The 141,422-nt window shown below is 55.4% G+C and overlaps 1 protein-coding gene across 4 annotated transcripts; it reads right to left on the reverse strand.

Moving 5' to 3' along the window:
• Positions 1-1,825: 1,825 nt before the first annotated feature.
• On the reverse strand, positions 1,826-119,383 carry RXRA (retinoid X receptor alpha). 4 transcript variants are annotated; one of them, XM_052814698.1, is made up of 10 exons: positions 119,223-119,383; positions 41,275-41,540; positions 36,107-36,257; positions 34,967-35,146; positions 22,168-22,337; positions 16,363-16,492; positions 11,403-11,535; positions 10,184-10,275; positions 8,376-8,481; positions 1,826-4,653 (listed from the first exon to the last, which is right to left on the reverse strand). In XM_052814698.1, exons 1-10 carry the CDS (start codon positions 119,248-119,250, stop codon positions 4,506-4,508), a joined length of 1,404 nt encoding a protein of 467 aa, XP_052670658.1. In that variant the 5' UTR covers positions 119,251-119,383; the 3' UTR covers positions 1,826-4,505. The 4 variants fall into 4 exon arrangements, with proteins under 4 accessions (XP_052670658.1, XP_052670657.1, XP_052670660.1 ...); XM_052814697.1 differs by lacking the exon at positions 119,223-119,383 and adding an exon at positions 72,393-72,414; XM_052814700.1 differs by lacking the exon at positions 119,223-119,383 and adding an exon at positions 69,569-69,588.
• Between the last annotated feature and the right edge of the window lie 22,039 nt (positions 119,384-141,422).

Here is a 141,422-nt window from a genome sequence, read left to right on the forward strand (position 1 = left end):
CCTGCTGCTCAAAAGAAAAACAAAAAAACAAACAAACAAAAACAAAACAAAACAAAAAAGCATCTTAAAATAGATGCAGTTCCTTTGTCTCGAGGAATAAAGATCCAGATTTGGCATCTGCCAATTCGGAAAGGGCTTCAGATACAATGTACTCACTTACATGAAGCAAAAAAAAAAAAAAAAAAAGCAAGAAAAAAAATAGGAAAAAAGAATCGACTTAAAACAAAAACCCACAAAAAGTCTGTAATTGCTACGGTTATAATATATGTATATGTGAGTGAGGATATTTATACAGTGTATATATCTACAGTACATACATGTATACACACGCACATATGTATCAACTTAAACCAGATCATGCACGCTCGTCACTGATGGGGACAGCATCAGCTCTTGAGCCACGGTCCCACCATCTTCAACCCTTTTTATGACCAGGACCGGAGCCCAGCCAGCCACACGAGGACGGGGCGGGTGGGGGGACCGCCGGGTCCGAAGTGCAGAGAACCTGCCGGGGAGCTCGGGGGGTCGGTGTGGGCTTCCTACACCCATGGGTGCTGGGGAGATGAAGGTGTTTTGCCCCTAATTCCACCCCTCGGGTCCCACCCGGCAGCGATGCTCAGCCCTTCGGTGCGGGTGGATGCTCAGGAAGCTTCAGCATCCTCCCGGGGTGGTCCACGGGCGTGCTGGATTCGGCTCGGGTTTGGGTTAGGGCTTGGTTGAAACGCGCACACGCAAGAAGGCAGTGAGGAACATTCAGGGTGGCAGGTGGGTGGCTGAAAAGCTGATGTTTGTGCTATCTTTAGAAAATTAAAGATTGTCCCACCAACAAAAAGGAATTAAAAAAAAAAAATTAAAAAATAGATCACCCTAATCAAACCAGATTTTTCCAAGAGTACTAAGATCTGGTTAAATGAAATTTCTACCTCTCTAGTGAATAATGTGCCTTTTTTTTTTTTCCTTTTACCCATGTATCACCTCTTCAAACAAGCATGTAGTATATTTATAATTATTATGATGAGGACAAAAAAAAAAAAAGCCAAAAGTGAAAAAGAATACAAATGAAAGACTCAAACTCATGCAAAAGCACATTGCTTTAAGGCTGCTGTGGCAGATGTTACCAGACGCACAAAAGCTTTTCCTTCTGCTAGGGAGGGCTGGGCTGGTGATGTTGGAGGGGGATGTGCCGGGGTGGGCTGGGGTCCAGGCTCTGGGGGTTGATCACACACGTTCAGGACCCGCTGGCAACCCAAAATGCCCGGTGTGGCTGCCGGGGGAAATCAGAAGAGCTTCACCGAAAGCAACAGAGCCATGCTGAGTTACAGCAATGTGGGGGCTCCCTCGACACCTGCCAAAAACAGAAAGCCCAGGACAATGCTCAGCCTTTCCCCAAAACCCTCCTCGGCCAGGGGCACCAATTGAGGCTGTGCGCTGCTCCAGCAGGGAAACTGAGGCACGGAGACACGCGTCCTGACCGCGAGCCCCCAGCCCGCAGAGCCTTCCCCTTTGCACCACGCTACTTGCTGAGAACACCCCCTCGCTTGTGGCACTTTATTTTTATCGGGTTAAATGCTAACTGGGATGGGATGGGATGGGAGGGGATGGGATGGGATGGTAGGGTAGAGCATGGCATGGCATGGTAGGGTGTGGCATGGGACGGGACGGGACGGGATGGGATGGGATGGGACGGGACGAGACGGGAGCTCCCGCTCTGCAGCCCAGCAGTGCCCAGGGCTGCAACCGGCCAGACCGCAGCCTTGCAAGCCACCACAGCTCAGCACCCAGCACCAAGCAGCCCCTTCCAAGCCATCAATTAGGAAAGAAGCGATTCCACCCAACGGAGGAGGACAGCGGGTTTATTCTAGTGCAATGTCCACCGACTCTTTCACAAAGCACCCTCATCCTCTCCGGCAAGCAAGCTCCAGGCTTCTTTCCACCGGCAAGAGCTGGGCTGGGGGCTGCCGGCTGCCCTGGGGCTGGTTTGGCTCCGGGCTGAGCTCCGTGCCGAGCTCCGTGCCGGCTGGCTGGGAGCAAACACCTCCCTGCAAGCCCCCCGTGGGGCTGCGCCAGCCTTACGCTGGCAAGGAACAGCCTGCTCGTGTTTACTGGCACCCTTTACATATTTCATTTCTCTTGCCTAGTTTTCTTGGCAAATTCTTGCAGGGTGAAGCTGTTTAATAATATTTTCGGCGGCATGCAGGCTGCTGGAGAAACACAGCCAAAACACTTTCCCTGCCTCTGTGGATTTGCCACTTCGGGCCAGCCTAAGGGAAAGTTATGACCTGAAATCCTGAGTATTTATTTAGCAATGAGATGGCCTGGTTAACTGCAGGGGATGGAGCCGGGGACTCGAGCTGCCAGGCGGGATGACGACAGGCGGGTGACAACTGTGTCCCCTCAAAAATAGAGGTGGGAGCTGGTGGGCACGGCTCCATCCCCCTCCAGGCACAAAGGAGATGTTTGAAGAGCCAGCTACAACCCACGGGGAGCAAGAGAAATACCTTTGGGACCTAATACTTTGACGTTTTAAAGCACAGAAGACATGAAAGCGGTGGGGAAGCCCTTGGCCCCAGGGCAACCGCAGGCACCTCGTTCTTGGCTCCAAGCACCCGCCCCATGGTGTGTTCGGGACAGTCCGTCCTGCCAAAGGGGAAAAAAACCCTCCCCAACATCCCTCACCGCTTGCTCTGCTTTTTTTTTCTCTAACTCATTTTTTTCAGCAGGGCTCTGGAGACACCTGATGAGGGTGAAATGGGGAGGCGAAGGGGAAACGCTCCCTGGCTGACCTCCTCTCCCCACGCGCTCCCCGGGGAATCCCATCCCGTGGCGTGTGGGCACGTTCCTGGGACAGTGTCCCTATTCCCCAAAAACCTGTCCATCTCCCTCCTGTCACACCAAGACCCAAGGAAAGGACCGTGCAAAAGCCACGGTGCTTTTGATGCTCTCAGCATCCCGGACGGACCAGGGATGGGCACGCTGCCCACGCGGGCAGGGGCTGCCGCCACGTCCCCCACCCAGCCGGGACCTCTCAGCCCCCGCATCCCTCCCCCATGGCAGAGATTGAGGGGAGGGGGAGCCCTGTTCTTGCTTCACCACTAATTAACAGCCACAATTACCAACCTGGCCAAGCACTCCCACTAATTGTTGCCTTGCAGTGTTTTGCACGGCAGCTGCTGAATCAACAGGAGCAGGCTCCCGGGCGAGCCGAAACCCCCGGTGCGAGGCGAGGGCTTGTGCGAGGCGAAGCCCAGGGGAAATGCCTGCTGGTACCCGGGGCTGCTGCGTACCCGGAATGCGGGCACGGAGGGGGTGTTTTTGTCAAGCCCACCCCATCAGCTGGAAATGCCCCTTCAACCTCACTAAACCAGGTCAGGACCAAAAAGAAAATCAAGAAGGAGCCATTGCTGACACGCCAGCTCCTGCTGCTCCAACAACGCAACAGCCCTTGAAATAAAGCATGGGTCTGGCAGGACGGGCTGGACCGAGCCTCGCGAGTGGGGCCGTGCCGGGATGCTGGGCAGAGTGGTGAGGGCAGGGGTCCCAGCAAGACCCTGTGAGCTGGGGAAGGGCGATGTTGGGTCCCTGGCAGCCTTAAAGCAAGTGCTCCAGCTGGCTCGTGTCTGCGTGGGCAGCTCCAGAGTGAGCGCAGAGGCACCTTTGGGAAGAGCAGCGATGCCCGGCTGCCCTCTGGGACGGCAAAAGGGGATTTTTCAGGTGCTGCCGCCCACGGGACCCCCCGCACAGGGGGTGAGAGGGTGCCCCGGCTGCCTGTGCCAACAGTCACCTCGTTATTTGGGGGGTGGGATTCAGCTCAATCCCAAATCCTCTGCTTTTAATTGAAAGGAGAAGGCTCTGTGCAGCCACGGGTGACTCATTCACAGGGCACGGGCTGGGCCGCCTCTCCAGCCCGCCTCTCCCTCCGTGAAGTAACTACCGAGACTACTAATAATAGTTAGAAACCAAAAATAGAATTCTTTTTTTTTTTTTTTTTTTTTCTTCTCTTTTTCAAAAACTCCATCCTCTGAAAACAGCCAGCTGCAATCCGGCGAGTTCAACCACTCCCCTCGACTTGTCCAAACCCCACTGCCCCAAGGGCTGGGACCGTCCCTGTCCCCGCTCCTGCCCCACGGGAAGCACCGTCGGCCGCGGCATACACGCGGGGTGATGCCAAGCCCGGCCAGTGGCTCACCCCGAAACTCATGGCACAGCGGGGGCCGGGGCAGAGGTGCGAGCCAGGGCAGTGGGTGGCAAGCTCTCTCCGCTCCCACTTCTCTACATCTAGCGCAGGGAACCAGCGAGGCAGGTCTTGAGATGCAGCAGTGACAGCAAACGGACAAGGGTGAAGGCGACGAGGAGGCGAGGACGGCAGGGGGTCGCCCCGGATCAGACGGTGCCTCCAGCGCTGGGGAGAGGAGGGAGGGACGGGCTGGGGCAGCGGCGGAGGAAAAGCAGAGGAAGGGGTCCCGCGAGACCCCGGCCGGGCGAGGGACTGACCCAGCAGCAGTTCTCTAAGTCATTTGATGGGGCGCTTCCAGCATTTCCATCAAGAAGGTGTCGATTGGTGTGTCGCCTATTAGCTTGAAGAAGAAGAGGTGCTCCAGGCATTTCAGGCCAATGGACCGGAGAGCTGGGAGACGGAGCAAGAGCTTTGCGAACCTGGGGGGGCAGGAGACATGACATGGTCAGACATCCCACCGGCAGCCCCGCTTCTGCCCTGACCCCCAAAACTTCTGTGGCCAGTCCTGCTCAGAAGGGCCGGGAGTCAGACACAACTTCTTTTGCTACCAAAGTCATGGGGCTACACCCAGAGCTGCGCAGAGAAATCATTAATTATGTCCCCAGCCTTAAAGATCAGGCAGCCACGCTGGATTTTCACAACAAACACGTGCTGATAGCTGAGCTAGTAAAATAAGAAACGAAAGGCCATCCCCGGGACTGGGGTGCACCACTGGCTTCGTGCATGTGTCACGCATGTGCACTACCGTTCAGCGAGCACCCTGCGATGCTCGTGGGGTCCCTACACCGCAGCCGCGGGGAGGAGGCACCACGGGCCAGCCTTGTCGCAGGCAGTGGTGCAAGCAGCTTCAGCAGCTTGATCTTCCATCAGGGAAAAGGGCAAGCAGCCGGGGAGGGGATGGAGGAGATGCTGAGTGGGGTTAGCTTGTACCTGGCTCAGCGATGCCCCTTTCCTGCAGGCACCGGGCACCTTCCAGGCAGCTCCACCAGCCATCGCTCCGGGCTGGAGGCACCGCGGGGATGAAGCCAATGGAAGGAGACAAGAGCTTTGATGCAAAAGCTGGAAGAAGTGCTGCAAATCAGCCGAGACACGGGGTGCTCCCCTTCTCCCTGCCCACGGCGGGGGTCCGACAAGCCCCAGTCAAACAAAAGCCCTTTCTCCCCAGCCTGCCCTGCCCAGCGGAGACGCTTGTCAGGTCGCACCCGAGATGCCGGCAAGAGCCGACAGGCAGAAGGGCTGCGCAGCCGGGCAGGGGAGAGCCAGGGGGGCTGGGGAGAGCCGACAGTGCTGCAGGAGCCAGCCGGGATGAAGGAGACGAGCCCCAGGGCTGGCCAGCCATGCTGGGGAAAGGCTGCTGTGCGTTGGGCTCTGAGGGTAGCAGGAGGCTGCGGAGCTGGGAGAAAGCCACCGGCTCCTGTAAGGGTGCTTCGGAGCACCCCAAGGTGCCACCCGGGGTGCCCCCACCCTGCCTGCCCGCGCCCCAGGGGTGCAGACAGCAACCCCGGGTGCTGCGGGATGTTGCCTCCCCGCTCTCAAAACGGGGAAAAGGCCCTTTAATGGTCGGGAGTGCATTTATTTGTTTTTACTGCTGCACAATCAGGGCTTGAACATAAGCAAAGGCCGGAACCAGCTCCGGGAGAAGGGGACTCTCTAGAAAACACACACATAGAGAGAGACATGCACAAACATACAGATATTATACATGCATGCACACTTCTCTCTCCCTATTTTTTTTTTTTGCTGAGCTGGCGAGAACGGTGGGAGCAGAGCCAGGAAAAACAAATCAGTCCTACCATCCCATTCAGGAAGTTTCACTTTAAACCAAACCAGATGATGGCTCCAGCCCTCGGATATGTTTAACTGTGAGATAACCAGCCCACAGCACAACGTGCCAGGGCTGCGGCCGGGAGGGAAGAAAATAGCCCCGATTCCCTGCGGCTGCCGGGTGTCACGTAGGCACTGTGCCCTCCCTGCAGAGGAGCAGGGGCTGGCACGGAGGCGAGCACAGCTGGGTTTTTCCTAGGATTGCCTCCCTCCATCTCGCTGCTGCAGAGAAGTTCCCTTTTGGTGTTTACATGGTGCTCGCAAGCTCTTGATGGCCGGGGACTAGGCTGAAGACACGCACCGAAGGGCGTCTGAAGAGGTGGGGAAGCCAAGCGCTCACTGCGGCGTGGAGCAGGCGAGGGAACCCGCCACGGGCTCGACCAGCCGTTTGCTCAACCACAGGAAGAACTTGTTTCCAGCCCCAGATGGTGATCACATTGTGCCACGAGACCAGGAGGATGCAGAGAGCTCCTGAGAGCTTGGTTTAGCTCTTGTGCAACTCTGGACTCCCAGCCCACACGTTAACCCTCCCGAGCCACCTGGGCTTGTTCCACCGTTGCCCTGCACCATAGAAAAGATGGAGTAAGGTCAGCAATGCCCAGTCACGGCTCTCAGGACAGCCCTGAGCGTGCAAAAACCTTTAAGGCCACCAAAGAAATGTGCGAGGATCACATGAGGAGGTCCCCAGCCCAAGGTCATTCAAAGCCAGTGAGAGATCAAACTCCAGAGCCCTTGGTGCAGGCTACCAAACCTAAAACACTCCCTTACACATCGCTGATCATTGAGGTAGAGTCCTGGGGAACTGATTTTGACTGGTGGCTCAGCGACTTTGCTCAGTCATGCACAGCGGCTTCGCGGCTGTTTGGTCGATGCAGAGCGGTGCTGTCCCCGTGCCAGCCCCCTGCCCAGCCCCACCGCAGCGAGCAGCAGCGTGCGAGGGCTGCACGACTCGGCTGCGGACACTGGACGCCTATGCAAAGCAAAAAGTTCATCCCACGCGGGGAATAATCCGGGAGAGCTGCCGGCCACGATTCCCAAGGCAGCTCTCCTTGTGCCAGGTATGGCTGGCTGCTCGTTGTGAGCCCCAAGGGGAGCAGAGCTCTTCTGAAACACCCGAACAGCCGAAGTCCAGGGTCTGGGTCTGGATTTGCTTAGGAACTGCAATTTAATAATGCTTTTTGGAAGAGGAGTTGGCTTGAGAGTTGGCCTGAGGTCCACACAAACCACCCAGGAGAGGAGAGGTAATCACCCCTGCTCTGTGCTCCGTGCTTATCCCCCACTTCCCCTCCTCACCAAAGTCAAACACACCCAACGGTACCTCCATCCTAACTCTCCCTGCCACAAGCCAACCATGAACATCCAAGAAACCCCTTAACGATGCATCTTTTTTCATCTGCCAGCACATCGGTACCCAAAGGGGGGAAAAAATAAGTCTAATATTTCTTCTGAGGGTGCGATCTGCCCACTGCATTCATTGCTGTAAAAGCATCCTTTTTTTAATTTAACCATCCAGACACGCAAAACCGGGAATGCAGGTGAGTTGCAAATCCCAGTTGTTTGGGCTGTTTTTCCCAATATTCACGCCTCAGCAATGATACGCACCAGCAGCAGTTTCCAGCGCTTTGCTTGGTTTCTCAAATGACTGTCAGTAACTTAACTGGCAGTTGCCAGCTTCAGGCTGTAACTGGGAAAATGCGCCCACTCAGCTCCTGAGCGGTCCAGGAAAGCATTCCTAATTCCCCCTCCCATTCCCAGCTGGATTGGGGGAGGCGGGGAGGGGAGAAAAGAGCATCAATTGAGGCTTTCACTTCCCAGCAATGATGCTCATCTGCCACTGAAAATTAACTCCGTGTGCATCTTATTTTCGCTGTGGTTTGCTCTCCGTGGTTGCCAAAAGGGAAATGATACCCCTTCCCCCATGTGCTCATCCCACTGCTGCGGCCGCAGGAGCCGGGGCTCCTCAGGTCTCGGCACCGCCGTTACTGCCTGACCTCGTCCTGGCTGCGCTGCGTTCGGTAGCACGGGAATAAAGACCTCTCTGCGCTTCACAGGCGGATTTTCTAAGGACGTTCACAGCTGAACCAGGTAGAAATGAGTGGTTTTCTCTGCAGCGAGCCGTTCATTCCCAGAAGACGTGGGAACACAGACCCCTAAACAGAAGGGACCCAGCACCCGCACGCAGGTGCAGCGACCCCGAGGACGGCACTCGGACCCTGTCCCAGGCTGCAGCACCCTTTGCCCAGGCTGCAGCACCCACTGCATGGGGCTTTGCATTGGCATGAGGCTGCAGAAGGTCAGGGCACAGCCAGCAACTCACCTCCCGGGCTGGTCGGGGTATTTGTGTTTGCAATATGCCTCTAGCGATGCGTACACCTTCTCCCGTAACGCCTCCACTTCAGCCGGGTTGGAGAGACCTTTCGAGTCTGAAAGGCAATGAAAGGACCATCAGCCAAAAACCTCCAGGCTCTCCAGGCAGGCAAGGATCCTCCTGTGCATCCCCCAGCCCCCTCCATCCCTCCCGGCACCACCAGACCAGGGCACAGTGTGGACGCAGGGTCTGAACCCCAGGAATTTGGGGCAGTACCTAACACCTCCCGGGAAGCGTTCAAGCCTCGAAAGGTTTACTCTGTGACTACAGATCTGTTTTACCCCACCTCACACCCCAACCCCAACCGTTCTGGCTCATTCCAGGGGTCACAGGACCCTCATTTAAAGGGTTTAAGTCGCCCTCAAGTCCTGGGCTTGTGGGATTTCTCCCTCCAGCAAGAAGAACTGCAACAGGGCTAAACAAAAAGCCCCTGCTCTGGCAGGTCCCCCGCAACACGGCGAGGATCTGTTTTTAGTAGGGTGAAAGGGACAGTCAAGCAATCGATATCCCCAAGCACATGCGCCACGGGAACCTCTCCAGATTCCCCTTCTTTTACCATATACGGCTAATCCCAAATTACAGACAATAAATTACTGGTGATTACAAGGTGGGGGGGGGAAGTCAAGCAGAAAAACAAACCCAAGAAACAGCAATAAACCCTGCTGAAATGCCCTGGCCCGGGTTCAGTGGGAAAGGCCAGAGAAAGAGCCATGCTTGGGCACAAACCACGCTCCTGCGAGGACAGGGAAGGGAAGGGGTGGCTGCAGATGTGGAGGTCTGTCCTCAGCTGCCATCTGCTTTTGCTCTGGACTGACTCGCTCTAAAATACAGAGAACCCCCCAACAGAGCTGTACAGCTATCTGCAGGCTGGCCGTTTATCTCCTGCTGCAGCAGGGCTTTGCTCTCTGAAACGCCGGAGACAACCCCCGGCACTGAACCTTCGTCTTCCCTCGGGCAGCTGGGGCCAAGGGGGAAAAACGAGCAGCGCGAAGCCTCCTGGAGTCTGTAAAATTAAGCAAGCTGCGGACAAAAAAGAAAGTTCTTGTGTATTTTATAAGCACATTTCATGCCTTTCACCCTCTGCAGGCTCTGCACAGGGCTTTTCCAGAAAGGCAGTTAATAAAAGCCCTTGGATGTTGAGATCAGGAAACAGAGGACAAGGTCCAGGCTCTAACTTTGCTCTAACCCATACTTTTGTCTTAAAGGATATCTAGATTCATTTTTGCTCCTATTGAGGGACAACTGCCTTAAGCGCCAGAACTTTCTTTATACAGAGTCGGCTGAAACACTGAAAATAGGAAGACTGTGTATGTTGATCAAACCAAAGCCCCTCAAGCTCAGCAGAGAACTCAGCCCGTCAGTAGGAGTCAGCTCCAAAAGCAGCATTCGCCATCTCCTCAGATGATCGCAGCCAAGTCCCAGCCAAGGCCGGGCCCTGTACGGAGAATATTTCGGACCGTGAAACCGTGCTGCCCTCTGCGAAGGTGAAAACACCCCTTGGAAAGGGAGGCCTGGAGAGCAACCCTGGGCATGGATCCAGATCCACCCCTGACCTGCAAAGGACATGCTTGTAAGGTGGCAGATGCACGTGCAGCACTTTTAATTTGACTTTCATTCTTGCCTCTCTTCCTTCTTGCCCTGTCCTTGGGAGTTGGGTGCCCTCGGTTATTTGCAATGGAGCTTTACAGGTAAGAAAAGGAGCCAAAAGGACACAGCATCAGCCAAGAGAGGACTGGAGAGAAGGTAATGGCATGTACCGGGGTTGAAGAGGACAATGGCTCGCAGGCAGCCTAGCTCTGTCTTGTCCATCTGCATGTCTCGCATTTTTGACACGAGTTCTGTCAGTACTCTGCAAAGGACACAGAAATCACAGGCGTCAGCGTTAAAAAGAAATGAAAAAACACCCAGGTGTCAGACCCAGAGTGAGGTCCTCCAGTGCACAGTTAATGAAGTCATGGGATAGCGCTTGCTTATACCAGCTGAGGATATGCCCTCATTTTCCTCCTGTATCAAAAATAGCTCATTAGGAACATCAATAGTTCCTGTGAGATACAACAGAGACAGTAAAAACTGGCTTCATATATTCACCGAGAGGCTTTGGCACCTGAGAAAGCTGCCTAAAAATAAAAAATAATAATACAAAAAAAACCCCAACAGGTATCTAAAGGCAATTTCCTCTGCCGGTAATTTTTATTACTCCCTTTGCTCTTGCTGCAGGTGCCGGTCTTGAAATATTTTCCACTGATTGCCCAGTTTTCCCCATTAGCTCCTGCAGTGAAGTCATGATCTTGCACTTATGACCTCACAGGAAACAAATGATGTCACCCGGGTCCAAAGAACAATTTCCTTGCACAGCAAAGAAGCAAACGTGATTTGGTTTCAACTAAGCTGTATCGAGACGAGTCTCGGGCAGAGAGATCAGCCACCATTTAAGCAGCGTCTGGAGCCACACTGTGGGTCAAACACCCTGGAAGTCTGGCTTTAAAACACTTTCCCAAAGCACGAGATTAAAGAGCCCTCGGGATACGCATGTGGAACCTGCTGGGTATTCTGGGTGTTTTTTCATTGTGAAAATAAAATCATGTCTTGGTCCAATTAAAGATGAAAAGAAATAAAGAAGTGGCCTCCTCGTAACATTAGAAGGCATCTGGACCTCATGAAAGAGGCTTTTGATTTGCACTGGGCAGCCCTCTCCCTGACTATTTCGGGCTGCTGGTTTCTGCAGGTTTAAGAGGAAGGATTTAATGTCATTGCCTGCAGCACGGACCGTGACATTTCCATGCACGCCGTGGGATGGACACGCCTCAGCCCGGGCTCCTCCGACCACGAGCCCACGTGCCACCGCAGCTCCATCCGACCCCGCAAGCAGATGGCGATGCAGGGAATGGAAGCAGACCGGCGCGGAGACAGAGACGGGGACGTCTAGGCAAGGTGGCCCGAGACCGTTCCCCCCCGTCCACCCTTCCCTCTGCCCACCTGTCGAAGATGGCCCCGACACCGGCACTGTGCGCGCTGTTCCGGTGCACGTGGAGCCCGGTGGCTAGGAGGATCCCGTCTTTCACGGCTATGGACCGGTGGGAGAAGGAGGCGATTAGGAGCTCGTTCCACCCTGGGGAGAAGAAAACAACCAAGGCAGCAGGTTAGAGCCATGGGAACCTCGGCGGGTTCGGGAATCGGCAACGTCACTTCCCCGGCGCTAAAAAGAGAGGAGGAAACCGCTCAAGAACCGCCTTTGCTAGAGTAACGAGGCTGGATGTGGGAAGGGAGGGGGAAGGCAACCCTTTCTTGGATGTCAGGGAAGGAAAAACCGTTAAGGAACAAATGCACTAAAAATATAATGCTATTAAGGGAAGCAGTTTCCTCTATAAACCTTGCAGGCACCAGAGCAAACAGCTCTCTGCCCTGCTCCTCTCACTGTGAACCTACAAGTGGGTGTGGAGCACCCCTCTGACCTTATACTCTGTGCCTCTGAGCAGTTAAAAACCTATTAACGCTTTGTATCAGCTAATTGGGCTCATTTTCAGGCCATAATGGGGCACAAAAGTTCATTCACCATTATTCAGCTGTGCAAATTGGGACCATGAAAACTCTCCCTTGCAGGTTTGTTGCTTCTGCCATATAAATACTGGAAGGGATTGCCTCTCCTCTCGCCTGCCGCTGTACAGGGATGTCCCGCATCCATGACTGCTCCACTAACAGCCTTCCATAGCTGCCTGGAAATCAGCTTTTGTCTTTATTGGTTACTGGACATGCTGCTTCAGGAGACAGGAAAACACATCCTCGGAGCCGGGACACCATGGGAGCAGTTTGAGCTAGTTAGAAATGGGAAAGGGAAGGGAGATGCGACCTCCCTCCCCGCCTTCCAGCTCCCCTTCCTAATTTAACACGTCTTCAAATTCTTAAATCTGCTACCAGCTGAGTTCAAGAATGCCTGAAACAAACCCCTAACAAGAAGAAATGCTGTAAAGTTTTGAAGGGTGGAAATTTTGGTGACTTTGAACCAGGAGAGGCATCTTCAACGAGACAAGATGGGTCTTCTGCCACCCTGGGGAGTTTCACACTCATCATGTGGCTGATGTAACCGGCCTGAAAATGTTCTGGTGTCCAGAACACAGGGCTGCTTGGCAGGATCCAGAAAAGTCAGGATATTGGGTTTTATTTTTTTTCCCAGGCTGGAAAAGCAATGCAACAACATCCTTCACCTCCTCTCCCGCCACAGAAACACGTCTTTTCTCGCTGACTGGAATAAATACAAGGTCCACGTGTGCTATATTTACCTACTGTTGCAGAGATGGGTTGTGCCATTAGAAATGTTGACAGGGAATAAAGTTCACTCTTTCCTAAGTGGCCGCAGGATGTTTCCACCCCAATCACGGGAACATTTATTTGGCTATTTACTGGGCGAGGCCTGGCACTTGCAGAGGGATTGCAACACCGTGAAACCCAAGGAGGACGGAGGAGAAGATGTGGGACTGCACCAGGAGCCTGCAGGAACCCTGCTCCCTGGCTGAAGAGGACCTCCCAGAGCCAGACCCCCAGAAAGGTGCCGTGGGTGCTTCCCACCAGCCGTCCCATGCAGACCCACAGCAACTCCACACGTAGCTCCAACCAACAGAAACCAGAGCTGGTTCACGGCGTCCCTCCATGGCACCAGCTTTCACAACTCTGTCCTAACTCTCGGCCATCACCCAAACCCCTCTGCCGTGGCTCCGCACAGCCCCAGCAGTGCCAAATTCAGCCTCTGGCTTGCCAAGAACATGTGAAAGTGGTGAGGCTGTGGGGTGCCACCAACATCTGTGCTGGGCTTATTTCAGCTAAGGAGTGCTGGATTAATCAGCATCCTTCAGCTGAATTATTCCCATTTAGAGCTGGGATGTTTCAGCTGAAATGGGGAACATATTTCTACCCGGTGCTTTCACCAGAGCATCCCCAAAGAGCTGACAAGATAAAGAGGCAAGCAGGAAAAACACCGTATAACCACAGGCAGCAAATCTGAGTTAGAGATCAAACAAGTCTATCCAAAGAGTTTTGCATTTCAGCCCAAGCTCTGGAGAAGCAGAGCAGATTTCTCTGACTCTTGTCACTCCTTTGTCATCAAACAAGGTGGCTGCAGCCTCCGGGGATGCTTGGGCTCCTCTGGGGTAGGGAAGGCACCTGGCCACGCAGCAACCGTCATCTTAACCCATCTCACTACCAAGTTTCCCCACCAGCCCTACAAAACGAACTGCAGCTGCAGAGATGTAGCGCTCAGCATCCTTTGCCAGGCTGGCCTCGATGCAGAGAAAACATCAGGTTATTCCTGTCTTAGCCACAGCAAGCCTGGAAACAAGAAAACCCAGGGAAAACAGGCTTAAAAAGTTGGGTTTTCTTCTCTTCCAAAAAGCTCAGAGAGGGAAGATTTTTAAATGATTCAGGATTAGAGGAAAGCTACTGCCGGCCCATGCAGCACCACTCCTCCAAAGATGCATGCTCCACTTAATTTTTCCTCCAAGGATGCATGACTGAACCCGACTGACGCTCTTAGCTTAAATATTTCATGGGCAGCTGTTCTCAGCAGGCCGCTCTCCCCACTCAATAATAGATAGAGCCACTGGTTAAAAGACTTGGGGGAGGTTATCTGAGGCCCCGACAGAGACGCTTGGGGCAGGGAGCCCATCGGAGCCGCTCCAGGTGCTAAGCCCACCCCATGGCCATGGGGCTAGAGCCACCACGAGATCTGGGATGCGATGGGGTCTGCAGCCCCCTCTCCTGCCCTTCGGAGTGGCCCCTCCAGGATGCCAGCTCAGAGCTGGTCCTAACAAGCACCAGCACAAAGGAGAGAACATCAGAGCGGAAAGTCTCCAGCTTTCATTAGCCTTCTTCTAAAGAGAAAGGAAAAACCTTGAACTGCTGTGGGTTTTGTCTCCATTTCACAAAAGGCGGCGGCAGCTTTTTGTCTGAATCCAGTTCTTCCCTGCAATATTTGCAGAAAGCCCTCAAAGATTTCTGTAGAGATGCTTCCCCTGCTCATCCACTCTCACAAGAGGCTCTAGAGACCCTCTTCAAAAATACACTTCTTGTATTTTCCAGAGAGGGCCGTGAGCCCACTCTGGCAATACTCACACCCACGGAAAAATCAGAGGAGCACCTTCACCAAAGTGCTAGCAGGTGCCATCCAGGGAGGGCATGGGACTTGGCCAAGTCTGCAGCAAGAATAAAACCCCCAAATTCTCCATTCCCAGCCTACTGCTGTAACCATTAGATGAAATGCGACTATAAAAATCTCCTTTCAGTAATATAAGAAGAGTGGAAAACCTACACCAGTAAACGGTGCGACTTAATCGCCCAGAAATCATTGAGGTCAAGGATTTCAGAGAGGTTGCAAGAGGGGCTGGGTATTTGTATGTAGGGCCAAGGTATGCAGTTATACTGGTTGATAGTCAATAAAAAATTGCAGAAAGTATTAAGATTTATGCATTTGGGCTACAATCAGCCATATTAAACAGAATGACAGCTAGTGTTTGTGTGGTGGGAAGAGGGAAACACTGGTCCCATCACCTTTGTACTCTGGAGCCCTTATACCTTCTCCTGAAGCGACCCGGACAGACCTTGGACCGCAAGAGTTCTGGCAGTTCCTACGTTTTGCGTTGACATGAATACCTTGCACTTGGTTCTTAAAGCACTTCCCTGCCCAATTTTATGGGCATTTATGTTGGGGCACACATTTTCCACAGCAAGAAGCCAGGAACGCTGCCATCAAAGTGAATCAGCAGTGTCTGTCTACAGAGGCCATTAACCCGAGGCCAGAAGAAGGCAGAGAGAGGAGCACACACCCTGCAGGGTTTTCCCCTCTTGAATTCCCTACAAAAGTGCATTTTGGGGAAACAACAGGAACTTTTAAAACTACCAGGGACTCCAGAGTTCCCGGCTTACTTAGGTTTGGCTGCCAGACTGGTTCACTCCAGGTAGCTCACCGGCTCACCCTGCTCTGAGGCTGCACCTCTGCTCTGCACCAGACTCCTCCATCATCGCCTTTTGAAGTCCCTTGACTGCTTTGAGTAGCCAAGGTCGGTGTCTCTCATTGCCAAGCGGAGGGTCCCTGCCAGCCGTCAAGGTCTCCTCATTTCCTCTCCCAGTCTCACCCTTCACGTGGAGTTTGTCATTTGCTGGAAGCCACTTCATCTGTCCCAATGACAACTTGCCTTCCTCTTTGTTTAAGGGAGCAAAACTCTCCGTTGCGCCAAGCCAAAGCCTTTTTAACACCTTATCTGATGATTGGAGCTATGCAAAGAGCTTCATGCCTAAAATGCATCCTCTTCGAGCCCTGCTCTTGGTTTCTTGCCCTCCCCGGTCTTTGTGCATAACCTGCCAGTAGTAGGGGCTTGAATTTACTCGATGGAAGAAGACTCTTTTCACAGCTAACTGCTTTTCACCTCCCCAAACCTCCATTCCTGCAGACCCCCTGCTGCACAAGGAAATTTAAAATAAGCCCAGAGAATTTTATTTTCATCTTGGTGGGTGGGAGAGGGAGGGCGATATATTTTTCTCCCCTTTCTGGTTTTAATTATGATCAAACATTCTAGTCTGATGAAATTTCATGGAGTCCCAAGCCCACTTGGTCTTTCAAGTCTCAGCCTGGGAGGACGGCAGCGCATAGCTCCCTTGGTTTAAATCACCCAGCGCACATCTCCGAGCACCTCGCTCATCAGAGATGAAGCCGGGCCGTTTTTCAGCTGATTGGCAGCTGGTGCAACATTTTGGATCACATTCAGCAACACATCCCTTGGGGCTTTTTAAATCCTATTTAGCAATTGAATTATCAGAGGCTATTACTCAGAATCAGTTAATGGTTTTCACGTTGCTGGGACCTGAATCTAAGAGTAATACCTGTCACTGGCGAGACGTAGCACTCCTACGGCCCCGTGCCGGAGCCCGTGCGGGGACGGTTCCCACTCACCTGCTCTGAGCAAGATGACCTGGTCGTCCAGGGGCAGCTCGGAGAAGTGGGGGATCCTCTTGGCCCACTCCACCAGGGTGAAGAGCTGTTTGTCTGCTGCCTGGCATATGTTCGTCACTGGGTCATTGGGCTGCCAAGAAAAGGAGATCGAAAGGATTGGAGAAGGCAGAGCAAGGAGAAGAGGAGAGGCTGGAGGAGCAGCTGAGGGGCTTGCTGCCTCCCTGCTGCAGGGAAGGACCCCAAAGTCGGGAGCACCCCAGAAGTGGACATTATCGGCCACAGGGAAAGGAGGTGACTTGGCTTCTCCACCACATGGTTTTTAAGTGGTTTTTAGCAAGCTCCAAAACAGGAACCAGGAGCATTGAGACCCAATATCCATCGCACTGACTGGTGAACCAAACTAGCTCCAGCCCAGGGGTGGGCAGGCTTCTGCACCCATGCCAGCATCTCCGAGCTCGATAAACCAGCACCAGAGGGGGCATTACAAAAAACCCAGAAAAACCTTTCCTTTGAAATATTATCCAGTAACAAAAACCATCTGCTCTCAAGGAGGACAGTCAGCCTAAACACACCAAATCCCTGTTTAAAGGAACTGCTAACAGCTCAAGTGGGCTTGTGATTAGGAACTGGAAGAGCCTGTCTAACCCTGGCGAAGACAGTCCTCACTAGTACAAGTGTGTATATAGGGTTTACCTCTCTGGACAGGGATGTATGAGCCCGTCCACATAGCCCACTGTAATCCCTGCTGATATCTAGCAGCTTTGATTGTACAATTATTTTTCTTCCATGTCCTTAAAAGAGCAGTTTCCAAATCGGAGGAGGAGTGTTTACTTCACTCCTGGATCGCAGGGGGAAGGGGTGTGAATTCAGAGGCAGAGCAGACACGAACGCCAGCGTAACCTCTCCCTCCTGCAAGTCTCAGTTTCAGCAGGACAAGGCCATTCCTCACCACGAGCTGACTGTGCTATGGCAAACCCTTCTCCCAGGCTGGGCAGACGAGGACCACGCTGCTAAGTCTCGCTCCACTCCCCCAGAGCCGTGTCCCGGACCCCTGCCCAAGTCCCCTCCGCCGTCCCCTGGTAGCAAACACAAACTCTGTGCCTCAGTGGCCAATGTCTCCCATTCTCCAGGCTTAAAATAACCAGCATCTGGCAAGCTCAGGGGCACCCGCCTTCGAAGTATTTTCACCTGTTGCGTGCAGAGATGGATGGGAATGGGCTCGCGTTCAGCAGCGCAGCTGAGGAGCGGGGAGCATCGTTACGGAGATTTTCCCTCCTTGCTCTGCCCATCTCCAGCAGCTCCCCGAGGGGCACAAGGGCAGGGGAGTCTCGCTCCGAGGGAGCTGGGGCTCTTTCCTCAGGAAGGAGACGTGAGCAGGGACTGGGCTTTTCGCCGGGAGAGGGAGATAAGACGGGATTTCCTTTGGACAACAGGAAAACCCTAAACTGGGTGTGAGGAGGAGCTTTGCAGGGTTAAGTGTTACACTGGAAACACAGGGAACATCAGCATTCAGAGGTGTTTGCAGGAAGGGTAAGAAGGGATACCCGTGGCCCAGGCTGTAGGAACATCACCAGCCTCAAATCGTCTGAGTTTGGTCAGCAAGCTGGAGCAGCCGGGTGGAAAACTCAGGCATCCCGGCTCCCGCGGGGCGGGATGGGGATGGAGCCCTGCATGCCCCGGAGGGGGACACGACCTACGGGAGACCCCACGCTCCAGCAGAACCTGACCCATGAAGCAACAAGTGCCTGCACAGCCCCATGAAAGGGGTATTGTAGGAAAGTTAGACGGTTTTGCCAAAGCTTTTTATCAGGGATTGCTTCTGGGAAGGTTGTCACCATCTCTAGGACTCGCTCTGATGCAGCAAGCCAGGCTCTGGGTCTCCCAGCCCAGGCTGTATCGCCGCTGCTCTGCAGGCAGCACAAGCTGTACCCAGCCTTCAGTGCTTCGTACAAAGCCTCAGCGAGGGGCCCAGCCTTTAATTACACCTCGGATGGCAGTTCCTGGAACCACCACGGTGCTTCCCGGCAGAACTTAATCACCGTAGCTTGAGAGGCAGCTAAAAGTATCATCCCTGGAGGCCGAAAGGACCCTGCCTGTATCCAGGAGGGGATCTGCAAAGCGGTGCTAGAAACCCTCCCCGTGCACGGTAAGCAAATCCCCTCCTGCAGTAAATAGCAAGGGCACGGTGCCGGAGTGTGACAGAATGAAAGGACACGCAGGCACCTGATCCTTCTGGAAAACCGGAGCTTGGAGGCATCTTCCAGAAAATGGTGACTTGAAACCAGCGGCTCAAAGGCCAATTAAGAGCTAATGGGGATAACACCTCTCAGTTACAGGCTTTGCCTTTCAGTGGCCAGGAGCCCATCCGAGGTGGTGCTTACACTGCCGGAGCCCAGCTTCACAGCTGCCGGGGACACGGGGCAGAGGCAAACCCATCCTTGCGCCCCGTCGTACTGCCTGGGGACGGGTACCTGCCGAGGGCGTATGGCCGGTCCCCGGCTCCCGAGGGATGGGGATCACATGGGGTCTGGGGGTTCCTGGGACACACAGCGTGGAGGAATCCTGCAGCCATGCTCCTTTACAGCTTGTGGGAACCTCCCAAAGGGTTTATCCCCTTTGCCATGGTCAGCAGCCAGATAACTGTTGCAATTAGCAGCTATTTGCAGCGTCTGAAGAGCTGTTATCAGGGGCTCTACTGGTGCAGTTACTTCAAGTGAGTGTTTTGGTGATGGTCATCGAAACGCTGGCCTTGGCACTCTCCTACCACCCAAGGCAGGAGAGCAGATTTGCAGGGGCACATCCCTGTGTCTTAGCTCCTTTCTGCCTGGCTCAGCATCCTTCCCCATCCTGTCCGTGCCACCCACAAGGATCACACCCCACTGTACTCCCCTTTCCCCATCATGGGCTTCAAAACATGAATCTACCCCATCCTCTCTGGTGTCAATCAAGGTGTCAAGACAGAGCCATGGGTCCCCTCCCTGGTCACGTACTCGGAGCAGCACACTTCCACCAGCAACGTGTTTAGATACCAGGGCTGCTGGAACAGCTCACAGGCTGCAGCCCCCGCTGCCCTCCCCTTGTACCAGCTCCGAGGACCGTGCTGAAGCCCCACCGTTGGGTCCCACACTGTCCTAGGTGGGAAAAATCAGTGCCAGAGCCAGCCTGGCAAAGCAGAGGGACCTCCCTCAACCCGAGTTGGGATCTCTGCTCTCAGAGCAGCCCGGGCACCATGGCACAAGGTGACGGTCACAGACATGAGAGCATCTGGGAGAGAAGGGTGTTAACTCCTACCACCCTGCCACCTCCGTCCCAGCCTGGCACAGACCAGTGGAAACACCCTTGCAAGCGCTGGAGCTCTCCAGCTCACTGGCAGCATTCAGCACAGATGGACTAAGGTGCAGGGGTGCAAATAAAAGGACCCAACGCACCAGGCTAATAGGAAACAGCTTGTTTTTTACCTTGTGTCTATTAGGGATGGAATTTGTCTGCCTTTCCATCACATGGGCTCTCTGGGGAGGGCTGGGTGGGAGGAGGGCAGCTCCTCCGTCTTCCCTCGCCTCATCCAGTGGCCTCGTCACTGCGAGCTGCTGATCTCATACATCTGCTAAACCTGCTACAAATGTCACCTCATCGACAGAAGCCGCTTGACAATAACAGGGCATTTCAACAAGCCTCCTGCTTCTATTTAGATGCAACACACATCCTTGTTCACAGTAATGCGTGTTGAATTATGCAGGAACCAGCTTTCAATTTGCTGCAAGAGGCTTGAGGAGATGCAGTGCCAGACGAAGCCATTTATTTCAGCTCGCTCTCTGGGGTTTGTTTTCAAGTCAGCACAACGCTGGCTACAACTCCCCTGAAGTATTTTTAATTCTGATAGCCATCAGAGCCTCTCCGAGCCCCTCACTAACCACAGCTGAGCTGCCTCCTCCGAAAAAGCCCCTTGCAAGCTTCATGGCTGCTCTGGTCAGAGGGCATCGCTGCCTGCAGGCTGCAACTGGGCTCTCAAACGCAGGCGAGCACCATGGCCCTGTATCTCCTTCACTGAGGGATCTGCTCTGTCCACAGCAGGAAGCCTTATGCACTGAAAAGCCTCACCTAGCAAGCCAGCCGTAAAGGGTCCTTGTAGGTAAAGGCCAAAAAGAGCATCCCATAGAAGCAGTCAAGACTTAGATTCCTACAAGGAGCGGCCTGACTCTGAGATCTCCTGTCAAGCCCTGCCAGATAAGGTATTCCTGGCTCAATCCTCCAAGCCTCATAGAAAGAGATAAAGTATTATTGTAGCAGAAAATAAATACTGTAGAGTCCTTCCACTTGCTAGAAATAGCTGCATTTCATCATCTCAACCTCACAGACACCTAGCACAGAGCAATAGGAAATGCAGGGGGATATTTCAGCGGATGATCCTGCTCTCCCAGGTTAGCCAGCCTGCACGCTCGCAGAGCCCCAGCTTTACCTCTGTGCCCCCCCTGAAGGACTGCTAGGTAGCCAGGAGATGCCCCCCTACTCCAGCCTCTCCCCTTCCCAGCAGCAAGTGATAGCTAGCAGGGTTTTGGGTGAATTTATACTCTCCGCAGCCCTGATGACCCCTTGCAGCGGCAGTGCCCCCTCCTGCTAACAGGGCAATGCCGTGGGATGACGTGTGCCTGCCAGAAGGCATCGCCGTAAGGCAAATGAGAAATTAAACACGTGCAGCTGACCCCAGCCCCAAAAGCGCACACGCAATGGCGCACGGCAATTTTTTTTTCCTCTCCATCTCTTTGCTTTGAGTCTTCCCAGTCCCTCAGTATCCCAGGGCTGTGCCGGTGTACCCGGGGTAGGGGTAATTAGCCCCACTCCTGCCCCTACTGCTGTATTAGTTGCCTGAATTGCAGTCGTACCTTTCAGAGGCATTTCCCTATTCCCACTACTTTCACGGGAATGAGGAATGGGGACTGCATCCTAAATGCTGCCTAGGCTGGGCAGCAAGTACTTTCTCTGCAACAGGGCTCTTTATGTGGGCTTTGCATAGGGTCTATCCTAGAAACAGAATTTCAGAGGATAGGTTGGGTCTCACATTTGGAGGTAGCTGCTTTGCAGGGAGGCTTTCTCTAAGCAAGGCTATAACCTGCTGATAAGGGAATCTGCTAGGAAAGGGACCAAGACAGCTTCCCTCATCACAGCTTCTCTATTCCTATTTCCCTGTCAGCTGTCTCATGTTTACACAAGGCCCTGTTAGAGTACAGATGCTTCAAGCAGGCCCAGTTATAATACAAGCTTCTAAATGGGAAAGGAACTTGAAAGTAAACTTCTCCAGACTTTCTCTTCTTAGAGCCAAGCAGCTGTATAATTCTGCATCTGAAAAGTCACACCCTAATTTTACAGCTCTTATTTCTTTGCACTTCAGCCACACAGCTCTGTTTATTGGCTCGATTGGACTCTGAGCTCTTCAGAGCATGAAGGGTCTTCCTGCCTTTTAGCACTAAGGGCCGTTAACTAAAATAAAATCTTCTCTGTGAGCCCTTCTAATTACGCCTTACAGTATCTGTTCCTTCCCTGTGGCTGTGAGACAGAAAAGTACCAATGCTGGTGGCTGTGCAGGGGCAGAGGGGTTTGCTTTCCTCACGCTTTCATCTAAGCTCACACATGTTGTCTACAGCAGAGCTAAGAAGTTGCATTTCTGAGCTCTATCTCTTTTCCCGTAAGCTAACCCCCTCTCTGTCCTAGGCTCGCTGCTGTATTGGTGCTAGGTCAATCCTGATGCCCCACAAACCATCCCTTCTGCCCCATGTGCCGGGGATGGAGCCACGGGGAGAGGTGCCTTACCGAGCTCGGCGTCAAGCCCATATTTGCTTCAATGTACGTCTCTGTCTTTGGCTCCACTGCGAGTTCAGCTTCCAAGATCTTTTCCACGGGCATGTCCTCGTTAGCGCTACTTGTCGACTCCACCTCGTTCTCGTTGCGGTCCTTTCCCCGCTGCCTCTCCTCCTGGACGGCTGGAATTGGACAGAGAAGGGACAGTGTCAGCCTAGGGCTCCCGGCCGCGGTGTCACGGGCTGAGCTGGGACCACGAAGCTCCACGGAGCTACGGGCATTACTTAGCCGTGAAAACCTAAAGCATCCTCAGACTGGTAGGATCACACAGACATCTGATGTCTTGTTCTCCCACCTGACCTTTCCACCGTTGTGGTCAGTGGGGTCTCGGGCTTGGATAGTCCAAAGGGGGGTGAGGTTTGGGGAAGCTGCCGAGCAGCCCTGGCCTGGGAGAGCTGCTCCGTGTGTGCTTCCCTGGAGAACCGCGAGGGACGTTCCCACTCGGACCTGGCCTCTGCTGGGAAACTCCCTTTTCTGCAAAGGGAGAAGTCCTGGAAGCAAAAAGGTTAAAGATGTGTGATGAAAAGCAAAGGAAGCTACACAGCGAGTCACTGCGGGAGAGGGAAATGGATGGGTACTGCAGCAGGCGAAGAAAACAAGGTGAAGCGATAGCATAAGGGAATCCTAAATAAAAGAGAAATCGGTCAGTTTAAAGCTTAAGTCCAGAGTTCAAGCATCCTCTGAGCCTGTTAGTGCTGAATGTCCGAAGAGGTCACGTCAAGCATCTCGTTCCCTGGTCCGGCAGTGATGCTGACGGCTGCCGCGAGGCTCTGCGGCAGGATGGTGCTACCGTGGGACAGGAGCTGGGAGCGGGGATCTGCCGGCAGGCGTTCTATGCAAACCACCACCCTGTCTTTGCCTCTGGGCAATTTCTAAACAGACAGGAGAGACCTGTCCCAAATCCTGTGTGGTAGGACTAATCTAGCCAGAAGCATGTCACACGCTGATGAGTTAATGTCTGAGCAGTACACAGATGAAAAACACTTATTAGATGCTAATAACATTATTATTAATGATCTCCCTTTGAAACCGGCACACACGCTTTCCCTAATCCTGGAAAGTAGTTTTATGCAGACAGTTACATCAGTAACTATCTCTTTCTCAATCATCATGTTACATACCCTAGATCACACACTTTTCCGGACACTGTTGTTTCCCACAGTACGTTTTAGCCCAGTCTAGTTGAGAACAGCCCAAGCAACAGGAGTTTCCATCACTGGTCATGAGAGACAACTCCCTGAACTTATCCAGCTCTTTGCTGAGGACTGAATGAGGCATTCAGTAATGTAAAAGTCCTGCTATTTATTGACAATTATCCTAACACTTTACCTCTCTGCTGAATTTGAAGCTGGTTATGTGATGTTAAGAGAAAGCAGCAGGGGCACAGGTATTGTTCTAGGGAAATCAGAGCTGTCTGTAACACAGTAAGGCTTTTTAGGCAATCAGTGGGACCAGCTCTATGCCAAGTGCAAAAATAAAAACCTAGAATATAAAACTTATTTCTTGAAACCCAGGAAATTAAGACACATGCTAAAAGAGTCCTATATGGATGCTGATCCCATTAACCCAGCTCCACCCCAGCATGCAAAGGCCTGGGTCTGATTTCCACTGCTCGCCCTCCCCTCCTGCAGCAGCCGCCAGTGCAGCGTTGCTGTTTGCTGCACGTCAACAGTGTTCAGACTCCTTCCATGTGAAAGCTGTTATGCAAAAAGCAAGAGGTTATTTTTTGCAAACTGCTCTTAAGTTTATGGGCTGCAGAGGCTCCCAAGGCCCACGCAACGTTTTTCTCCTTGGTCTGCCAGAGCCAGGTAAGCTGCTGCTGTCAGAGCTCAGATTTGTGTTGTGGCTTTTGTCCATCTGGCTCTTGTCTGGCACGGATTCTTCTGTTCACTTTTTCAGGCCAACATAAAATCCTGCTTAAATTTCTCCCCCCGCCCCTACTCCTGCTTTCTCAATCATCAAAAGGCTAGAAATTTTTGCTTAATGCCAACCGTTCTTCAACAGCACAGATGCACCAAAACTCCTCTGGGCACATTAGAAGAGATAAAACACCTACTAAATAACAGAAAAGCCTAAGAGAAAGGCAAACCCACAACAAATGGGATTTTATAAAATGACTTAAATGCCAAAGGCCTGATGCACAGTCGCAGCAGGTCTCAAGGATAAAGGTACAAAGTGTGGTTCCTTGCTCTGAGATCAACCACCTCCACCTCTGGGGCCACTCTGCCGGGAAGGGGTGTTAGTCCAAAAAACACATCCTCTTGCTCGGCCACCAGTGACTTGGGATTTGTGGGAAAGCATTGCAGAGGTCTGGGGAGACAGTGGCCACTTAAAGCCTTAAATCTGCAAATCTCAACCTCATCAAAACCAACAGTCACGTTCTTGGGGGTGAAGAATCAGGTACACTTGAAGGGTTATAGCAGAGTGAATCTTACAGGTCATCACAACAGCATTTGCTAGTGATTAGGCTGAATCTAGCTGATATAAACGATAGATGGAAGAGACAGACGGAAAGAGACTATACATATAAGTAGTTCTTTCTATTGATCTGTGCTTTGAGCTGCTACACCAGAAAGTTGGTGCCGCTGCTCGCTGCGGAGCTGGTCAGTGGAAAGCTGACTCATCCCAGCCTGCTTAGCCCCACGAAAAACCCTTGACACTCGCCCCTGCCCAGCTGGCTGCCGGCAGCAATGACACACCAGGCAGAGCAGATGGCGTATTCTCACCGAGTATGTCAGGTCCAAAGATAAACCAAGCCCTTGCCAGGGAGAGTGTTACCTGCTTTGCTACCCCTGTGTTTCCAAGACCAGACAGCCCTCTCCAAAGCCAGGACAAGCCAAGCATCACTTTGCGATCCCCCCCCCGCAGCTTGGATGACCTCCATCCATCCCCTATCCCGGGCAATCTGGGCTGCAGGAAAGCAGGGACTGTTTCCCAGGGCTGAGCTCAGAGATGCCGTTATCCTCCCTTCCCCCTGAGAAGCTGCTTCACGCACAGGTCTTCGCCGAGGCTGCAGGACGAGGTGACCGTCCTACGTGAAGTTCAGTTGCTGCTGGCTCCCAGGACCCGCGTTACCAGGAGTTTATGAACCCGACCTGTTCCTCACTTGGAAACGATGCAGGACGCCTGCCCAGCCCTGGTTGTTGGATGTAGCTTTCGGGGATGCCTGCGAGGCAGCGACTCCTCTAGATGTTGACTCAGTGGTGGATGCTGTTTTCTCACCCTACGGGCAGCTCGAGGAATGAAGCGGGAACAGCTTCGTTCTTCATGTGAGCAACAGGTTTGCTCCTGCAACAGCTCTGTGCCTGGCCTTGGGGTACAGTCGCCAGTGCACACATGAAGTCCCCTCCGATGGTCATCTTACTGTCACCTTGTTCTTCCAGGTGTGGCACTCCCAAAGTCCCTCTTCAGGATCCAGAGGTCGAACGCGTTTCAGATCTAGTGTCTCCCCTTTCCTAGTTTCAGATTCACCCTGAAGCATCATACAGCTCCAGAGGTGGCAAGCCCAACACGTTGTCCTGAAAGGCGCAGGGATCTGCATTTGGCATTCAAGGCTCTTGTACTCTGTGGGTTCCAAGACTCGGACTTCCCTGTGGATGCAGCCGTCCTTGCAGCCTGTGCTTCAGGAGCTCAGCAGAACTGAGAGGACATCCAAGGTATATAATTTTGCGAGCAGGCAAAAGTGTCTAAGAGCTGCCAGTCATGCAGCTTCGTAGCAGTCCTCCACGTCTCTGATCTCCACTGGCATAAGCCTGGTGGTAGATGTCTGCAATTTACTGCAATCAGTATTTCCCCAGACCTGCCGAGGACCTGACAGGCTGGTGCTCCTTCTTAGTAGAGATGCTGAAGGACGCATCGCCATTTCAGAAAAGAATGGGGACTGTGTTTCTTGAGATGCAGGAAAAAAGAGCAGGTGGGGTAGGGGAAAGGAAAGAAGGAGCAAGTATTCAAGCATATCAGCTTTTTTTAAAAATCATGCAATATGGGATGTTTGTGTGAAGGAAAATCTTCAGTAGTGAGGAGACCCCTCACTAAAAAAACCTAGGACCTTATCTCTGGAGTCCACTCCCCACTCCCACTGGGGATTAGTCAAATAAACCATGGTGGAGATGACAAAAATACATTTTTCAAATGGATTTGGTTTGGGAGCTAGGTTTCTTTGTGGCTTTGTTTTTTATTTATCTTTTAAAAAAGAGAAATAAATACAAATGTGGTAGCTGCATGGCAGCTTGTCTGGTAATATTGAAATGGGAATACCTTGTTCTTCTCGGCTTCCCAGAAGTCTTGTGCGCCGGGATGGATGGTGCTCCATCCCTGTAACACAGTAAAATTTAGAAACAAAGATCATATCGTTTGGTTCTTGTTGCTTCTGCTGGATTTTTCTCTTTTTTTCATTTAAGCTGTAAACTCACAGGCTAAAGACAAAAAAACAGAGGGGTTCTGTGACTGGCTTCTCCAACCCAAATTCTCCCTTGTGGCACAATCAATGTATATTTAAGAAAAAATAAATATTCTCAACTCTAGAGAGGCCACAAGATTCTTCTCCCTCCTGTCTCACACGTGATGCTTCACAGTATTAGCAAGGACAGTACGCAGCGTGGCAATTCAGGGGAGCCGGTTCTACTGCTAGCTCCCTTCTCTCGCTCATCATCCATGCCCTCCTCTGCACTGTGCCCTTCTGCTTGGCCGGGTGGGTCCGGAGACATCCCGCTTCGGTTTAAGAGGACCTTGGGAAGACGATTAAACTACAGAGTGCCTGTGATAACAAGGCACTTGACAGTGTGACCTACGAGGACCTTTCCAAACCTCAGTTGGGCTCTCTTGCTCTTACTGCAATAAGATGGTGATAATGAGGTGAAGGGCTGGAGAACACATCGCCGCGGCTGCAGGCTGAGCTGCTGCTCACCAGGAGGAGGGGAGGGCTGGCGAGGGCTCTGCAAGACCAGCGTGACCTTCCCATCTCCCATCGCACGCAATTACTGCCTCAGCAGACGGGCTCGTCTGGACAAACTACGAGGCTTGTCTCAGACGGATGCGGGGAAGCCACGGAGAGGAGCCCGTGTCCGTGTCCTTGTCCTTCCACCTCACCGCTCGGGCTGCAGGTGTTAGCCAAGATCCACTCTTAGCACCATGCTGTTCCCAACGATGTCGATTTTTCTGGTCATGAGGGTAGCGCAGCATTTGATCAACGGTATGGGTCTATTCATCTTAAATGCAGGAGGCAAGCCAGGCATATTGCTTGCTGCAACCCAAGAAAGCACTCTCCTGCGAGGTAAAGCAGCTCCAAGCTGTCGTTACACCGGCCCTGTCTGCCGCGCCGTGTTTTCAGAGAGGAGCTTCCCCGCGCTCCCCTCTGTGTTGATGGCTGTGCCAATGCTTTTATTTTTCTTCAAGGAGACTCGTATGGTTGAGAGGTTTTCTAGTCCGATTTTCTTAACATAAGGGAAGCATTTAAACCTTGCAGTCCACTTGAGGAGAAAAAAAGATGTTGTAGTCAAAGAGCTCTGAGAGGCAGCCCCACCTCCTCCAGCTATGTCTCAGCCGAGCCAAGGACAGAAGCCTGTGTTTGCCATGGCACCTGATGAAGAGGCTCTCCTGTTATTCTGCTTGATTTGGCCTGTACTTGCCTAAGGCCGGTTGCTGTCATTTTTCATATCAAGCTTCTCAAGCCCATCTGCACTTCCCCAGGCCATGGTACAGCAAGATACGGAGCCCCATGTGTCAAGACCACTTCTCGGTGACCTCTCTCTAAGAACCAAAATGTCTCGTCCCGTGGATTGCAGAGGAGCCTCGGCTGCACAGGTCCAAGGGCTGATAGGCAAAAGTGCCAGATCCATCCTCTGCCGGTGTGCACATCAACACTGGACGCCTTGCCTTTGCTCGTGGTGCAGCATCTGATGGCTAAATAAGCAGGTTGGAGTCCACTGCAAAGTGAGCAACCAACCCAGCTCAGGTGCCCAAACCAACCAGTGCGGGTGGCTGCAGTTGAGTAATGAACTCTGCAGCTGCTGGAGAAGACCGAGCTGCTCGCTGAGGCTCTGGGGAACACTTGGAGGACGCTGCTGAGAAACCTCTGCAGCATCCCCAGCTCCTGCCACTTCATCGCAAGCCTCGTGATGAACGCCGCTAAGTCCCGGCTCTTTGAGCAGTGCAAACACCCCAGAATCCCCATCCTCCAGCAAAAGTTCTTTCCTTTTTAAGCCTTGGGCTCGAGGGAGAAACCTGATGCTGTGATCTGCAGACTAATTAGATTTAAGAAAAAGAAAGATGTCAAGTGCATGCTCAGTTTTTAAAGCCTGGTCATAGATGCAATGCGGGCGCTCACGGCCGGGTCCCCCACGCTGCGGCACGGCCACCCGCTACGGGCACTGCCACACTCAGCGGGCACCACGTTTTTGTGCCGGGGGAATGTTAACGAGGGGAGGAAGAGGCACAAAGGCGACAGGATTTTCCAGCGAGGCAGAGGCGTTTCTGAGAGCCCCCGTGGGTAGGAGCATCGCAGGCTTGTTTGTTTGCTGGGAGAGACGTGGAGGCTACGGCAGCTCCTAATTACCACTTACCCAGCGTTAATACAGATGAGAGCTTGTTTCTGACATGAAAATCCATCCTTCTGGGAACAATAGCGTGGATGACTGGCTGGGGTTTGTTTCTTTTCATGGGGGAGGAAGGGGAAGGATAATTCACTCCCACCAAAAATGGACCGAATGGGGTTTTCTCTGGGGAACAGATCCAGCGTCTGGAGTCCCTGGGCACGGGGAACCCGGCACCACGGGGGGCAGGCACCGATGCTCAGCCCAGTTCTCGGGCAGTGCGAAAGCCGTGCGCGAACAGAAGATGTACTTCTTGGCCTTGGCTCTCCCGTTCTTCTTGGCACGCTCGGATCCTCTTGCACCTTTGTCCCTTTTGTTCCTTGCCATTCCCCGGCAGATGCAGGGATCCACAAAGCAAACAGGGATGATGATGCTTTCCAGGCTGCTCCAACCTGGATGCATTTTGGGAACATGGCCTTGCATCGCCAGGACACACCACCCTCCTCCTGGAGAGCCCGGAGGCTCTGGTGGCCTCCAAGACCCAAACCTGCTCAGTCTTCTCCGAGCCTACAAGTGGGTGGCTGCTTTATTTATGAAGTGCTGGGTGGAGGGTTATTGGGGATTTTGGTTTCACTAGCAGTGGAATTTATTAGGCTCTGCTGCCTTTTTATGAAGCTACGTCTTAGCTGTGTATCATCGGCATCTTGAAGTGCTTATACCCGCTTTTATCAAGAACATCATGATAGCTGAGGAAACTAATTCAGACAGCATTTCTTCTGCTTTGCTTTTGCGCGCCTTTTTTTTCAAAGATGCAGCTTGCCACTACTGTAAACAACCTCAAAAACCGAGATACAAGAACTAAATGGTAGTGTTTTCTCCAACATTTTCACCTGAATACTGCATTTTTTTAAGATAGGCAAAATACCACTGTGATGATAAAAAAATCTAACTTCGGAGTGTTAAAAAGTGGACTGAAAACTCTGCATGCAGTCAGTCCACATGGGGAACGGCTCCGGAAAACAATGGCAAAAATTGCTAGCTCACTTCACTCTCAAAAGCCGGACACTGCAAAGTATAAGCAAACAGCAACATTGCCAAAGCAATGAGAGAAAATCATACACCAAACCCTTTTTCTCAACCTAAGAGTATCCTTAAAAACAAACAACAAACCCAGCATCTTTTAACCAGCTGGTTTAAAGAGCAGCACTTTAAAAGGATATAAGAAACTAGCTCATTAAGCTGAAAGACATTTTCCATTCCAAAATTATTACTAAAAATAACTGTGCTCTTGAACTCTGCCCCTTCACTAGGGTATGGCCACTCGCCTGCTTTTTACATTCGCTTGGACAGCGGGTTGGAGACCTGAATTCCTGCTCTTTCTCCCCAGACTCCTCTTGCTCCTGTTGGTCCCGAGAGATGCTCTGGGAGCCAGGATGGCTCCAGCTCCCGGGGGTGCCGGGAGGCTGCACAGCCATGGCAGGGGATCAGGCACAGCTCAATGATGGCTGTGTTAGTGCAGGGGCTGAGCTCCAAGTCACTCTGCGTTAAAACAGGGGGAAACTTCGGTCCCTCTGGACTAAGTGATGTATCTGAGCAGCTCCTCGGAGACACGCAGACGTCTCCGAGCTGCAGACTAGAGTCGTTCCCTGCGATGCTGCAAGTCAAACCCCTCCCAGGTTAAATCCCTCAGCTCGACCACAGTGCAAGCAAGCGGGGGAAAACCAACCCACAAACACAGGGGAAGAGGAAGAATTATCTCAGGCTGTGAAGTTTAATGAAATCTTGAAGTTAGAGATCAGGCGTGCAGCCAGACAGAAGATGTCCTGGATCCTCAGAGCATGACTCTGGATCGTGTCACGGCAGCTGACGAAGGCAAGCTGCAGCAACGCCATACCCAGGTCACCGCCGTTACGGCATCTGCGCCCGGATTTAGGAACGATCTGGGGGTCGGTTATGCAGCCCGAGCCGCAGCCACTGGGGGAGGACAGCTTTCTGGTCTCCAGATGGGCTACGAGCTTCCTGACAGAGACGCATCAACATCTATTTTACCGAGTCGGCATCAGACACCGCCGTTAAGCGTTCCACAGCGCGCTCGGGCTGCCGGCTTCGGCTCGGCAAGTGGCAGCCCTGTTAACAAACTGGGCAGCCCAGCAGGTCCTACGGAGACAGCCTGGCTCATGCCAGGAGCCGCTCGTGTCCGGAGGCAGCGCCGGGGGAAGGAGAGGCAGGAGACGGAGCGGGGCCAGGCTGCGCCGGTTCCCAACGTCTGCTCCCTGTGAGCCGTCCAAGGGCGGCCGGCGGGAGCATGAGAAAGGGCTCCTCGCTGGTATTTCCTGCTTGCTGTGCGATCCGGCGGCGTTGCCAGCAATGGTGGGGCCGGGACTTCGTCACACGAGAGAGAGACGCGCTGCGATGCAAGGCCACGGAGTCTGTAGTCTCCGATGACCCCCTTCACCTCTGAAGCTAACCCCAACTAATGGCAGTGCACGCGAGACGCCTTTATCCCAAGACCCTCAGTGTTTACTCCCACCTCTTCACAAGACCTCTACCTCCCTAACTCAAGGGCAGTTTCCACTTTTTCCCTTTAAAATATAAGGCTGCTGATACACAGACACCTTGGACCCTAATGAGTAACAGATCAAGCGGAGAGAGTTATGCTTCTGGATGCAAACAGCCACCCCCACAATAATAATCCCTGCATTAGTCAAGATCCCTGATGGTAATCTTAATTTTGTTGACTATCCGGTATTTAGTGGGAGACACAGTACAAAAAACCAAAGCCTCACACAGCTGGCAGTAATTCATAGGGGAAAAACGCTCCCAGTTGCTTATTTATTGTAGCTGCAATACCTCAGAGCCCATGAGGCTCATTCACCGTGAACATGGCGTCAGGATCTATCCTAAATGTTTTTAACAGGGAGCAGCAAGAAGAGATGCACGCACCAGAAGGAATCTTCCGCTTCTGCAGGCTTTCCTCCCTTTAGGTCAAGCCTTGTAGCCCTGAAGCAATGTCCCCTCCTTCCAGCACCCCGCGGCCACCCCCCGCCTCTCGCCTCTGCTTCGTCTGCCCTGACACACGGTCAAGGTCCATCCCTCCGGCTCTGCTCTTGGCACGCTCACCGGGAGACCTGCCCTGGGTCGGGATCCAACCCTTCCAGAGCTCCGCCAGCTGCCCAAGAGGTCCCGTTGATTTTACTCCTTTAAGCCAACTTCTTAGCTATGTAAGGGACCCTTCCCTTTTACCCTTCTGGCACAGGTTTTGGGGTATGAACGTGGCCTTCAGCCCTCTTCTTCCCAGCATCACTCTGCAGGTTGCAGCACTGCTCAGCACCACACAGGATGCCTTTAACAGTTATTCTCTCACCAGAGCTACAGTACTTAGTTTAGAGGGTTTTACTGTACTTCCATGACATACAAATACCTTTGGGCTACAGGAGAGATACTTCCCTAGCAGGAATCTGCTGTGCCTTTATGTAGCTATAAATTAGGTCTCCAGAGCAAGATATTTTTTAGGGAAATGAGGCCCATTACCCTGGCTCTGTTACTTAAAAGATGCAACAGTTTACACTAGAGGACAAAAAGCCAGCTATGTTGTAAGTGAGTATTTAGGCAAAAGGAATTAGCAATGCAGGATTTAGCCCAAAACAGAGGTGATGGGGAGGCAGCGGGACTGGTGTAAGGACAAGGACAAGGCTCCTGGCCGGCAAAGTGGATGGGCAGCAGCAGTGAGCTGGGATGGATGCAATGGGAAGGAGACCTTTTTTTGACAAATCAGGTGGATGTCACATGTGAAACTCAAGAGCTGCTCGAAACCAAAGCTCAGCGAGATCCAACTTCTCACTTTCAGGTCTAGGACAACACTAGGACATCTCCAAACCTGCTATAAGACACTGTGAATTTTTAGGTTTATAACACGAGAGAGCTTTATTTGGGGACCAGGGGAGTATTCCAGCTTTCCCTACATGGGGATTATACGCTAAACATCTACTGACTGCCAACGCACCGGATTTCTGCCCTTCTCCAAAGCTGTCCTCACGCAGCGCCGGCATCAGAAGATCAGCTAGCACCGCCTGAGTGCACTTCTAGAGTTACGAAGATCCCATCTGTCACACTTTTAAATAATTGGCTGATCGTTATGAATTCATTTGGTATTCATTGTGATAATGTTAATCAAGATGAATTAATAGAGTCCTCATACTGTACGTGCTCCCTGGGGAATTCCACCACCATTTAGAAATTAATTAATGGACCTATAATTTTAGTGGCGCTGCCCATGCAATCACCGTTAACGGTAGGCATGAAGCAGGTACCTGATCACAGGATGTCAGTGCAGGCTACAGAGCTAAAGCATTCCTGCTGATGTTCCCTTCCCTACAGACGACGGCTGAGTTGTTCTAGGGTCCGAAGGGAAAGCGGGTCTCCAGCTGCCGGTGCAAGGCTCTGGAGGCAATGCCAGGGTAATGGGATGCTCCACATTTATCTACACCTGCATTTCTCCCCTGGGAAGCAAGCGCTGCTGCTGAACACACAGGAGACTTCTTGGCTTCTTTTTAGTCACCTGAGTCTCCCGCGGCTGGAGATCAGGCTTTCCTCCTCCTGCCACACATCTCCCGTGGGATCCAGCACACTCCACGGCTCTGCCCATCTGCAAAGCAGCCAGGGCAATGCCAGCCCCCCGCACACGAAGCACCGTGCCTGCACCGTACCACTCGTCTTTAGAGGCATTTTCTGAACATCTCAATCTCTCCATTTAAGACTAGAGGACCGGTGGGCCAGAAAGCTTCGTTTCCGAGCACCCAAGGGTTAAGTTCTGCAGGGCCAAGGAGGTCCCCTGGGTGCCTTTGCCTCCCAGCCCACTGCAATCCCCCCCCCACTGCTGCAATCCCCCCACACCTCGAGCAGAGACGGCTTTGACATTTGAAGACTCTGCGCGTCATGGGTCCTTAGGTAACCCCGTAAATCGAGCATGGCAGGGTCTGCTCAACACTCGGCGCAGCTCCGGCGCTGCCCTATTTACTATTTAATCAATGCTCCAGACAAGACTAAGTGCTCTTCAAAGAGACCCGGGCTGGAGCGCTGCTCGCTGCAACCAGAGCGACTCGGCGGAGGGATGAGTTTATCGGCCGGTCAGGGAGGCAAGTGTGGCTCTGAAGATGTAAGGGGAGAAGGCAGCGGAGAACTGAGCAGCACCATGGGGTCATTTTCACATCGTGTCTGATAAAAGCCTGTTCTGCCAGCAGTTTAAAACAGATGCAGTCAGCATTTAAAAAGAGCATTTAAAAGAGGCACTGCCAGGGAGTTTTAGGTCCTAAATTTAAATTCCAGTAAGGGGAGAGATACCTTTTACGAGACCGAATTTCTTTCTTCTTCCCAATGAGAAAAAAATCCAGTATTGCTACTGCTAGGGAACGCTACCGAGTCAGAGCAGCCGGTGCTCAGCACTGGTGCCCGAGCAACGGACTCTGACGAGAAGGACAATAATTCACCGAGTTTCCCTGCCCCTCCTGCGCGAGGTTTGCACTACAAACAGCCCGCAGCTGGGACACACGCAGGAGCCTCTCACCTCCCCGGCAGCACGGTGATTAGCAACCAGCAGATCAAACATGATCTCTATCTTGCCAATGTCCCCTAATCAGCTCCACTTCTCCAGGATGCAACGTCCCGTGTCGCACGGAGAAAGAAGGGCCAAGCCGGGTGGCAGCATTTGTCACCCGAAACGCACTCAGCCCCGACAGCTTTCGCACCTCTGTTTTGACGGGACCCTTGCATGGAAAGGGAAGAGGTCGGTGTATTTGCCATCGCTGCTCCCAATACGTGGCAGCCGGTGCGAAACGGGGAGTGCAAGTTCCAGGGCAGCAAATGACCCCACGAGCACTGCCTGCTTTCACTGCCCCCCCTGCTCCCCGGTCCTGTGCTCAGTGCCTCTGGGCACTGCCTCATTTACTAATGTGCAACCGTCCATCATCTGGGTACCACTCTGGAACTTAGCGCTGTTCTGGAGCCCACAAGAGGCCCTGGCTGTGGCGCAAAAGCAAACTATAAGTGAGACACGCGCATTTTTGGCACCCTGGCGCAGGCAGCCCTTGGCAAGGCTCGTGCTGGCTCTGGTGCGCACGGTGCTGCCGCGTTGCCAACAGGCAGGAGCCCGCTGGAGCCTCCTAACGAAGGAAAGGTATCTGGCAGCACCCATGGGTGCTCGAGCCAGGCTCTCTCTGCCTTACCTTCTCGCTTCATCCCCATCGCAAGACACTTCTGATAGCGGCAGTACTGGCAGCGGTTGCGCTGGCGCTTGTCGATCAAGCAGTCCTTGTTGTCGCGGCAAGTGTAGGTGAGGTCTTTCCGCACCGTGCGCTTGAAGAAGCCTTTGCAGCCCTCGCAGCTGTAAACCCCATAATGTTTACCTGCGGGGGGGGGGATGCGACTCGGGTTAAAAGGACTCACTGAGCGTCCTGGGTGCCCCCAGCTCCCCGCTTTGCTCTCCCACACCACAAAGGCCATCAGCTCCTCCCAGGGCCTCTCCTAGCTGTGTCTGGGGGAAGCAGAGGTTTCTCGGAGCCACGAGCAGGAGCTAAAGAGCAGTGGCTTCACCTTGACTTGACTTCCATAAAATCAGAATGCTCTCCCTGGGCTACAACCTGCCTTATATCCAGGAAAAGCCCTCACCGTTTCTTAGCCATACATCAGGGGCGAGGCAGCGCAGCAGTGAAATGGGGGGGACCCCCTGTGCCCCCCGCGACCCATCCGGACTCCCCACGCCAGACACGCGACCCAGCCTGCTCTGCACCATGCACCCACCCTCCTCTTCCAGCCCTGGAGCCCGACAGGCGCAGGAGGTGTCCCTAAGGACCTCACAAACTAGGCGACCAGAGCACTTCTGGAGCAGAAAGCTTTTAAAACAGCATAAGAATAAAGGGAATTAGCACATCTTTATCTCCCACAGGGGAGAGACTCCGTGCGAAGCACATCTTTTTATCTGGTGCTATGTGACAATACCGCTACGGATCAAAGGATGGGGAGAGAGAGGGACGCTCACTAATGCCTTGTCTTCAGACGGGCTGTGCTGCTCAGGGCTGAGGATATAACACCACTGCTAAGCAGAGACCTGGGGTCTCCTGGCTCGGCTCAGAGCCTGCCCCAGACCAGATGGGCTGGGGGAGGCTGGTCAATAAGGGACTTTTCATCCCCTCCTCTGAGGGCACGGGCAGCTCCTCTCCCGATGGAGAGTCCCCGCCGGCACTCGCTGTGCTGCAGGGTGCCGGGGAGCCACGCAGACCCTCGCCACGCTCTCCCAGGGCACCCACACGCCAGCACGGACCGAGCACGCTGCTGTGAGCCCCTCCTGGGGCAGGCATCAGCCTTACCTGAAGATCTGTCCCCGCAGATGGCACATATGTGCTTGGTGAAGGAGGCCATCGTTCCTGAGGGATGTGCTGGCACTTTGAGGACTCCATTGAGCCCCAGGGGTGGCTTAATGTCTTCTGAGCTGCTGACGGGGTTCATGGGTGAGTTGAGCTGTCAAGACAGAAGCACAGTGCTCAGCGGGGAGCCGTGGATGTGGGGCCGAGCCAGCTCCACAGCAGGGCTTGCCCGTGTACTCAGATGTGGGGCGGGAGGGCCAAGCAGGGGACAAGGTTCCAATGGGGACATGTACCGCTTAAAACACCAACCCACAAAGCTAAACCAAGAGGAGGATTTGGGCACATGAGTCCAGAGACCAAAGGCACAAGTGCTCATCTGCTGCCCCGGCATAAAAGCCGGTGCGGCTCTGAGCCGGCAGAAGGATGCTACCGGGTCTCGCTGCCGGCACCGGGGCAGACGGAGCAGGACACGGCCGGTCCCCTGTCCCCCTGACACAGCCCGCCCCACGAAGGATGCTCCTGCACGATTTAAGGGGAAGGCGAGTTCCTCCTGCACTGCCAGACCCCCGTGCGTGGCACAGCCACGGCAAGACCCCCAGGGCCAGGCGCTCGCAAGCCACCCCGGCTTCGCACCGCCTGGGGATGCAGAGCAGGGGAGATGATTTGCAGCGATGGTTCGTGGGAGAGCTGCTGGCTGGGAGCGAGCGCTTGCACGGATGATGAAGGCCAGGACACTCACGCTTTAGCTCTACAATTTATAGACATCCTTTTAGCATTATCTCTCCAAAGGAAAGCTTCACAGCAAATAAATAGGTCCCAGATGCAATGAGGCCTGGCTTTCCAGAACTGCCCTGGGTGGGACACTTGTCTGCAGCTTCCAGCCTTCCAGCAGCCTGTCCACATGCCTCTCCGTCCCTCCCCAGTGAGCTCGGTCCCCAACACTCACTGAAGAAAGTGGAGAATTGGGTGGAAGCTGGGTGCTGGCGTGGCCCTGAGGTGCTGGTATTAAGTGAAGGATTCCTGAGTCGATTCCCACATCGCTCCGTGCAGCAAGGCAGGGCTGTTATTCCCCCATGTACAGAGAGAAACGGAGGCATGGAGATGTAGGACCGACCCATCTTGATAAGGGAGACAAACTCACAGCAACCCTGCCCAGCCCAGGGCAGGTTCAGGGAGGTCCGGGGGTGGACAAGGGAGCCAGGCTCGGTCAGCTCCAGATGCAGGACTGGCCAGGACTGCTGCGGCTGTCCTCCCGGGGACCAGCCGGCCAGGGACTGTCGCAGAGCCTCCGTCCCTGCCAACATCTAAATCCAGGTTGAATACACAGGATTTGTGCTTCGGTCTGTTGTGTTTCTCTTCCCTAACAGAGACACTCAGCAATTGCACTTGTCACAGATTAATTCAGGGAAGTCCCAGGGCTTGTGATCTGTCAATTAGAGGAGCGCAGCCGTTCTGGCTTTAAAGTCTCCAGGCTGGTGGGGAATATTTGGCAGGCAGATGACTAATAACTGCAGAACAGAGCAAGGTAAACCCACCCTGGAGAAATGTGATGGATCTGCCACCCTCTCCCGCCCTGCCTGTGCCAGCTGATGAATCAGAGGCAGCCAGGACCCGGTGCCGCTGAGGGATACGCTCCTGGGCTTTAGCTGCTGTTCAGTTATGCTGCGACAGGGCAGAGAGAGGAGGGACGAGCAGGTCCCCGGCAGGAGCATCTCTCTTTGGGACCTGTGTGTCCCCAGGCACAGAGCCTCTCTCTGTGCCACCCTGCGAGCAGGGGCTGCCAGCACTGCTGCAGCACATCCCTCCGTGGCTTCGGGGTCACCAGCTCCAGCGATTCCTCCCAGTGCACCTTCTGGGAAACGGAGCCATTTCCCAGGTGCAGCTGGTGGCTACGGCTCGTGTCGCGCTGCGTCACCGGCCAGTGCCGCACGGGAGCGAAGGCAGAGGCCGTGGGCTGCCTGCTGAAGATAAGCCTTTCGCCACCACTTCCCCCAGCCCCAGCAGCCCACAGGGTCCGCCCAAGCAGCCCCCCCAGAGCATCTGGGGGGGAACGATGGGCAGAGCAAGACGGGACAAGCGCTGCACCTTGCCCCTGCACCAGCCCGGGACGGTGCGGGGTCCCACCACCCTCCGCAGCCCCGTCCATCGGCAGGACACCCCGGTCGGAGCTGAGTCAGCCCCGGGTTGGGGTGGGGGAAGTCATCGGTTCCTCTCGCAGCGCTGGCCCAAAACCTCAGCGGAGGCACCGTGTGCACCCAAGGGTTCCCACATTGCCCCGGCGCCTGCCCCGTGCTTTCCCCTCCGTGCCGGCAGCCGCCGAGCGAAACCGGCAGCACGTGCAGGCAGGGAGGAGGCAGAAGGGGAGGCAGCGGCCCCCCACCTTGGCACGGCACTTCTGCTCCGGGGCAGGACAATTCTGGCTCAGCAAGCGAGCGGGAACGAGGGAGGAACCAGTGCTCTGCTTCCCCAGTGATACTGGGACTCCTTGGCTCCTCTCCCTTCCCTGTTCAGTTCATCGCACCGGGGACCAAATCCTGTCCCTTCTGGCAAAGCAAAGCTTTATTCCTCCTCCCATCCAAAAAAATACCCAACCCCTTCTCCGGTCCCCCAGGCACCCTTACAAAGAGCACTGTGCAAAGGCAGAGAGCGGCTCTGGAAAAGCCTAATCCGGCGTCTGATCTCTCCCCGCTAGCCCCCGGGCGCCCCGAGCTGCTGCCAGCAACGCCTGGGGCGGCTGCGCCGGCGCAGCCCTGCGAACTGCGGGGAAAGTCCCTCCCTTTCAGCTGTTACTGCAAATCCTGCTTTTTCCCCCCGTTTTCCCAGAATTTGTAGGTAAGAGGGTTTAAATATGTGTTAAATCCCAGTAAGCAGCAGAGCTGCTGGGTCTAGCCTCCCGGTCTGGCTGGGATCTTGCTCACCACTGCAAACTACCCCTGCTTTCAGCCGGCTCCTGCCCCACACACCTCACCCCCAGCCCAGCATCCCTTCCCCGAGGGGGCCTGGGAGCTCCTTGGGTGCTGGGACCCTGCAGAAGGACACCCTGCTTCGCACCCAGATTTTGGGGCTGCATTTGGAAACCGTGCGAGGTCCCGGAAAGCGCACGGTGCCAGAGCGAGGGTGCTGGGAATGCTCCGAGCATCCCTCAGCGCTGGCACCAAGGGCTGCTGACTCCTGACATCCACCGGACCAAACGGGAGAGGGAAAGCACCCCGGCTTTTGGGAGCCTGCCGGCTCCTTCCCACCCCGGTGCCGGCAGGAGCTGGGATGGAGAGGACCCACCCCGCGGGACCCACCGCACCTCGCACACCCCGTGCCCTTCTGCTCTGCTGGTTTTCCAGAGGTGACGAGGCATGTCCTGATGGCAAGTGGCATCTGCCATCTGATTCAAACCATCTTCCATCAGTGCCATCCCCACCCGGCGACGGGGGCCACACGCCTCATTACCCTCGGCGCTTTGCCGACCGGTGCAGCGGCACGGGGAGGGGGCTGTGCTCCCCTCCAAGCATCGGCCCCGCTGCCCACCCTCCTCCTCCTCCTCCTCCTCCTCCCGCACTCCTCCACGGGCCCAGGTAGGCACCTCTGCCCGCTGCAGGGACAGGGGACGGGGACAGGGACCTAATGCGCCCAGACAGGGAACAGATGGCAGGAGCCATTAGGCTGAAGACCTCCTAACTGTCACCTCTAGGAAAACCACTTAAGACAAGTCCCTGAGCAAAGGACGGGCGCTTGCACCGCGCCGAGAGGGCTGGAGCTGCCGCGCTGCTAGCTCACTCCCTGGCACCATCTCACCACGCTCTCAATTCCCCTTTCTGCCCTGTGGCTGCGTTTTATTTCAGTTCCCCTGGCTCGCCGGTCCCTAAAGCAAAGCGTGCCTTATAATTGACGCTGGGGGTGCATCGCCCCTGCCCCGTTTCCTCCCCAGCTTGCGGCTCACCCCTGTGTTGCTTCACATCCCCCCCTTCCCACTCCTTCCCCACCATTTTGGCGCTCTCGCTGCTAATTTTGCTCCGGCAGCCCGTTCCCAGGCGCCATTTCAGTTCCCCTTCCCTCGCCCACGGGACGGCAGGCAGCGTGTCCTCCCCACTTATCTCCCGCACCAGTTAGCCGGACCCAGCCGCACTGGGCTGCGGGGTGCGGGTCCCCGCACATCTACGGGGGCCACGGGCCGGATCCTGCATGGGAGAAGCCCATCAAAAGGCAAATAAAGCTGCCGCCTCTCCGGCCGGCACAGGGATGCTGGGGTCCTGGGGAAGCTGCCTGGGGGTCCCGAGGGATGGGACTCAGCACAGCACAGCCCTCCCCAGCCCTGGGCAGAAAGACCTGTTATCTCTGGAAATAAATGAGGCCAATATTTAAAAATAAAGGTGCTGGCAGGTGCTTGACTCCCAGAGAGGGCCTGGAATAAATAAACCCGCAGCAAGTGGCAGGTGGTGGCCAATTCCTTAATCTGCCCTTTTACTAAACATATACCATGCGAGCAGCCAGCAACAGGTGGCAGGGGCTGGTCAGCGCGCCCCGATCTTGCTATTTTTAAGAAGAGCTTATCTCTCTGTAGTTGGAGGTTTTTTACATAATCTTCAGCCAGCGAACGCCAGTCCTTCCCCTGCGAGGAGAAAGGGGCAGCAGGCAGGGGACCCCTCGGTGCGTGCCGTGGGGACCACAAGTTGGTCCCGGAGGGGACGTGCCGCTTCGCAGGGAAGGGACCGGGACAGCACGGGCGAGAAGCGTGGGATGCAGACAATCCCAGGGTGGCTCCGGCCCCTGCCAGAGCTACACCAGCCCCCAGGTGACCCAGGGGTGGTCACTGCTCCCCTTTCACCCCCAGCCTGGGGACAAACAGGGCAGGACTGGAGGGGACAAGTGATGGGAGGTGATGGACGGCCGCACTCCAGCTGTGCCGGTCCCTCGTAGCCCACCCAGGGCAGCCCCAAAGGCGGCTGCAGCCGCCCAGCTCTGGCCAGAGGAGCAGGATGCCTCTGGCTTAAGTTTCCCCCTTGGGCTTCTGCTTTTTGCCTCCCTTCGGTGCCTGCCTGCGATGGCGTTTATCTCCCTGTGCTCGCCTGGCCAGCGCAGCGGGGAGACCACAGCCGGTTCTGGATCAGGAAACCCACGGAGGTGGCTTCTCCGCAGCTAAAGGGGCAGCAGCGATGTCCCCACCACCTTCCCCTTACCTGTGGGCTGCTGGTGCCGAATCCCAGGCTGGGGGTGGAGGGGACGGACATTGAGTGCGGGCCCATGGGCGAGCTGATGACGGAGAACGGAGGTCCCATGCCATTGATGGGTGAGCTCAGGGTGCTGATGGGCGAGTGGAGCTGGCCCGGGGAGCCCAGCGAGGAGCCGATGCCCGGCCCGATGGACGGGTGGAGGGATGGGGTGGCCATGGGCCCCCGGCTCGTGGGAGAGTTCAGGGACGTGGAATTGACTTGGTTGGAGAAATCTGTAAGAGAGGAAAGAGAGAAACGGGGCTGAGTCGCCGGTCTAGGACAGGCTCTGACACATCGCCGCAGCAGCCCCCCGCTCCTCGCCCTGCAGAGGGGCTGCTTTTCAACCTGCCCCCGAAATTCCCAATGCACCCTCCGCCTTTCAAAACCACCTTCTGCTGGAGCACCTACACAGGCGTTAAGACAGAGAGCATTTCCACCTCGAGAGCCAGTCGTCACTGGCTACTACGTCTCGCTCACCCACCGTATCCCGGCTCTAAACTCTACCACGGAGGCAGCATCGCTGATGCACGGGTAGCAACCCCACCGCGGGAGCGGACGGATGCCCTCCATGCTACAGGATAATTCAGATTTATCACAGCATCAGAGGGCCAAGCCAGGCATGGGGAGCACGGGGGGGGCTGCGTGCCCAGCAGCACCCACACGCTGTGACGGCGGGGAGGGTGTTTTGGCGGCAGGAGCGTTTTTGTGCATCGCACGCGTGATTTGTGCGTCCATCCAGGGCGCGAGCGTGCGGTGGGGAAGCCTGCGTGTGTCAGCAAGGAGGAAGATGCCTGCCTGCTGCGCGGGCAGCAGCCGACGGGCTGTGTCTGCCTGCGCCCCAGCAGCTCCGTCGTCCCGGGGGAGCAGGAGGAGGGGGAGCGGGAAGGGGGGGGGATGTTAAAAATAGACTCCAGTTCTCCCGAGAGGAGACATGGAGCCATTCCTGGCACATTTCCTCTTCATCCTGTCACGCTGCTTGCAAAACAATCCTGAGTGAGGAAGGGGCTGGCTCGTGGCCCCCGGGCGGGCTGCGAGGAGGAGCTGCTGGAAGGCGGCGGGGGCAGACGGGCAGGGGCCCCACGGCATTGCCACCGCTCGCCCTGACACCCGCTGGGACCCCCCCCAGTTCACACCAGCAAACACGGGCCCAGAGAGGGAGAGGCACCAGCACGGCCGCTCAGCCAGGGGCTGTTCGTGGTGGGTTCTGGGAGCCACTGCTTTTGGCTACAGACCCCAAAGTTAACTAAATTCTGGGAAATATTGTCTTCAGTCACCTGCACGGGTCAGTTGTCTCGCCAGGAGTTTGGAGCAAGTAGCACACAAACGTTACACAGTGGGAAACATGCCTGCTGAACCCATAGCAAGCCCAGCCCCGTCAATCTTCCCTGGAGATCACCGATCCCGGTGGGAAAACCCCAGCACGAGGAAGCGAAGGCCCAGCAAGGCAGCGATGCTCCTCTCACAAAGCTGTGCAGCCAGCATCCCACTGCCGCACCCAGCATCCCGCTGCTGCCCCCAGCATCCCATCGCTGCCCCCAGAGTCCCATCGCCGCCCCCAGCATCCCATCGCTGCACCCAAAGTCCCGTCACTGCATCCAGAGTCCCATCGCTGCACCCAGCATCCCATCGCTGCACCCAGCATCCCATCGCTGCACCCAGAGTCCCATCACTGCATCCAGAGTCCCATCGCTGCACCCAAAGTCCCGTCATTGCATCCAGAGTCCCATCACTGCACCCAGCATCCCACCGCTGCACCCCACGTGGTCACACCTCCTGCCCTGGCACCTTCCTTCCAGCCTTGATGCATTCAGCCCCATCCTTGCCTCACAAGGGTGCCGCTGGGGTACAAAGACCCCCAAAGGGTTTCCCCCCCGCAGAGCCATTGCCATGGGCAGCCGTGCCGTCCTGGCACCCAGAGCCCCCCACAGATCATCCCCTCCACGCAGCCCAGCCGTCCCCAGCACGTCCCCGATGTAGGCATAACAGGATTACACACGCCACGGGAGAGGCTCGCTCCGTGCATGGATAATTCCTAAAGTCCCACACAAGAGCCAGAAGCGGGATCCCCGGGGCAGGGGACAGAGGAGGGGAGGGGGCTTGGCTGCAAAAATGGGGATTAGGCTCCAGGGCTGGGATGTTGCCAGCTCCCTCTGCACGGGTGTCCTGTCCCATCTAGGACAGGCAGAGGGGACACGTGCCCAGACCCTGTGCTCCAGCCGGGTGCCACCGTCCACGCCGAAACGAGCCTGCACGCCGGCACCGCCGGTCCCGGCAGGCGTCTCTGTGGCCGTGGCGAAGGCGAGCATCCCTGTCCCTGGGGGGGGCTGGCCTCGCATCGGCTCTCGCAGGATGTTGATATAAAACAACCGCCGGCCACCGCGTCACCCGTGGCTGAGTGACGTGCGGGCGGCACAACAGGAACCCCGGGAAATTCCTCGAGGCTTCGGGGTCTAGCCCAGCAGGACGGTGCTTCCCAGCTCTCCGCTTTTTGGTGTCTTTAAACAGCCGGGAGGAGGAGCGGGGCTGCTGCGATGTGCTCTGGCGAGCCACGATGTGGGCTGTGCCCCCCACCATCATCCCGGGTCCGGGGGGGAAAGGCAGGAGCTCATTCTGCAGCAGCCGTGTGTCTGGGTACGGGCTCCCAGCCAGCCCTTCTCTGAAGGACCCCCAGAAACACCCGTTAGCCAAGGTGATGAACGGAGACCTTCCAAGGATGCGCCGGATCCTCCGGCCAGGGGAAACAGGCACTTGACCTGCCGGCAAAGGGAAGGCAGCAAAGCACAGTCCTTCCTTTTAAAAGATCCTGAATATTTAAGGCAGGAGAGGTCACAGGCAGGTTACTGGCGACCGGCCCGTGCCTACTCAAGCACATCAGAAAGCAAAGCACGTGCGGGGCCGGCACCTCTCCTAAAATACCCATTCCCTGGGTACCACGGGAGCTCCCCATCCCCGGGCACCCCGCGCCTCCGAGCCGGCTCCCCTCACCCATCCTGTTTACACACTTTGCGTTCCCAGCAGACGCGATCCCCGGCACCCAGCGAGGAACTGGGCGTGTGTGGTGGGGCTGGTCTGGAGAAAATAATTCTGGCAGCAACAACAAAAAGGAAAGGAGGCGAGAGGAGGACTAACCGCGCATTGAACAGGCCCGTCGGGGAGAAGTGTGCGCAGGCGTGGACACATTTGGGTGTGTTTTCACCCAAAACCCTTGGCCAAACGCTCTGAAATCTGAACCAGACCTGAACTCCTTCAGAGCATCGTGACTCGAAGTCCAGTTCAAAGCAACCCCTTGGACACTGGGATGTTCCCACTCCTCATCCAAACGCTTCCTCCTTCGCAGCCCCAAACCCCGCTGTAAGGGCAGCAGCAATGGGAAACGTTTACCTCCAACCAACCGGCAAATATGGAAAAGGGTTTGTTTTTTTTCTTCCTTAGCAAAATCCACCTGAGGCAACTTAGAGCAGATGCTGCCAGCCCCCGGCTCGAGGGGGAATGCTTCCAGCGGGAAGATGCATTTGGGGAAAATAATGACTCAAGGTGGAGAGATGGGGATCCGGAGCGGGACATGAGAAGTCTGCCCTCCTCGCTCATCACAAGCACGCTATTGGACCTTGAATGCTCAAGGAGCACTAGAAAAAAATAAATATAAAAAGGAAAAAAGCCTAGATTGAGGCAATATCCTTAACAGAAACAACTAAACCACCCAAACTGATGGATACTGCTTGGACCGCAGCAAACTGGGGAGGTATTTTCCCAAACACATTTTCAGTTGAAGCAGTGTGAGACTATTCATTTTTCTTGCGCAGTTTTGCCATTTAAAGCTGTTGTGTGTGACTATCTCTTGACCAAAATAAACTCTGTGCCTGTTTCTAAATTAAAAAAAAAAAAAAAAAAAGTTCTCAAAGCATTTCCCCTCTTGCCGCACCCATAAATTGCAGCTATTTTCTCTGTGTGTCCTTTGTTTAAACACAACGACCTCTATATATCTTATAAGATGCCCCATGGCAGTTGGGAGATCGGAAACGAGAGCTCTTCAGCAGCTAAAGAATTTGCAATGAAGCTCTTTTTCTTTCTCTAAACTACGAACCCGCGAGCTACAAAATTTGGATGGGAATTTTTCCCAAAGAATAAGACATTTAGGGCCAGGGCCACATGATCCATCTCAAGCGATTGAGTTATGTGGCTGTATGGAGCCATGTGCGTGCTTTCAGCTCTCCTCCGCGGCAGAGGAACACGCCTCAGCTGAAACCATCGCACGGAGACTAGAGCCAGCGGGTTTTGATCTGGCCTCGAGATAAGGAGCCTGGGTCTTGTTTTTCTGGCACGGTGCTCATCGCTGCCCTTGCCCTTAGCAGATACCTGTCTTTGCAAGATGGCTTTTGGATGCCATCATCCCTGCTTTGTAGGTGGGGAAACTGAGGTACGGGGACAGCAATGTCCCCGACGAGGCAGCAGCCCCGCTAGCAGACACAGACAGCACAAGCAGGGCACGGGCTTACGTGACCTTCAGCAAGGTCACGCGGGAAATTGGAGCCAAAGCTGGGAATAGATCCTGGCTATTGCAAGACCCAGGCTAGCATCTCAACTGCTGTATCAACCTTCTCTGGATTTTTTTTCCCCCTCGCTCCTGGCTCCATGACAGACAGCACTTTTTTACTATTATTAATTTCCAATAAAGGAAGAAAACATCTTTATAAAACACTTGTCCCCATTCTCATCCAGCTGCATTAGACACTCAGAGCAGTGCAGACAAATACCAAATGTCCCTGGGCAGCTTCACTGCTATTTTCCATCCCCTTGGCATTCTTGGGGCCAACAGCAGAAACCTCCAGTTAGGACCAGCAAACATCCATGTCTGGATGCGGCCCAGACGGGCAGGTTAGACCTCCTGGGAACAGCAGCTGCTGAAAAGCATCTGACCATGCCACCAGCCCTTGCGATACTTTCCTGTTGCATTTTATCATCCAGTGCATGGGACTCTTCAAGTGTTGCTGCTTGGCCGGGGTACGTCTGCAGTAGCCCGACAGCTAGTACCAGCTTTTGCTGGTATGGCAATATCTGTGATTTTAACATTTCTAGACCACAAAATGTCCCAGAGCAGAAACAATTACAACAGCACAGAGGTGCTTTTTTCCCAGGATAGCTCATTTGTACCAGAATAAACTGTACCAGCATAAGCTTTCACCAGTATAATCTTCATTTATGCTTAAGAGGCTTTGCCAGTAAAACTACAGTGACCTAGCTCTGCTGGAAAACCTTTTCTCGCATATCCAGGGAGTTTACTCAGCAGCTCGGTGGCTCGGCAGTCTGTTTCTGAGAGAGGGGAAGTTAAAAAAACCCATATATCAAGGCACAAACAGACTCCCAGAGCTGTGCTTTTCTGCAGCCGAGGAGGGTTGCAGACCCAGGACACAATCCCACAGCCTGTCCGAGTGGGATCGGAGGGGTCTGCAGGCACCCTAGGGCTCCGGGGAGCCGTCACGGTCCAACCACCCCACGCACCCGGCCCTGACGCCAGCCGAGATTTGGAAAGCCACCCGCACACCCCCGCTTCCGCTTTTTTTTCTGCTTTTTTTTTTTTTCTCAGCACCTCTTCCTCCTTAATCAGTAAGCAGATCAATTCTGGGTATTAAACAGCAGGAAATTCTAAATTTGGGTTGCCACTCCCTTCCTTAAATCAGCCCTCTGCATTAGGGCTTTGCAGCTCTGTGGGGCCACGTTTGGAGGGATCGGGACCAGCAGCTGAGATCAGGCTTTTGGAAATATCCTCCTCTGTTCTCGAGTGTCACTTTGGTGTTGACCAGGTTAAAAGCTCTGACACCCAAATGCACGTGAATCTGCACATAAATGCAGCGCACCAAGCGCTGAGAGCACTGTTCCTTCTTTTGGTGCCTCTGTGGTCGGTGAGTTTCCCTAAATAAACGTGGTAGCGAGAATCGCTGTTCATTTGTTCTCATTCCTCAAAAGTAGTACAGAAATCTCCTCGTGCGCTTTCCATCCAAGGAACCTCAAATGATGGAGGTTTCCACCTCCCCTCCTTTTGCCTTCCCCAGTGCAGCCAGCACAGCAAACCAAGGCACCGGTGGCAAACAGCCTGCACCCACCTACGAAGAGGGATGCTGAGAGCAACGGGCAGGCAGCAAATCTGGGCAGAACACGAGGGTTTGACCGTAGCTTTCATGTGAAAATTGCCATGGGAATATAGTGACCACAAGAGGTCAGGTCCTCACTTTTGTCCCTGATCAAAAACTCGAATGAACAGAGAGTATGTTTACAGCGGATGAATTTAAATAGCCCCTGGCCTACAATCTTGAGTAAGTTTGCTCTCAATTTACACCAGCACAGCTGAGAACTGAAGCAAGGATGGAGCAAGAACTGCCTCCTCCCCTTCCAATGCTGGCTGCTGCCATGGACCTGACAGTGCCAGACTTGGGCAAACCCAGGGAGACGACCTCCACAGCACAGCGTGGCTGTTATCCCAGAAAATCACCCATGGGTCCAAGAAACAAGCATCATCTTGTGGCCCAAGCACATTAAAGTGCATTTATAGCACTTTGCCCAGCGAGGAGAGGCAACCGACCCCCTTAAACCACCCAGGCGCCAGGCGCATGGCAGAGGCATCCCTGGGAATGGACAACCCAAGACGTCAGAAGATGCAGCTGTATGTTATCCATACATCCCTTCTGAGGACTGCTGCCACAGCTATAGGCAAAAGGGTGTAGGAGCACTGGACCGCACTGCAATCAAGCGCGTTGGTCCTGAGTAGCTGTGATTTCACCAAAAAGTAACTTGAATTGCTTTTTCTTTTTACATTTCTGGACTTGAGTGCAAAACCAAACCCGAGAACATCCCTCTCAGACCCGCCCCCGAAGTCTGCACAGGGGACAGCACAGAAATGTGTCTTTTTGCCGGCACTTAAAAATCACCACGTGCAGTTTCTCTTTGGGAACCTGCTCCGAGGTTTGCGAAAGTTCCTTCGGCCACGCTCGGCACTTTCCCCCAGGAAGTGCCGGGCGACGCCGCGGCAGTTCGAGCCGCTCACGGACGGTGAGAAACTCAGTTTCTGCTACTATCTGCTCCGGGTGGGTTCCTCCTCCCACCGGGTTTCACTTTGACCAAACTAAAACCTCAAAGCCACACAGCTTCTCACCCCCAGCTCCCCCCTCCCGCTCGAGCCAGCCAAAACCTGACGGCGAGACCGCTCGACACGGCCGCCGCCAAACCCGGCGAGGAGCAGAGGCGCGTTTTGGGGCTTCGAGCCCGTCGTCGGGGTCCCCTTCCAGGGGGTTTCCTTGGCCGGAGGAAATTTGGCAGCACCCCTCTGCGTGCTGCCAGCCCGGCCCCTTGCAGGCGATCGACAGGCATTCGCTGCTGCCTCCTGCCAACATCTCACCTTATGGGGTTGATGGGCTGTGGCATGAGATTACAGTGCCCATGAGCAGCTTTTGCACTGCACTCTGCAGGCCAGCCTCTCCTTCCCCCAGCCCGAGTCCCCACCACGGCAGCTCAGGGAAACCTCTGCTCTCCTCCCAGAAGATGAAGGGGAAGAAGCAGTGCAAAAGCATCCCACCGCCGAGCCATGGGACAGGGCAGATGCGGGCTCTCCAAAGTGGTACCCACCTCAAACCTCGTGGCAACGCTCCGCAGAGCGGGCAGCATCCCTACCCCGGGGGGCAGAGCTGGGACACCTCCGTCCCTGCAGCTCCAACACCCGTTCTCCCTCTCTATCCGATTTTATTTTCTCCTCTGTCCTCCAGACGCAACTTTGCAGATAACATTAGACCTCCCCAGCGCCAAGGGGAAGGACGACCATGTGGTCGCAGCCTTGGGCTCGGGCTGGCAAGTGCCGGGTGGCATTTGGGAGTCTCTCCCCAGGCAACCTGCATGGGTGACGCTGGTCTCACCAGTGTTCCCATTCTTTGGCAACCCAGCTTAAAGCACCGCGGGGTCGCCTTTGGGAGACACTCACCTCTAACCCACCCCATCACCGGCTACAGCCTGGCTGCCCAGAGGTCTGGTGACCCCCCACCACAGGACCCACACCAAAAACCAGAATGCTTCTGCCTGATGCTTGAGAGCTGGCATGAAGAGGGGGGAGCAGTCCTCCTGCAGACGCGTGTGTGCAGGAGAGGCACAGACCCCGCACCCGGGCTGACCCAGCACGCTCAGCTCTGGCACGGGGGCTCATTTTGTCTTTTTTTTTTAACCTTAAAAACCCCATCCCACCCTCTCAGGAACCCTGTAAAAGCACAGCCCGCTCTCGGAGCCACTGGCAGAGGCGGAAGCCTGCAGGGGCTATTCCCGTCTCTGAGGGGGAAGGACTCAAAGAGGAATTTTCCAGAAGCCGCTCTCCCCGCGAGCCGCTGTGTCACCGGAGGAAACGCTTGCGAACGCCTCTTCCTCCGGCCGCCGTGCCGGTGGCACGCCAGCGCGCCCGCCTCCCTGCCCCGCGCGGACGCCCACCGCCAACCATCTCCCCCACCCACAGAGGATCCCCCCCCACCCATGGGGTTTTTTTGTTTTTTGTTGTTTTTTTTTTCAGTTTGCACCTCCCAAGGACGCGGGGCAGCCTCCGAGCCCCCCCGGGCGGGAGCCGGGGAGGCGGGTGGGAAAAGGCAAAAGTGGGAAGCGTGAGCAAGCGGGAGAGCGTGACATATGGAAAGTGTGAGGAGCCCCTCGGAGAGAAGGGAAAGGCAAATGTATAGGCGAACCCAGGGGGAGGGGAGCGGGCAGCGCAGCTCGGCTCTCCCCCAGCCTGGCAGCAGTGGGTGGAGGGGGAGGGTGCACCCAGACAAACAAGGATTCTGCTGATAAAGCAAATGTGACTCAATCACACGCTTGTGCAAAGATGTCACAACAGTCCTGAGAAATTACAGGCTCCTATTTCATCCCTCAAGGGCCAGCGCTGTCCTTGCTCTTACAATGCGCTCTGTTCTGCTGTCAGCGGCTCAGCGAGTGCCCCTAATTTACTGGCTGGGAACCCGCTGCAGGGACAGGCAATAATAGGTGCAGTGTAGTGTCGCTGCCAGGGCTCCTGGGCTGGCAGCGGGGCCGGGGAGACGTCTGCTGAAGGACTCAACGCGGCAGCTCTTTTGAGCTCGTGCCACTGCAGTCAGCAGCAGCCCGAAGCGGGGGGTCCGCGTCCCCGCCAAGCCCCGCGCTTTCGGGGTGCAGGCGCTGCCCGCCCCCAGCCCAGCTCTCTGCCCCAAACTCGGCAGCGTTAGGAGGACCCGGGCAAGCCCTGCTTGGGTTTGCATCTCTCCACCCTCAGGCACCCCCCAAAAGGGAGGTTTGGGAGCCCCAGACCTCACTGCCAAAGCAGAAGGTCTGAGCCCCCATCACTGCAATTGTCCCCTGCCACTAACCTTCCCCGAACACAGCCAGGAGCAAGCCAGGCCACGCCAAGAGGGGACTCGTACCCGCTGGCATCCTTCCAAACCTCCAAAGAACATCGGTGAAGCCAAAACACCAGCAAAAGATGCCAACAGAGGGGAAGATGCTCCCTCTGTTCCGCAAAGACGGAGGGCCGCACCCGGGGGTCCCTTCAGCCTCCTCCGATGGGCATCACCAGCGTGGGCACATGCCGGTGGTGGCACCCGGGCGCTTCCCCACATCTGCCCGTCCCGTCCTGGGAACTGGGGAGCTCTGCTCGGAGCTCCTCATCCTCCCTGCGAACGCTGACCTTCGCAGCCTCCCTGACTCCATCCCGTTCTCCAAAAGGAGCACGGTGAGAGCAAAAGCGCAGTGGTCCCGCAGGTTGCTGAAGCTCATTATGGCCTTTTAATTACATTCAATTGCAGTTTTATGGGCTTACAGGCGAATTGGAAGTGATCTAATTGCCCTTGAGGGGGTGCTACGCTCTGAGCTATGAAAAACCAAGCAGGATCCAGTGAGACACAAGGGGAGCTCAAAAGCATTAGGTTCGCTCTGGCAGAAAGAGGAGAAGTTTTGTCTCACGTCGAAGCTCCCCCAGGACCTCGCCGTAATGAGCCGCACACGTGGCACGTGCCGGCCCGCCGGCAAACCTGGATCACACGCTGTCCCAGCTCGTCCCACCCGCTGCCTCCCAGCACCCGGGTCCTGTCCCCACGCTGGGCTCCGGGTGGGAGGATGGACGTGGAGAGGTGATGGGTCTCAGACCTGGAGCTAAGCAGGCTCCTCTCCGGGCAAAGGTGCTACCTTGAGCCCGAAAATACTCCTCTCCAAAGCAGGCAGGGACAGAAGCAGACAAAAGAGTGCAACGAAGCAGGGCTGAGAGCTCTGGTTGATGAGAGCTCCCGGGTCCGGCTCTGAAACAGGGCTGCTGACCCACGCTGTCTCCCAGTGGGTCGGGACGACAGCTCTGCTCCTCGCAAGACGTGCCCGTGCATGGGTTACAGCCCAACGTGGGGCTCGCAGCCCAGGGGATTCAGTAATAAATGTCCCCGCTGCTTCTCGCAGTTTTAACCCTTCAGGCGTGCAGCTGCCCTGCCCGCAGCTGGGGAGGGGACCCAGCAGCTCTCCGTATTCCCCCTCCAGGAGATCTGGGATGAGCCAAATCCTAAAGACCAGGAGCACCAGACCCTGCCAGTGGCTTTGAGATCTGTGGGCTAAAACATGTGTCGCCCGCCTCGCCGGTGGGTCCTAGAGGCGCAGAGCCCAGGGATGCCGGCAGAAGTGCCCCATCCACCCTGGTTTTGCTAATTACAGGGATTGACCGGAGGCGCTGGCAGGAGCGACGCCACCTCCGCTCTTCCCAGTTGCTCTTCTGCTCCATCTGCGGTCAGTGTTGGGAGCAACCACCAGCCCACATCACTTTAAAAGGTCCTACACTACGTGTGCAGGATCCATCCGATGGGATGAGCTCCATCCTCGGGGTCTGAGACGGCAGCAGGAGGCGAGAGGGGGAGGATACGGCCGGGTATTGCAGATCCCCTTCTGCGTCTGGCTTCCAGGAACAACGGCCTACAAACCACCGTCCAGACGGATTATATTACGGTGCTGTGCGCACGCATTAATCCAGATTTGAGATAATTACAGTCATTCACTTGGCATAATGGGCTTTAATTGATCCAACGTGGCTGGTGCTGGTGCTCACCGCCAGCATGCAGCTGGCATCCCAACACCCCAAAGCTGTGCTGCCACCGGCCGCACCACGACCAGCAAAAGGCAATACCACTAACTGGTTTTCCAGAAAACCAGTTTTCTGGAAAACCAGTTATGGTAGTTTTCTTTAGGGGATGCTGGACCACAGCAGGTGACTGCAAGGCCACATAGGTCTTCCCATCTCTCAGTTGAGACCCAGCAAGCCTGACTTGGGCAGGACATGTCATCTCATCGGGAGGTGTCATCTGGTCAGGAGACGTCTCATGAGCATCCAAGTGGGATGAGCTCCCAGAGGGCTTTGCTGCTGGGAGCTGTGCAAGGGCAGCCCATGGGAACACCATTTTCCAAGTCTCCTTGGAGAAATGCCCACCTCCCAGCCCATGCTTGGTGGTAGGTTGGTCAACAGACCCCTGGAGGTCCCTTCCCACCAGCATTTTTGTGCTTTAATGCTCACAGAGCACACGGAGCTGGAATCCCAGATGGGCAAAGGAACCTGGGGTCCCAAAACAGCCATCCCTTCCCATCTCAGCTCCTTCTCCACAACCCCACCAATGACTGGAGCACGCTCCAGAGCAAGCTGGTTGCCTGAGGGACAAACCACCCACTTTGTGCACCGCAGCTGGAGGTCCAGGAGAAGGAGCCTGAGAACTGGGTGCCTACCCAGAAAGCTGCCTGACGAGATAGTGAAGGCAGCTGCCAGAGCCAGGTCACCTTCAATAAAAGCAAGTTCCCTCTGGAAACTAGATTTTTCAAGAGAAAGAAGCTGCCTCTGGTCTTATGTGACCCGCCCCGGGTTCAGTAACACACGTTGGGCAGGAGGGAAGGTTTAAGCCCCCTCGACACCAGCCACGTGGCCGGAGGGATGGGCAAGCAGGGTCGGTGGGTTGCTCCCCCTTCCCGGGACAGAGAAGAGGCTTAGGAAAGCCTTTCCTCCCCCCGGCAGGCTGCAGCAAAGGATGGTCTGCCTGCAAGCTGCCTTTGGGTTTGGGTTTCTGGTTCAAGTCCAAAGCTAATTAGGCTGCACCAAGTCCAATCAGATAGCCTCAGCTAATTGAGCTCAGCACAGATGGGTCAATGTCCAGCGGGTCTCCGCGTTCCGGGCGTTTTGTCAGCCCGCAGATAACTGCCAGGGCCTGGGAAGGGGAAGGACCCTTACAAAAATGTTCTCCTCATGTACAGTCAGAGCTTTTCCCTGCCGGAGCTGCATATGGCCCCAGGTTAACCCCTCGGACACCACCAGCATCATCCTCGTGCCTGAGGAACCCCAACGGATGAAGATGCCCCAACAGCAACGCTGGGGCAGGGCTAAAAGTGAGCGAGTGGAGGATGAAACAGGGCGACTGTCCACCATGCTCTGGTGTGCGACTCTCACAGCGTCACCCCAAGAATAGGCGCTCGGTGAGCCATGCCGCACCGCCATACATCACCCGGGTAGCAGACCCACCGAACCACACAGCAAGAGCAAACCAGCTGAATTCCCAGCCACGCGGCTACTGAAAAACCAGTGAGACCAACGCGGTGCGCTGTGAGCTCCATGCTCTCCGCACAGCTACCAAAACCTCCTCCAAAGCTGGCTGAGAAGTGTCTGCACCAGACTGCAGCCTCCAGTCTACAAAAGCAGGGTTTGTCCAAGCGACCACCACGGCTCCGAGAGCCAACACAGCTGCCGGCACAGGGTCAGCACCGGTTCCCAGACATGCCCGGGCATCACGACCTGGCTGTAATCAGATGAGGAGCACAAGGGAAAACTGCAAGGCAGCCAAACCCTGCTCTCAGGGAGAGCAGCGAGGAAGACGTAGCGAGTGCCCGGGTGAGAATCGAGCTGGACAGGAGCGCTTTGCCCTCACGAGCAGGTCGGAGCTGTGGAAAAGCCCCGCGCAGACCCATGGCCAGATGCACAGCTGCTCCCGAGGCCGCAGGCACATTTACTCCCAGCTGCTGAGTATCCCTCGTGTCTTCCCAGAGCAGACTCCGAGTGACTGCACCCGAGGGCAGATTGCCGGGCAGAAGAGCGGAGAGGAGGAATGGGGCTTTGAGGAAGGCTCCAACGAGCCCTTCCTCGGGCGGTTATCAGCCCCGCTGCAGAGCTCTGCCAGCTCCTGACTTCTGCGGCAGATTACAGCGAGGAAAATGACAACATCCTGCTTCCGAAAAACCATGTACTTCCTTTTTTCTTCTAACCCTGCCTTTGCTTACGGCCCCGAGCATCATCCACCTGGGCAGGAAGATGGCAGCCTCGATCTCTGCGACGGCAGCGGGAACACCGAGCGCAATTCCCCCGTCCGCCCCCTCCACCTCCGGCTGCTGGGGAAAGGCTGTTCCTCTTCAGCTGACAAATAGATGAGACATTTCATTAATAAACTTCAGCTTCTCCTAACACTTCTGATTACGATCTCTCTGTTTGGATCCATGCTCATATTACACGTTCGTCTCAATTATATATTCCCTTCTCTTTAAATCCCCACTTATCTCCTTTACCACGTAAATCAGTGGGCTCTGGTTTTTTTGGTTTTTTTTTTTCCTGCCTGCCTGCCTAACTTCCCCTGCTCCAACAGCAATTAGAAAATAAACAGCAATTTAAACTGCAGCGTGTCCAGGTTAGCCTCCGAGCTCATCTCCCGGCAAACCCATCCAAGGGGGCTGACATCAGTCCCGCCGAGCCCCCTGCCAGCGCTCATCTCCAGCCCCGCCGTGTTTGCAAAACACTTTTATTTACATTTTGCTCAGCCTGGGCCAAATCCTTACTCGGGCTTCACTGGGGATATCTGACCCCATGAGGTGCTCGGTCCAGCCCGAGCGGAGCATCGCTGCGCTGGGCTGTGAAATGCCGGCCGGAGCGGCAGCACGGGGAGAGCCCAGGCTGGCTCCCTTCCCCACTGCCCCACGTCCCTCTGGCAATTAAGGCAACTGCTTGCATGGAAACCTAATTATATTAGGGAAGTATTTAGTAATTTTTAACTGTTCTGCTGGTGGCTTGGCTCCCTCCCCCTCCTGCATACCAGCAGCACTGGGCAGAAGTTGCAGTGCTGGATTCCCCTGCCCTTCCACCACTGCTTTTTCGAGCGAGAGCGAGGAAGAGGAGCAAGCCGGTGTGACTGGCAGGCAGCTTGCTGGGACTGGGGTGGCTGCCCAGGTTGCCCTGAGTGAACTGGGGAGTCTCCCACTGCCCTCCGGCCCTGCAGCAGTTTGGCTGCGAGGTTTGCACAGGATGGCTGTGCCTCACAAGCATCATGAGCGATGTCCATCTCAACTGCAAATTCAACACCCCAGTCATTGCAAGGTTTTGGCTTGCCCTGGATCCCCCCCCATGTATCTCCATCCTCCCCCAGTAACTAACTGCTGTGCAAAAAGCCCAGGTGGGCGAGCGTGCAGCAGAGGCAGCACTATACAGAGACCAGGAGCTCCCACCAGGCACCCACCCTGCACCCAGGGCACCCTGGAAAAAATAACATCCCCAGGACCACCTTGTGTCCTGTTTGTCCAGGGACCACGGGCAGCAGAGCAGGAGCCCACCACGGAGAGCGTTGCACCACAGAGGGCTTTGTGCTGCGGCGAGCTTTGTGCTATGGAAAACTTTACGCCAGAGAGCTTTGCACGATGGAAAGCTTTACACCACAGAGAGCTTTGAACCATGGAGAGCCTGGCACCATGGCAAGCTTTGTACCACGGCTTGTGTTGCACCACGGAGAGCTTTGTACCACGGCTTGTGTTGCACCATGGCGATCTTTGCACCGCGGCGAGCTTTGTACCACGGCTTGTGTTGCACCACGGAGAGCTTTGTACCACGGCTTGTGTTGCACCACGGAGAGCTTTGTACCACGGCTTGTGTTGCACCATGGCGATCTTTGCACCGCGGCGAGCTTTGTACCACGGCTTGTGCTGCACCACGGAGAGCTTTGCACCACGGAGAGCATTGCAGGAGCCCCTCGCACCGGCTCCCCTTCCACAGCACACCCAGCCCCAGCTCACCCGGGGGCCGGCAGCCCCGCGAGGTTCCCCCAGCCCAGCCCCGACCCCCCAATTCCCACACCTGGAGCTGGCCCGGCCGCCGGCTGCGCCTTTAAGAGGCGAGGAGGGGAGCGCGATGGCCGGCGTTTTCTGAAGGACCATTAATTTGCCAGCGTCACATGCTTCGCAGCTGCAGCCTGGCAGTGATTTATATGCTTCTGAAGTTCATCAGAGGGAAAAGTACTTTCCAGGCGCAGCGTATCCCCCTTCCCCTCTCTCTTCCTCATCGGCGCAAGCTGCCCGCATCCAGAGCCCAGCCAAAAACCCGAGGCCCCATCCATCACCCCTGCGTGTCACCCCCTGCCCTCGCCACCCAGCCCAGGCACTCCCCTTCTCCCCGGCATCTGCGAGCAAAAGAAAACTTCCTCTGGCTTCCTCGCCTCCATGACCCGCTGATGAGAAAGCCATTAATTAATAAGGGGCAGCGCGGATCCAGCTCCTCGGCCGGCCAGGGGACTGGCAAGCCCCTTCCTCCCCATCCGTGGGCCCTATAGCCAAAATAAACGGCAGGCAGAAGGCGGGCGTCCCCTCCTCCTGCCGCCACCCCCCTGCACGCCATCCTCTGGGGAGGTTCAAAAGTTCAAGATTTTCACATTTCCCTAACGTTATTTCAGGAAATTGCTGGAGAAAGGAAAGACGGCACTGCCGAAAAAGCAATCCGCGTGTGGATATAATAATACACATAATCCAGAGGCAGGACTCGGTGTGCGCCAGGTGTGGATCGAAAGGAGCCCCATCCCCACCCTGCACCGTACCTGCCTTTTATTTTTTGGCTCGGGAGCCTTCTTGCACGCCGCTGACTTTCGCAGAATTATTCCTAAAGCAATGCCGAGAGCAAAGTCTGGGCTCACCCACCGCTGCTCCAAAGCAAAGCAGTCCCAGCGGTGGCGGACACCGGGAGATGCTGCCGTGAGGACCACGGCTCGGCCCCGGGAGCCGCAACGCTCAAGCACCAGCGCTTACCAAATCGTAGCAGCTGGTTTGGTGGCAATGCTGCCAAGAAGGGTTCAAATCACCACCGAGAGCATCTCCCGGCGCAGAGCCCGGGTACCAAGCGTGCCGGCCCAGCAACGCGGGTGCCTGAGTCCCGGGTGCTGGGTCCCCAAGGAATTACAGCTTGGCCCCAGATGTGCGCAGGGCTCCCTGCAAACACTGTCACCAGCTCTGACGTGCTTTTGGGTTCCTTTCTTCCTTCCTCTCGAAAGCCTTCGGATTTCTTGTTTGCACAAACCTCAAAAGTTGCTCGAAAGCAACTCGGTCGCACCTGGGTTTTCATCAAAACCAGGTTAAACTACAGCCTTTGCTGAAGGTTTATGGGAAAGGTTCATAAAACTACTGAAACTCTTGGCAAACCTGAATTTGGGGTTATAATGAAATATGAAACTCGACTGCTTTCATGTGGTTTGGGGTTTTTGTTGCAAAACATTTGGTGTAGCAGCTTTGGGCGAGAGCACGACAATGCAGTACACAACAGCGTGTCTATAGGAGCGAGGAATTCAGATACACCCCGGCAGCATTCAGCTGGCAAATGATTAACTCTTATTTGAAGCCATCTCATTAGCGGGGGGGCTGGATCCGTGCCACCGCATGCTCGGGGACATGGGGCAGAGCTCTCAGGGCTGGCAAGGACCCAAGGCAGGAAGATCGCTTTGCACCGTCGCACCGGTGCAGCTCCGGCAGCGAAGGAGCCGCGGTCACGGCAAGAGCCCGGCTCTGCTGGCATGTGCCGCACGGATGTGCCGTAGCACGCCGCGATGCTCCCCGGGCAGCCTGACAGCTACCTGTGGGAGCAGGGGGATCGCACCCATCGCCCTCCCGAGGTCCATCTCATTCGAACAGGGCACCGCACGCCTTTTTGCTGCAAAGGGCAACCTTGGCTGACGGCAAAAAGGGGCTGGGAAACCTTCACGCGCAAGTATTGCTTCATTCCTTCCGAGGATGCAGCGTGGAGGACTGGGGTTGGTTTGCTGCGGGTTTTTTTAAGTTTGCTGAGATCTTGGGACGTTTGGAGTCGGAGCTTCTGCTTTGGGTCCGCTTCGGATTGTGCTGTGGATTCACCATCTTTCAGGGTTGTAAAGAGCTGGCCTGAAGAGTGGTAAGACCTTACGTACACGGTAAGGTCAACTGAGGGGCAAGGAGGGAGAACGAGCTTGCCCGTACTGGCCCCACTATTTCCAGTTGGAAAGTGGTGATGAAGACAACCTCTTGAAAATGAGCAGCATAAGCATCCCAGATTATTGATTTCCTCACAGGAACGCGATTCCCCCTGACGAGCTCTTCCCAGGTATCCATCACCCTCAGCCTCCATTAACCCCTTGCACTTGCTCTCCGAAAGCTCATTCTCCTCAGGGTCTGGAGGGTTACTTGCCATGACAGAAAGTGGCTGATGCATCTAAGGAGGTTTCTGAAGACGAAGATGGCACCTGAAGTCTGCGTACGTGCGAAGATGGCACGCTGGCCAAGCAAACACTAGTGGTGGTGAAAAAACTGCCCGCATCCCTGGTCCCACTGAGACGCAGCATGAATGGGTCCTCCTGCGCTCCCACGACCTGCGGGCATCACCCAGACCACCGCAGGCAGGGAAGAACCGCCACGGAGCGATATCTGCATTTTCACACCCGCTCTTCAGGCTCTGCGCGGCGTCCATGGCCGGGAGGGAGCCGGGATGGTGCGGGGACAGGGCCAGGCTGCTGACGGAGCTCCAGGCACCAGGCATTGCCTCCGAGAGAAACCGCATCCCAAAGGAGAGAGCGGGGACGCCCAGCCCAGGCGCCTAGAGGTCAACCAGAATCCTGGATATTTGGAAGGCCGATTAAGGAAGTTTATATTAATTATAGAAATGTGCTAATACCCTGGGAAAGCCACCAGCCCTGAAAAGTTGTGCAAACACGACACTGCTCTTCCTAAGCCATTGCCCCCTTCTGCACGCCCTCACCCAGCTCCCCCAGCACGGCTCAGCCCCACTCCACCGCAGTGGGGTCAGCTCTTCCACCCCTGCCAAGTCTCAGCCCTCTCCTATTTACATCCCTGAGCCGTTTTTTCCCCCCTCCCTTATACATTTTAAAGCTGCCCATTGTAAGGCGCTGCTGAAAATCCCCGAGACATCCCAGGTAGGTCTGTGGTTGCACAGAAACCAGGTGACATCGGGGCTAAGAAGCCACACTGGGATGTTGGATCACTTTCTGAACACGGCCCAGGCTAGGAAGGGATTAAACTCATCCATGTCTAAACAATAAATAATAAGAATAATGTCCTTTTTGCAGTGCAGTTCTTTCAATATGGGCTGATTAATGTATTTGTAACGAGCGGCGGTAAAGATTTTCAAGCCATCTAATTAGAAGGCCGTTTCCTTTCCAGACATGCCCAAGTCACTTTGGAAAAGGAAACATGGCCTCCAATGCTACCTCGGTGCTGTGGCAACGCTACCCTGTGTCCTGAAGATTAATCAGACACTCAACATCCCCAGGGCACCATTTGCAATCCCCGATCTCCGATATCCCGGAGCCGCCTCCTCGGTGCCTCACGCTGAACGAGCATCCAGCGGCAGCCGGCATCGCGCAAGCTCTGCTCCAAAAGGCGCCGAAAATCCCCGGGAAGCGCCGGCGTGCGGAGCCATCCCGGCTTCCCGCGGCAGCAATGGTGCCAGGGGAAAGTCAAACGTGATGGGGAGGAAAAAGGGACGGTGCCACCTCGCACGGGCCCGTGGAAGGGATGCGTGCGTGGGGCAGCTCATCCTGTACATCACGGCACCCACCACCCGTGTTGATGTACTTTTCTGTTCGTGTCTGGCATTCCCAGAAAACACTAACTTCATTATTGATTTGTGCTCATTTGTCATTTTTATAACCTGGCCAGCACTTCTACTGAAGGCCGTGACTAATTCCACTTCCCCAGGCTGGAAGGGGCGAGAGCCTTTAACTCTTTCAGGACGGGCTCTGCTGACTTGCTCCCTGTTCGCAGACAGAAACCCCCCGGCGTGTTCGGCCGGGGAGCAGGCAGGACTGAGCCAAGAAGCTCAATACGGGTTGATTGGGGCTGCGCTGGGTTTTGCAGCACCCTCCCGTTCCTTTCTCAACCCAAAGAGGCTGCAGCAGAAAGGCAGATGCTCCGGTAGCGGAGACGGAGCTGAGCGATGCTCGCTGCTGGCAGTAGATTGCTCGGGGAAAAAATGGACTTTCCACCCATTAGTCTTATGCCAAAACAAACCGTCTCCTGCCCTGTTTTGGAGGTGACCTGCACCCGACGCAGCCTGCCAAGCGTGCAGATCTAAGAGGAGGGCAGGTTGGCCTGCCAACGCTGGCGAGCTTCCAGCCTCCGACACGCACCTTCGGGGTCGGCAAACCAAGCCAGCCGTGTGTCCATCCACCACCCTGGGGGGGGTCACACAGACCCTCCCGGCCGAACCATCCCTCCTGGCCAGCACGCTCTGCCCTTCTTCAGGGCCAGCAAAGCCCTGGAGAAACCAGTGCTAAGGCGATGAAACACCCGATGGCTGCATCTCCAAGCAAGCCTCTGGTCCCTGACTCCACGGCGGGCAGCAAAGCCCGTTCAAGCCATGCCTGCATTTGCTGCCCGGGCAGCCCCAGTCATGCCCGTGGAGAGGTTATCCTCAACAGGGCATGAGGAGCACCTCCTGCTCACATACCATGGGTTCCCCTCCAAGCCTTGAGCTGCTCATGCATCCTCAAGTGTCTTCTCGTCAAAAGAAAAACCAGCAGCAGGACTTAGTCCTGGCCTTGGCACACTCCGCTCCTTGGGGTCCAGCAAACAGAGGGAGCAACAGTAACTCCTAAGTGACTCTCACAAATATCTACATACAAATTAAACTCCAAATATTTTAGGCAGGTTGGAATAAAGCCCGTCCATGGCAATGGGGAGAACGTGCCACGACGTGGAGGAACACTTGCCCTCCCCAGCTGAGCAACCAGCAACCACCATGTACCAGGGGAAAACCCCCAAGTGCTGGGGAGGTTGACGGGACCAGGTCTCCTTCCCTCCTTCCAGGCATTTCCCAGAGAAGAGTCAGGGTCGAACTCCCAGAGGAGAAGGTCCATTGAGTTAAATGCAGCAGATGCTGTTTCTGAGGGGTGGGATACGGGGAGTACCAAACACGACATCTGCAATTATGGAAAGCCAGATAAAGAAAATCAAATCTAATGCTTCAGGGCATGGGCTGATGAGTACAAGGGTCAGGAAGGAATTTCTCTCCCCTTACACGGCAGTGCACAATTGGGTCACTGCATTACCGGGTGGCACAAGTCCTTGATTTTTTTTCCCTTTCCTTTTTGAAGCCCTGCGATCTCGCCATTGTCAGAAGAGGTGTAGCTGAGGGAGCAATGGCTTAACCTGGTGTGGCAGAGCCAATGCCTCTCCTATCATTCACCTTGCTAAAGATCAGCATCCCTAGTCCCAGTCAAAAGATCGCACGAGGACCTCGCTCAAAGCCAGTCCTTTTGCCTTGCTGCTCTGACACTGGTCTGCAGTGTTGCCTGCCCCCTCTCAGCCTTAATTACTTATACTACAACCATCTAAATTATAAAAAAACTCCTCTAAGGACCTTTTCTTCCTCTGTGTTCGTAAAGCACTGTGTACACCTCTGACACCATTTAAATACTAAGCAGTAGTAATAAAACTTGCAATGCTGGCTTAGAAAATAACTGCACTGGAAAAGGGGCTGAATGGAGAGAAGTGAGCAAGGAGCGACGATGGTTTTGTTAACAGAGGTTGGGAAGCGTTTGCGGTAACAGCGGTTGCTCTCACTTCACACCGCGTCCAGCATCCTTTCTCTTCCTTAAGCAACTTCTCTCTGCTAAAACTTGCTTAGCTGGGAGGATCTAACCACAGGGAAGAGGCTTGAGTTTCAAATTAAAACAAAGCAAGCAAACAAATGCAAAGATGGTGCGTAACGTGTCTATCTGCATTCGACTCTTGCTAAGCCAGGCTTTGCCAAACCACACGCTTCATAATCCGGACAAACAGTTATTGGTCTTTTCCCGCTGCCAAGCAGCTATTTAGCAGCGATTCTACGTCACCAGGGGTGGCATTTTTAAACGTGCTCTGTACTGGTCTTATTCTACGCCTGCTGCAGCCAGCAGCTTTCCATCAAGCCCACGAGACCACACTTTGCAAACCCCATCAAATAGGGCCGATTGGGCTTTTTACCGAACAAGACCTACGATTAGTGCAATCTGAAGTAGATTCATTAACGCTGACCACTGTCTGATGACATGAATGCACCCAACTCTACTCACTGCAACCGTCTACCCAGCACTGAATTTGGGGGGCCTATAGCTCCATAGGTCAGACAGCCAGGCTGGGGCATGGCATCCCTGCCCTCCTGCACCCAGGGACCCATGGGTGAGTCCAGCACCCACGCCGGGAACCTAAGCCCCCCGGCCAGCATCGCCCACCTGACCCTGCTACCCTGCCGTCAAGCTGATTTGGGAGTTTAGTACGAGATAAGTTGTCCCAAAAAGGTGTCAATCAGCTGGAGGCAGCCAGAGGGTGGGTGTCGAGCTCCGAAACCCACCGTTATCCGGCAAACCTCGCAGCCGTGCGCCGTGCCGGCACATCCACGGGGTAGTGAGTCACGTCTGCACGGCCTCCGGGATCCGGCCCCGGGTTGTCAGGGGAAAGGTGGAACCAGAGGTATAAAAATGTATTGAATAGGAACTGGCGTGCCCAGACTTGGTCCCTGCAATCCAGAAGCTGAGCCAAGAAAAGAAAGCAGGCGCAGAAGGTCGGGATGGCGCAACGGGAGTTTCAGCATTGCAAACACGTTGCAGACAAGTGGGAGAATTATCTTTGGGGGAATGTTTGAAGGAGCCTGTGGTGGCTTGCTTGGGAAATGGAAAAAAAAAAAAAAAAGAGAAACAAACAAAAGGAAGAAAAGAAGAAGAAAAAACCAGCTCTGGAAGCAGCTGGGTGCTGTGGTCAGGCACTGCGAGGGCTGCGTGTGGCAGCACCTCTCGGCAGCACGAAGAGAGCATCCTCCCCGCGGTGCGCTGGCGGCGCCGGGTGCGGTGGCCAAGACTCGGAAAACAAAACCGAAGGAAGCGGTGGACGAGGCCAGGAGCCGAGCGGCGGCTGTCGGGCGCGGGGAAGCGCACGCCGCTGGGGATCAGCAGAGAAGGACAGCACAGGACTGAGGATGGTCCTGCCGGGGGGGGGGGGGGCTGGCACGCAGCGATGGGGAGACGAGGGGGCTGCGCCGGGGCATCTGGGCTGCGCTTTGAGCTGGTTCCTGTCCTTAGCATCGTTTTGTGCCTTCAGGTCTGATATTTCAGTTGCCTGCGTGCCTCGGTTTCCCCTGCAGGTGATGGAGACGTGAAACCTCTCCTGCCCGCCTCCACCTCCCCGTCCCTTGACTCGGCAAAGCTGCAGGCATGCCCAAACCCACCGAAATGAAGCGCTCGCACGAAGCCAGGCAGCTGTGGCCACCCCGCAGAGCAGCCTCACCGAGATGCCCTCCTCCAGCAAACACCCCTCTTGCACCGCCGATGCCACCGTGTCCCAGAGCTCAGGCAAGAGCAGAGAGGAGAAAAGAGCTCCTTCCCCTCCGGCCCCATCCAGGACAGTCTCGGGCTGGCGGAGAAGCTCAGAGCAAGCTGGGAACAACATCAACCGTGCTGGGAACAAAGCAGTGGTTGTATCATGGTCACTGGGAGAGCTGGGAAGGGAGTTTCTTTTTTAAGCAGAAAGGCTCGGGGTGGTTGTTTTTTCTTTTTTTTCTTTTTTTTTTTTTTGTGGGTTTGCTTTTTCCCTTGTTAACCAAAAATGTCAACGAAACCGAGACTGTTCCCAGAAAAAGGATTTAAACAGATGAATTAATTTCATGTTTGGGGGGAAGGGGGAAAATAACAATGGAAATTCTCAAAAGATCCCATGTTGACAGTTTTTTTAAAAAAACAAGTTTTGTATTGAAACGAATTCTTGTTTCTGCTCCTTTGCAGTGACACAAAACCCTCCGCAAAGGCTGAAACCAAACCAAACTGTTCCAAGTGGTCCTTCCTGGTCTGTGCAGGAGCATGATGCTCCTCACTCAGAGACATTTTTCAAAGCCCCAGGTTCTCCTAGGAGAAAGCCATTCCCCCACGCAGCCCTAGTCCTCTTTATCCTTTGCTTTCCCCTTTTTGCACTGAGAAAAAGCCAGGTAAGAGCAAGGACGGTGACTGAGTGCCCCGGCCTCTCCGGAGGCACAGCTCTGCTCCTCTCCATCAACCCAACCAGCCGGCGGCTTGCACGCAGCGCTGGGCTGCAACCCCGCAGCCCTTGCAGGCACGACACCCGCAAGGACTGCGGTTCCCGTTACCAAACCTCTGTCCAACCTCACCGTGCCAAGGAAGAGCTTGAGAGAACTTAATTCAACCTGTCAAACACTTTCCCCAAACACCCTTGGGCCTGGGCTCCCAAGGGCTGTGGATTTGCCTGTGTAAGGAGGGGTTGGTTCACCATCCAAACTCTGTGTTTGGATGTTCCCTGTGTCCCAGTAAGGCCACCTCAGGGGCAGGACCCGGCTCTAGGACCCCAGGTCCAAGTGAGCAGCTTCACCCAAAACATACTCTCACGGTCCTGGGGACACCAGAAGGTGACACTGGATCCCTGAGCTCCAGAAGATTAAAAAAATCCCCCAAAAGAGAAGGAAGAACCCTAGGCTGAGTCGTGGGTCAAGGCTGCACCATTGTAAAGAGGTGTCCAGGGTCAGCCTGGGAGGATTTGGCTCCGTAGCTCCAACCGGCATCACAGAACTGATGTTTTCCTTCATTCCCCACCACCTCTCCTCCTCCGTCCCGGGGTTCCTGCTAGAGCCCTTAGATCTGCCATTTGCCACAAGCGTTGACTCAATCTGCTTCAAATTACCGTAACAATGCTGGGCCCCAAGTGGACATGTAAAGTGTCTCAAATTTATTGTAATTTTAAGCCATCCCTAAAACTGCACAGACATTGCTGGAATATTTCCTCCTCCTTGTAAGACCCTCCGACGACTCCGCAAGCCAGCGAGAGGGACGCGAGGACAGGCGGGAGAAGGAGATGACTGGAGCCAGCTGCCTTTGCACGGGGCTTTGCTTGCTGTACTGGCCGGACTGGGGCATGGGAAGGGAGCAGCGGGGTTCCCGAGGTGATGCTGAGACAGGGGCAACGTCCCTGGGAACGCGCGGCGATGGACGGGGCCGAGCGGCTGCTGAACCCACGCTCCGTCTCCTGCTTCGGGGAGGGAAACAGCACGAGGCAGAAGTGTTTTTGCTGGGGGGCAGGACCACCGTGCGTGGCTGAAAGCCTGCGAACGCCAGCCCCTTGCTGCCCGGCAGCTCCTTGTACGGAGGCGGCTTTTCCCAGTGCAGCAACTGGGACAGCCTGGGACGTACTGGGGCAGCTGTGCTGGCAGGGCTGCACCCTTCCCGCCGGCACCCGCTGCCCCCCGCATCCCTGCCGGCATCCGTGCCGCCGGCAGCCGCGCTGCCAGGCGGGCGCTGAGCCCCTGCCTGGAGTCAGCGTAATGTTGTCACACAAATTGCACCTGTGAAACTGTTACAAGAATTAATTGATCATATAAGTACAGTAATTGGAACTTGCAAAGCATAGATAATTACCTTTTATTAGTTCCTGTAGATAATCCATTATGCACTGATTAGGCCTAAGTAAGGATCTTATAGTCCTAGTTTGATTAATGGCAGATTATGGATATTAAACTCAAACAGAAATAGATAACTTACTACTTTTCTTTCTTGCTTTAGGAGTACGTCATCCTGTGAGTTATGGTCAGAAGTTTTCGAGGTGCCTCATTTGTTCCAGGGGAAACTCAGGCATATCCGAAATTCCCACCTGACCTACCGCGGTCCCTCTCCTATGGCGGGTACCAGCTCCCAACACTTCCCAGCAGCTCGAGAGCCACCAGCTCAAATCTCAGCAACGTGCTTGTCCACTATCAGCCGTGTATCACGCAAGGCTTCACCAGCTCCCAAACCTGTTTTTAGCTCAGAACAACCTGACACCATCCCTTTCAACCCAAAGCAGCGAAACCTCTCCTAAGCATCTCGCCCCCCAGCTCGGATGCTCTCGTCTCCACGGATGCTCAGACCATATATTTCTTTTCCGTGATTCTCTGCCCGAGACAGAATATCGATAGGTATTTTGCGCCTGCAATTGCTCGACTGCTGGTCCTGCCTGCCCCTCTGCCAGGCTCGGAGAGACCATCCCCGCATCGGAGCCACCGTGTCCCCTGCGAGAGGGATGCTCAGGGGGATCTGCCTGTAGCACCGGGGTTCTGCTCCCATTACCATCACTCTCACGCCCTGTTTGCAGAGTAAGGAGAACAGGAGCAGGATGGGGGCAAGCGGACAAAATCTGCCTGCAGGCTACAGGAGGCTTTATTTAAGAGGAATAAATAAAAAATAAGGCTGTGATTATCTCAGGCCACTCTCCAGCTGCCACCCAGAGACAGAATGCAGGGGGGTGGCATTTTTCAAGTGAATAAACAAAACCGAGCGGATGTGACATGTCGAGACACAGGGACAGATTCCTCCTTTCTTCCTGGCCAGATAACCCCGTTATCGGCATGGCGGATGGGATTAGGAAGGAGAGGAGGAAGGGAGAAAAAAAGCAAATGTGGGCAAGGGGGGAAGAGAATACCCAGTGGAGAAGCTGGCCGGAGGGAGCGCAGGAGCGAGGAGGCTGCGTTCGGCACCAGCCTATTCATCCCGCACGCTCGTGACTGCCAGGGCTGGGGATGAATGAGATTTACTGCCCATTAAAATAAAGCCCTTTCTGTAGTTTATAAACAATGTTGCTGCTCGGTGGGAGGTTGGACATCTTAGTTCATTAAGCAGCAAATAATCTCTGTCACTTTTTATTTTTAAGTTTATTTACATGTAGGGTCGGGGTTTTTTACCCCTTCCTCCTCCTCCTCCTCCTGCCGCCCCCCCAGCCGGCAGCAAAAGAGCGTACGTGCACACAGCCGAAACTCTGCTCCGGACCCTGAGCTCGCTCCTCCTGTGGCGACCGGCCAACCCACTAAAATAATCTTGTTTAAGTATCAAAAATGGTCCTTACAGTAGAAGGAAATTTACTTCTGCCTAAAAACCAGGCGTGGGTGGATGGGGTGTCGGAGCAGCGCTGCTGGGGCACAGAGGGATGCTCAGCACCGTCCTGGGAAGAGAGGGCAGAACTGAGTCCTGGGGGAAAGCCAGTGACCGCCAGGTCCCAGCGTGGCCTGGGACACCGAGAGGGACAGGGACAGGGCTGCCAGCAGGATCAGAAACCCCAGTGCCGGGCAGCCCGGAGCGTGGCACATGGAGGTGCCCAGTGGGAATGCAAACCGGACCCCTTGCCCGAGGCTCCTGGTTTAGAGCGGAACACCTTTCCCTTGGCGTTACAATACCAGCCTGCCTGTCTGCCTCAGAAATGCCACCTCTGCCTGGGAGCCTTTGCCCGTGCGGGGAAGATACAGGGCAACACCTCGCAGGGGCGGAGGTGTCGTGCGAGGAATCGCGGGAGGGTGCACGGGGTGACACAGCTCCAGCGAAATCCTCGTGGCACCTCCAGCTGCGCGCCGCTGCGAGCGCTGGCCCCTTTCCAGCGGCTGGCGGAGGCAGCGGGAGATGCTGCCGGCCAGCGCTCCCAGCCCCTGGCTCCGCACCAACACCTTGCCAGCAAACTCCGCCGGCAGCGGAGGGAAACCTGCGCATCAGGCAGGATGCCGCCGGCTGCTGACGCCGACCGTTCTTCGAGGCTACGGATGCTCGAGCCCTCTCTACCCTAAAAACACCCCGGGGGAGGGATGGCACCACGGTACAGCCGGGAGCCTTGGCTGCGGGGCCGTGGTCCCCTCTCCACCTCCAGCATCACGCCAGGCTGGGATGGAACAAGGACTTCTGGGAGGGTCGGCACCCGATTTAGTCTCCAGCAGCCTGTAAAGACGCTGGGATGGTCTTTTGCAAGAGGATGTGAACTCCGTTCTCAGCTGAACTGTAGCCTGGGTCACGGATACCCTCCTGAACCGTGCTTCCCCTGCAGTGCTAAGTGGCTCCCGCATCCTTCCCCGCTTCCTCGGGCTCGGCTAAACCCCGCCGTGACTCGGCCCCGGCACCGCTGCAGTTCCCTGGTGGGCAGAAGAAATCCCTCCTCGTGTTATCTAGATCCTAAAGCACTTGAGCAGACGGCGAATGTGCAAGCCATTATATCATTCACTCACTATCAAAAGCTCACACAGTGGCACTTAATTACAGCCCCGGAAGCGCAGGCTTCCTTAATAAATCAAAGAAATAAAGTCAGGGATGATGCACTGAACAGAGGGGGTGGGGTGGGGGGAATAAAGAGCTTACAGTTTCCCACTGTGTGTCCCCTTTAGATAACAGATGCTCTCTTCTTAACCTCTCACTTCATCAGATCAGCTCCAGCTGTGTTTGGATCAAGTGCGCAGCCTGGCCCGCATCCAGCCTGCCTGCTTCCCCGCTCCGGTGCCAGCTCCATCCCTCCGGCTCGAGGGCTGGCTCTGCCGGGATGGCAGGGAGGAGGGGAGCCCCCGCCAAGCCAGGCCTGTTTCATTAAGCACATTTTACTCGATTCCTTCTTCCAGCGACCCAAACTCCTTCCAAAGAGCATCTCTGGGACTCTCAAAGAGGACTGAACACTGGTCCCATCAGCACCCCGAGGCTGTCCCTGCCCAGGCTCCCGGGAAGGGCACCAGCAGCCTGGGAGCCGGTCATGTCACAGCAACGACGCACGAGCGATGTTTTCCCTCGCAACCCTCGCGAGCAGCCCACGCCGGCGTAACAGCCAGGAGACGACACTGTTAGCAAACAGCTTCCAAAGGCCACGCTGATAGCTCCGCGTCGCCTTGGCCATAAATCACGGGAGAAGCCCCCCCCCTACCCCGGGACACCCTCCGCTCCCTGCCTCGGCACACGCCACCCACCTCCCTGTTTATTTGTAAGTGTCACCTCCTCCCTCCCGCTGGCGCGCAGCCCGCCGCGGGAGCGCGGTGATGAATGGGGCTGCAGTAGCGTTAAAAGGAGATCCCTCACGGCACAGCCCCCCCAGGCTCTGCCGGGGGTGGGCACGAGCAGCCCCCCATGCCGCTGCACCCAAACCCACCACCCCCAGCCTCCGGCACGTACCCCTACGGGAAGGCAAGCGGTGCCGGGGGGGGCCGGCAGAGCCCAGGTCCTCTTACCCGCCTGCAAACGTGCCTCGCAGCCCAAGGACCTTAGCAGAGATAAAGCCTTTGAGAAATCCCACTGCTCCTAATCCCCCAATAGCACAAAAATAATGAAGCATTATCTCATCAGGCCTTAACCCAGTAATTACCCAGGGGATGGCTTAATAAGGAAGGGACACCCACCTGCCAAATACAGCCTAAGCCTGCCTCCTGTTCAGTTACACAACGCAAGGCTGGGCACGGCGCCGCGGGCATCCTTCGGCCCCCTCGGACAAACCCAGGCAGGGAAAAGGGGGAGCGGGAGCAGCCCTGTCCCCAAACCGCGGCACCTGAAGGAGCCGAGATGCTCATGAGACCCAGCTGGTTCCCCAGACCAGGGACCATCACTGCCGCAAATGCCCTCCTGGACCCAGCCGGGAGGAGGCAAGCCCTTGCCACCAGGAAAAGCTGTCTGCTCCCAAACTCCCTGAAACGGCCCCAAAATCTCAGCCGGCGCAGCGGCTCGGCTGAGGGCAGCCCCCGTTCGCAGGCTTTCCGTACCGCCCTCCCCTCGCCAGCTCCGATCGTGCCGTGCCACCTCCTCCCTGCACCCCACATCCTTCCTGCCAGCCCTCCCCAGGCGACAAACACCCCGATGCTCCAGCCGTGACGCTAGGACGGCTGGGGGGGGCACGGGGGGACAGCAGCGGGGAAGGCTCCGAGTTGGGTTTAAACCCCATCCCGGCAGCTTGACCTGCAGGGGCCAGGGGACGCTTCTAGCCCAGCCTGCAAAGACAGACGTCTCCTCGCCGCGACGGCCCAAATCACGAGCAGCTTCAGCAAATCTTAGCCAGGGCTCCAAGTCGGACCACGTGCCCTGCTTGGCTAACGGAGCTGGAGCGTGAAAAGTGAGCCGGTCAGAGGAGACTGCTTGGGTTACAGCTCGGAGCAGCCGCCGCGGGGACGGAGAGGGCTCTGACAGCTCCTGGCTGCTCCCTGGGCAGCGATATCTCCAGATCTTTTACAAATAAATATCATTGCTCATTATCTCGGCATTAAAGTTACATGCTGGGCGAGATGGGTACTGAGCTTTCTCTCGCTAATCTAAAACGGATGCCAGCGCTTCTATTATTAATCCCCCAGGTCGCGGGCTCCCTCCCGCTCCGTCGCTGCCGGCTCTGCCACCGCCACCCCCTGTCCCCACGGGCGCAGAGGGGACAGCGGAGCAGCACGACAGCCCCTCTGTGCTTGCTCACACGTGGCCCGGTGGCTTCGCTCCCCGGCTGAGCCGCGTTGGTCCTGGGGGAGTAAAACCTCCTCCAACGCCGCCGGGGCCGGGCGTTTCCTGAGGTTTGATTTTGCCGAACCCATTTCCACGTGCAGCCGCTGTGAAGATGAGCGAGCGGCAGCGGGGCAGAGGGGGTTTCTCCCTCCAGGGCAGCATGGGGCATAAGGACCCCCAGAGCCAGGAGCAGCCGGGAGGGCTCGTGTCAAGCCTTCATCTCAAAAAGGCCAGTGCCTGCAGAGTAGCTATCTGCTAAGCGAGGGCTACCAGCCCCAGGGGAAGGTCTCCCAGTAAGAAAATCATCTCACAGCATCACCCTTCCGCCTGGATTTGAAGTCCGGAGAGAGAGACAACCGACACACGATGGAGAGCCAAGCGACAGACCTCCCCGGGGGCACAGAGAAGGCGAGGACGGCCAGGCAAGCTGCCCTGGAAACAGCTCCCTTCCCCGGCACAGCCCTGCCTTCCTCATCCTCTGCTAAAAACCTCCCCGCACGAGCAAAACCAAAAACTCTCGCTGCTTGCGTCCACCCCAAGCCCGAGCTGCTCAGGAGCAGCACGCCAGCCCCAGCGGTCCCGATGTGCCACGCAGACCGGCTGCTGGAAGGATCCGAGCGGGTTTGATTCCCACACCCTACCGTATCCCGGGTTTCTGCTCCAGCATGGCGTGGGGCTGAGCCGCTGCAGGATGTGGCCTGGCAAGGCAGAGCCAAGCATCGCCCTGCTGCCCACGCACGTCAGCATCTCCAGCAACTGCTTCCTCCAAAGCCAGAAGATACTGAGTCACCGGCACAGAGCTGCTCGGCTCATCCCCTCGCCCTTTGCAGACAGAGGTACCGCGGGCACGTTTACAATACAGGGCCCAGCAGAAGCGGCAGCAGAAGCTTCAGGACAGGGATGGATGCCGCGGCCACCAGCCCCCAGCCCACTCCGGGAGAAAAGCAGCGCTTCCCGCAGCCCGGCAGCAATCCACGCCGTGCCTCGTCTTTCGTGGGCTTTAATCACAGAGATGGGTATTGCAGTTAGATGTCGGCTCGCTATGAGGAAGGAGAGAGCTGTGGAAGAGCCGAGCATTGGGGCTGACCAAGGGTGAGCCGAGCCCACCGTGGAGCAGGGAGGGTTTAGCAGACTGGTCCCAGCTGCCTGCAGCACACAGCAGCCCCGATGCCCAGACAAACCCCGCTGGATGTCAATCTTCTATAAAGTCCCCAAAAGTCCCCAAAGTGCCAATACAGAAAGTTTCCCCTTCCCAGATCACACACACAGGGTCCAGGGGAGAAAACAAAGCAGCTTTTCCCATTTTCCCAGGAGCGGGCCAGCTTTGCAGGGGGTTAGTGCCTGGGGCATCCACCCTGTCCCTGCTCCAAGCACCATGAAATCATCCACCAGCACCCTGAGACACGGCGAGGTGACAGCACCCATCACCCTCCCATCCCAGGCTGGCTCCCCTCCCCTCCCTTTGCTTCTTCTTTTTAAGAGAACAATTGAACTTTAGCCTTTTTATCATCGTTTTTATCCCCGACCGCAGGGTTGCTGCATCCTCCCCGGCTCCTAACCCCTCCTGTCCCATCTTACCCATGAGAGGGGACCGACCCCCGGCCCCCAGCCGAATTACCGCAGTCCCCGCAGGACAAGGGTGCCTCGTGCCGGGCACTCGCTTGCCAAGGGGGGGGGACGTTTGCCTGCGTCCCCTGACGTCACCCTGCGTCGGGAAATGAATGTGGATTTCAACATCCTTCAGTTCATCAGCTGCTTGTTTCAACATCCCCACGGTAAACCCTCAAAAAAAGCACACCCTGTCACTCCCTCGCAATCTTCCTTCTGCTAACTCCGCTTTCTCCAGAGGAGTATTGTCACTTCCAAATAAATATTTATTATGCAGGTGTCTAGGGCTTCCCACCTCCTCTGCTTTCAGCTGCACTGACACCATAGCTCTGCTGAGCGCCCAGATGTCAGCTGGTAACAGCTCCCAGAGCATTTCTGCCGCCTCCTTTGAGCCTGGCGTTCAAATAACTTCTCAAATCTTCCCACTAACCTCAGCAGGAACACCCTGGTTAAGAGACATCTCAGAGCAAGCAGACGCAGGGGGTGAAGCATGAAAAAGCGGTGCCGGGAGGGAGCCTTCCTCAGGCTTTTTCTCTCTGTGAAGTCATTGACAGATAGAGGGGAATGCGAAGTCCAAAGCCAAGGACCAGTCCTGCAGGACAGACCCTCCCCAGCCCTGCTACCACAGGTGTGGAATAAAGACTTTCTGGGCAACATCTGCTCCTTCGTGCCAAACCCAGAGATTCTTGGTGTCCTCTGCATCCCCTGAGCAAAGCTCCTTGCAGGGAAAGACTCCCAGCACTGGAGCATTTTCCTTCAGCTCACGGGCTTAAAGAAGTGTCTACAAGGCACCAGCACGTTGGACTCCTTGGCTTTGGAAATGCAATCCCAGGTCCCGGACTCCAGAGCTGCACAGGAGATGAGGGGGACAGCCAGGGGACGCAGCCCCTCGCGCAAAGCCTGGGGGGGTCCATCTCTAAGAGAAACTCACCCAGGAGAGCCAGGCCAGGGCAGCCCGCTCGTGCACCTCATGGAGGAAGGCACGGAGGAAGATGGGGCAGCACGAGGCACCAGGGCAGGTGCAGCCAACTCCGTCCTAAAGTCCCGGGACTTGCAAGAACACCTCTGGTTTAAATACGGGGCTGAGCTCTGCGCCCCAACGCGGCCCCAGATTTGTAAGAATTGGGAAAGCCAGAAATAGCTGCAGATGGTGCTGGTTCCCCCAGCAGCGACCTGTGTGAACCCAGCCTCCAGCCCTGGCGAGGGGGGATCCGACGGCTTCATCCCATGCTGCCGCAGGAGAGAAGAGCCTCGCCGGAGCGGACGCAGAGGTTGGCACGGCTGACCGGTCTTTCCTCCCAACGAGCCCGGGCTGGCAGCGGCCGGGGCAGTGCCAGAGCCAGCCTGGTGTGTGCAGGCTCTGTGCAATAGGAAAGCAGCCCGGAGTGGGGCTGCAGGGTGACACTGGTGCTGGATGAGGCCCCGGAGATGAGGAGAGAGCTGCATGGAGCGGGGCTGCAACCCCGCAACGAGCCGTTGCAGCTCTTTGCTCCCTGGAGCATCGCGTTCACCCAACAATGCCAAAGCAAGAAAAAATTAAGCTGCAGAAAGCCAAAGGGAGAGGTGAGGGAGGGCGGGGTGCACACCGCACATGGCTCCAGCCCAAGGAAAATGCCCTGGAATTCACATAAAAGCTGCAGGATTTAATTATCAACTTGCTTTATGGGGCAGGGATGTGCCGGGAGCCTGCCCCTCTCCCCTGGTTCTCCCTTTCACCAGGCTGGACGTTGTCTCCCAGTGCCACCGGCTGGGGTTGGGACTGCAAAAGGAGCCAGAGAGATACTAACAGGTTACAAAACCCTGAGGATTGCCCCGGCCAGACTCTGCCAGTCTGGGACAAGCAGGAGAAAAGTTAATTTTAGGCCATTCGATTTTCATCGAGTCTCTGGGCAGAGCCCAAGGTCCCTGGTTAAACCAATGGGGCTGTATTTGCCCATTAACTTGCCAAGTAGGTACCAGGACCCTCATTCGGCAGGAGGGCTGGGACTCCAGGGTTCCCTTGCTGCTCCTGACCCAGGTTTCTTGCCCAATTTCACGGGGATACGCTGGGAGCACAGAACCAGCCAGCCCCGTGTCCCCGTGGGCCGGCGGCAGCTCGACCCGCTTTTCGGAGAGGACGGGGAAGGGGCCGTGTGCCTGCCGAGCAATGCACTGCCCAATTCTGCAAGAAAACAAGAGCCACCTGCTGTGATAGTTCATCCCAGAGTAATGGTGGGATAGATTTTTAAAATACTCTCGAAAAGAGAGTTTCCTCGTCCTGCCTGCTCCGTGGTGGTACGGGACCAAGTGATGGATTCACCGGCCGTGCTCCCCATCCCATCTCACCCTCCCTGGCTACATAGAAACGGGGGGAAAAAGAGGGAAAAAGAGAAAAGTCCAAAACAGACCAGCTGCAGCACAGAGTGGTTTGACTATGGGAATGGAAACCTTCCCAACCCGCATCCTTGGGCACCCCCGAGCCCCAGCCAAAGGACAACGGGGGCCACAAGAAAAGGGAAAGCAGGAACCCGAGATTTAGTGCTCTGCTGCAACGGGGCAGATGCTCACACCGAGGCCAGCGTGCAGAAAGGACATGGGGGTCCCTGTCCACCCTGGGGACAGCCCAAGGCCACCTCGAGGCACACGGCAAAGGGATTTAGGCATCTCGACTGCCCTTGGGGACATCGCCGGGCTCCTCTCCAGCACAGCCTCCCACCCAGGGTGACGATAAATCTGAGATTGGGAAACACTCAGACACTGCCGCCGACACGGGGACCGTTTTAACAGCCTCGCCTCTCCCCCTCCATCCCTTGTCACCGCTGTCACCGCGTCCCCTTCCTCCCTCCCACCCCTTTCGAATTAGCAGCCATCGACCTCCTCCCCCTGCGGAGCTGACATTAATCCGGCAATGTTTGTTTAACAACAGCTCCCATTGATCTGTAGCCTGATCCCCCAAGTCAATACAGGCTTTCGCCAGGGTCTGGAGTGCAGGATCCGGCTCCAGAGTGGCCCGTCAAGCTAAAACGGCTGCATGGGCTGATAGGATCAGATGCTGTCAGTGCTGCTCTGGGACCCATTAGCTTTAATTAGCTGATGATGCTGTAGAGGCCACATAAAACAATGAAGGGGATTGATCCCTCGTGTAACACTATTGACAGTGGAGCTGCATCTGGGATCAGTTTGGTGCCGGATGCATCTGTAGGGTCTATAAAACCAAGGCCTGTTTTCTTTTTCTTTTTTTTTTTCTTTTTCTTTAATTTTAAAATCCCATAATGGTAGGACTGCCAGTTTAAAAGCAAGAGAAAAAAAAAAAAAAAGAAAAAAAGCCAAAAGTCAACCGCAGGGAGCCCTCTCTGATTCCCGTTGATGGTAAGTTAGGGCACATTTAACCACTTCCACCATCCCTCCCTGCCAAAGTCCCTCGTGTGTATTGCACACGCTGATCATTAAGGCATGCAAGCCTGCTTCCAGGTCACTGTCATTAGCCCCGTTTTAAAAACAAGACGCCAGCTTTCTCCATGTCCTTTGCTCTGAAGGGCACATCAGTCCCCAAACCACCTGCTTTCTGCAAAGCTCCCTCCCTCTGCGCAGTGTCACCCATCACACCTGCAGCGAGGGACCGGGGTGCCACAAGGAACACGCTGCACCAAGAAGGGAACCCAAAAATACCGGGATGCTGCAGGGTGCTCTTTCCTTTTCATCTCCCCCGCCGCAATCATCTGGCTGAGCACCTCCACGTGCCCCCCACGCGCAGCGGGGATTTCCCCTGGGGGACTGAGATGCTGACAGCCAAATGCCTTTACATCCCGGGTACCCCCTTGCGTATGAAGAAATCCCAGGGAGATAAATGCACAGTCATTATGAGCAAGCACAGCCACAGCTCTCAGCGCAGGGAGCACCTCCCCAGACACCTTCCAGCAGCACCGGAGGAATCGCGCAGGTTTCACCGCCCCAAGCTCCCTTCTTTAACCCCCAGCATTTAGCAGACGCAGCACCGCATCCCACCGCCTTGCAAGCCCAGGGATGCAGGTTTTCCCAGCCCAGAAACGAGGGCCAGGAGCCAAAAACTCCCCTGAGCCGTCAGGGAGTCCCCACAAAGCGTGCGAAGAGGAGGATTGACATGGCATCTCTCGCCCCTGCCTCCCAGCAGGCAGCAGAGCCGAGGACCACAGCAGAGCATCCCTGCCCGCAGCAGCTCCTGCCTGCAGAGATCAACCCCTGGGGGTCCCTGGAACCATCTCTCCCCGCCATCCTCACCGCAGCTACAAAAGCTCCCTCAAAACTCCCCGAAAAGGCGAGGCAGATAAAACTCAGCCCCGCAGCCCTCCGGGGAAGGCAGCTCAAAGCTTGAAGGCAGCGGCAGGCAGGACGGCAGGCAGGGCGGCGGGAGCGAGCACGCTGGGGGGGGGAAGCACATGCCAGCCGCCCGGCTCTGACGGCTGACACCCTGGCGTAACACTTTCCAGATGTGGCTGCAGGAAGACAGAAGCAGAGCTGTTCCCTGCTGAGGAAGCTGGAAACGGTCGGAGATAATGTGGAATTCCTGAACGGGAGCCAGGGCCGGCCGGGGCCGGGGCACAGGGACAGCCAGGGAGAGGCAGCGCGCCGGGGCCGATACAAAACTCCTCTCTCTTTTGTGTGTGTGTGTGTGTGTGTGTGTTTTATTTCGGGAACTCTGCATGTAAAAGCCCTTAATTTATACGCTGTGTGGGTTGACGGCTGTACCCAACAAATGGAACATTTTCTCCATACCCTTGTGTGTGTGATAAACAGCCGCTGCGGAGAGGCAGGGAACAGAGCCTTTTTCTTCACCGTGATAAATACGCTCCCAGCAGCTCCGAGTTTCTTGGCTTTGAGATTATTATTTTTTCCTCCTTCTCGAAGGGGGAGGCCTCGGTCCCCTCGCCAGGTATTCTGCACAGCACCCGGCAGGCGAGCGGGGCGGTGGGCAGGGCGGTCGCTGCCGCTGGTCCCTGCCTGCGCTGCCTGACTCGCCTTGACACCTCTTCCTCCCCGAGCGGCGCTGAAGCTGACGTAGTCCCGTTTGCAAACCCCGCTGCCGGTGGCCAACAGAGGAGCTGAGGCCAAAAGCAGCAGGGAGCAGTCCCTGCTCCACACCGGGCATAGACAGGCACCCATCTCATCCCGTCCCGCTGCAGCTCCCTCTCTAAGTGCTGTAGAGGAGGCATCCCATGCAGGGTGATGATATAGGACTCACCCCGTGCAGGGTGATGATATAGGACTCATGCCACGCAGGGTGATATAGGACTCACCCTGAGCAAGGTGATACGGGAGGCACCCACTTGCATGCCCATCTCTCAGCTCCCGGGCTGCTCAGCGAGGAGCTGCAGGTACTACCGTAAGACAGGTTTTGGAAAGGGTGCTGCTTCAACAAGGGAGGGAGGGAGCAATGAGGGGATCGCTGCAGAAATCCCCATGGACCATCACTCGGAGGGGGGGAACCCAAAGAGGGTGGGTGGGGAGCAGAGGACAATGGGGTACACAGCTTCAGCAAACCCCCAACTTCCAGACAGACATCCCGTAACTGCTGGGCAACCTGGGACAACGTACCCAGCCCCTCCAGTGAGCCCACCCCATCCCACCGCTCCGGCTGCCCCATTCCCACCAGCGGTGCAGCGGCCATCCCAAACCTCACCGGGTCACGGCACCGGGCGGCTCACCAGCAGCAGCCCACCGAGCCACGCCAGCAAGTGGCTTTATGGTCCTCCACCACCCTGTCACCCAGCGAGCCGGGGTGCAGACCACCCAATGACTCCCCTGGCACCATAAAGTCTATCACTGAGCATCTATTATGCAATGGATATAAATATCTATATTATACCTCTGCACGCACATCGCATAACATGACATACATTCGTCTTCGGTAGAATAAAATGCAGAGCTATTTGGGGTGCCTTGTGCAAGGGGGGTAACACTCCCCAGCACGCCGAGCTGCCCCAGAGAGCCTGGGAAGCCGCTGGGCAGGAGCACGAAGCATCCGCAGAGCCGCTGCTCCCAGCAGGGATCTGCAGCACAGAGCCGCTTCCCCCGCCGCCGATGTGTTTGCACAGCCGGTCCTGACGGGAGTCCAGTTAAGCTGGCGATAATGGACTTGCAGCGGGATAAAACGGATGTTTGCCGTGAGCGAAAAAAAGGACCCGAAGCCAGAGACGAGGCCAAAGTCAGGAAATTTGCCTCCGAGTCAGCCATGGCCCACAACATCAGCACTCATGTGCAAAAAAACCAAGAATCACAGTCGGTTTTGCAAAACGAAGCCCTGGCCTGGCTGCAGCGAACAAGTGGGGGGGCCCCCAGTGTACCCCGAGCTGGCTGCCACGTTCACCAGGACAGCCACCGCGCACATTCTCCCCAGCACACCAGGGTGTAACTGGTCCCCAGTAGCCAAAATCTGCCTCTTTGTGCCTCCCGGGGACCCGACGAGGCTGCTGCAGCCGGCGCACAGGTGTCCAAGCCAAGGTTTCAGCTGGCAGAATTTCACCCCATTTTTTCCTCCGGTGCTCCAGGAGGGTGCCGGCGCCGGGGCGCAGGCACGGTGGCACCCACGGCCGTGCCGAGCTGCTCCGTCGGGGCCACTTGCACCCGCTTAGTGCCCAAACTCTGGCTGGCTCCTGGGTGAAAGGAACTTCAGAGAGCTGAAGCCCAGGATGAGAAAACTGGCCTTTCATCCAAAATCGGGGCGAGGGGGGGTCCCATTTCTGGTTAAGGCAGATATCTTGGAAAAACAGCATTTCCTGTGGTATCTCAACACTTTCTTTTCTCAGACAGAGCCATCTGAGAATGGCTTCCAGGGCCGTTGACGGGCTTTGGAGCAGACCCAAGAGAAGAGCAACCACAAGGAATCGGGAGGGTTTCTTGGAGCATCACTCAGGGGTTCGGCTCAGCTGGCACACGGGGCATAAACGGGGCTGGCGCAGGCACGGGCGACACGGGGCAGAGACCGCAGTGACAAAGCACCAACGAGTTCAACCGGGAGCCCTGCAAATGCCTCCATGTTGGCAGCCCATGGAAACTGGGGTATCCCAAATGGGCTGACAGCTATTCCCGTTTGTAATCCAGCCGACGGGGAATTCAGGCATCCATCAGTCCAGCAGCTTGGTATATTAAGTATTTCCAAAAAAAGGCAGTGTCGCTTCAGGCAGTGCGCGGAAAGGCACGAACACACCACACGCCTTGGGTGCAGCACTGGGGAAACCTCGGCGTTGCTGTTTTGCCACCCGTTTCCTTACGGCATTGCTAATATTCCCCAGGCATCTGCAGGAATGGGATGGCTCAAGGGACCATGAAGAGGCTGGGGCACACTTCAGCTCAAGGGATGCTTTGGGGTCCTTCCAGAAGAGCAGCTGGTGGTTCTCCAGTCCAAAACCCCTCCGGTGATGCCTGGGTGACGGCTGAGGGGTCTCCTGCATGCTCTGAGAGGACGGGCATTTCTGCGGTGCTTCCCACCCAGGCGATGCCCAGCCTGTCCCCCGTCGTGGCAGAAAGTCAAGATGGAATAGGCTAAAGAAGGCAAATCCCCCCGTTGTCTCCCAAAACGGCCCCTCGGTGGCCACGCAGGGGCTGCAGCTTTCACCGCAGTCGGTAACACCAAAACATCTCCCAGGAGCCCTTTGGAGAGCTGCGACCAAGCCGGCAGGGAGACCCTGGGAAGCAGCTTGGGAACAGGGACCAGCTCCTGCCGGCCGCTCCTGCCCTTCCCACCCCGTGCATCCAGGGATCTTCACATTGGCACCTACAACCTGCCCCGTGCACGGATCCAGCGCCCTGCTCCCCATCGCTGCAAGGCGCAGCGGCAGCCTCCCCCAGGGCGAGCAGCACCCACCTCCGAGACGTCCCCAGCTGCTCCGGGGATGCCCAACCCGGACGTATTTTCCACAACAGTCACATCTTTATTTCCTTAAGGGACAGGCCACCGGGAACGGCTGCCCCGGTGACATTCTCCCTCCGCTTGGGGCAGCGGGTGGGTGGGCGAGGGCGGTGGGGCGAGGGGGAGGCTAATGAGCAGTGCCACCGGCAGAGGTTACCATTAATGATTTTCCCAACAGATCACACCACTCCCCTTTTAACCTCTGTTAGCGAGCCGAAGTCCTTGAATTATACAGCCGAGCGCACCCACCCCACCTCCCTCCGGCTCTGCCCGTAAAACCCCTCACGCCGGCCGAGCCCCCCGTTTTCCCGCGGGAACGGCAGCCCAGCCTCGCGCCCCAGCCGCTGCCACCGCCGGCATCCCGAGATGTCGAAAGGCAGTAAAGCTGATGCTGATGGGCATGAAGGTCAGCGGAGAGGGAAGGTCGTCTCCGGCAGCGGAGCCGGCCGCCCCGCGGGCAGCAGCGACCGCCGTGTGCCCGCTCTGCCGGCCCTGCCTGCGCCAGGGCATCCCTTCCCAAAGTCTGTCCTGGGGGTTTGGTTGAGCAGAGCTCAGATAAACCTTGTAAATGCATCGTTGGGGGAACACGAGAGAAAAGCAAACCCATGGCTGTGTTTACCCTGAGCAGCGCTGCCGGCACCTCCAGGTCCCAATGCTCCCCTTCCCTGCCGGCATTTCCACCGTGAAAGCCAAAGAGGTTGGTCGTCATCTGCTCTCTCACCTCTCTCCAGGGAAAGCGTGGGGCTCTGGCAAGCTCCCGGTACAACGGGAGGAACAGGGATGCTTTTTGCTACAGCGGGGTGTGATTCGGGATGGTTCAGCGCACGGAGATGCACCTAGCACATGCGGTGACCCTTCCAGCCAGTCCTCCCATCCCATTCCTGTTTCACTGCTGGGGGAAACTGAGGCACGGAGGGACCTTACCAGGGCCGAACAATTGCCAAAGACCGACCCATGCTACAGCACTGCCCTTTCCTCCCCACTGCAAAACCCACGCCTGGGCGGCTGCAGCCACCCCCCTTAGCATGAGCCGGCACTGCAGAGCCCGGCGAGGAGAAGGGCCATGCCCCTCGGTGCTGCTCCCTGACCAGCTGCGGACAGGCCAGCACCGTGCCCGCGTCTCTCATCTGCTTTGCCCCTTGTTTCTGCCTGCAGTCTGTACCGAGAAGGTGCAACGCTCACGCACGCCTTGAGGTCTGCAACCCTGCCGCCTGGCCGCGTGCGTGCACACGCGCGTGCAGAAAAGCCGCCCGTAATCTCCTTTACATCTGCTGTTCCTAGCTTGTCCTCACGTGAGCGACCTCGTCGTCTACCAAAGACAAGAGGAGCGATGCAAATTCACTGCCTCGGTTCCTCACCGCTGTCCCCGCACGGCGAAGGCTGGGGTGGACGCACATTCCCAGGGGAGCACGACTCCTTCCCAACTCAAGGTTTGCACGGCAGCCGTGGGGTTTGCAGAGAAGGAGAGGCCGTGATCCAAGCAGGACCTGGCTGGACGAGGGAGAGGAAAACCACACATCCAGGGACACGGGAGTGGGACACGAGGGACGGGAAGGAGCCCGCATCCCGGGCAAGCTGGGCACCGTAAGCTCCAGCCTTGATGTTCTGCCCTTCCCCTTCCCCATCTGTAAATGGGGGGGTTCACCCTCTCCCCTCTGACCTGGGAGCAGAACACAGCCCCTGAGGAGAAGCACAAACCCACCGCGTGTCCCATGCCCCCTCCGACACCTCCTCCCGGCCGGCGTGTGAGCGACGGGGGCTCCAGCCGAGCGGCTGTCGCTTGTGATTTGTGGCGTTAATATTTCAGGGGAGGGGAGGGAAGGGGTGACAACGGCCGGGGAGAGCCAGCTCTTGGAAGTCAACTAGCAGGGTTACAGCTGAAGGCAAAGCAATAACACTGATGGATCTGAGAACCTGGGGTGGCAGTGGCTGGAGGAGGAGGAAAGGAGAGAAGAAAGCAGACAAGGAAGGGTGACAAACAGCATAAATACATCCTGCCTTTACATGAGGTCGCCACCAGCTTGTTACGGCCGTTTCATTAATTAGCCCTATCCTGCACCAGGGAGCGAGCATCGCGCCATCCCAGAAGGGGACCAGGGCTGGCAGGAGAGCCAGGCAGCCACGGGACAAGGCGACGGGTCCCGCTGCTCCCGAGGGGCCGCGCAGCCGCCGTGCTGGGCTGGATCCCCAGCGCTGGGAGCGTTTCCCTGCCAGCCGCTCCGCTGTCGGAGGGTGCCAGCAGCCGCCAAAGCTGCACCCATCCATCCCACGCACCCACGGGCATCTTTTCCTGAGCCTCTTCTTGCTGCCAGGGGGAAGCCGCCGTTCAGCCAGCCCCACTGCCCCCAGCCCCGATAATATCACGACAGCCCCGATAACGCCCCGACAGCCCCAGCCCCCTCCAACCCGGCGGTGGACGGACTCGACAGCCGGAGCCCTTTTTAAGACCTGCAACACTTGAGAAGCTTAACGACAAGAATATCTCGATTATCCGCACCCGGAGCCCTTGAGCAGCCCCTGCTGCTCTCAGGCAGCTTAAAGGATGGGAATTACCGGCGGGGGCACCCCAGACCCCTCCGCGGCATCCCCCGCCTCCGGCTCCCGCAACCGGCTGTGCCTCTCCTTCCGAGGGATGACGAATATCCATCTAAACCCTCCTAATCACCACCCCGGTCTCCTCCCCAGCGCTTTTCACACCTTCCATCAGCAGCGAGGCATGTGCGACTGGCAACGGGCCACAGCCAGGCCCACCGCGGCGCGGAGACGGTAACATTTTGCTGGGAAAAGGGCAATTTAATTATCCTGTCTTCTGTTTCGTGACAACACGGGAACATGCTGCTCAGACACAGAAAGCACCATGCAGGCAAACGGCAATCCTGCCTGGCGCTTCCCGGAGCTGGGTCCTTGCTTCCTGGCTTTCCGCCGGCGGCAAAGAGGGGCTGGGAAAGGCAAGCATATGGAAACGACGGAGTTAAAGCAAAGCCCCAAACCTCCAGGTTTTTCAATTGTCCAAAGAAGCAGGAAAAATGTTTTTGTTGTCCAGCTGCAATGCTTCTTCCGAGCTCAAAGCAAGCGCTGTGTCTCATCTGGGGGTTGTTTGGCCAGCGCAGGTCTATTTTTACAAGGAAAATGGTATTTTGAAGGGGAAGGTCGATCAGAAAAGGAAGAAGTATTAAAAATACTGCAGTCCTCTTTTGGGAGATCAAACTATTCACTGAATCCAGCCAGCCTTCACAAACCGTGTCTGACCTTCCAAAGCACCACTTACCAGCAGATTTACTATTAAAATATATTAAATAATATAAAATATATTAAATAAAATATATTAAAATCCACCCCTTAGCTCTACCCACGGACGAGGAGCGAAGGCAGGAGCGCGGTGTCTGTCCTGCCGGGTGGGTTGCAGTCAGGACCACGCAGCGAGGCAGCGCTGGCCCTGCTCCGTTCCCCCGGGGACATGGGGGACGGGGACAGAGGATGCTGCCGGGAGCAGCTCCCGTACCATGGGGCGGGCAGGAGAGTGCTGGGGATACTGGTCCTGCCCGGCTGAAGCCCTGCAGCGGCCGACCAGGCTCGGTGCACCGGCAGTACGTGTGGCGCGGCGTTTGTTGTGACAGCAGCTCCATTAGCACCGAGAAGCCAAGCCGCCTTCCCAAGGACATGGCGCAGGCACCCTAATTAGTACGTTAATGAAACTCGTTGGCTGGGAGAGAGCAGGTGTGAGAGGATGGAGGGGGAGCTGGCGTGTCGGTGCAGGACAATGGCAGCCCGAGCACCAGGGTGGCTGCACCAAGGGACAGACTGACCACCCGGCTCAGACGCAGGGTAGAGGGATGGAGAGCAGCAGGACAGCCCGGCTGCAGCGGGGCACGGCTCCTTCTCGCTCCTCTGGCCGAGCAAGGTCCTTCCAAGATCCCCAAGTGCCGCTGGCGCTTGCACGGCGAGAGCTGCAGGGACAGTAAATAAGCCTGAGAGGGAAGAAAGGGACTTTCCAGATAGGAGAGTTGTCTTCACGTCACAGGGGAGAGAAGGACAAAACAGATTGGTGTGGGGCACGCAAATGGGGCAGGCAGTGTGCCGGCTCAGTCGGGGAGCGCTGCCTCGGTCCCTACAGCAATGCCGTAGCCCCCCGAAATCCCTGGCACTAGGAAGTTCCCACGCCCCGGTGCAAACCCAGCGACGATCTCGGCGACGAGCTGGTGTGTCCCGCGACATGGGAAATGACCTGGCAGCCTGGCTTACAAACAGGCGACAAAGCAGAGAGTTTTGTGTCTACCCAGGAGGGCTGGTGGTGGCACCTTGGGGACACCAGTCCCGCTCCCCGGCCAGCGGGCTGTGTGCCGCAGAGCCCCAGCGACGCAGGAGAGCCCCGGGAGCTTTCCTCCAGGGTCCCCTTAAGAAGCAACTTGCGTTCTCACAGATCCCCCTGCTTTAATTTTCACTCCCTTCCCCACATCCAGCAGCAGAACGCTCAGCAGCTCCCGGCCCCAGAGCCGCACGCAGCCCCTCGCTGCAGGTCAGGAGCGATAACAGACCGCGAAGCCGCTTTGGAAGTCCCCGATGCGACAGAGGAGGCCCTATAGCGAATGCCTGATACCAGGCTGGGTGACAAAAGGCATTTCTCTCTCTCGGAGAAATCTGTTCCCCCACGCCTGTTGGGGAGCAGCCAGGGCTCTGCTTTTTGCAGCGCCGGCCAGCCTTGCATCAGCTCAGCTCCCCGAGGAGCAGCAACGGCTATCCCCCCCTCTCCTCCTGCTTCGTCTTTCCTACAAGCGATGACTCACGAAGCACTCGCGGGGCTGCGCCATCCCCAAAGCACGCACGCAGCAGCCCCGGTGCCCGGTTATCACCGCCCCGGCGAAGGACGGGTTAAGCCGGCCCCGCGTTGCCCCATCTCCAGGCGGGGTGCTCAGCCGGGCAGCGATGGGTGCCGCCGGGCAGGTGGGACCCCGGCACCCCGAGCACCGGGCTGGCTTGTGCACAAGCTTACATTAACCGGCTCTGATGGCTTCTTCGAAACAGCCGCCGCGGGGAAAGCCCCAGCTGGGTTCACCTGCCCCTCGCCGCGGCGGTGGCGGCAGCGGGGGGGCCGTGGGGGTAACGGTCCTGCGAGGCCACGGTTGGGGTGACCGTCGCCTGACCCCCCCCCCCGTGCTGGCTCGGGGTCAAACTGACCAAACACCTGAGCAGGGCTGATGGTGGCCAGAGGGGCTGGCGATGCAGCCGGCCGCACGCTCCACCTGCTCCCCGAGCTGTGCTGAACCCGGGTCAGCACCCATCCGAGCCCTCCCCGGCCCCCCAACACAGTCCCGGGGCATCATCGGGGCCAAGCCCACTCACAGGCTAAAGCAGAGACCCCCCCCAGACGGCACCATCCCAACCTCCTCTCCCTCAGCAATTTGCACATGGGCTTTAATCAGATGCGCATCCCCCACCACCACCGCTGCTGCATCCCACGGGACGTGCAAGGTGCAGCATGGAAACCAAATGTCCTGGCATTTAGGGTGATGCCAAGTCAACCCCTGGGCTCGAGGCACACAAGGACCGAGGAGAAGCCGGTTCCCCCCTATGGTGCTCGGCTGTGCCTGCCAGGGGGACCCCGCAAAAGGGGGGACCCCAACCTGCAGCCCTGCACGGCTCACAGACACGTCCCCGCACCGGAGTCCATCTGTGCCGCTGCCCGCTCCGGCTGAGCATGGAGATCACAGCGCGTTTGCACACAGGTGAGCAAGGAGGAACACGCTCATCTAACTCATCTCTCCCGTCTGTCTGCAAAAACACGGCCACGCACATCCCTAAGAGGTGTCTGAACTGGAAATGAGCAACAAGAGTCCAGACTTCAAGGATGTTGACATTCGATGTCATTTGGGATGTTTTTCTTAATCAGGTCCATTGTCAACACTCAAAAATGCGCCTCTGACACTCTGGGGATGCTTATTCCTGACGCTCTCTCAGGAGCAGCAAAAATGCAGATGATTCAGCTCCAAAATTATCGACAGTGGGATGTAAGGCTCCAAGCAGATCTCTGGCTATTCCTGGGCAAAAGCTCAAAGCCGCCTTTGCTTCTCTCTCCTCTTCTTGAAATCATCAGAGAATATATTCCCTTTTTTTTTTTTTTTTTCCTTTTTTTTTTGCTATGAATACATTCTTGTCCCTCCCAGCCCTGCAAGAAGGGAACGGAGCAGGAGCTCTCAGGACAGCTGCCCCGCTCCCCAGGGCTGCGGCCGCTGCCCGTGCTGGCCGGCAGCCCGGCGTGCCAGCGGTGCCAGGGCACACGTATGCCAGGAAGGGCAAACACGACCCCGACAGCCTTTCCCATCTGCTGGGAGGATTTGCACCGACTCACGCCGGGGCTTGGACCACGGCGTGCTGCTGCCGCTGCTATTTTCTGTCTGTTTTCCTAGACATTTACACTTCCTCCCTTCACCCACAAGATGGTTTCCAGGCTTCAGTTCTCTTCCCTATGGCAACAAAAACCCAGCCAGGAAACCTCAACCCACTCACCCGACTCTCACGGGCAAGGGGGATGGGGGGAGCCCCAGCCCCTCCGGGCTGTTCACTTCAGCTGGCCACTAAACTATTTTAAAGCAAAACTTTCGACACTATCATAAACCAAACTTTGCCATATGTGTGGCTCCTCTGGGTCCAAGGCTGTGCAGTCCCCAGGAGCATCACCGGACCCTCAGCGAGAAGGGGGACACCGGGAGAAGGAAGGGACTTGCAGAAATCCCCATTGCACCAGCACCCCAGCCCAGCCAGGGCTGGATCCGCTCGGCTGCTGGGCTGGAGCGTGGGACAGATGCTGCAGCCACCCCGCTCCAACAGCAGGTACACCAGGGATGCTGCACGATGCACTCACTTCTCCTAAACTACCAAATTTGTTCGTCAGGGAAAGGACAGGGCAAAGAGTGGGTGTCAAAGAGGAAAGGGTGAGGAAGGATAAGAGAGCAAACAAATCATATCAATTCAAATCAAAACAGGCCACGGAAATGATTGCACTTAAGCTTTTCACGCCTGGCTAATTTTTTTATTATTCAAAGAAATTCCTGTTTTTGTTTTGCCTCCTCGAAGGAAGAACCAGAGGGGAGAGAGCTCCTCCAGCAATCCCAGATAATAACCACCGCGGAAAAAAGGCTTCCTGCTCAAACAATGGGAGACAATTAGCACGCGCCCTGGTGCAGGAGCATCTTTTAATCTGCCCTGCCTTGTCAAAACAAAAAAAAAACACTTCGAGGGAAAGAAGGCAGCAATTAGGTATTTATTTGGGGTCGGAAAGCCACACTGCATCGCACGCTTTGCTGCCGCAGCAAAACGGCGACATTGCAGGATCTCCGGGGGAAACCGGGCCGGGGATGCTCCAAGGATGCCGGGCGAGTCCGAGCAGCAAGGACACGCTGCACCAGGCAGGATGCAAGGCGGCCTCTGGGCTCACGACCACATTCGCATCCCTCGTTTCAGCTGCGTTTCTGCTCGGGACTGCCCAGCAGCAACGGAGGAGGAGTGAACTCTGATCAAGCTCAGGCTTCTGCAAGACTTTGGCATGTGTCTTTGTTTTTTCACGGTGCTCCCACGCAGGTCACATAAAGCCACCCATCAGCCTTAGAAGGACCTTCTCCCTCCAGGATGGCTCTCAGACGCCAGCGGAGGGCTGAAGCCCTTCAATGAGCCACCACGCAGCATCCGAGATGCTTCTCCGGCCACTCAGCCCGGTGCCGAGGCCGCCCGAGGAAGAGCAGCCTTCCTCCCGCACCAGCCGCTGCTCCTTTAACTCCGCTGTCGGAGGCTCTGGGAGAAAACACCCGCGCTGAAAATCCAACTGTGCGTCATTCAGCTCTCATTTTGATTGTTAAAAATTCATTAATGAGAGCAGATTGGTATTATATCGCTGCCTTAATTAAAGAGGGCTACGGAACAGCATTTTAAATAGCAATGTCATTTTCTAAATGACACAGCTACATTATAAAGAAAAATACTTAAACAGAACTTGAAACCAAGCCGGTTTCTTCTGATGGCAGGGCTCATTTTGGCTTAAATTTTTAATCTGCTCGTGAAATATTTACGGGCAAGGAAAGGGGTAATGTTTCTCCAGGTGTACGGTTCCCCTCCTCCAGCCCCGTCCCCCGCGAGGCTGCTGCGGGAGGAAGGCTTCGCCACCCAGGGAAGCTGCTTCTCCATCCTCCTCCATGCAGGACCCCACGGCTGCAACCCTTCCCAAGACCCGGGAGCTGCATCGAGCCCCGGGAGACTGAGAGATCCCAAGCCCCACTCAAGTCACTGCTACATCTGCATCCTTTCGCCTAAACCCCACTGGATTTGAGTGGAAAATGTGCTTTTTTGGTGCCTTTCTTGGGCCAAGCATTTCTTCTCCACCAAGGGCAGAGGGATGACCGGGGCTGAGCACGTCCGTGCTTGCAGTGGGTGCCAGCGCCGGCTGGCTGGGTCCCTATAGGCTTGATGGGGAGGCATAGGGATGGGGCATGGGGATGCAGCACGGCTTCAGGCACCGGCCAAAAGCATCCCGCGTCAGGCCATGTTCAGATGCCGGATCTCCCCCTCTCACACACAGATGCCCAACACCTCCCTCCTGCTATTTAAGGTGTTTCATACACAAACCTCCTACAGCCTACAGCTAATTCCACGCATTTAAGAGCACAGATTCCTCCTGTTTTCCATTTAGGAAAAAATCTGGTCACCACTTCAAGTACTGGGGCAGCAAATGAGGGAAGAAAACAGCTTTATATGCCTGGATGCAAATTCCTCTGCAAGGCAGCGTGTCCCCCTCTCCCCCACCCCGCACGGCCGCTCGCCCCCTGCACGCAGCAGCCTGGGAAACTAGTCCCTGCTCATGCCAGCAAGATTTTCCACCAGCATTAGTGGAAATTAGTGGCATTAGTCCACGCCTGCATTTCACCAGCCAGACAGAGTGAACTCATAGAAAAGTCATCCGTACGCCAAGTCCATTGAAACCGGTAGCACCGTGCTTTGGCCACTGTGCTCAGTACAAGCGCGAGGGCAGGGTGAGCCAGAGGACAGGTTGCTCAGAGGCTTAAACTCTGGGATCTGCCTCTCACTAGCTTTTCAGATGACCTTTCAGATCTTAGAGGCGGCCCACCACCCTGCCTCAGTTTCTCTTCTTGCCAAACACCGCTGCCCGTCTCCTTTTTGCAGGCGCTTTTACGGCACCCCCCGGCTGCGGGGGAGCCGGGGCCAGGTGAGCGGGGAGGCAGGGGCTGATGCTACACCCGGCCGTGGGTGCCCGTGGTGCCCCTCACACTCTGCATTTGCACAACAACTTCCAAAAACCCAACGTCACAAGCCCGCAGGGTGGCCTGGCATCGCTGTGTTAGTTTTTTAAAGGCAAAAAATTTGGAAAACCACCAAGAGAGGGGCAACGGCAACTCCTCCGCTCCTCCTTCTCCCTTGCTCTCCACGGGAGGGATGCTTACCTCCATACCCCATGGATCCCCACGGGAAAGTGAAGGGCAGGAGCTGGCACCACAGAGGACGTGCCCAGGGAGGTGACAGCATGCCCAAGGGATGCACACCCCGCTGCAGGAGGGTTCGGTCCAAGCCCTTCGCCATCCGAGCATCCCTCTGCCACCCTCCGCCCCATGTCCCCAGCTCCCATCGCTTCCCCTCCTGTCATGAGAGGGTGAGACTGTCCAGCTGGCTCGCAGAGGATCTGGACAGGCTGTTTAATCAGGGAGAGCGATTCGGCTGTAATTTCTTCTGATAAAGTATTACAGATGCTACATTTCTAGCCATCTGGCAGCAGGCTGCGTTTCCTGCCTCTGCTTCTCGCGCTCTCGGAAGAAGAGCGGAGAGAGGGATCAAAAATTAAGGGCAGGATGACGGGGAGGGCTGTGCTGGGACGGGAAGGGGAACAGGGCAGATATTCCCGTCTCCCATCCCTCCCGATGCCACACTGCCCATCCCACAGGCTGGCAGCCCACAGGCACCGCTCGTTAGAGGATGGGACCAGCGAAGAGCATGTCAGTGGCCTCAGGAAAAGCAGAGCGAGTGGGGCTGGAGCTGTTAAAAGCCAGGCTGTCCCTGGGCAGGGCAGGGACAGAGCCCCCGGACCATCCTCCTCAGCTGGAAACCCATCCCGGCGGGATGAAGCCCCTTGTCCCCGGCTGCCCCGTCCTTCAGCCCCAGCACAAGCACCAAACCCTCGATCCCAATCACAGCATCGGGGAAAGCATCTGCACCCATGCTAATCAGACCGGGGAGAGCCCAAAACCACACTCAGCAGAGTCCATCCAGCCACACAACCTAACGAGTAATTTACCACGAGACGAGCAATCCGTCAGTGCGGGGGGAGGCTCTGCAAACAAAAGGCAGCTCGCTCAGATTTACCAGAGCCCGAGCAGAACCGTCGCAGGGTTCAGCGCATTAAAAATAACTGAAGGGAAGGGCTCGCACTTCATTACTTTCGACAGAACTGGGTCTTGGTCACGCCAAGTATCTGCTGGGGAGCAATCATGGCACCGCACGCCACAGACCTCCCTCATGCCACTCAGGTGTGAAGCCGAAGCTAAACGGGGCCAGGGATGAAAGGGGGCTGCCGGGGACTTTATTTTCCCCTTCTCCCTGACCTGCCGTTGCAAAATGTACAGATCCCTCATGCTCGGCACCCTTTGCATTCCTGGTCCTGCTCTCAGGACCGCATCTCTCCATCCGTGTTTCGGGGAGATGGGGATATAGGTACCCCCATGAGGGCTGGGCAGCACGGCACGAGGCAGCAGCGATGGTTTCGTCGGCAGCACCGGGCTGCAAAAACATGGGAGATGCCTTAGCAGAGGGTGCTGCTGATGCCGGTGGTGGTGCGTGGGATAACCAGCCCCGGTTGAAGTTTCTTCGCGAACCACAGAGAGTTAAAGGCTGGCTGCGGCCCTGAAGCATGAGGTTTATGCATATGTAGCTAATGTAATACAATTATACATTAATATATAACTAACAGTCATGGTAATACAACATTACAGTAGGTAGATTATCCCATCTCCTGTAATTTATTATTGTTATTTGTAATCCATTAGTGTCCAGAGCTGAACCTGGGTCAGAGTGCAGCGTCCTGGCACGCTTTCGCTCGCCCTGGCGAGATGGAAGCCCCTCCTGCTACAGGGCCAAATCCTGCCCCAAGCTCCTGCGGCAGCAAGTCCTGCGCAGAGACCTGCCTCCCCGCTGGGACCCCGCTGCCAGGGCTTGGGGTCCCTGGTGGGACACGTCCACCGACACTGGGTGAAGCCACAAGGCTTTGCCCACCCAACACTCCCCCATGCCCTGCCCCAAAACGCTGGGGCCAAACGGGCTAAGGGGCTCAGCAGGTATCTGGCAGGGGTATCTGGCAGGGGTATATCTGGCAGGGGTATCTGGCAGGGGTATCTGGCAGCCCCGGGGCCGGGCCACCGCCTCGCCATCACTGCAGAGCCATTCCAGTTGCCTTCGAGGGGAAGGAACAAAGCCCAACTGGTTTCGCACAGCCACCAATTAATCTTGATCGACACCACCCTCCATAGTGAGTCATCCACCCGAAGTCAATTTACATTTTTATTAAATCACACAGGAAAATTAGAAGCGTTATTACTTCCCTCCAATTCAATACGTGTTCTGTGTTCCCCCACCATTCACCGTGTGGGAAAACATCCTGGCATCTCCGGTTTAACCGTTTCTTCCCAGCACTCCCCGCCCCAAAGCATCCCTTTTGCGTAGCCTGGAAATAAATCAGGCCGGCCTTTGCAGGAGGGGAGCAGGAGAGAAATCAGATACCTCAAAAGAAAGCAAAACAGCCGGCGATGCCGCTACCCGGGGAAGGAGGACCCCAAAAGCAAACGGCGGCAGCCCCCAGCACGGTGCATCCCTGGACACAGCAACGCGTGCCGCGGGCAGCCCCACTGATCCGGACCCTGGAGGGACCCCACCAGCTCCAACCTGCTGCTCTGCTCCGCAGGGACAGATCCTCCGGCTCGTGCAACCGTCGCAGCCCTTGGACAAAGCTGGATCTGCCCCGGGAAGTTCATTGGGAGGGAAAGGCAGATCCGTATGCAGCGCAGCAGCCGGGCGATCAATACACATTTATATCCATCCTTAAACCCATCCCATTCTGCCATGTCTGCTGCGCGCAAGATTATATCATCCTCGCTGCTACAACACAAGCATCTAAATTCGACATCAATTTATTTATGGTCTCCACATGATACAAGTAGATCTGCGAGAGAGCAGGAAATGTATCTTTGGAGAAAGATAAAAACGTGCGTGTGCATGAGCGAGACCAGAGGGCTTCCCCAGGAATAGCTGCGTGTGCGCGTGAATCCGGGTTTGTGGTGCACGCCTCTACGCTTATGTGGCTATTTAGTGGGGTAAAACAAGAGGAAGGTTCTCCTATCACTGCTAGAATTAATATTTACTTGAAGGGAAAGCCCAAAAGCTCCCAGTGGGACCACATCTCCATTCTGCTGGGGACTGGAATGGAGAGTCCTTGCTCTGAAGAGCACTTAATCTGACTGGGTCAGAAAATTATTTCTCAAGGATGAATGCTTCTATGATGGAAGTATTTCCCAAGGATGAACGCTGATTGTTTGTAAAGTCCGATCAATTTGGACCTTATTTCCTGTGGACGGAGCAAGAGGAAGGAGGGGAATTTCCATTTTGCGATTAAATTCCAAAAGTACTGTATTTTTCTCCTAAATAGGGACAAAAGCACGGTTTGAAACCTCTGCACTTCCTGCCAATGGGGAAGACTCCAAATTTCAACCACACTCTTCGCAATTCAATTAGCTGTGTCATAGACAAGGACCGAAAACCGAGCGACTTGCCCGTGGCCGCGCAGGAGGGCGAGCAGAGCCCATGCCTCCCACCACCTCCACGCACCGTGTCCGCGCTCTGATCCCCACCGCTGTTTGCAAACCCGTCGCTGCGACTCTCCAAACTCTTCTGCTTGGAGACATGCATGCTGCTGCATAAAAAGGGGGGTTTCTGGGTGCATGCACGGCTGGTTAGCACAGACAGGGTGCCTGCAAGCTGCCTGCCCCTTGGCATGGTCCAGTGAGCAAAGCAGGCACCGAGCCGGGCACGGCCACGATCCCATTTCTGCCTGTCCACAAAACCCGGCTGCCTGCCCGTGAGCCTTGCCAGGCGCTCAACACACCAGGAGCAGAAAGCTCCCAGGCGCACCAGCTCATGGCTCGGGGATGCTCATGGCACGAGGATGCTCGTGGCACAGGGATGCTCGTGGCACAAGGATGCTCGTGGCACACGGATGCTCGTGGCACAGGGATGCTCGCGGCACGAGGATGCTCGTGGCACAAGGATGCTCGTGGCACAGGGATGCTCGTGGCACACGGATGTTTGCGGCAAGCGGAGCCTTTTGGAAACACGCTGCTGTTGAGCCCCAGCTTTGCAAACGCCCAGCACAGCCCTTCCCGCTTCTCCGGGCTCTCCCCTCGGTCACCTCTGCGCAGATCTGCCGGCTCAGCATGGCAGTGCCTGCCCCCACCCCTACGTCTGGAAGAGAAGCCACGAGCGGAGACGGGAGAGGGAATCCCCTCGCAAGCGAGGTGCGGAGCCCCGCTACGTCCCCACGAGGCACGCTCCTCCTCGGGGGGCAGCCGCAATGCAACTTTGGATTTCCCAGGCTGCCTGAAAAGGGCCTTTCTCGAATTCCTCCAATGCCTGCAGCGCTTCTGAAGTCCTGTTTTTCCACTCCAGCAGCCCCCCCTCCTTGTTTTCCTTCTCCGGCTGCTGACCCAGATTTCATAATGAATGAATCCATGCAGCGCTCTTCAGACTTTAATTATTTTTTCACTTTTTCTCATCATACATTATGCATCAATTAAAAAAAAAAAAAAAAACAACACACCACAGCACAATTAATTTAAGCTTGAATGGTTAACTCCTGCCTATCACTAATAGCAAAAGTGTCTGGAAATTGCAGCTCTTATTTTAGACCTTGCATTAATGTCAGGGATGAAAACAAACAGTTTTTAAGAGGCTGCAGTAGCTTGGCTAAGACAGCAGATGACAGCTAATGTATTTCTTCATAAAAGCTGCTTTTTTTAGGCTATTTACAGCAAAAACCTGCCACGCACCTGCCCCTTCTTCCCCCGCTCTCGCCCACAAGCGAGCTCTGCGCGTGGTTCGGGCAGGATGGCGGTGGGATCCAGCACGACCCCGGGCAGAGCTGCCCGCAGCGGGCAGGCTCAGCCCCACGGCCGCTGCAGCCCCACGGGGTTCGGCCCCCCACGATTCGGTGGGTGCCGACCCCACGGGTCACGCTCCCCGAGTGGGTGACGGCTGGGTTCCCGGGGTGCAAGCCCACGCGCGCGGTGCCTGTCTCCGCGACGCGAAGGCGCTTTGCAAACATTCATGAATGAACGCTCCCGGCAGCCCGGAGGAAGGTTATTATTAGCCGGCCGGGAGGTCTGAGCAGCAGAGAGACTTTTTCCTCTCCGCTCTGTCGGCTCAGCCCCGATGCTTTCAAAGGGTTAGCAGCGAGCTAGCGGAGTCGGTGCAACCCTGGCACATCCCGAGCATCCCTCCCGGGCTGCAGGGAGGACCACGGCTGCAGGGATGCTCCCATCCTGCAGAGACGGACCGGAGCAGATTTAACGCCCCGGCACGGTGACAGCTGATTTTTGGCACAAGTACAGCCATCTCCTCTCAGCGAAGAGGTCCCAACGGATGAGGCGCTTAACCACAAACCTAATTACTGTCCTCCTCCCCGCTCCTCAAGCCTGCCGCTAGCGGAAGGCCGGATTTCCCTGTGCCTCCTCTCCGCTCGCGGCTGTTTCTGCCAGCGCGGTGCTGCCTCAAGCGCGGCGATGGAGCAGCTGCAGAGGGGACCAGAAGCCCACGCTGGCTGGAAATTACGTTAATGGCTGGTTCGTTGGATCGGCGTAAAAGCAAGGGGGTGTCACGAAACAGGCCCTGCTGGGAGAGGCGCAGAGGAGAACGCGGCGGCTCGTTTTCAAATCAGACATCCATCTCTCCCCTCCGCTTCCCAGCCATCGCCTCCTGCTCCGGGAATAGGTGCCTTTGGGCTGGCACGTCCATCCCGCAAAGGGCTCAGCACCCTCTGCAGAGCCCAGCGCCTCACCAAGCCCACTCCAACCCAAAGGGCAGCCACGGCACAAGCAGGACCAGGGGAAGCTCCCATGGGATCCTACCCGGAGCACGGGTGATGCTGGGTGGGGGAGCACCCGGCCAGCTCTTCCCAGTGGAGCTGGGGCAATGGAGGAGCAGGAACAAACTCCTCCCTTCCCCAGAACCGCAGGGACGTCAGTGGAAACTTCCCAGCTCACAACCAGCAGAATGCCGTCTTTTTTCCCAAGGGATAAGATTTTAATCCCTCCAACCCCCAAGCCAGGGAAGCCCCTGAGCCAACCCCCCCCACCGCGGTGGACTCGCAGGGGATGCTGCGGGCTCGGGGGCTCTGCCGGCTGCGCCGACACCTCTCCCTTCCAGAAACGCAGGGCCAGAAACACATCCCTGGCTGAAGACCAACTCTGGACCAATTCTGACCTTTCCAGCTGAAATCCCAGCCCTGCCATGGGCAAAGGCAGCACTGTCCTGATTTAAGGATGGTCAGGATCTGACCATCTATCTGCCAAGCTCTGCTTGCAGCCCTGCCTATGCAAGTCCCTTTGAAAAAAAAAAAAATCAAGACACAAGCAAACACAAAAAGCCCTAATTTGATCGTATTCCTCTGAACTAAAATCACCTTTGACCTAAATTCCCACCCGGGCTGGAATTCAGCCTCTGCAGGCGAAGGATTACGGGAGAAAATAGCCGTGCATGCACGGAGAGACGCGGGCTCCTGCTCCCACCCGGCCCCGGGGTCTCTGCCTCCCACCCTGGGCAGAGGAGAAGGAGGACAGGAACCCCCAGCATGCCCTACCCAGGCCAAAAAGCACTTGGGTGTCTCAATTTATGTAAGCTGGAGTTAATTTCATATTATCATATGATATTAAAGCTGCCTACCTCTCTCTTCCATCCCATGTGCAAAACCTGCGAGCGGAGCTATGGGAAGCATATGGAAAAACATCTCCAAGCACAAACATCCACCTACTGCGTGAGCTGTTGAAAGTTAGAGAGCTATCCAAAAGAGGAGGATCACAAAAGAGGTTTTAACCAAAAGAAAACAGCCTTGTGTATATTTTTTTTTTTCCTCCAAAAACACCCAGAGACTGAAGCTCTGCCTAAACACATGCCTCGCATTTTTGCTACTTCTGGCGGTTTAAAAGGCAGCTCGTAGCGTTCACCAGTTTTGTTATTAAGGTAACAGCCAGAATTATTCCCCCTCTGTCATTAAGAACAGCTTTCCAGCCCCTCTGAGCCAGCCAGGCTCCCGCAGGTGAGGAGGGTTTGGTGGGTGCTCGGGGGGGGTCCGAGCCGACCGCGGGCTGCTCCCGCACCACGGCTCATAACCTCGCTCACCGCCTCGGCCGCAGCACCCTCCGAGTTTGTCAACACCTCTGCGAGAGGTTTCCTGGGGAGAAGGGAGAAAGGAGATTACAAAGTGCTGACAAGCTCACGGGATGTTTTCGAGATGCCCTGCAAGCTGTCAGCCTCCGCTGAGCTTTCTCCCGGGGGTGCAGGGAGAGCGGGGACCCCACGCCAAGCCACGGCACGGTCCCTGCTGGGCAGCGGGAGCGAGCGGCCAGCCCGCCCGGGATGAGACCGTCGGGTCACGCTGGGCTGAGTCACCTGAATCTACCAGTTCTCATCAATCCTTCTGGCAAGAGGAACAAATAATCCTCAGGGAAAGCTGTTTTTGGAGGCTGCTGAATTGTTCTTGGCACTGCTCGGAGAGCTTCAATTCGCTAGAAAATCCCAAGCATTTTAATATAGCCAGAATACTTGCTCGCAGGATGACTAGCCCCACCGCGAAATGGGATCCAGCCCATCGCGGGGACGCTTCTCCGCTGCCTTTTGAGAGGGAAGGATGCCCTGCATCCAGCTGCAACCGGCCGCTTGCTCAGCACAGCCGTGGGTCCCCAGCACGCATCCAGCCCGCCCAAGCGCGGCAATGTCTCCCCCGTCCCCACAGCGCTGCCGGGTGCCATTAGACCGGGTGGTTAATCCTCGCCTCGTCCCCACGCCGCTGTGCCCTTTCCCGGCCGGGAGCAGCCCTGGCCACCTCCCGTATTGACTTTGGCCGGCGGCAGCCGCGTCTCTTCCTTGGGGCCACCTCGCAGGTGGTCAGCCGACGCCGGCAGCCTGTTTTCCCTTGGCCCAGGGGAAAACACCTAATTATTATTTTTTTCCTTTCTTCTATTTTAAGATCCGAGGCCTAAAATTAACTCTGCTCGCACAATGGGCCTCTGAGATTTAATTCCTTTCCCTCCCCCAAAAGCTGACAAAATAAGTTGCCGTTTGCAGCATTTCTACAAACTTCCCAGGCCACGAAAATAAGTAAAAGAAACAAACAGTAAGCACGTGAGGGCCAAACCGTTTTGTCCAGAGGGATTTAAAAACCAGCTGTACCTGCACCAACCCCGCCGCCCACCTACTCGCACCCAGCGAGGAGCCCCAGCCCGAGCCCTCCGAGGGCTCCTCTCCCTCTGCAAAACCTCCACCGCGCTGCGGGTACCGCAGACGCTGCTCAGGTGCTGCTGCTGCTTCTGGGGACCACAGTAAAAAGCCAACAGACGCAAGATCGCCTGCGTGGGCAGCGGTTACCGAGAGCATCACGGCTACGTCTGCCTCCCCCTAAAACGCACGCGGGGATGGAGCAGGCGGAGAGATGCTCAGACTCCAAAGTCCACGGGGTGCAGTTTGCTTTCCCAGAAAAGCAGATCGGAGCCTACGGTGGGATCTGACCCTGCCGTTCCTGAAACCCCAGGTGACTGTTCACCACGTCAACAGGAGCAGAATTAGCCCCCAGCTTTAGTCACAGCCCTGATGCTAACGCACCTCGACTGCGGATGCACGGCTCCACACCTCAGTCTATAAGGTGGGGCAATTGTACGGACCTTGCCCACAGCAAAACAATTAGTTAATATTTGTTAAGTGCCCTGAACTTAATTAATTGCCATTAACTCATTAGCTAGATTTTGACCTCCTAAGCCCAGCTTTAAGCCGTGCCCCGCTAGGCAGGGGCCGGTGTCCTCAGCCGGCTCCGTGCGCGCAGAGCCCTGGCACAGCTCGTCGCACGGGTGTCGGAGCGGCGCTGCCCGTGCTCTGCAGGGCGTTTCTGCACGGCTGCACAAGGCCGGCGAGCCGTGCCGCCGGCACCCTGCCCGGCCCTCCTGCCCTGGGCTCCCAGGGGAGATTTTGGGGCTGTCCCCCGTGGGCGTCCGGCCACACCGCTGAGCGCTGCCCGGCTGCGCGCGCGAGAGCTGCGTGGGCCCGCTGGGGGCTGGGGAAATGGAAGCAAATACCCATCTGGCACTGGATTACCTGCCATATGCTTCCCATACGAACGTGTCTGCCTGCAGCTCGGCGCGAGGGGAGGAGCGCACCTTCCCCTGCGCCCCGTGACGTCCCGCACCCAGCACGCATCCCTCCCCGCGGCATCCTCAGCCGGGCTGGTGCCTGCAAGAAAGCAGCAGGGAGAAAACCTGCCAAGAGTAAGCACGGACACCCATGCCCTCTTCTCCCTGTGTGCATACACCCGTGGCCATCTCCCCATCCCCAATAAGCGATGTCTCTCCCTGGGGGAGCATCCAGCATCACCTGAGACCGCACTAATTCTGCCCGGTGGATGCAGCACCCGACTGCTGCAGCTGCATCCCTGCAGCCAGCACTGCGGCATGGGGCTGGGTCTCCCCTCTCCATCCTCAGGGCAATGTTTGCCCAAAGCACTGGGTGGGAGCCAGGAGCCAGAGCTGCTTCCCCACCCCAAAACCACAACCTTTGCCCATCCTGCCAGACACTGCAGCGCTTCCAGGTCCCGTGCAGGAGCGATGCTGCTGGACCACGGCGTGGCCCCTCAGGGACAGATGCTGCAGGCAACAACCAGCAAGTAAGTGATACTGGTCTCTACTGGAAAAATCACCTGCCAGCCCTCTGCAGGAAACCCCGGCATTTTATTTCACCCCACGCAGATCCAGCGGCACGTCCTACGAGCGGCAGCATCTCTTCGCTTCGCAAAAGCACCCCAGTCGCCGTCCCGCACAGCCGCCCTTCTCAACCGGCTTTCCAGGAACAAATCCACACGTGCCACGGGAGCAAAACCCACGCTAGCGCGGCGGGCAGAGCCCAGCTCCGGCCACCCCACGCTGGCTCCCCAGGCAGCCCGCCGCAGGCCGGCAGCAGCCCGGCACGCGAGACCGCGGCCTCGGGAGCAGCCAACAACAACAAACTCATGTGTGAGCGACAAAGGGAAAAACTCCGCGAGGAAACGATATTCAGCTCAACTTTTCCCCAGCGCATATTGTAAATAACGCCCCGCACGGGTTTGTTTTATTTGTTTTAATTATGAAAACATAGCCCGGATTGTCCCGCTGGCTTGGGCAAGCTCCGTCCCCGAGCAGGGGAAGCGAGCTAGCAGTCCCGCAGAGCCACGCTGCGTCCGGCAACCCTACAATAAACAAAGGACCCGCTGCACCTCGCCGGCCGCATCCCTGCCCTGCGGAGCTGGAAGCTCAGCGCAATCCTCGGCGGCCACGTTATCGCTCTAGCGGGCTGAGCCGGGCTTAAGGGCAGGAGCAGCTCGGGCTCCCCGGGCTGCAGCGAGAGCCCAGCACCGTGCCGGTGTCCTGCGCCGGCTCCGCAGCTGGGAGGGAAAAAAGCACCCGGAGACAGAAATATCGCACACTTCAGTGGCTGTTTCCAAGGCAATCGTGTATCTGGGTCCGTCAGTCCTGCGTGTCGGGGGCTGCAAGCCTTTCCGAGATATTTATCCCCTTTCCTATCCCCTTTCCTTTTTTTCCCCTAACTATCTTAACACCAGATTTTCTCGCCGATGTCTCCATCACCGCTGCTTTTGCCCTGACGTAGCGGTGCCATTGCTCCATGCTCCTGCTGGGGATGCCGGGCAATGGGGCCAAGCAGGAGGCACCTTCTGAAATTATTTTTTTTGCGTCAGAACGAACCTTTCCTTCTCTCACTTCCTCCTCCTGGTCCGGTCCAGGACGGAGGATCTGGCCCTCACCTCCCAGCGCCTGTACCTCGGCGCATGCTGGACCAGGAGAAAGCCAAGCAGCCCGAAGCCAAGACAAGCTTCAGACACAACCAAGTTAAAAATACATATTTTTCAGACAAAAGTTCATCCCCCAAATGGTAAGAGAATCCCGGAAAAATGCGGCAGGCCCGGCTGGTGGCCAGCTTCCAGCGCGAGCACCTCCCTTCGGAGGAATCCGGCGAGGAGTCTCGACTAATCCACCCAGGACACACCAGCATTTCTTCCTCGTATTATTGGGTTGGGTTTTTTTTTTTTTTTCTTTCTTTTTTTCCATCTGCTCAGCAGATCTGACATTTGCTGGGAACGCGCTCGCAGACGCGGGGACCGAGCCGGGGTGCTGCGCTGGGGGACGGATGGAGGGACCCCACCGCTCGCTGCATGCTCCTGGCACCAGCCCCAGGGATTGCAGGTAGGAGCGGCTGGAAAAGAAGGAACCGGTGCAAGAGCCTGGAGCCACCGCGCGTGCGCTCAGCGCTCACGCAAAACACATACACAACGTTATCCCCGTGCCTCAGTTTCCCTTCCGCTCAGAGGCGTGCTGGGACGCAACACAAGCACTTTAGGGGAACGAGGCCATCGAGGTGACACAGAGACGGTGCTGCAGGCACCCCAGCAGGATGGGTCCCCAAGTGCCTCCTCCAACCCCAGTGAGGACCCGGGTCTCTCCCCGAGGCCATCCCACCCCGCCGCACCATCACGGACGCTGCCTCCGCCTCCTGCTCCTGCCCTCGCTCACCGGGAATTCCCAAAGCAAGCACCCCAAAATCCCCCCTCGCCTCGCTCTCTACCGCTGCCTCTCCCCAGCTCTGCGCCCAGGGACCCCTCGACTCCCCGACAAGCCCCACGTGCATCCCGGGAGCTTTTTTGCCCACGGCAGATCCACCGTCCCCACTGGGCACCGAGCACGTTCCCGCAGCCGGTTCCTTCGTGCTGGCTGGAGCAGCAGGATGGGGACAGGACGGGGACAGGACACGCGTGGCCTTGCCATCCACATCAGCTCGTTACTGTTGGGAGGGACGGGAGCTGGGGGCTCATGCCTGGCCCTCGCGGACTCGGCGCCGACCCCTCCGCAGATCCTCTCCGGGGAGGAGCTGCCACTTTCGGGTCAGCCGGCAAGCGCTGCTTTCCCTCCCGGTGAGATGCCCACTGAGGAATTTGCACTTCATGCCTTGACACCCGCTTTAATTATAGGTATCAAGTTGGCTTCTCTCTTTCACAAGAGCCGTGAGCTAATTTCCTGCTCCTCTTTCTCGGCGAGGGGTTCATGAGTCACTCGCTCCCTCCGTATACAAGCGGAGGGCAGTGGGCTCTGCCAAAGCCCTTCCCAAGGGCCAGGGCATAAACTCCCGGCACCAAAGTTGTCGCCTGTGACATCCCAGGACGATCTTCAAAATTTCAGCCCCACTTTCCTGCTACTACCAAGACAAGCAGACAGGCAGTAGGTGACACTGAGACATGATACGCACTGTCCAATGCCCAGTGCCTCAAAGGCTCCCCGCGCACAGGGATGCTCCGTGTTCGCCCGCCGGCCAGCGCGGCACGCTTCTCCAACAGCAAAACGCTGACGGTCACTCCAAAATCCTTACCCAGAAGCACAGCGAGCACATCCCGAGGCGAGGCTGCTGGGGAAGCCTGGCATGCATCCCCGGGATGCAGATCGTGCCGCTGCCTACCAGGCTGTGCAGTTAGCAGGTACACCCTGATGTCACCTTTGTTTTCCTCCCCAGCCACCGAAGCAGCAGCAGGGCTGCGGCAAGGGCTCCATCGCGCTGCTGTCCCATCGACCCATTTCTTCCCGAAGGGGTTTCCTTTGCAGGGTCATGGTTTGGGTTTTGTTGTTGTTGTTGTTGTTTAAACATAAACTCATTAATTTCAGCCCAATGAGGACTTTACTAGCTGTGGATTACCATTATTGAGTTCAAGGAGACACAAATAATTGTTCACGAGCTCTACAGTCTATGAAAGGATCCTCAGCCCCACTGATGGGAGAGGCAGTGGGTCCCCAGGAGTGGGGCAGTCACCCCTCGCCTCGCTTGGGTGTTTGCGACCCAGCATGCGGAGGAAGGGCTCCCACCCAACGCCCACCTCTCCCTCCCCAGGAGAGCCGCTTTCCCGGCCGGACAGGTCATTCCACTGCGACGCTGCCATTTGCTTTTTACCCTACCATCCCCAGCATGTTTTCCTGCTAAATCCCTGTGGAGCAGCCCGTCCCTGGTCCGTACAGCTCGGGCACAGCCTGGGAACCCCATGGGGGCTCGGGGAAGGGACCCCCCAGCTCACAGCAGCCACGCTGTGCCCCTCTGCTTTATTTTTTAATCAAGTCACGAGACAGGGCAGATGCTGCCCGAAATAAATCACCAACCGCAACAGCAATAAAGACAACTGGGCGGCCTCAGCTCGGACTTTGTGAGCACGGGACCAGCGGCCGAGCCACCACCACCCCATCGCCGACAGGGTGACGGAGCAGCTCCTGTGCCGAGCCTGGACACTGCAGGTTGTCACCCACGAAATGGTGACATGGTTGTACCAGGAAAGGAAAAACAGTTGTGGATGCAGCCAGCCAGGCCAGCTGCACACCCCTGTACCACCGGGAAAAAGAGATCAAGGGTTGCGGTAGTCCCTCGGATACCCGCCCCGGGGACAAGCATCCCTCCTCGCTCGGGGCTGCATCTCCCCTTTCCAGCCTTCTCCAGCCCCGGGGCCAAGGGTAAAAGGGGAAAAAAAAAAAAATCTGTGCGTGCTTCTCCCCCGCCGGGTGTCAGAGCGGCTCTTCTGCAAAGATTGAGCAATGTGGGGATGGCAACAGAGCCAGCAGCATCCCCCCACCCGCCATGAGCCCCACACCGCTGCCTGCACCCTGCATCGCAGCACAGCCAGCCCCCCCAGCCCTGCAGGGCTGGCTCCCACGAGCTCTTCCAAGCCCGCTCGCCTGGATCCCATGCAATTAAAAAACCCCATCTCTGCTCCTGCACAGAGGATCTAGCTCTTCCTCTGCATCAGCCAGCACCAGGCAGGATCCGGCCGGGCAGGAGCATCGGGTCGCTGCGTCCACGCCGAGGTCCCTCCGGCCCCCGCACAGCTTGCGGCAAAGGGATGTTCTCCCTTTCTTCTCCGGGAGGATTAGACACACTTCTTTTCTGTCATTGCTTTTCAAAAGAGAGGCTTTTTACCACTGCTGATCCCTGGGGGAAATCTTTTTCTCTCTCTCTCTCATGCTTTTATAGCTTGGACGGGGGAAAAGGAAGTTTTCCTTCATCTCAATCTCTCCGCTGACAGGCACCGTGAGCGTGACGGACAGAGCAGCCCCCCAGGTCCCTGCCGGCACCCAGGCAGCACCCGAGCATCGTCCCGGCGAGGCCGGGGCTCCCCACCAGCTCCCGGCGCCATGGGCTGCATCGCCAGCAACGCGCCCGGCGCCGAGCCCCGGAGAACGCCCAGGCAAAACCCTGTCTTAGTTATTTCGAAAGCCACGTCGCCCTTGCGAAATCCCAGCTTGTAAAAAACCCCACGGAACAAAAGCAGCAAACCCAGCTCAAGGCAGCTACAGGTGCTCTGCCCTTGCCTACCTGCTCCCCATTCTCTGGAGGTTGCAATTACATTTTCCAGTGTTTCTTAAGTGGATTTCTTTTTTTTTTTTCTCCCCCCCTCTTCCTGACTGCTGTGGAACAGATCAAGCCAAAGAGAGGAAACCAAAGCTTGGAGCTGGCAAAGCTTTAGACACGCACAGCTATTTTAATGGACCACTCGCATGCAGAAAGCTAAGAACATGCCTAAGTGTGCGCAGGATCACGGCACGATCAGCTCTACAGCGAAACAAGTAAAGCCAGTGATCCCTAAAGTGCTGTCAAAAGCTCTAAGTACCCAAAAGTGAAATCATGTTGTTCTTTCACCCTCTGAGCTCTCTCCATTACCAAAATCAGGGCTGAGGTTTGTCACAGTGGCAGACTGGGTGTTTTTTTAATTGTCAACCATGCTGCAACATTTTCTCTTTATTTTCAGGCGTCCCTTTAAAACTATAGAGGAAATCATCCAAAAGAAGTTTGTTCAAACGGCCTGTCAGTTTGAGGAAGTGAAATTAAACCAGAAAAAAACCCCTGAATCCTAATAAATCACACATCCACACACACAAAATTGGAGAAATCTGGGCATGCCTCCAAAGCCAAGTAAATGGATGATAAACAAAACAAACCTAGCTCTGCCCGGTAATAAAGGCTTCCACAGTGGGAATTTCTCACCCGGGAATCACTGCCACCGAGGGCACAGCTCGTGGCACCCAGGGAGCTTTTCCGCTCCCCTGCAAAGCCGTGCCTCTAGGGACTGCCAGCGATGCCGTCCCACGCCGAGCTGGTCTCGACGGGCACAAATCCTGCATTGCCCCTGCTTGCACGAATTTCCCTCCTGCAAAGCCCTGGCCCTTTGGAGGAGCACGCCTCGTCCCCGTCATAGACGGATCGATCACCCCGTGACGCAAAGAGGGCGGCTGTTTGGTTTTGCTGGAGTCATGGGAAAACCCCGCTCTTCCCCCGCACGAGCCCTGGGCCAGCAGCAGGGACCCACTCAGGGCCCGCAGACCCACCCAGAGCAAACAAGACTCACAACTTGCAGGAAAAAAAAAAAAAAAGAAAAAAAAATATGTAAAACAAAAGCAAGGGAAAGGGCAAGAGGAATAAGGATGAAGATGCTGAAATAAAGCCCCCCAGGCACCCAGGTGCCTGAAGCAGGAGGCAAAACCAGCATATGGGACAGCAAAAAAAAAAAAAGCAGCAGCCAAGTCTCTTTTCAACCTTCAGATGCCGCTTCCCATTGATATGGATGCTGTAGAGCAATGCCCACCCCCTCCCCACCGCACAGGGTTCATCTTTTCAGGCCACGCAGCGGGAGGGAGAGCAAAGGGAGGAGGGCAGGGACGCACGCTGAGATGTGTCCTAAGGAGGACAGTCCGGTGACCCGGGCTGCAGCCTCTGCATGCCCAGACCTGGATTTTGGGGGGTCCATACTACATGGCACAGCTGGGCTGGGAGCCGAGGGCACAACAGCAAAGCCAGTGGAGGGGTGGACTCGTCCAGCGACAACCCCAGCACCACCCGCCGCGGTCCCCATCGCCCCTCCGGCACGGCCACAAGCGAGCCCCCACTGCTGGGACCTGACCCCCGGGGCAGAAAGCCCACCCTCTTCCCAATTCTCTCTTTGTTTTCCAGCCGAGATCACCACGAAACAGTTAAAAGGTTTCTAAGCTGGGCTCTCCTGAGGACTCCAGTTAAAAGTCCACCGGGCACTTTCCCCATCGTGGACTTTAGCCCCGGAGCGCGGCTGCGATAACGCAGGCGGAGGTGCCAGCTTCCCACCGGACCCGCCACCGGCTTCTCCACCGACGGGGTGCCACCCAGGCGGGCAAGCCTTGCAAAACATGCAGGGCCCCACACAGGACAGAAAACCATAGGACAGGCTTCAGAGCAGCGTTTTGGGGTTTGGTAGCGTGATGTTATACGGAGCACTTGCAGAAGAGGGAGCAGCGGTGGGCTACGGGGCTCCTTCGGCCAGAGGAGCTAACCCACCTCCTGCGATAATAATTTGGCTGCCCTCGAGGAGCCCGTTTCACCCACCTCCAGCCCGTAACGGGCACCCATGCACAAATTTCCCCCGGGGATTTTGCGCAAGGGGCAGAGCCCAGAGGTTTCTCTCCCGAGGGAGATTCAAGGGCAGAAGCCGCGCTGCTCTCCCTGCTGGGAACAGACACGCGGCTCCCCTCTCCAAGGTTGTCTGCAAATCCTCTTTCATCAGGACTACACATACCATTTTTTAAAAGCCGGGTGATGTAACCAACCAGTATTTATAATGCTGAAAACATCCCAAAGGTCCATCTCTTCCAGCTCCCAAGCACACTGTGTACTCTTAATAAAATAATTGCAATGATGAATAGCTCCTTATAACATTCTTCTTCTGCAGCTACTGACAGGGCCGAGAGCTGGGATGGAAAGTCCTTCTAAACACTCCTTCAAGGTACATTCAGGATTTTACCTCTTCACAGCAAAAGACACAGCAAAAATTTGGAAAAGGTGTCGGTCCTGTACCAAGCCATCCCACCACGCGGAGACGGGAACGACAAGCTCCGTCTCCCCCAGCCCAGCCACATCATCATCTTAATAATAAAGTCAGCAAATCACCGCGGGTCAATCTCAGCCCTTAGTTAAGCTGACGCGATCCTGAACCCGTTCGATGAAATCAATGCCGAGCTGCTGATCCCGCCGGCGCTGGTGGGGTCTGCGCCAGCCGAACCGCCCTGGCAAAGGCTCCTCTGCCGGAGGGTCACCCGTGACCCCCAGCCCCGGCGCGGGGCCGGGCACCATCGGGAGGCTCATTTCCTCCGCTTTTGAAATAAGGCTGCGGATTTAATTATTCGCTTGCAAGTCCTCGCGTGCCCATGATTTCCACACTGACAATTACAGGGGCAGGCCAATGCATTGGTTTGGGGGGGTTTTTTGGTAGAGTCACTTCTGCCTTATTAATTTGTAAAGGTGCATTCAATTAGGGAGCACGCTGGCTTTGCCTTCCCTTCCCATGCAAAGCAAGCTTTTACTCTCAGCCAAGGCCAAGCTCTCTGGGTGCTTTCCCAGAGTCTGTGCTCCCAAAGACTTACGACTGAGCCATCAGGACCAGCCAAAGAAGAGCCCGCGGAACCGGTGGCGGAGCGGGACCCGGGATCAGCCCTTACCCCGGCCTCGACCGCAGCTCGGGGGACTTCCCAGCACCCGGCACTGCACGGGGCAGAACTGGCAGGACCGGCTGCTCCTGCCCCACGGGCACCTCCCCGCGCCCCGGCACGCACAGCCGGCCCCACGCTCGCCCCTTCCCACCCGGCGTGGGTGGCGAGGACCCCAACCCACACCCCGACCCAGAGCAGGTACTTTTCTGCCCTGAAGCACGCTCTTCTCCCTCCAAAGGGCTGGTTTGGGGTCCCCACGTTTCAGGGAGGACTGGGAGCATCCCTCCGCTCTTGGGGACGAGGCGGGATGAGCTTCGCCCTCCACGCCACCGCTGCCCAGGCTGTATCCTGGGGCTCGCCTGCTCGTGCATCCCTGAAACGAGTTTTTGGGCTCCCCTGATGCCGGCTACCGCTCCCGGGGTGCTGCTGAGCTACACCAGGCTGCGGCCCCAGGGTGGGCTGCACCTTACTGCAGCCAGGGCAGTGTCCAGGGGCAAACACCACCGTTCCAAGAAAGAGACCTGGGAGGATGCCCAGATCAGTCCTGCATCCCCTGCAGGGTTTTGGGAAGGCGCAGGGAGAGGTGGAGCCTCCCCGTTTGCGTAGGTGGGGGTTTTTAGATGGGCACCGTGCTGTTATCTGCCACCCAGGGCTGGCTGCAAGAAATCCCTGCCCTGCAACATTTCATGCACACACCTAGAGGCCGTGAAACCTTGCTGGGGAACCCAGACGTGGTTTTCCGTGCCTACCCAGCCTCGGCTCCCATGGCATAACACCCGGCCGGCCAGAGCGCCTGGGTGCCTGCGGGGAGCGGCACCGAACACCCCTCGGCGATAGCAGCGCAGGCGGAAAAACAACAAAGATGAGAAAATTGAGCGCCCAAGCTAAACAAAGCCCGCGGTGACCGATGGCCTCTTGATTTCCACAGCCTAAACCTGCCCCACAGGTGAGGCGTGCAGAGGGAGCGACTTGCCATAAGGGAACTGCTGGCTTTTCCTTCCGAGAGGAGGGTGAAAGCCCGAGGCAGAGCTGTACCGGAGCTCCAAGGCAAAGCCCTGGATCTGCGGGGCACAGCAGCACCGCTACCGAAATACAACCTGAAACACGGGCAAAAACCCTAATAAACTAAATCTGTATCTTCCAGCCCTATAAGCAGCAGAAAAACCTGCTGGCAGGGTGTAATTCGGGGTGCTGCCTTGCTACATATCTCAGGAGCAAGCCCCTGTACAGCATCAGCTCCCCCCCCTCCCTCCCTCCCAGCACATCTGGGATTCCTGCTCACAGCAAGCTCTGGCTCTGAACCCACAGTTCAGATAAAGTCTCCCGACATTTGCAAACAATAGGTATCAGCTGGCCTAGGGCCAGGCTTATCTCCAGCAGGGATCACAGCTAAGCCTTCCTAAGTGTTTAAATGGGGGCCTGCAGGTAATTGTCCCAGGAGTCTTAACTCTTCCAGGAGCCACCTCTGAGGTCCGGTCCCTGATGAGGAGCACCAGGGCAGCTGGCCAGCACGGCTCACCTGTAGAAAACCAGCCCGGGGACGAAGGCAGCGGAGAGGATGAGGATTTAGGGCTGCACCGTAGCAGCACAGCTTCCAGCACGGGTCATCGCATCTGCCCTCCCCGAGCTCCGCTCCTGCTCCCCACCACGGGGTCGAACGGCTGCGGTGCTCCCCCAGAGCTGCCTGGGCATCCTATAAATACCACCGCAGAGGCTCGGGGAGAGCATACTGTAAAGCAAAAAGTATTAACACCGCGGCTGGCACAGCTTGCTCGCAACGTGCCCGTCCAGCAGACCACAATTTGCTTAGGGGTGCAGAAAGTTTCGGCTTTAGCAGGTTTACCCTGACAGGAAAGGAGCCTGGGTGGCCCGTGTAGGTACAGGAAACCCCTTTCTATCATGCACATCACTCCACTTCCTCTGGATTTCTTTAACCTTTCACTCTCGGCCTGATTTATGCCTTCACACTGATTTTTGCATGCGTGCATTTCCCGGCTCTCCGCTCCAGGGCTGTGGCTCCACACCAGCAAAAAACGCTGGCAGGGTCTCGGCATCCGTCTGCCCAGAGCTGGAGCAATCTCTGCAGGGAAGCCTCCTCCTCTGCCTCTCTCCAGAGGAGCCAGGTTTTTGCAGGTAGCGAGGAGGGGAACACGCACGTGTCCCGCGCCGCTGGGCTCGGTGCCGTGCCGCGCTTCGGGGCTGCGCGGCCAACGCGCGGCTCCCAGCCACCCGTGGGATCCGCGTCGGTCTGCGTGTGACGGGGAGGCAGCGGGAAAAGCACTGGAGCAGCTAATCTGGGACCCTGGGGACGCATCCCAGCAAAGAAAAACCAGAGATGGAGGTTTTGCTGCAAAGGCGCTGAGCGGCGAGCCCCAGGCTCCGGCACAGCAAGCCCAGCAGCACAAAGGATGGACTCAATTTTCCTTGCAGAGAGAGAAAGGATCCACGACCAGCTCAGCCCCGAGCCCTCCGAACAGGGGAGCAGCGGACTGGGGAGGCTGGGGGACCCCGACTGCTGCCACCCGCTCCCCATCCCTGGGACAAGCCAGCCGGGCGGGATGCAGCAGGCAGCATCCCATCAAGGAAGGGCATCCCCAGCACCACGAGCACGTGGAGCAGTGCCCAGCGATGCCTTCGGAGGCAGGAGGGCACGAGGACGGCGGGGACACAGCCTTAATGTCACCTAAAGGGCCTCTTGGGTGGGAAGATTAACAGTTTGTTCCCAGCCTCGCAGGGATCCTGGCGCAAGAGGAGCGAAAATTCAGATCGTGTCGGGGGACATATCGGCTTCCCAGGAGCGGATGGGGGGGAACGTGCCTCTGCTGAGGCCAAAGGCTCCGGGGCAGCGTCGGAGCAGGGACGGCAGCACACAGCCCAGGGGAAGCACTGGGGCGGGTGTTTGGGGAGGAATCACAGTTAAGGTCAATTCTTCAGGCCCCCAGTTTGGGGCATTTCTAAGCTATGCAGCCAAATAAATACGGAGGGTGGGAGCGGGTGGCCCTGGTGCCACCAGCCATCACCAGGGAGGAGGGATGCGGGGACACAGCCAATGTACCGACCCGTGTTTTCCATGCCCGCTCTCGTGTCCTAAAGCTCCACGCAACAGCCCGCACGGTCCCATCCTTACAGCTGCCACCATTCGGGGAGGAAAAAAAGAGAAGTGAGAGCAAGCCAGGAAAGCATCCCTTCATCCAATTTGCACGGGACGTGGCAGGTCACCCCCGAGAGCCACCCGCTCGCAGCATTCCCCCAGCCCGGCACGGCCGCCGCAGCCAAAGGGAAATGAAGTCGCAAAGGTTATCGTTTTGGTGTTTGACTGAGCATAAAAATCCTGCTCTGAAAACAAAAAAAGGGAAAAGGGGGACGGGGAGAGCAGCAGGGGAGGAGAGGGGCGGCGATGCACTGCACAACGGCCCCAGAAACACGGGAGAAGGGGTGCGGGGGCTCACACCGCACTAACACACATCTCCATTTCAGAAGAGTTTCCTGGGAAAATAAATGCAAAGTCTGTTATAAAAGTTTATCTGCGTGTGCGAGAAAGAGCAAGCGCGCCTGACTACGGTATAGAGATGTCATTATTTTCATGCATCTGCCTTACCCAATTTTATTTAGTTGCTTTCTGCACCATTTCATGCTCATTCTGCTGCTGAGCTAGACAATTGCTTTATAACTCTAGGGTGCAATTTCACTGTCTGTGAGCCACACGCACACGCACGCACACAGGGCCTTCGCTGGGATGGAGCAGGGAGCTGCACCTCCCTCCCTCCCCACCCCAACGTTTGGGAGCTTGCATTGAAATGGATTTTCTTAATAAATTAAAAAAAAAAAGAGAGAGAAAATTAAATTAAAATTCTAAGCCACCATCGCTAATGTATTATAATTCAAGGAGTGCATGGGGAGAGCAGACCCAGAAAGCAACGGCTCCCCATTAAGAATGAGGAGGATGAACTGGAGGGCAATTTGCTCTCTCACGCTAAGTGAATGCGGAGAGACGGAGCCCGGCAGGCTGGAGGGCAGAAGCGCTGTGAATCATGCTGGATTTTTATGATCAATTGAAAGTCACACTTGAACAAGTGCAGGTCAAAAGGGAGGGCCGGCCATGCAGGTGCAGAGCTCTGAGACAGCGGTTTTCAACTTGCTGAAGTTGCCTGGTCCCTCGCGGGGACCCTTGCTTTTTACCCCACAGCCCTGACCCCCCCGCTAAACCTCCCCCCAGGCTGCAGCACCCCCACGGGTGTGGGTCAGGGCAGCCGTAGGGTGCGAGGGGGTCTCCAGAAGCAGCCCCAACACCGATGCAAAGCAACGCGGGGCCGCGCATCTCCCCACCACGACCGATACGCCGTTATCTGCCGCCGGCCGGGTCCCGCTCGCTGGCGTTAGAGGCCACGGCTCCTCCGTACGGGGCAGAGCCCACAGCTTCCCAGGCCTGATAAAGTCGCTCGTCTTACAAAAACGGGGCAGCAAAAAGAGGAGGTGGGGGCAGAAGGGGAGAACAGCGTGGTCTGGCAAGGGTGCCTGGTTGGGAAAGGGGGCGTCTCTCTCTTTTTTCCCCTTTTTGCAAGAGCCCCCACCGGCGCGCGGGTCCTCGGGGAGAGGCTGCTGCTCCCCAGGGAGCAGGGCAGGGATGCCACAGCGCTGGCAAACCACTCTCACCCATCCCTCACCCCCCCCGAGGGGCAAAAAACAGCCTCCCCAGCTTGATGCGATGCTGCTCCTGCACCTCTCTGACCCCGCTCCTCTCTACACCGCTTCGTGCCTCTGCCGTCGCTCACCATCTCACCCGCTCGGAACGAGCCTCCTCCATCGCATCCCAGGCCAACCCCGTCTCCCCGCTTCGTCACCTCCACATCTCCGGGCGGATCTCGGTTGGAAGCGCACCCCCTCTCCCGCGCTTCTCCTTCCGTTCTTGCTTCACCCCTGCCGTTGCCTCATTTTGCCTCCGTAATGGGCACGTAGGAGACGCGCTGCCCACAACAAAATTGTCTCGCAGCAGCCCACAGAGTTCACAGCAAAAAAAAAAAAAAACAAAACACAAAACCACCAAAAAAAAAAAACCCACCCCACCAACTTTCCAGCACTTACTTGTCGGCCAAAAATGGAAAAACAATAATCAAATGTTTCTGCCTTCGCGCCCAGCGCCGCAAAGCCAGCTGAAACTAGACGGGGCATCCCTCCCTAATCCACTCCTGGCAGCCCCAGCACAAAGGATTTGCTCCATGAGCTGAGGGGGCTGTAAACCTTGGGGGGTTCCAGGGCTGCTCTCAGCTTCCCCTCCCGTTTTGGTTTGGTTTTTTTGTTTTTTTTTTAAAGTCTGTAAAAGCCGAAGAAAGGCAAAACTTCACAAAAAAGGAGACCATGAAAAGTTAACAACCAGACGGGAATCCCATTACCATTTTATTGGTCACAAATACCAGTATTGCACCTTTTATCTCTTTGCTCCGCAGTGATCTCACAGCCGATGCAATCCAGGGAAAGGGTTACGGCTCAGACAAGACCCAAACCCAAATAAACCATCAACCATCCACTCAGGGCCCACCAAAACCAAGAGATTAACCCCTACCCACAAAAAAAACCCCCATCCCCTGGGATTTGAAAGAAGGAGCAATGCCCACAGCCAGAGGAACCATCACTAGATGCGAGCCCTGCTCCTGATACTTAATAAAACAAATATTTAGGGTGTTTCTCCCTTGCCCTCTGGTTTGGAAGCACCTGGCTTACACACAAAGCCCCATCTACGAGCTTTTCTTTGCTCCCAGGCCAAAAAGCAGCTTGGGGTTTTTTTTAGCTACCAAGAGCTGGGACCCTCAAAAGCCCACGGGAGCCCCACGGAGCTCAGATCCCAGACGGATCTGCTCTGCGGGGCTGGAAGCCGCCGTCCCAGCCGAGGTTTCACAACCGCCCCACGCCCTCGCTCCGGGCCCCGTTCCCAGCTTTGCCGGCACCCAGACGCACCCGTGTGCCTCAGTTTCCCACCCTGTATCTGTCTCATCTGGGCAGACTATTGAGTTTCAAGGCAAGATCCATCCCCTCCTGATGTGCAGAGGCAGGAGCTGGCACAAACAGGGCTGCGATCAGAATTACAGCCCCAAGGTGCAACCTTGAAACTTTTATTGTAGATCACAATAAAAGAAAAGGACGGGGGGAAAAAAAAACACCAACCATTTTATGCTTACGAGTGGTCTGTTTGAACAGGATTATTTTTTAACTCCATGTTAAACAAAATTTCAAAGGAGAGGAGCTGCGTTTGGGCTTAATTTGAACCCTTTCTTCCCTTTCTTGCAAGGGAATTGTTCCCTGTTTATCTCAGAAAACACTCTCCATTTTGAAATGCTCTGTCTTCTCTAAATAAAAACTCAGGTTGTTTCCCTGACTTTGCTTTGCTTTTGCTAAGCAAAACGTTGTCAGAAAAGGCAAGTTCTCACAGCCACTTTCCATCTCAACAATAGAGCATTTTCCCAGGCTAAATTGCTTCTGTCTGAAAATCTTCTAGCAGTTTGAGCTGGCTGGCATGTGTGGGGATCCTTCTGTAGGGTTTTTTAAATCCTTATTTGCAATATTATTTCGTCTGCTTTGCGCTGCCTTGATGTTCGAGCAGCCTTTGGAGAGACACAACCACTCCTCCCTCCTCCTCTGTCCTCCCTCCAGGCACACGCTTTCCTTTGAGGAGGAGGAGAGGGGAGAAATAAAATAAAAGACAAGCAAAGAGGAAAATGTCAGAAAGCTGCTTTTTGTGTGCGTGTCAAACGTTCAAAGTTATTCCAGAGTCTAGTCTTTAAATGTAATAAAATACAGCAACTCCTGACAAAATCAATTAAAATAAAACCACCCAGGCTGCCTCCCCTATTGCTTTGTAGCTATACTGACTTCGAGAGCCCACCTGGGCCTTTTAGGAAGCAATTATGGAACTGCCAGGTTGGATCCCGCACCAGCAGCGCGCTCGCTGCTCTGCCGAGCATCCCTTCGCACCGCCGGCCCGAGGGAGGAGAGACCCAGTTCCTTCACCTGCGAACGGAGGTGATGATGGGGAGACGCGCTGGGGATCGGAGCCAGAGAACACCATTAATTAGAGCCCAATTAGGTTACCGAGCTCCCGGGGAAGGTTCCTGCAATAGCCAGCACTTCGCCAGCAGTGATTTGAGGCGTCCCCGGCTTTGGTTACCACCGACAGCCCGGCCTGGCAGAGAAGAGCCTGGCTGGGGGGGGGCCAGGGACCCCCTTGGCATCCCCACTCCATCACCACCACCCTCGGTTAAGCCCCTTGCCAAGGGCCACCGCCTCTTGCTGTCTCACCGCTTTCCGCAGCGGGGTTGCGGGATATTTATAGCAAGAATGATTCGGTGACTTCAGGCAGCCAAAAGCCTCGGGGGAATACCCTGCTCGCACACGGTCCCCCCCAAAAAGAGCCGGGATGCTCGTAGGAATGAGCACCCTGTGCTAGAGGCAGGACCAAAGAACATCCTAAAGCCCAAGCCCCTGCCCCACAGCTCCGCTGTTTGTTTGTTTTCTTAACCATCCTGCAAAAAAAATACAAAAATAAAAAATTCAGCCGGGTGGCAGGGCTCTGGCATATGGGAATCCACCCCTGCTCCCGGAAAACAATACTCCAACAAAAAGGTTTTTAACCCATTTCTTAATAAATATTTATTTTCGCCTTCAAGACGTGGGTGGGACGAAGCCAGGGTGTATTTTCCAGTGAAATGTTTTGATTCCCCCCTTGATTTTTTTTTTTTTTCAACAGGAGCAGAACGCCAATAATAATATTTGCAATGAATAACTAAAATTCTGCGGCTTTCTCCCCCACTCTCTTTTAAATAAATAAAATGCCCTAAATACGAGAAACACAAACGCTCTCTCCAATACAGCAGGACGATGTGGAGTAAACTCAGGGACCCTCAGAGGATTTATTTAACTGTCACAGCCCAGATTCTGAAAAAAGCAAAAATTCCTTCCCAGCTTGTTTTGCATATGTCAATTGGGAGAGGTCGAGCACTACGCTATGCTTCAGCAAGAGAGACCAGGACGTGACTATACTTTATCTCTCGCTCCTACGAGGCCCCTCTCTGGTACGGCACCGGCGGCCCCACGGAGCCGGCCAGCATCTTCCAGATGTGGGGCAGAGGAGTCCTCCTTCCTCGCAGGGATGCTCAGACAAGCTGTGACACTTTCTGCATCTTTCCGAATTTTTCCTCCCTATGGATTCTCCTAACGGCTGTAAATTTTTGAAGCTGAAAGAAGCAGAACTGAGGACCGCGCTGAGGTTTCAATCCAGACACGGGCTCCCACTAATCTCCTTCGGGTTTCGCACAGCACCCAGGCTCATCCCGGCCACGTGCCCGATGGCAAGGCCAGGGGATGCGGGATGAAGATGTCTCATGGATGCTCACGCTCCCACGCTCTCTTCCACCCGAAGCAGCCCCCACCTTCCAGGTTGCACCCCCTAACCGAACACGGGGGGGTTGTTTTGCTGTTTTCCTCGGAGGCGTTCCCGCTCCGGCCTCGGCAGGGCCGTGCACGGCCACTTCTCACCCCACACCCTGAGCAGCCGCGGCCGTCCCCGGCACGGCCGTGCGGGTGGGAAGACAGACTCGCAGAGGTTGCAACCCGGTGAACTGACCTCCGGGAGGGAAGCACCAACCTCGGACACCCGTTAACTGTTTCTTCCCTCCATGAGGCTGAGCCTCGAGGGAGGGCTCCCCGAGCTCACCACCCCCCTTTGGCTCCCCAAGGAGTCGACGCCTTCCTAGGGGAATGGGCAAAGAAGAAAACGAAGCAATAAAAGGATCGCAGTGGTCAGAGCCTTGGGAACAAGCAGCTACCCAAAGCACCGAGTTCCTTGGTTTGCACATCAGTCCCCAACCTGGCCCCCGTGCAAAGCCTGACCTCGGTACGTGCACCCCACCAGGAGATGGGCATCCCCCCAGCCTCGCAAGCACTTGCGCGACGGCTTTTTTCTTGATTTTCCTCCTCCTGGAGATGGCAAAGCACCACCCCCCGCAGAGGAGCAAAAGCAAGACACCCCTGATCATTCAAAACCCAGTAAAGGGAGATCTGTAGCCCCAGACGGCTTCTAAGGCAGCATCTGCCGGAGCCCGTGGTGTTTATGAACCTCACCCCGGGCTGCGGTGGTACCTGCGCCACGCAGGAAAGCTGCACGCAGGCAGACACGGGGCAGGCGCAGGCAGCCCCGCTGCCCACGGACCCTGCCATCAGGCTGCAGGTTGTCCTGGGAGCGGGATAGCAGATGGAGCTGCAGGGCCACAGCATCCAGCCTGGGAGATGCCCAGGGACGTGCCGTCCTTGCGGGGAGCCTCTGCCTGGCATCTGCCAGCAGCGCCCGAGACGAGCAGGAAAATGAGATACTACTATTAAAAGTGCCCAGCGCTGGCCACGCTTCCACCCATGACATCAGCGGGGTTATCTGAGTCTAACCACAGGCAGGACTCGGCCAGGAACCTCCTCCAGGTTATCCTTTTTAGGCCAAACTGAGCTGAGATTTTGATGGGGCCACACAGCAACAGAGCCTGCTTTTGGTCCCCAGTTGCTCCTGTTCTCCAGCTCAGGCCTGTACTGGTGTGCAGGGAAACAAACTCCACAAGCTCGGCTATTTTTTTTTCCCCTCGGCTTGCAAATGCCAGCTCCCAACCACGACATGGGACGGGGTTGGCGAAACACCCTGGCACTCCGCAAAGTCGGGACCTGGCGGGTTTTGGACCAGCCCACCTCTAAAAAGCACCAAGGCCCCATGGCCCCACCAGCTCCGCTCCGGTTTCACTGGGAAGGTCTCTGCTGGCACTCCTCGAGGCTCCCCTCGCTCTTACAAACTGCTCACACGCTTTCGGGCTCTACCTGCCCTCCCATCCTCAGAGCAGGACCGAGGTCTCCCCCTCCAAAACCTGCAGAACCCCCTGACCTTACAACCAAAACTGATTTTTCCAGCAATCGGTGACGCGAGGCCAGTGGTTAAAGTTTAGGAGTCGCTTCTGCAGCAGCACAACACGCAGCAGACGCAAACCCAGACCACGCACCCTAAACGGCTCCCGCAGGCAGCTGAATTTTCTCCTAAGCCAGCGATGCGAAGTTATAACCCCCACCCAGCACCGCTGTCCTGGGGTGGCTGCCTTGGTTTTCCTCTGGATGTTCCCCGTGTGCTGCACAGCGTGTTGCAAAGACCCACCCTCTCCCCACCATACACACACACACATTTATAAATGAGCAGATAAATCAGTTGTTTTTCATTTGCACCAGTGTGAAAATCCTTACCAGAGCCAGCAGCAAGGTGACACACGCTCCCCCTCTCCTCCCCCGTCAAAGTCAACATGACTAATAACACAACGTATTATTTAGCATCTACAGCGTAACAGCAGAGGTCTGAAAGAAAATGCAAGCATACACACAGGGGCCTGATCCTGCCCGTATCAAGAGAGGTTTGGACCGTCTTCCACAAGAGCATCGAAGGAAATGTAGATCTCGCGACAGCCACCCCGAAGATTAAACCCCTTTCGCGTGGCAAGAGACAGGCGCTTTCTGCTTCGATGGGTGTGTTTGCGAGGATCCCCGACACCTGCACGCGATGGACCCAAAAGGAATCGGTTTGGCTTTGGAAGCAGGACCCGCTCCTGGGGGGTGAGATGCAGGTGAGATGCTTTTACCCTGAGCAGCAACTCTGGGTAAGCCAACCCAGCAGCATTTCCCACCTCACAGCCGAATCGACGAGGGGCACTGTAAAACCGTGATTTGGGGGGGGAAAAATAGATGCCAGCTGAGGATCTGCCAGCCGGCGGGGCCGGGCTTTCCCTGCCAAAGCCCCCAGCCCACAGGAGTCCTGGAAACCCTCCCGGGGGGCTGGGCTAGCTGCGGACCTTGTGATGGTGTTTATATTTATACCGCTCTTAGAAAGGAACAACTAAAATTGCAATTCTTAAACACACAAACAAACAAAAACCCATTAAAAAAGAAAGAAAGAAACAAAACACAACTACCACGGGCTAGCAGAGGGTGAGCACAGATTTAAAGCCCAGGGAAGCCAGAGCAGATGTTCTCACCGGCCACGGGCTTGCTCGGCCAGAGGCTGGTAGCCCACGCGCCACCGCGCTGAGCAGTGACAGAGATGGCAGGATTCGTCCCTCTTCCCCCTCGCCTGGACTTGGCGCCGGGTTACTTCGCCAAAACTTTTCTTCCCCCCACCCTGAACACTGAGCTCTGCAATATCACTTCTCCTGAAACCGAGACGCGAGGAGGCATTCGCCCTTACAAGCTAGGACTTGACTCAGTCACGGAAAGGATGGCAAACTCCAGCTGGGAATAGGTTTTAAAATGTAACTAAAAAGAAGAGGGGGGAGGAAAAGAAAAGAAAAGAAAAAAAAAAAAAGAGAAAAAGAGGGTCCCAAGCTTCTGGGAGCCGCCAGCCAGGGATGATGTGAGCGGAGGGGCCAGTGCGGGCGCAGCACGGGGGTCCCCGCGGGCGCTCCGCCTCCCCCTGCCCGGCTGGGGAGGGAGAAAAGGGAGGAAAGAAGTAAAATTTAAAAAAAAAAAAAAATTAAAAGAATTATTTAAAAAAAGAAACAGAGAGAGGAAAGCAAGAGGGGGAAGCTGAGGCTGCGAGCTGCCAAACCCTCCTGCAGAACTAGCCCCGGGCGGGGAGGGGGCTCTCCCGGCCGAGCCCGGGTACCCGCTGCCCCGTTTGAAAATACCGCTTGCCCGGCCCGGTTCGGCTCGGCTCAGCTCCCCGCCCGGGGCCCGCCGCCCCCCCACCGGCTGCGCCTCAAAGGAAAAAAAAAAAAAAAAAAAAAGGAGAAAAAAAAAAAAAGACCCAAACAAAAAATAATAACTAAACCAAGGCGGCCGGAGCGGGGGGCCACGGGGCAGGCCGTCCCGGCACTTTCCCCGGCGCTGCCCCGGCGCTGACACCGAGTCCCCCCGCGGGGCTGCCTGCCCTCCCCGGGGAAGGGGCGCAGCGCATCCCCCGCCCGCTGCCTCCCCGGTGCGGGCGGCTGGAAGGGGAAGCGGACGAGGGGGCAGGTTAGGAGCTTATTTTATTTTATTTAACCAACCCCCCCCCCCCCTCGCCCCGCCGTAGGAATGGAGAATCTTTTTCGGAACAAAACTCACCCAGTGGCAGGAAGTGTTTGGTGTCCATAGCTGGTGCTTAACTCATGCCAAGGGGCTTGGTGAAGATCGGCGGCGAAAAACACACACGCAGACACAGGGCGCGCAGAGGGGAGGAGAGCGAAATCAAAGCGAAAGGGGGGAGAGGGAGGAGGGGGGGAAGAGGGAGGAGGGGGGGGAAGGGAGAAAAAAAAAAAAAAAGAAAAAAAAAAAAAGCCCAAGGGGCGGAGGAGGAGGAGGAGGAGGCGGGGAAGGCTGCAGCCCCGCACCGGCGGCCCCGCGCAGCGCCGGGCGCGCAGACGAGGCCGCGGAGTTGTTGCAAACTCCCAACAATGTAACTCCGCCGCTCGGCTCCGCTGGGCGCGATCGAGCTCCGCGCCGGGGCCCCGCGCAGGGGGGAGCGAGAGCCGCGACCGCCCCGCAGCGACCGCCCGCCCGCCCCGCCGCGCAGCGCCGCCCCGCGCCCGGCCCCGCCGGGGTCGGGGGAAATAATAACAATAATTTCTTTTTTTTTTTTTTAAAGTGATGGGGAAAGGGGAAAAGGAAAAAAATATAAAATTGAAAAAAAAAGGAAAATTGAAAAAAAAAAGGAAAATTGAAAAAAAAAAGGAAAATTGAAAAAAAAAAGGAAAATTAAAAAAAAAAGGAAAATTGAAAAAAAAGAAAATTGAAAAAAGAAAATTGAAAAAAGAAAATTGAAAAAAGAAAATTAAAAAAAAGAAAATTGAAAAAAGAAAATTGAAAAAAAGAAAATTGAAAAAAAAGAAAATTAAAAAAAGAAAATTAAAAAAAGAAAATTAAAAAAGAAAAAAAGAAAATTGAAAAAAGAAAATTAAAAAAAGAAAAATAAAAAAGAAAAATAAAAAAAGAAAATTAAAGAAAGTAAAGAAAGAAAAAAGAAAATAAAAAAGAGAATAAAAAAAGAAAATAAAAAAAATAAAAAAGAAAATAAAAAAAGAAAATAAAAAAAGAAAATAAAAAAAGAAAATAAAAAAAGAAAATAAAAAAAGAAAATAAAAAAAGAAAATAAAAAAAAGAAAATGCGGTGCGGAGCACTGCGGTGGGAGCCTCGGGAAGGGGGGTGGCTCTTCGAGTGATGCTGAGCAATCTCAGCTGTCCCCAGGCTTCGGGCAGCCAGCGAGACCCTCAGCCCCGTTCCCTGTCCCCAGGGTGTGTCGCACGGCGGCCGGCCTTCAAAGCGCGATTTATTTCATTTCCCATAAATGAGGCACAACAAATAACTCTCTGTGCGTGTGCGGTTCGTCTGCAAACTCTCCCCTCCTTGGCACTGCGGGTACCACCCCACCGGCATCGCTGGCTGCTTCCCAGAGCAGCCGGGGCCCTGGCCCCCACCCTCCCCGGCATGCCTCCAGGTTTAATAAACGATACTCGGCCCTGTAAGAATGCGTATTAGTGACTTGATGGACCAAAGCGACTCCGCTATGCATGAAGCATATTAAACATCATATCGACCCTCACTCTTGAGGGCCATAACATGCATAACAAACAGGCTCGGTCCGCGGCTGCAGCTGCCTACGCGCGGTGGGGAGCAACGCGGTCGCGCAGGAAGCCCGAAACGACGCCAGGGACGACTGCTGGGGCTTTCTGCTGGCACAGGCAACTCCCAACGCAGAGCCCAGCTCTCCTGCAGCAAGCGGGGTTGGGGGAAATCGGGGGTTAGCCGGGAGAGCCAGGGCACCCACCACCGTCCTGCTTTACAACACGCGCACGTGGGTGCGCTGCCGCCGCCAGCCGTCATCTCGCTGTGTGGCAGATCCGGCCATGAAGCGCTTCCGAGGCTCTTATCTGCCATGATTTATTCTTTAATTGGCAAAGCGTCTCATGTCGTAAATATTAGCGATCTAGCACCTCCTCCTATAAAAATGAAGCCTCTTATCTTTCATTGCCATATCCCTATCACCTGCGTGCACTTATCGGTCTATCTCATACCTGTCACCGTAGTGTCTGCAGCCACACCGGAGAGGCCCTGATACCTGATTTCTCCTACAACTCTTGCCTGCTCTTCTGTGCGTCTCTGCCCGGGCAGAGACTCTGCCTTTCCTTCCGGGCAGACCCACGCGTGAGCAGTTAGATGAGGGGTACGCAGCTGGCAACCCCACGGGATCCTGACGCGGACCAGCTCAGGACCCCTGCCTCCTCCCCGGCACAACGAGAGATGCGTTGCCATTTATCAGCTTTAATTACAACAACGAGAAGAAAAACACCAAGAGGACCCATCTTGCGTCAGGCGAGCGGCTGCAAACTGACACTCGCACGGAGCCGCAGAAGTTAAAACAAAATAAAACATCTTGGATCCTTTTTATCCTCTGCTCCTGTAATTTCAGCATGTCCAAACAGATTTTGGTGTGTGTTTATAACTGGTAACTTCATTTGCTCCCGGGCTGGGACCTTAAATGCCAAGTTTCATCTCCAAGTCAGTTTTTATGGCTGAGTTACATTAACTCCTGGGAGAAAAGGAAAAAAAGGAAATACATAAGGATGTAAAAGACAGTTGGGCATTGTTAGAAAAAGCAGGTCCAAAGAGTGGGTTGGCGGGGCAAAAAAATCACAGATCTCATGGATACCTGCGTACAACCCTCGACAGCAAAAAGGTAGAAATCGGTTTCCTGACGCACGAACTCAAGCTCATCGTCGTGTCTGATAAGGGAAAACACATCTGGGGGCAATGCCGCTCTGTGCCTCGCCGGGGCAGATCCAGGCTCTCACCCGGCTGTGCCACACAAATGCCATTTGAGTCACCAGTGCCGTAACAGCCTAAGATGAGTGTGGGCCTTTATGGCTTTGAGCATGTCCACGGTGATGAGAGCGCCTGCCAGCCGGTGTAAATGGCTTACCCCACCACTGAGCACAGGTGGGAGTCTGGCCCCAAACCTCAGGATCCCAAAGCACGCTTAGCTTGATGGCTGCAGCAGATAGCAGGGTTATTAGACCCATGGCTGAAAATCCACCTTTGTAGACTCTAACACATGAAATTACCATAACTAGGACATTTCACGCTCCTCTCCCATCAAGCTGTTTAGAGCAAATTAAATTTCTCCCTAACCAGCCTGTAACAGTTCGTGTTAGATGTGGATCTAAATGTTAATTGCAGTGACAATAACAGGTCTGATCCTGCAGTCCTTATTTGGGTAAAACCTCCCACAGAAGCCAAAGGAATTTTGCCCCAGAGAAGACAGCTGGATGCAGTCCCACATTTCCAGTCTCTTGAAGATGCCAGAAGGTAGCAAGGATATTTCTGTGATGTTACAAACCTTCTCTTTCCCTTCTCCCCCCCCACCCACCTCCCCCCAATTCTTTAATGCACTATTAATTTAATAAGCTCTACCAGGCTGTCTAATGCTGTGCTTAACTCCAGCTTTGCACTTCCTAGCTAAGGACTTAAATTATCATGGGGGGTGATGGGAGGATGTTAAGATAATTTTTGCAGGTCATTGGCTTGTACATCTGCTTGACGCAGGGACGCTTGAAGGTCCTACACTGTCTGGGAGAGCTCTCTTGTGAAACTCCGAGCAGCTCTTGCTCTCCCTACCCTTGGGTAATGCAAATACCCTTTAGCCTGGGATCCTAAGGAAGGCAGGCTTATGCGACAGGATAATTTGGGGTCCGCCTGTCCTCATCCAAACAGCTTTCAGTCCCAACACTCAATTCCAGCTGAATTCGACAGAGGCAGATACTATGTTCATTCACATGTAAGAGTCAATTAGGCAAAGGCTTCTCCCTCCATCCCCACGCTCCCACTTTGCTGCCGCCACGCGCGCTCAAGACATTTGGGGCGAAGGGATCTAGGTGCGTGTGGGCATCGGCAGGAGGTGGGCACCGAGTTGCTTTGGGGAGCTGAGACCCGAGACTGCATTCAGAACTGGGCACTTGGGCCCAGTAAGGGGATTTGGAAACCACAGCTTTTATTATTTTTTCTAAGTGATTCCAGCTTATCTTGTCCATAACCCAGAATTATCTGATGGGACAAAACCAAAACCTGCTGTGCTTCCCCTACTGTTTCATGCCCTCCTGCACAGTTAGAAAAACACATATATTTCCCTCCCTGGCTGCATTTTATTACAGATTAAAGAAAGAATAAATACAAAGTCTGAGTGAGAAAGAACAGGAGACGCTCACGGGCCATGTCTGGGCTCTGTCTCCCGCAGCACAGCGAGGGGCAAGGCTGCGATGGGTGGCCAGGGCTACCCTGATGTAGGGGCAAGGGTGGTTGTAGCCCCTGGCCTGGGGCTCATGGCCACAGAAGTCCCTCCCTGAGGAGGTAACGCGCGATTCCAGCAATCTGGTTGCATATATGAGCTGAAAACCAAACGCAGCCAAGGAAAGTCACCTTCCACTCGCGCACGCTTTGTGGGACTTTCCCAGGCTCGTCCTCAACTCCAGCAGCCTGCTCCACCCAAAGTCACTGCAGGTTCCAAGACCTTGAACCCTTTGGATGCCATAGGACCAGGGTCTGTATTATCTGTCTCCCCCAGGAGACTTACAGGCTGCTGAAACGTCCATGCGCTGTAGAACTTTCTGCCGGGGGTATCTGGACTGTAGGTCTTTGGGACAGGACCTACCTCTTGTCCTCAGGGGCAAGAGGAGCTCACATGTTGCTTTTCTTCGCGGTTTCAGCCAGGCTCCCTTGCAGCTAACAGAGACCCAGCCAGGTTTTTGGGGGGACAGGTCAGAGGCCACGGCATCACACAGGGACCCTGCAGTCTGAAAGCAGAGGTAGTCCCCGAGCACGTGCCCAGCTGGCAGACTCTTGCCGGGACCTCTCAGCATCCATCAGACACTTCAGAACCATCCTTGCAAACCCAAACAGCTGCAGGGGGTGGGTCCCTGCTCCTCGGGGAGGCACTACACACACAAACCAGCAAAAACTCTAAAGGACAAGACATTTCTCTAAGTGCTGGAGATTCAAGCTGCTTTGTTTTTTCCCCAGCAGCATTTAACAGGCTGATGATGTTTGTTTATGAAGTGAAATGCACATGATTTATTTGATCTGCTGGAGCTGGAGAGCCACATTCCCACGCCAAGAACAGGCAGAGACACTGCATTCTCCCCTCTTTTGGAGACTGCTCAGATAAAATAATGTGTTGCACACTCAGAAGTACTGTGCTGCACTTTCAGCTGCTTCAGAACTGGACATTAAATGCTTATTAGAGACCTCCTAACTTCCAAGCCATAAAGTTGCATTTGTTCTTGTCTGTCTCCACATATGGAGTGAGTCTTAATATAAGTGTTCAAGCAGTTAAAACAGGTTTGGGGAAGAGGTCTCGGGGCACCTGAGTTCTCGTCTGCATCTAGCTTGAATAATCCTAGGGGAGGTTTCTTCCTCTCTTGTGCTTTGCTGGTGGATTGGGTTTAGCATGTCTCACCTGGTTTGCAGGGACAGTGGTTTAACTAACTGCTTTGCAAAAAGACTCTGTAAATGGAAAGTCTAGTTCTTCCTTTTTTAACACCTGGAGATCTCTTTTTTTTCATCTCATCACCCAGCCCAGGGCTTGACTTCCAAGGAAGCCAGCAAAGAAAGCATTAACGGATGGAAGATGAAATGCAGTGCATGAACTATGAGATTTACAGCTCTTTGGGGAAAGCACATGGAGCATCACCCATCCAACAAGTGGGACATGAGCCAAATCCTCACCTGGGGTGAACCAGCAGCACAGTGACCAAGTCAGTGCCCGGGCACCAGCTGAAGCTCATCCTACGCTGCTGTACGGGGGTTGTGCCTCAGCTGCTGCTGATCAGCCTCCTGGCAGAGAAGCCACCTGATTTACACCAGGGCTTGAGGATGTGACCCAGTCACTTAACAGAGCCTTTGCTGCTAGCCTTCTCCTAGTCCCTGCATACAAAACACTTTGCAAATGAAGTGTGAAGATAATATGCTTTATCATAGGCATTTATTACTGATGATTGTTGTATAAATCTCCCTCCATTCACATACATATACATAAGGTGTATATAAATATGCAGTATCCAGCAGTACCCAGAGCCTTTTTGACGATGTCAATGTAGCCCCCATAAAGATAGTGGGAAATGATTCATAATATTTATATGACAGACATGATATGAACTGTAATAGCCTGTTGGGATCGAGAATATCCATAGGTCTCTGTCAGCCGCAAATGTGATTTAAATATTATATATGTGGCAACTGTAGCATTAGTAATATGATAGCTGTTATTGATAGTGGTCATAAAATGCAGTAGTTTTGCACTGAAGAATGTGAAAAATAATCTAGTGGTTTTCCTAATGGTCTTCCCAGCAATGCACTGAAAGGAAGTGTACTTTCAATGCCTCCTTTTTTCAATGCGTCCTCCTCTCCTCCCCCCACCCCAAATTACCATCAAGTTCTATCGGATTACTGCCAGAGCCATATTTTACTCTGCTGATGTCAGGTTGTGGCATCTCATCCTCCCGGGTCTGTCTGGGAGGCTGGGGAGGGCGAGGGGTCCCTGCAGAGCCCAGGGGCTGTTGGCGAGGCTGCTCGGAGGGTCGTGCTGTCGGTGTTTTCTCCGACTATACAGAGCAGGAGAGCAAGGAACAGCAGGAAAAGGGCTCAGAGGAGAAGCTGGTGCCATGCTGGGTGTGAAGGCGAGATGTTTATCCAGCAGACTGGGCAAGATTGGTCCCTCCTCTGCAATGGCAAAGGGTGCTCAGCAGGCATAAATCAGCACAGCCCTATAAAAACAATACAGCTACGCTGATTTATACTCGCTAGGCTTCCCAAGTGGGGCTCTGGCACCCAGAAGCGGGAATTGGGGCACCTAGATCCTCTTCCATCCACTGGCCTTCTGTGTCCAAACCTGCCCCAGCCAGGGGTCTGCTGAAGGACTGCAGCATCGCTCGCTTCCCTGCGCCACTTCACATCAGGGGGAAGATGGCTGGAAAGAAATACATCTTCGACCTTCCACGTGCACCAGCAAGGGCCTACCTGGGCTAGAGCACGGAAAAGCTGGGAGAGCTGTGAGTGATACCACTGACCGCCAAGTTATTTGCTATTTGGCCATCACACACCCCCACAAAAGGCTGGTGGCTTTGCACTGCAGCAAAAGGCTCCTTAGGGCACAGCACAGAGGCTGTTCGGAGCTGAGGGACCCTCATCTACAAAACCAGACCCGCATCTGAGCAAAGACAACATCCTTTCATCTCTACCAAAGCAGCAAAGGTCCCTTTCCCTCCTGGCTGCCTGCCTTCACCTCCTCCTATCTCAGTCCCAACTTTTTCCAAGAGCAAATGAGAGGGGAAAACCACTCCAATCCACGATAAATCAGTGGCTGCCACAGTCGTTAATTACAACAGCCCCTGTTTTTCCTCCATTAGTAGAACCAAGTGAGGATGAGACTTGCCTCGGTGGAGCACCCAGCTCAGCAGGATCCCTCGGACACAGCAGTCCTGGTCTCCCTCAGCAGGGTCTGCAGGGCGATTCAGGAGCACAGATCGCACCCAGCACCGATACCTGGTGTCAATCCAGCATCACTACCCTGCAGGCAGGGGAGCTGCTTTTAAGGGCAGCCCTCTAACAGGGATCAGGTGTTGCCTAAAGAGCTCAGGAGTTAACTCCTGATGCTGTGCCTGCTTGTGTCAAGGGGAAGGGAGCAGCCTCAGAGGTGGGTATCAAGATGCTAGTTACATCCTTTCACATCACAGAGAATAAATCAAGGAAATGATATATGCTCCAAACAAACGAGACCGCAGGGCAAAGCATTGATCAGCTCCCTCGTGTGTAGCCTTAAAAAATAAATTAATTAGAGTTACGTTAGTGGGTCTTCGCAGAGGAGCCCACTTGTGCTCTCATCTCGGGCTCTGATAAGGGCCCTCCTTGCTCTGTGTGCTAACGAGGGGGAAAGGCCGTGCTGCAGGCTGCCCTGTCACACCGCTGTCTTAAGGGATTTCATTCCCCAGGATTACATTTTAATATTTTAAAGCAAACAGGACACACACATTTCAATTTAATCCAAAGCACCAGGCTCTCGGTGGACAGATCTGGGCCTGAGGAAGAGAGAAGCAGTTTGTGCACAAATGGGCAAAAGAAACCAGAGCAAGGAGGGGGTGCAGACTGATTTTCCCCCAGAAAGTAGAGGGGAGCAGAGGCTGCAGCCTGCCCTCTCTGCCAGCACCAAAGCCACATGTCCTGGCCTCCTCTCCTGGCTGATCTCCTCCCGTGCATTTGTAACTCTGACAGCGCAGCACATTTTTTAAAAGAAAGCAAAAGTGTATTTGAAAGTCTAGGTGTAATTTAATGACAGTTTTCTACATCATTTGCATTGCAAGGGACCTGATCTTCCTCTTCCTCACCCCAGCCTGAGCCAGGCATTGCTCCAGGGAAAACCATGGGCCTATTTCTGCTGTCGTTTACGGGAACATAAATCAGGAATTTACTCAGTTGAAATAAGTGGAACTGCACCAGTGTAAAACCAGTGTGAGATCAGAGTTACAGTGCTATAAAAGCAGTGTGAGATTAGAATCAGCCTCAGTATATTACGGAGATGGTTTGAGGAAAGCCTAGGGAAATTAGTAATATTGAAATTGGAAAAAAGGAAAAAAAAAAAGGCATGTGATTTCCTGATGATTTGGAAAATCAAATCCTCAAGGCCAGCACTCATATTCCTTCCTCCCGCTGAGATGCCTGTACTGGTGAGCACTTCTGCCAGAATGGCCTTTCTGTATTATTTCTCTTCTGGCTGAAGCAGCTGTGAGATGCTCTGTATGAAGATGCCGTATAAAAATAAATTGAATTGAATTAGGGAAACAACTGAAGTCATTTCTTCTCTGTCCTCACATTAATCCATTTAGGTTGATTCTTTGGGTGCTCCAAAGGGGATTTGCATTACTATCCTGTCAGCATCCACAGTCCCTTCCTCTCCTCTTAAACGAGCCTCGGCACCTCCTAATTTGATGTCTTTTTATTATTCTCCCCCCTCTGCCTGCCCCTGCTTGGAGACTTCAAGGAGATTTTTACGGGGCAATTGGCTTCCCTGGCAGGTTGGATTAAGCCACGATTTGCTCCCAATTGCAATGAGCGACAACGTTTTAATGAGATTTTTTGGGGACGTGAATTAAGGGAAGGGAAAACAAATACCGTCTTGCAAATGAAATAATGATGCATAAGGCCTGAAATAAATATAATGAGAAGCATATCAGTGGCAATTTGAGTTGTTAATGGAGCCTGTGCATTGATATGCGGTGGCAAGCACGCTCAGAGGCAGTCAAAGCAATTCTGGCGTCATGGACCCGGCGGAGGCTGGGACAACATCCCCATCCAGTGCAGATTTCTACTGCCCTAAAATTATACGTTGTGTTTCCAAGAGGATGAATTCCAGAAAGTCCCAGGGCCCGAGCTGTAAGTAGGTCAGGCTAGATGCTCATCGCCACGGTCTCTTATGGCCTTGCAGTCTCTGTGCCCTGTGGTGAGGATGCAGAGCAAGCAGTAAATAGCACACGGCCGGGGGACAAAGGCTCCATCCCCCTGCCAGGCTCAGCGGAGGGGACCTGACGTGGAAATGGCTGCAGAGACGCGGTGCAGAGATGCCCCAGGGCTCCTTCCCGTGGTGTCCCAGATACTGATGGACTCCTCATCCCAGTGAGGGGCATTTTGGGGGCTGCTCTGGTCCATCCCTGCTTCCATTCCCGCTGAGTCTGTCAAAGTACCCTCACGTATTCCCACAAGCAAGCAAGGGAGCTGCCTTTGAAAATCTTCCCTGCATTATCCCAGGAAAATCAGCGTCACTGCCACAAGGCATAAGTAATTCACCCCTTGATGATGGCAATGAGCCCTGCTCGTCTCAGCTTGGGGACAGCACTGCAGCACCAGCTGCACTTCACATCAGCCGAAGGCAGAGGCTGAAGGCACTGCTGATGTTTTTCCTCTTCTGCGTTCGTGAAAAAACAGAATTTGTCATGAAAAGGTGGGTAACCCCAGAGTCTGGAATAGTCTCTGAGGCAGGAGGTCCTGTCCTGCCTGGCTCAGCATAAGGGATTGAACTTGGCTCTCTCCCGCTGCCCTGACCACTGCGCTGGGCAATTCCCCTTCTCCTCCTCCTCCTCCGGAGCCCAGGAAGGTTTCTCTGCTAAAGCTTCGATTTCAGCTGACTGGAATTTCCCTGCAGAAAAGAAACTCCACCAGAAAATTCCCACTTGGCTCCGTTGCACACGGAAAAGGTGCAGACACAGGGGGTTGCGGTTGCACAGCCCGTGAGATGGCCGGGAATGCTGTGAGCAGGTCCGGCAGCACGAGCCCGGCTACCACAACTCGCTCTTATCCTGCCTGCACAGCCCTGGTCCTGTAACGCTCCCTGAAGGTGCTGCATTTTGCTTTGGGAAAGCGATGCCCGGCCCCTTCGCAGCACTCGTGCCTCCCTCTCTCAGCACCGGGGTTTCCAGGATGCGGCCCGGGTTTCGGATCACCAGCTGCTGACACTGCACGTTTCAACAAGAGAAACACATTGCACGGATTTCCAGTGTAAATCATGAGACAATCCAACATAAACATTTCGAAAGAGATGGCAGAAGGGGGATGAAGAGAAGCATTTGGGGGGGGCCGGGGGGGGGAGCAGATCCTGCTGCCATTTACGCGATGGGAAATCGGACGTCACTTCCCAGCCTGAAGTGACCTTGGCTGATTCCCCCAGATTTACTCGGCTTTCGCAGCAGCGTCACCGAGAGCAGGATCCGACCCCTGAGGTCTTGCTTAGCGAGCAAGGTTGGAATTTCAAGAGTCTTTTCCTGAAATGTCTTGAAATCTCTTGGTTTCCTCCCCCAGCGCCCTGTGCTGACCCCAGGTCCCAGGGGACCCGCAGGGGCTCGTACCCTCCTGGCACAGCTCTGCTCCGCAAACACTATAGATTCAAGCTCAGGCTCAGTCTCAGAGCATTTGGCACTGAAATGTCACAGCCACGGGCCGATGAGTGAGGCAGGTAACATCTTCCCTTGGTTCCTTGGGAACATCTGGTTTTGATGCTGCTCGAAGCAGTTTTCGATCCCGCTGTTGTGCGCGCCACAGAAATGCAGTTTCTGGTTCACCGTGCTTTAGGAAATATTATCATCCTAAAGAAATTACAAAAAAAAAACCAACCCAGAGGTAACGCCACACTTAGAGGGTCCTGCCTGCCTGGCGAAACAGGAGTCCGCTACGTAGAGGACCCAAATCAGCAACAACCGAGGGAGATCTGCTCAAGGCGGGAGCAATTGGCCTGTCCTTGCTTCTGCTGCTGAAGTTTTGCAGTTGTGACAGAGAACATGGTAAGGCAATGACCAGGATAGTTTTATTTCCCTTGACCGCTTTTTCTCAAGGATCAATAGTTCCAGGGGTTTTTGCCAGACGAACCCCGGTCAAGTATATCTTGGCGTTAAATGGATCGCTCAAGGTTGAGGACTGGCTCGTGCTCAGCGTCTCAGCAGGCAATGAATTTGAAGCTGGTTTAGATGCGGTTCTAGGCTTTGTACAGCTCCCGAGTGGTTTTGATTTAAAAACTTAGTTTTGGCATTGACAGTACGTGATCATTCCCCAACGCAGCCTAAATACCTTCGCTGCCCGGAAAGCGAGACTCAAGGGTTACCAGTCCCGGGGGTGCCAGTCCCCGGCTGCCGTGTGTGCCCCGCTCCGGGCAGGGATCCATCCTCCAACGCTGGCAGACGTGCTGCCTTCGACCGGAGGCAAGCGCGGTCCTGCTGCACCAGGCTGCTGGCCACACTGCCCTCTCGAATAATACCTGGGTCTGCCCCTACTGCTCAGTTTTATCCGGCATTTTGGTGGTATTCCAAGTTTCTCCATCAAGTGCCGCAACTTCAGCAGGGAGATGGCAGAAACCATCAAAGCCTGGGAAGAAAAAAGGGGAGAAAGGTGGGAAAACTCGCCCACGTGCAGAACAAGCCCCGCGTGGACCATGGGCTCTCCTGGCCCCTGCCCCTGCCCCGCTGCCCGCTCGGCTGCCCGTGCAGGCAGCCCTGCCAGACCTCCCACCGGGGGTAATTGGCAGAGCTCAGTAGCACCTAATTACACCAGCTGGGTACCTGGCCCGTTAACGCCGCGGTCACAAAGTGAACGTCTGTTCGTTTAACCCTGTTTAGTTTTCAGGCCTGATGAGGCTTTTTAATAACCTGCCGATGAGCGTGCGGCCGCGCGTTTTACGTGGCCAAGCCAGGGTAATCGGAGATGCTGGGTTTGCTGCGGAAGCAAAATGCAAAATAAAATATTATTACAAATAATAATAGTGTTTGTGAGCTGCACTACGTAAGAGATCGGCGTTGAGATTGTTGCTTCATTACAGAGCTCTCTCCTGCTAAATCTTTCCTGATATTAAAGCTGGCTCGATAGGGTCCTGATCCCTGGTTGAAACATCAATATTACTAATAAATAGAAATAACAAGTGAGGTAAAGGGCCAGACCAGCATGGCCTGCTTTATGAATTAATGTAGTGAAAACTGGCCATTTTCCTACAGCCTTTATATACTACAGGCACACATACAAACTTCATACACATTTATTGGACATCGGTGCACTGAAATAAAGCTGGAGCGATGCTGTAACCTAATTACTGACTTGCTACGGTGTGCCAGGGAACAAGTAGGGAAGGCCCATTGCATACACCCCTGTGGCTTTCAGAAACGCTCGCTATTTCTCTCACCGGGCAGATGAAATCATCTCTTCCAGCCAGGCTTTTTCTCGGCACGGATCCCCTCCCGGCCCCAGAGCCAAGAGCGGAGCAGGCGGCTGCAAGGTGTTTCTGCGGGAGCCGGAGCTCCTCGTTCGCAGGGATTTTAGCTGGAGTTTGCAGTGCCCTGCGCGATGCCTGGGTGTTACGGCAGGGACATGTTTGGTTGGGAGCCGGGGCATGGGGGGATGATTGTCAACAGGAGATAGGCAATCTGACCCCTCTCGTCCCGAGCGTGAGCATATTCTCCCCGCATACAAGTACATGTGCTTGGGGCTATATATATCTATGTATCTATATCTATATATACACATACATACATATGTGGAGAGGGAGATGATGTGCATTTCTCTGTTCATCTGTAACTCTGTCCTGTGATTTTTGCATCCTGGGTGATTATTATCGGGAGGTGTGAAGCAGACGTGACTGTGCTTTGCTATGCGATATGATACTATCGGCACAGTAATGTTATATCCCGGCACGGCGGGCCGGATCCGGCTCCCGGGAACACCGACCTGCCAGACTCGCTGCCAGCGATGCCGCACCAGCTTTACACCGCCATATCAGCAAGCCGGGTCCGGCCCTTCCTCCCAGACAGAGACACCACGTTGTGTCCATAATTTATAAGCTATTCAAAATTTATCGCTGAGAACAAACTCTGACTACAGAAGGGTTTTAAATCCTTGTTAAGTATTGCAGTGGAAATAACCGTGCTAACACAGTGCTGGCGGGCGGCGGGGATGGGGCAGCATCCTCCCTGCCCACCCGCCGGCCGAGCCTGCCCCCGTGCCCCCGGGCAGCGGATCCAATAGGGCTCATATTATTTTTTTATCCTCTTTTTTTTCCTTTTTTCTCCCTTTTTCCCTTTGTGTTCCCCCTCCTTTGCTGCCGTTTCTCCAGCCACAGGAGCCCCCGGGTCAGGGGTAGGTCGGGGGCTGGTTGTGCCCCCCCCCCTTCCCTGGGGGGGACCCTTGGCTCTGCCACGGGGGGCCCAGCCCACGCCAGCGATGGGCTGACAGAGCCATACAACCGCTTGTCACCCCGCCGGTGACGAATCGGCCTCGGCTGACAAGAACGGATGGAGGTGCTTCCCAGGCTGATACGGGGGGCAAGAGCAGGACCGGATCGGGACCCTGGGGGGGGGGGCTCGGGAGAGGTGCCGGCGGTGGCATCGGGCGACAACGGCGAGGTGGGACTCAGGTGGCCAAGCCGGGGCAGCCCTCTGCCGGGGCCGGCATTTGGGGTCTGGGCTGGGGCAAATTTAATAAGTCTTACGGCGGCCTCCTCCCAGAGCTTGGCTTAATGGGATGCCAGAGACGACAGGGTTGCCTCGATCTGCTCATTCCCTGGGCCTGGGGAACCATCCATCTTGCTCTAACCCTATTTTAAAAAAATATAAAAGGAAAGAAAAGGAGGGGGTGGGGGAGAAAGAAAAATGATAAATCTGTTCAGGGCTTTTGTTTGCCTGCGATTCCTGTAAAGGACAAAAAAATGAAATAAAAGCCAGGCCCATTTTTTCCCTGCTTGGTGTTGCCATGGGATAGAAAGCCCCCCATTCTCAAGAGTGCAGTGCCTTTGGGGAGGGGGAAAAAACCCCCCCACCCTCATTAACGTTATGAGTTGCATCTGTTCCCTAGGTCTGGGACACTTCCAGCCCGCCAGCTCTTCGTTGCCTGCCTCCCCCACCCCCGCACATTCCCATTGCTAATTTATTTGGATATCCATGCTCTCAGAAATCAAAGGGGAGATCCGCTTTCCCCGCTTGGGCTCCAAGACAATGACTACCACGCTGAGAGCATCCCGGCTCAGAGAGCATCCCGGCTCTCGGCTGGGTGCAGGAGGCAGAGGGCAGCGGCCGGAGCAGGGTCTGGGAGCGGGATGCCTGCACATCCCTCTGGAAAACAGAAACAATATTCCTGGGTCACCGCTGCAAGAGGCAGGAGAGGGAATTCCCACTTGGACAACACCGTGGGCAGGAGAGGTTTGGAGCAGCATTGCAGGTTATTGATCTTCCATGCCTTCTTCTGCCGGGACCTCTGACCTGCCAGGCTCAAGCCCTTAGGAAACAAAATGAACAAACCTCCCTTTTCTGCTCCTGCTCAGCTCCCTGGCTCTTTCCGTGCTCAGGGAATGCATGTGATACAGACCCAGTGCTATTTACCACATCCAGGAGGGTGGGGAGGCGTAAAAAAAAGATCTTTGTTGTAACACACTGTATGTACAGTAGAGCAGAGGCTCTCCAGGACTTTGCAGAATGAGGGAATTTGCTTGATATTTCCAATTGCGTGTGATAAGGAACATGCATGCAATTACCCTTATCGGACCTACAAGGTAAAATACAGCAGACGGCGCAGGGCTGGGAGCCATAAAGCAAAGAGCTTTACAGTGAGAGACAATACAGCCAGAACCAGTGCATGGAGAGGAGGATTTTCTTACCCGGCCGTGGCTCCTATCTACCCGGCTCTCGTTTCCAGGCTATTTATAAGTGAACTGCTGGGTGAAGGCTGGTTGTTGTGTGCACCGAGCCCCCCCAGCACCGTGTGCCTGTCTTCCCACACCACACTGCTAAAATGCACCCGGTTCTCCGGAGATTCGCCTCCGAGAGCGGAGGGGAGCAGCAGCCCTGACCATCCAGGTCCGCATCTGCAGGAGGGATAAGTCCAAAGTGAGTTTCGGCGGTTGCACAGAGTGACACCGGGCTGCAGTGAGAGAGGAAGGAGGGAAAGTGGTGATTTCAGCTGCCGTAAAACAGAGGTTTGGTGCCTGCAGTGGTAACGGCATACGTGAGCCGGGCACTAAAATATGGTTGTCCAGGCGCAGGGGGCTCCAAGCTGGTGCATGTCCTGGATGGGATGAGTGGCAGGGCTGTGCCATGCTGTGCCAAAACATGCCATGTTGAGTCACGCCATGCCATGCCATGCCAAGCCATGCTGTGCCAGCTGTACCATGCCATGCCTTGCCGTGCCATGCCGTGCCACCCCAGCTGGGGACACGCTCACGAGTCCCGGGCCAGCGGCACGGCTCGGCACAGGCTCACAACCAGGTGGAGGCATCCGTGGGGTGCTCGTGGTGCTGGTCGAAGCCTGGCGTCATCAGAAGGAAACGTGGCAGTTGTGCCTGCAAGCCGAGGAGAGAAGCATGCACAAAAGCCGGCTCTGCACACTCTGGGTATCATTGGATAACACTGTGGCTTGCAGGTATCGGTTTGCTGGATTATCTGTAAAAAGCTTCACAGTCTTTATTATAAACACTATAAATAGGTTTGTGGTTCTTCTTTGAGTTTAAGAACAAAAGGCTGTTTCATTATCATTAAACTTGCATTTGAGTTGCTCTGTGATGGGGTGTCTGGCTTTTTATTGCAAGCCAGGGCTTTCAAAAGCTCCTTAAATGTTAATGTCACCTTTAAAACAACAGTGGCGAGGCCTTTGATCAACAGAGCCGGTCACTTCTTGTAGCTGAAGTAAGAACCAGCAACTGACTGATCTTGAGATTTTAATATTTCCCCCTTCCCCCTGCTGACCCCTGGCATGAGGAAAGAAGCTGGGCTTTGATCAGACCTGATTTTTTAGCCATTTCAAGGACCTGCTGCTTAAAGGAGATGTTCAGCACTGAGTTTCCATGGCTCGATGTGATGGAGGAGAGCAGTGCACGGCCAGCACGGCTGGCCGGCCTTGCGAGAGTCACCCGACCACGCTGTCCCTGCCAGGCTTTGGGGACAGGAGAGGGGCCCTTCTCCAGCCCTGCTGCCATGGACCTGCGGGATTCCCCAGGAGATGTGGTTTGGGGCCACCAGCAGCACCCGCTTTTCTTTGCTGCAGACGCATCCCTGCAATTTAGAGGCTTGGGGGGGAATAGGGTCATCTCAAATTCTTTCCCTTCTCATGGCACCAGCATTGCCCTTCACCAAAAACTCACAGCGAGACCACATGCCCATTGCCCACGGTCCCTCATCCATCCGCTGCCCCTGTCCCCATCTCCTCCACGCTCAGATGCCGGCCACCCCACACACATGCCCACGCACACGGCCACCGCGTTCGCTGCTGCTGAGCTTGCCAGGCTGGGGACAGGGTCACACACATCTCTCCGTGAGCAGGCAGGAGCGTAATGCCGGAGGAAAGCACATTTCAGGTTCAATTAATGCCATCCACGGCAGAGGCGGCTGTGCTGGTGCTGGTCTGGGTACAAGGATATGTTTGCAGAGATAAGTGTGAGTGTAACCTGATGACACAAGTTGCCTGCTTCCAAATGTCAGGCAAAGTTCACGCAACCCATGTGAAACGAGTTAAAATTTAACAGAAATCTGCAAAGTGTTGTGTGGTAATTGAATCCATGATGTGGACGGGAAGCATGTTCAGACACATCCCAAATTTGCCTAAACAATAGTATTCTTCTTGGAAAAAGGTCGATTTAAAGGAGGCTGCTGCTGCTAAATATGTGTGTGCCCCCTCCTTCCCCTTCTGCAAGGAGAAAGCTCTGTCTGAAAACTTCTGAGTCATTCTGCATCGGTTTTGATGTGTCAAAATTGGTTTAAAAAATCACAGCTGAAGCAGCAGTAAGGAGAGCTCAGCTCAGGCACACACAGATGAATGCAAAGTGCTGCAGAGCTGAACCGCATTGGGCTCCGCATTGAGAACAAGAGTCGTTTAAGGTATACCCCTGCATTAAGAACGAAAAAGGCTTTTTGGCTTCTTGACACTGTGATGTGGCTTTGTGTTGTTTTTCTCTTTGCTGGCTGCTAATTCTCCCTTTGTCCTGGCATGGTGGGGTGCAAACTCCTTCAAGCTTTAGAAATGGAAAGTTGTTTTGTTGGTTTTGTGCTCCATTTCTATAGCTCCAGCAGCGAGTTCAGCCCCGAAGCCCTCCCTACGTGGTCTTTGGGCCGAGCAGGCAGCAGTGGCCAGATGTGAGCAGAACACCCCATCGCAGCCTCACGTGGGGTGGGACAATCTCTACATGCCTGCAATTGCAAAGCAGCCATCCTGGCACCCTTTTTTTTCTCCCTTTCCACATTCCCCCGGCCAAATCCTGCTCAGGTCCTGCATCCCAAGCCTGAGCGCCGGCCACCGAAACAGCCGTGGCACACTAAGGAGGAGGAAGCAGGAGAAATGAGCTCTGTGCTCTGGCTCGCTTGGAGGTTTTTGTCTCTATCTTTTCCATTTAGGGAGTTTATTATACTAAGTGATTGATGGAATGGATTAAAAAAAAGAAGTGGATGCCCATCTTGGTTTGGACTAACTGAAGACAGCCCCCTGCCCGGGCTGGCTCCACGCACAGCATCCCCATGGGTGGATCTGGGGCTTGGCTCTGGTTTATCGCCTGCTCCTTGCCAGCAGATTAAACCTCAGTGGTTCCTTGTGATACTAATGATCGGTGCTTCTGGCTGTCCCCCTGGGGCAGCTGCACAGCCAGGCTCTCCGCTGGACACAGCAGGCTTGGAGGAAAGCTGCAAGGGATGACTGAGACCCTTGTGTGCTTTTACTTTGCAAGGGCTTTTCATAAGGGAGCTAAAAACAAATTTAGCACTTAATGCTCTGAAGAGTAAACACTTAAATGCCCTATCATCTGCCCAAGTGCTTTGTTTATTATTCAGAGAAGCCAAACTGAAGCAGTTTTCCATGGAGATGTAGTACATCCTTCAGATTAGCCTGCTTAATTAGATCCTGGTTGCACAGAGCTCTGCTCTGGAAGAGGTGCTGATGAGGGAAAGTCGAACAATTGCTTCCAGAGGCCAAGCCTTGGCTCTAGTTGCCTCCGGGCACTCCAGTGCACAGGGCAGTATTTTGGGAGGATACTGGTGAAGTTGGACATCTCAAGCTCTGATTCAAGGCTGCTGATCAGCGAGGGGGACGGGGACAAACCCAACACGGGCACTGGGAGCAGAGAGGAGCCACCATTTGGTCCCGGCCACGCCAGGGTCTGTCCCAGCTACCAGCTCACTCACACCAGCTCCAAATCCCAGCAGGTACAAACCCGACCTCCAGTAACGGCCAACAGCTTTATACAAGCTATTTGTCCCTGGGCTTAAAAGAAAGTTGGGATAGAAGATGCAAGTTTAGGTACTAAGTACTGGCAAATGCCACTCTTGAATGGTGGCTGCTGTGAGCGGTACTCCCCAAAGCATAAAAACTCCAGTCTCCCATTTATAAGCTATTAAAGCTGTTACATCCCATAATGGACATCCTCAGGTGAAGAAGACAAACAATGGAAAATGCTGAAACACAACCGCAACGCTAGACACAATAACAGACACGGCACAAGAAGGATGTGACACGGGGAGACAAACAGGAGCAAAATTTATGTCACTGGAGATTACAAGGGCATCATATATCAGCGATGGAGACGGGCTCTGAACACTAGCGCAAGGGCTGGCCTAACCTTTCAGAGAAAAATCTCAGAGCAACAATAACGGCCAAGAAAAAAAGCAGATCTATGTCCCTCTGGCAGCCACCCGTGCTTGGGGAGATCCGGGGAGCGTGGTAGCAAAGAGAGGGAGATGCCAAAAATCACGCGGTGGCCACGTGCCTGGTGCCTAATGCAATAACAAAAGGTGTTGCTCACTGGCTATCAAAGATACAAGGCTAGAAACTATTTACGTGAAGACCTAGCAGACACCTGTGCCACGACACGAAGGCTGTTTGGGTTCACACCTCCTGGTCGAAACGGCATCGCTTTGGGCATCAGTGGCTCATCCTGCTGTTTGAGCTGATCGGGCTCGTCTTTGCCCCTCCTCAGCCCCTGCCCATCTCACGCTGCCACCCCACCGCCCCCAAAGCAACCCCCAGAGTCCAGGGCTCTGGCTGAAGGTTTAAGGAAGGAGAAACCAAAGGGCGAACACAACCCAAAACCCAAACCGCCACAGCGCGGAGGAGCAAAAGATCACAAGCAACCGAGAAGGGGTCCATCCTGCAGAAGCCCCGTTGTGAATGGCTTTAATAACACCATGTGCCCCAGCTGAACTAGTCTGCAGAGGAAGGTTTTACCAACAGCTTATGGGATTTGGCCGTTCCTATATCAACTTTCTCATGTTTATCCAAAAACCTGTAAATAGTCATGAAAACTCAGGAACAGTAGAAGGGTGTTGCCCTTCAGTTGGATTTTGTGTAATCTGAGTACTTTGGACTTTGTTTAACACTAAGATGAATTATGGGCTTCTTGTCTTCCAGCACAGAACCTTATTTTCTTGTTTTCAATAACTATTTGCAAACATGCAATATCTGCCATGCTGCAGCGTACTCCCCATTCAGCACCTTGCAGCTGTTCTTGCAAGAATCAAAAATCATTAAGAGAGGCTGGATGCGGCCATTGTCATTTCATATGCTGGCAAAGGGAGAAATCATAAGCAATTTTTGCCCGTGGTCACAAAATAAGCCTATGGCCACGCTGGGACCTGAACTCGGGAATATCTATTTGGTTTCCAACCATTTTTGGTGTCGGAAGCACCGCTGCCAGCCTGCCCCGGGTGCCGGGCTGTGAAGCAGAGATGAAGGGCTGCCTCTTGCTGCACTGTTCCTGCCAGGCAGGACGAGTCCTAGCAGCAGATCAAGATGGAAAAGGATTTAAGCATCAACCTAAAGAAGGGTGACTGCTACAGAAACAGAGGGGTCCTGCAGGACCTGGCTGCTCAGCTGTAAGTTGCTTGCAACTCCCAGCTCTCATTATTTCACTCCAAGTCAGTGCACTAGTGTCATACTTCAGAGTAAAAACTGTCCTACTTGCGAATAACTAAATGCAATACGTGCTTTAGAGTCCTATTGTCGTGTACGCACGTTTTCAGTTGAACAGGCCTCCCTGGTTTGGATGGTTCCCCTCTGTTCTTGGGTTACATGAGCTGAAATCAGTGTTGATCTGCCTAGCCCCAGAGCAGTAAATTGCCCTGCTGCCTCAGCTGGCAGTAACGCAGGGGCAAGATTACTTCATCGCTGAATGAACTCATCACAGGAGCATTTCAGCCGTTCCTTAAGCGCTCCCGTTCATGGAGTATATCTGTCACAGGCTCCGCGGGGATCGGACACCCTCAACCTCCGCATCACAAACAAAAAATGTTTTTTCTTCTCCAGCCACACAAAGCGGCAGCTCTGTCTTCTAGCCTAGAGGCCGGTGGCAGCGGCAAAACCCCCTTCCCTTCCTTCCCCCTCGTACGCAGAGATATTGCATTCATTCATCTCGGGGGCCGCAGTGTGCTTGCAGGCTGACAATACATTATGGTGATGTAGGTCTTCATTTCGCGCTGTCAGGGACTATAACAACTGTATCTATTACCCAGGAGGCCAAACGGGGCAGCTTTCCCCCAGCTCGTCTACCTGTGCCCAGGCTAACCCAACTGGGGGGGTCCCTGCCCCATCTCCTGCCCCTGCCCGCAAGGCGCTGGGAGAAGAGGGCAGCGGCCGGTGCTCTGGGTGCCGGGACGGAGGGACAGAGGAGCCGGGAGATGGATGGCCCCAAGCGCAGCAAACACAATGAGGTAATTCCACCCAGCAGAGGCTCATCAATCCCCCGGCTCCGGCGCGGCGTCCCCACGGCTCGGCCATGGCTATGGTTTGCCTGGGCGATAGCCCAGGTGTGTGGCTGTCACGGAGATAAAAGAGGCTTAATTAAGACCCAATAAGCTAAGTGATTTGTTATCTTGGTGCAATATATTACTCCAGCCTATCGATCCCAGAAATGCACGTGTCCGAGAGCCACCGACAAGGCTCGATCCCTCCTTGGCAAATAACTGCCGCTGCATTCCCACCGGCACGCCAGCCCCAAGTGCCTGCATGCTGGGGACAGGGACCAGCCCCTAATTTCTCCCCACTGCTGGGTATATGCATAAAAATATTGGGATTTGCTTTTCCCAAGGGAAGAACTCGCAGAAATTTGGTGATGCTCGGCTCTGCCTAAAGCCCGGAGCCAGCCCGTCCCGGTCTGCAGCGGTGGGCAGAGCGCAGAGGTTTGGCAGGCTGGGACACCCATCCCGGTACACGGTGGCCTCACTCTGCAGCCAGAGTTGCCCGGACCCGTCCCGCAGCCATGCACAGCTACAGGGTCTGCCAGAGCACACCGGGTTATCATTTGCAGGACCATGGTATCTGCAAGCTGCAGTTCCAAAAAGCGATCGTCCCCCTGTTAGTGTTAACCTGGCAGATGCTCAGGAAGGTCCCCAACCCAGACAGGTAGGACAGAGGCTGGAGCAGGAGCGGGTCTGGAAGCGAGGGAAAAAACCAGTTTCCATAAACCAGCAGGAGCTCAGTTGGTGAATGGGAAGCCCCGAGGCTGTGGGATGTCCCTGTCCTGAGCAGGGCTGGTGTCCACCGAGACGGCAGCCGGGTCCTGCCCACCCGAGCGCACACGTGCCCATGACCTTCGTGCTCCAGACCAGCCAGCACCACGCTTCCCCGGAGCTGCTGAAATGCTCCCTTCCGAGCTAAAATCAAACCATTTATTTTTCAAAACTTGAAGGCAAGGGTGAAGGGGAGAGGGAGGGGAACCCGATTCATTTAACATTCGAAATGTTAAACCGCTCAAGAAGTTCTTTGATCTTTTGAGGTTTTGCTGCAAAGGG

This window comes from Harpia harpyja, chromosome 19, assembly GCF_026419915.1.
Source record: "Harpia harpyja isolate bHarHar1 chromosome 19, bHarHar1 primary haplotype, whole genome shotgun sequence".
NCBI classification, from domain to species: domain Eukaryota; kingdom Metazoa; phylum Chordata; class Aves; order Accipitriformes; family Accipitridae; genus Harpia; species Harpia harpyja.

Coding starts and splice junctions, on each gene's coding strand:
- RXRA (XM_052814698.1), bottom strand. CDS start 119,250: ATGGACACCAAACACTTCCTGCCACTGG. Junction 22,338..34,966: donor GATGGGGATGAAGCGAGAAG/GTAAGGCAGAGA, acceptor GTCCAATTCCAG/CCGTCCAGGAGGAGAGGCAG. Junction 8,482..10,183: donor CATTGTCCTCTTCAACCCCG/GTACATGCCATT, acceptor ATTGCCTTTCAG/ACTCGAAAGGTCTCTCCAAC.